At 43.5% G+C, this 144,179-nt stretch overlaps 1 protein-coding gene and 1 long non-coding RNA gene across 2 annotated transcripts; one reads left to right on the top strand and one right to left on the bottom strand.

Annotated features, from left to right (window-relative positions):
* Positions 1 to 74,503: 74,503 nt before the first annotated feature.
* On the top strand, positions 74,504 to 141,379 carry ARRDC4 (arrestin domain containing 4). Its single transcript, XM_073618397.1, has 8 exons — positions 74,504 to 75,434; positions 111,019 to 111,082; positions 114,246 to 114,393; positions 121,842 to 121,944; positions 123,655 to 123,911; positions 128,193 to 128,355; positions 131,094 to 131,251; positions 136,559 to 141,379. Exons 1-8 carry the CDS (start codon positions 75,173 to 75,175, stop codon positions 136,637 to 136,639), a joined length of 1,236 nt encoding a protein of 411 aa, XP_073474498.1. The 5' UTR covers positions 74,504 to 75,172; the 3' UTR covers positions 136,640 to 141,379.
* Positions 81,377 to 88,146, bottom strand: LOC141131282 (uncharacterized). Its single transcript, XR_012242716.1, has 2 exons — positions 87,676 to 88,146; positions 81,377 to 83,681 (listed from the first exon to the last, which is right to left on the bottom strand). It is a non-coding gene; the product is annotated as an uncharacterized lncRNA (long non-coding RNA).
* Positions 141,380 to 144,179: the final 2,800 nt, after the last annotated feature.

Raw genomic sequence — 144,179 nt, 5'->3', positions numbered from 1 at the left:
GAAATGTAAAAAATTGAATTTCTTCATAAATTTAGGTCAACATGTATTCTGCTACATGTTTTTGGTATAAAAAAAAAAAAATCACAGTAAGCATATATTGATTGGTTTGCGCATAAGTTATAGCGTGGGTGCTCCACCTGTGGCCCTCCAGCTGTTTGTGGAACTACAACTCCCATCATGCCTGTCTTTGGGAGTCACGCTTGTAACTGTCAGCCTTGCAATGCCCCATGGGACTTGTAGTTCTGCAAAAGCTGGAGGGCCACAGGTTGAGCACCCACGAGTTATAGCGTCTACAAACTATGCGATTATTTTATTGATTTTTATTGATTTTTTACTAGTAATGGCAGCGATCAGTGACTTAAAGCGGGATTGCGTATATTGCAGCGGCCATTCTGACACTAACCGACACTTTTGACACTTTTTGGGAACCAGTGACACTAATACAGTGTTCGGTGCTAAAAATATGCACCCTTTCCAGTCCCTGTCCTTTTTTCTCACAAATAGACGTTTCTTTTTGTGGTATTTGATCACCTCTGCGTTTTTTATTTTTTACGCTATAAACAAAAAAAGATTGACAATTTTGAAAAAAAAAATCAATATGTTTTACTTTCTGCTATAAAACACATCCAATAAAAAATTGACAAATCAAATTTATAAATTTAGGCCAATATGTATTCTGCTACATATTGGTTTGCGCAAAAGTTATAGCTACATAGCTAAAAACAACTAAAAATCTACAAATGATTTGATATTTTTATTTGTTTTTATTTTTTTCCTACTAGTAATGGCGGCGATCAGGTGACTTATAGCGAGATACTGCGGCGGACATTCTGATACTGATACTTTTAACACTTTTTTTGGAGCCAGTGACACTAATACAGTGATCAGTGTTAAAAATATGCACTGTCACTGTACTAATGACACTGGCTGGAAAGGGGTTAAACATCTAGGTTGATCAAAGGGTTAAATGTGTGCCTAGCCAGTGTTTATGTGTACTATGTGTGGTGCTTTTACTAGGGGAAATAATCGATTCCATTCCCTGCTTTGCGGGGAAAGTGAATCCATTACTTCTCTGCTGACAGGACAGAGCTCTGCTTTGTTTATATAGGCAGAGCCGTGTCCTGTGTGTTCCAGACGATCGTCAGGTGCCGGTGGTAATCTATTGGCCGGTACCCGCTGATCGCCACCTGTTGTGTAAAATGACAGCAGAGCTGGGTCGCTGGCGGCATGCGCGCCCCCTACTCGGAAGTGGCAAATCACGTACTAGGTGCATGATCTGGCGCAGCAGGGGCGCCTTGCCGCCTTATATCTATGTTATACTGTCGGCAAGCGGAAGTGTAAAGATAGCTTTACCAAAAAAAAAGCACACTAAGCTGTCCCATATTGGTATAGCATAGGGTTGCCACCTGTCCGGGATTCACCCGGACAGTCCGGGTTTTCAATCCTGTGTCCGGGTTTCAGTCCACCTGAAACCCGGACACATAATTCAGACAGGAATGTGGCTCGGAACAGGGCTTGACAGGAGGGTGAGGGGGCATTATGTGTGCCGCATTACTATTCTGCATTACTATTCTCTTTGGAGCACCCAAAAGTGCCCCAGGTCTGTTACAATCCTATAATGTATATTAGTTGTATATTAAACATAAAAATAAATTAGCTGTGCACCGCTAAAGTGTTCAGGTTTGGCTTGGAGAAAAAGTGACAACCCCAGTATAGCGGCATGTAGGCAAGGCCTAAGTTAGGTACCTTAATTGGGAGTAACCAGTTGCACACCTTGTACAATGCACTAGTATTCTATATATGAGTATTTACAGATTTGTGGTGTCGCACCCTCCAATAGTAGAGTCAGAAACTCAATGCTACTCACAGTTCTAAAGTTATATAGCATTGGTAGGAATCATTCCTTAGCCTGGGTTCACACTGGTGCGATATCAGACATTGCATGCGATTCGCACCACACTGCTGTGCAGCTCACATGAGATGTTTGTGCGATGCAAATTCGGCCATACAGTTTGTATGGCTGAATTTGCATCGCAATCGCAGTAAAATGGTGCAGGACCCTTTTTTTGGTCCGCACTGGAATCGGATCGCATGAGTGTCCACACCCAGTTCGCACTGTTTTGACAGTTCGCACTGCGATATGCGAACCGATCTGGGGTTGTCATTAACTTTCTGTTGACACCCACAGCAATTCGCATAGGACGGTGTGAACTGCCTCCGACACTGGAATCGCGCCAGTGGCGTCGCTAGGGGGTGGCTATTGAGGCTATAGCCCAGAATCTGGGGCCCATAGCCCCGAGTCTCTATCTGCAGGGGTCCCTGCCGAACCAGTGGGCCATGGCCTCTCTGCACCCTGGGCCACAGGTGCGGCGGGCTCGCTGCATGAGAGAGCCAGCGGATCAGAGAAGCGAGCGGGCGGACAAGCAGAGATGGCATCTCTCTCCACCCACCCCGCATCACCGCTCGTGTGCCCTCACAGCACGGGCCTCTTCAATGTCGAAGGTGCAGCGGGGAGCAATGAGATGACTTCATCTCTCACTGACCGCCCCACATCACTGCTCTCCTGCCCTCACTCAGAACTAAATGAACCAGTGCTTCTAGCCTGCCACTAATGCACATTTGATGGCACTGGCTGGCATGGCAAGTGACAATCCACAAATAGTGTCAAGCAATCATCCACATCTGGTGGCAGGTGATGTGGCAAGTGACAATCCACAACAGGTGGCAGGCGACAGTGGCAAGTGACAATCCACATCTGGTGGCAGGTGACATGACAATCCACATCTGGTGGCAGGTGACGTGGCAAGTGACAATCCACATCAGGTGGCAGGCGACAGTGGCAAGTGACAATCCACATCTGCTGGCATGTGACATGACAATCCACATCTGGTGGCAGGTGACGTGGAAAGTGATAATCCACATCAGGTGGCAGGCGACAGTGGCAAGTGACAATCCACATCAGGTGGCAGGCGACAGTGGCAAGTGACAATCCACATCTGCTGGCAGGTGACATGACAATCCACATCTGGTGGCAGGTGACATGGCAAGTGACAATCCACATCAGGTGGCAGGCGACAGTGGCAAGTGACAATCCACATCTGGTGGCAGGCGGACGTGGCAAGTGACAATCCACATCTAGTGGCAGGTGACAAGCTTCACCTGGTAACAGGCGACAGTTGCAAGTGACAAGCTGCATCTGGTTGCAGGAGATGTGGCACAGTGGCAAGTGACACACCCGGGGCTCCCACTGATTCTGCATTATGGTGAGTTGAACCACTTCATTATATATTACAATGTAATAATATAAATAATGCGCTTCAATCACCCTGACACCATATCAACCATGGCGCCTTGATGATTGAAGCGCCAACACCAGCCATGGCCCGCGAAACATTGCTTACCACCCGCGTGTACCCCCCCCCCCCCCCCGGGGTCTGAAAAAAGGTTAATGAGTGCTGCTATTGGCTCTAGCCCCAGATCTTTTGCAGACCAAGCAACACCCCTGAATCGCGCTAATGTGAACCGGCACTAAATGTCACAGAAAGCAAAAAATTCAGAAGAAAACATGTGGGACTTTAGAGTGACTGTAAGGCTCCTTTCACACTGGGGCATCGGCGCAGACGGTGGTAAAGCGCCACTATTTGCAGCGGCGCTTGAATGTCATTTTTGCTGGGTTTTCGGCCGCTAGCGGAGCGGTTTTAACCCCCGCTGGCAGACGAAAAAGGGCTAAGGCACCCACAAAGCAACGCTGCAGCGGCGCTTTGCCGTTGGTTCGGCAGCGGTGTCCATTCAGTTGAATGGGCAGGAGCGGTGTATACACCGCTCCAAAGATGCTGCTTGCAGGACTTTTTTAGTGTCCTGCCAGCACCTCACCCCAGTGTGAAAGCCCTCCCCACATAAATAGGGTTGCTGCACTTCACTGGTGGTATTGGAAAACAGTCACATCACATCAACATACTATCCAGGTTCATTTTCCAGAAAATGATGACAAAAAAATGACAACTTCAAAAAACTTCACCATGCCTCATACTAAATACCCTGAACTGTCTACGTTCCAAAAAGGGGTCATTTGGGGGGATATTTGTCATCGGCCGTCGGTACATCAGAATTGATCGATTTTCAAATATATACCATAGTTTGTGGACCATAAAACATTCCTAGAGACTAAATAATATACACTGATTTGGGTTGTTTTCACCAAAGAAATGTAGCAGAATACACTTTGGGCTAAATTTATAAAGAACAATTATTTTAATTTTTTTTTTTCAACATTTTCGGTCTTTTTTTCATTTATTTAGCAAAAAATAAATAACCCAGCGGTGATTAAGCACTTCCCAACCACCCGCTGCAGTTTTATATATATATATATATATATGTGTATATATATATATATATATATATATATATGTGTATATATATATATATATATATATATATATATATATTTTTCTTTTTTTCCCCCCAATTGTTGCTTTTTGTTTATAGCGCAAAAAATAAAATCCACAGAGGTGATCAAATATGACCAAAAGAAAGCTCGGTGGGGAAAAAAAAAGGACATCAATTTTGTTTGGGTACAGCGTCGCACGATCGTCAGCTAAAGCGACGCAGTGCCGCATCGCAAAAAATGGCCTGGTCAGGAACGGGTAAATCCTTCCGGTCCTTAAGTGGTTAAATAAGAGTGCTTATTTAGCCTGGGCAGGAAGGGGGTGAAAGTGCCCGGTATTATGGTGGGTAAACTCCAAACTTTCTGCAGTCTCACATGATGTAACTGGTGCCAATTTTTTTCTTCGTACATCATCTGAAAGCTCCATTTATGTTATGCTCAGTCTTTTATTGTCTTTTTCATTGTAACATTTTTATTTATTTTTATTTGCTCGGTGTTGGGTAGTGAGTGCCGAGTCATCCTTTCTACAATGAAGTGTTTGCTGTGAACAAAGCAGACGTACAATCATCACTGTGTGCCAGATGGGGGCGGTAGAGTGCGATAAAGTCTGCTGTATGCTGCACATTGTAATGTAAGAACTCGCTAGTACATTACATAAAGGATGGTGTAGGAAAGCGGGTCTGACACCAGGATAGAACACAGTAATCTGATAGGACAAGACGATACAGAATAGTGCTAAGAATAGAATACTGTTTACTCATTCGGATCAGCTGAACTTTGCTCTATTTTATTTTAATAGAGAGTGTGGTCCGGATCACTATGCCCATGTTATGTTCATTTTGAAGAAAGTATTAGGGCGCTTTCACATTGAGGCGCGTGGGCATCTGTGGTAGAGCGCTGCTATTTTTAGTGGTGCTTTACCATTGTTTAAGCGTCGCTTTTCAGCCGCTAGCGTGGCGCTTTTAACCCTCGCTAGCAGCCGAATAAAGGGTTAAAAGAGCTTGTAAAGCGTCACTAAGCGGCGCGCTGCTCATTGATTTCAATGGCAGGGGCGCTTAAGGAGCAGTGTATACACCACTCCTGCAGCGCCGCAAAGATGCTGCTTGCAGGACTTTTTTTAGCGTCCTGCCAGCGCACCGCCCCAGTGTGAGAGCACTCGGACTTTCACACTGAAGTGACAAGAGAGGCTCTTTACAGGCACTATTTTTAGTGAAATAGTGAACGGAGCCTAATGCCGCGTACACACGATCAGAATTTTGATCGGAAAAAGATATGATGGTTTTTCCGATGGAATTCCGCTCAAGCTTGCCTTGCATACACACACGGTCACACAAAAGTTCACTGAACTTCCGACCACCAAGAACGCGGTGACGTTCAACACTACGACAAGCCGAGAAAATGAAGTTCAATGCTTCCGGGCATGCGTCGAATTGTTTCCGAGCATGCGTAGGGATTTTTCGCGTCGGAATTGCCACAGACGATCGCATTTTCGGATAGGAACTTTTTCCGACCGAAAAATTGAGAACCTGCTCTCAATCTTTTGCTGGCTGGAATTCGGCCAGCAAAAGTCAGATGGAGCGTACACACGGTCGCATTTTCCGACCAAAAGCTCTCATCGGTCTTTTGCTGGACGAATTTGCGATCGTGTGTACGTGGCATTAGTCAACCTAAAGTTGCCTTAGGATCCGTTTACATCTTGGCATTTTTGGGCGATTTTCTGCTCTAAGCCTCAGCTCTAAAAACGCCCAACTAGACAAATCCTATTCAATTTAATGGCCCCCTGGCCTGTTCAGATTTGAGCGTTCTGTTGCTTTAAGCAAAGTCACTCTAAAAAGCAGGTAAGCTTCTTTATTGGCAGATTACAGGCGTTTTTACTGCTTTCCATTGGTGACTTGTCAACTTCAAAATGCCTGTACAAAAACGCCCGAAAAAAGCGCCTGTAAAATAGCAATGCCTAGATGTGAAGGGAGCCTTACACTGAGCCTACATTCACACCTGTGTGTTTCCTAAACGTGCAATAAAAAGACAAAAATGTGCGTTTTGACACGCGTTGCAATCGCGGGTCGCATTTGTGGTGCCATTATTGTTAATGGCACACAAAGCACGGGTAGCGTTTTGCTGTGCATTTGTCACGCAAATCAACGGCGCTGAAAAAAGCTCCCTCCCTCTTGTCAATCATCTGCGACCCATTACAGGTCCCAGATGACTGAGCGGCCACGCATGCGCAGTGGGTGCCCGGCTGTGAAGCCACAGCGCGGCGCCCACCGTTGCAATGCCGGCGCCGCCGAACGGAGGGGGAGACGAGTGGGGCTTCGATCCCCCGCATCGCTGGACCCTGGAACAGGTAAGTGTCCAATTAAACCGAAAGGTTTCATTTTTGGGTGGAATGTGCTTTAAAGCGTTGGGGGAAGGGTTCTGTTCAGGGACCAATCCTATTTAATTTGTTCATAAACAACCTGAAGGATGGGATAAACAGTTCAATCTCTGTATTTGCAGACGATACTAAGCTAAGCAGGGCAATAACTTCTCCGCAGGATGTGGAAACCTTGCAAAAAGACCTGAACAAATTAATGGGGTGGGCGACTACATGGCAAATGAGGTTCAATGTAGAAAAATGGAAAATAATGCATTTGGGTGGCAAAAATATGAATGCAATCTATACACTGGGGGGAGAACCTCTGGGGGAATCTAGGATGGAAAAGGACCTGGGGGTCCTAGTAGATGATAGGCTCAGTAATGGCATGCAATGCCAAGCTGCTGCTAACAAAGCAAACAATATTGGCATTAAAAAGGGGATCAATTCCAGAGATAAAACGATAATTCTCCCGTTCTACAAGACTCTGGTCCGGCCGCACCTGGAGTATGCTGTCCAGTTCTGGGCACCAGTCCTCAGGAGGGATGTACTGGAAATGGAGCGAGTACAAAGAAGGGCAACAAAGCTAATAAAGGGTCTGGAGGATATTAGTTATGAGGAAAGGTTGAGAGGACTGAACTTATTCTCTCTGGAGAAGAGACGCTTGAGAGGGGATATGATTTCAATTTACAAATACTGTACTGGTGACCCCATAATAGGGATAAAACTTTTTCGCAGAAGGGAGTTTAATAAGACTCGTGGCCACTCATTAAAATGAGAAGAAAAGAGGTTTAACCTTAAACTACGTAGAGGGTTCTTTACTGTAAGAGCGGCAAGGATGTGGAATTCCCTTCCGCAGGCAGTGGTCTCAGCGGGGGGCATCGATAGTTTCAAGAAACTATTAGATAAGCACCTGAATGACCACAACATACAGGGATATACAATGTAATACTGACATATAATCACACACATAGGTTGGACTTGATGGACTTGTGTCTTTTTTTAACCTCACCTACTATGTAACTATGTAAACCCAAAACCAAAAATGTAATATATTGCAGGTTAACAATCATTAGATGTGATGGCTGCCTTAGCTTTCTTTAGGCTTTTTCCACCTGGTGATCCGGCCAGTAACACACCTCCTGTATTAGAGTGACCCCACTCTGGATAAGGGAGCACAGGGGGCACCTTTGGGCAGCACCATTGTCAGTCTGGGGGGGGAGTGTTAAATAGACACGTGCATTCGTTATCGTCCTAATTTCCGTGATTTTCGTGTTTGTTTCAACAAAACTATAACGAATGTGCAGAATCTGAAATCCGAAAGATCCGAAATAAAAAATTGCTTTATTTTCGTATCCATTGTATTTTCATATCGTTGCGACAATAGTTCGATATAGATAGATAGAATATTCGACATGACGGTGACAATAGCGATCTGTGTCTATGGAACCTGTGGCCGAATGTGCCTAACCTAACTCTATTAGTCCAAGATCATTCGACATAGAGAGAAAAGATTCGACATAGAGAGAAAAGATTCGACATTATAGAGACAATAGTAAAAGAGCTGTTAGTGGTCGCTGCTGGAATGGGCGAGGGAAGTAAAATGATGATGAATGTTATTGGCTGATTGTAACCAAAGAGGAGGAGAAGTAAAATAGCTAGAACTAAGTACACACGTACAGACAACGTACAGCCAACTTACTTTCACTTGCGATTAATTCTGTTCGACATGAAGATTCGACGAACCAACTAAAAACATACGATCACCGCCAGCGGACATTTACGGTCAAATGCTCCACCCATTGGCTATAGAAGAATTCTAATGTTTCACTAGTAATAATAATTAATAATTATAATTATTACTAGTCAAACATCAGAATTCTACTATAGCTTGTGGGCGGAGCATTCGACCGGAAATGTATGTTCGCGGCGCCGTACAGTTGAGCTGCTTCGTCTAATCTTCTTAGAACATCCGACAGACACCATAAGCCTTCAATTGACAGATTCTACCTTAATTAATTCAGATTTTCGTACAAATGCATTTTTTAATGAAACAAAAGAAATAAAAACAAATTTCCGGAGTAACTAAATAAATGTATTTTTTGGACGAAACCGAAAATTCCAAAACAAAATATTTCAGTGTGCGCATGTCTAGTGTTAAATGTATTAGCAGATTTAAATACAGTAACAAATTGAAGCCAATCTCCAGCTCACACTGCAGTTACAGCAACAGTTTTTTTCTCCTTTTGGTATGAGGCTGGGTTCACACCGGTGCGCTGTGCGAGATCGCATGTGATTCGCACTGCATTGCGGTGCAGATAACATGCGACGTCTGTGCGACGCAAATTCAGCCAAAATCTCGCAGGACCCTTTTTTTGGTCCGCACCAGAATCGGATCACATGGGTCTTCTCACGCAATGCGATCCGACTCAGATACCCACAGTACGCACTGCGATATGTGAACCGATCTAGGGGGGTGTCATTAACTTTGTATTGACACCCGCAGTGGCTCGCATATGGCAGTGTGAACTGCCTGCGAGTCGGGTGCGATGCGGGAACTGGATTCGCACGGATTCTCGCATCGCACCAGTGTGAACCGAGCCTAAAAGGTTTTACATGAATGAATAAAAGTTGATCATTGTAAGTCCTGTAAGCAGATGCAGTCTACTTCCTCCACTGCAGGAACAAGAGGAACAGGGTTCCTTTATAGTTTCCTGGGTTATTAGGGGAAGCTATCCTATTGGATAATACCACCCCATGTGACTCTGGCGGCCATCTTGATTTAGGCAGAGCCTATTTAGGGCCCTGGCTCCCAGGTTTGGTGCGAATTTTTACAAGTGAGCAGTGTAGGCAAAGGTTCCTGGCAAAGAGGGAAAGCGTAGGGCCTGCAACTCCTCTGGACATCTTCCCGATTGGGCACGAGACGGCCGGGCTACTTTCTGCCCTCTTTACATGCGCTGGCGGTCCAGCTGAGCATCGCTCCATTAACATTGCTGAAAACTGTGAGTTTACCCAGTTGGGCGGTCTTCCCTCCAGGTTCTATTGTCAGGGCCGTCTTTAAGGCAGGGCAAAAGGGGCAGCTGCCCTGGGCCCTGTCATTGTTGTGGGGCTCAAAGCAGCTGCCTCATACTTGCCAACTATCCCAGTTTAAATTCCCGTGTCCCTTGAAGTTTTAGTCCTGTGCTGTGTCCCGATATCTCAGTGTGAAGTGCTGCTACTAATGCTGCCCAGCTCTACCCTATTGTTGTGTACAGATGAAATCACCTGCAGACCCTGTGTTTACATGTAAATAACCGTCATTCATATGTAAATAGCAGCGGCATTACTAAGTAAATAGCTGCAGCGGGTGGCATTGATAGGTAAATAAAGGCGGCAATCATATGTATATCATGCTCCCCTGCAGTGAGGAGATGATGTGCTGTAACCTCTAGCAACCAATCAGTGAGCAGTATTACTGTACAGTAATCTCTAGCAACCAATTGACAAGCAGAAATCATTTGCTGTAACCTCTAGCAACTAATCAGTGAGCCGTAATGTGTGCTGTAACCTCTAGCAACCAGTCAGTAAGCAGTAATGATATGCTGTAACCGCTGGCAACCAATCACAATTGCTGCCTGATCTGATTCAGTAAACTGATTTTAAGTCTAGCTGCTATTTATTGTATGTCTCAGAGCAGGTGGAGAGTGAAATTGCATGGGGGGAGGGGGTGGGGCAAGAAAATGTTTGCTCAGGGTCCAGTCAATATTAAAGACAGCCCTGTCTGTTGTGAACTGTTTCTGCATATTTCAATAAAAGTTCTTTATTGCACCTGTCTGTGTGAATTCTTGCCACTACGCCACACTGCACACCACCCACAGCACTGTTAGTGGTAAATTGGTTAGTCTCAACCCCCTAACTGCTACATCTGCAGGACAGCTTGTTAGCTGTTGTGATATGACTTCCTGTTCGTTTCACACTCCATGGTCTCACGGTATGTAGGAACGTAGCCACCTTCTTTTGTTCGCTAATGAAATTGTGGTGCAAAGTTGGTGAGCAGAAGATGAGCAGAACTTGACCAACCTTTACGCCAATCTTTGCTTTCTCTCTCGTTTTCTTTTCTCCTAAATATGTGACCTGGATAAAACCAATAGTTTGGGGCTTGTAAATCCTATTACCTTCATGGATATTTTCCTTATCAATTTAATTATACTGTCTTGGCCGTGAGCCCCATGGGAATCGATGAGTTTCTGAGGCAAGCAGAGCTTAATCTCAATTAGCCCTCCTAGGTTTCAGTCAGTTGACTGTCAACTCTGTAATTGGAGTTTGTGCTGCCCAAGGCACACCATTATCTTTTTTGTTTTTAAAAGGCATCATCCTTTTTGCCATTGCCCAAATAATATGGATAGTACCAAAAAGAGCTAAAACGTGCTGAGGCTCTAAAGTAGGTATCAGTATGTTACTAGGCTGAACCATATAGGTAGCCAAATGGGCCACCTGCAATTGGTTTGCAATGTTTCTATGACAGCTGAATTTATTCTGAACCAGTTGTAGCCAAGCCACATACCATTTGTCTGCTATGGAATAATATTGCTTGTGATAGCATGGGCCGTGACAGGTCCTCTTTACGGAGAGATTGGGGATCTTGTAGACCCCATATCTCTTTGTTCTCCAAAGAATCTGACTAACCCTATAGCATGGCTCTCCAGTTCTGGGAGGGCGTCCATGGACATCCTCCCATGTGCATGGCTCCCGCTCACCTCCTGGGGTACGCATCAGGCACACTCTGTGACTTTGGACACAGCTGATCACAGATCGCAGTAAAGGGCCAATCAAAGCGGCCCTTTACCATGTGATCAGCTGTGTCCAATCACAGCTGATCACATATAAACAAACTTGCCGGTTATCGGCATTCCTTTCCTAATCAATGCCCATCATTGCAGCTTATCATTGCCACCCCATCAGTGCCGCCTCATCTGTGCCTCCTAATCAATGCCCATCAGTGCAGCTTATCAATGCCCATCAGTACCCATCAGTGCCTCCTAATCAGTACCCATCAGAGCAGTTTATCAGTGCCCATCAGGGCCGCCCCATCAGTGCCCATCAGTGTTGCCTCATCAGTGCCTCCTAATCAGTGCCTATCAGTGCAGCTTATCAGTGCCCATCAGTGTCACCTCATCAGTGCCTCCTAATCAGTACCCATCAGAGCAGCTTATCAGTGCCCATCAGGGCCGCCCCATCAGTGCTCATCAGTGTTGCCTCATCAGTGCCTCCTAATCAGTGCCTATCAGTGCAGCTTATCAGTACCCATCAGGGCCACCCCATCAGTGCCCATCAGTGTTGCCTCATCAGTGCACATTAGTGCAGCCCCATCAGTGCCTCCTAATCAACGCCCATCAGTGCAGCTTATCAATGCTCATCAGTGCAGCTTATCAATGCCCATCAGTGCAGCTTATCAATGCCCATCAGTGCCACCCCATCAGTGCCTATCAGTGTCACCTCATCAGTGTCTCCTAATCAGTGCCCATCAGTGCAGCTTATCAGTGCCCATCAGGGCCGCCCCATCAGTGCCCATCATTGTTGCCTCATCAGTGCACGTAAGTGCAGCCTCATCAGTGCCTCCTAATCAATGCCCATCAGTGCAGCTTATTAATGCCCATCAGTGCAGCTTATCAATGCCTTCTGATCAGTGCCCATCAGTACAGCTTATCATTGCCACCCCATCAGTGCCGCCTCATCTGTGCCTCCTAATCAATGCCCATCAATGCAGCTTATCAATGCCCATCAGTGCCACCCCATCAGTGCCCATCAGTGTCACCTCATCAGTGCCTCCTAATCAGTACCCATCAGAGCAGCTTATCAGTGCCCATCAGGGCCGCCCCATCAGTGCTCATCAGTGTTGCCTCATCAGTGCCTCCTAATCAGTGCCTATCAGTGCAGCTTATCAGTACCCATCAGGGCCACCCCATCAGTGCCCATCAGTGTTGCCTCATCAGTGCACATTAGTGCAGCCCCATCAGTGCCTCCTAATCAATGCCCATCAGTGCAGCTTATCAATGCCCATCAGTGCAGCTTATCAATGCCCATCAGTGCAGCTTATCAATGCCCATCAGTACCACCCCATCAGTGCCTATCAGTGTCACCTCATCAGTGCCTCCTAATCAGTGCCCATCAGTGCAGCTTACCAGTGCCCATCAGGGCCGCCCCATCAGTGCCCATCATTGTTGCCTCATCAGTGCACATTAGTGCAGCCTCATCAGTGCCTCCTAATCAATGCCCATCAGTGCAGCTTATTAATGCCCATCAGTGCCCATCAGTGTCACCTCATCAGTGCCTCCTAATCAATGCCCATCATTGCAGCTTATCAGTGCCCATCAGTGCAGCTTATGAATGCCCATCAGTGCAGCTTATCAATGCCTTCTGATCAGTGCCCATCAGTACAGCTTATCAGTGCCCATCAATGCACATCATTGCAGCCTCATCAGTGCAAATCAGTGAAGAAAAAAAATTACTTATTTGCTAAATTTTTATAACAGAAACAAAGAAAAACATTTTTTTTTCAAAATTTTTGGTATTTTTTTGTTTGTTAAAAATTAGCTAAAAATAAAAAACCCCAGCGGTGATTAAATACCACTAAAAGAAAGCTCTAACCTTCTCAAAAAAATTATAAAAATGTGCCGTACAGTACAATGTTTCATGAGCGCGCGTTTGTCATTCAACGTGTGAGAGCGCTGAAAGCTGAAAATTGACCTGGGCGGCAAGGGGGTGAAGGTGCCCGGTATTGAAGTGGGTATAGCTGAGATGGGTTTGATTAGATGCTTGTACAAGCCGGTAACTCTTTGTAAACCACAAACTGAAACCAGAAGTGTCGACATCCCAAAATGAAAAAAAACTGTAACTGCTTATAAAGTGTTATCTGAAGTTCAGCTTTAAGTTTGTCAGTCATCTAAATTTGCTAGTTGAGTCCATTTAACACCCACCTCCCCCCAGACTGACAATGCTGCTGTCCAAAGGTGTATCTGTTGCTCCTTCATCCAGAGTGTAGACACCCTAAAACAGGAGGTGTGTTGCTGGTCAGATCACCAGGTAAAAATAAAAAGGAAAAAGCCTAAAAAAAGGAAAACTAATGCAGCCACCACATCTAATGATTGGTAAGCTGCAATATTTTACATGTGTGTTGTTGGGTTTAATACTGCTTTAAAATAACATAGAAATATTTAAAATTGCCAGTTCTAGTTTTCAAACTGCACAAAAAAAATACATGCATCTTTCACACAAAACTGAATTCTAATGCCCCGTACACACGATCGGACATTGATCGGACATTGATCGGACATTCCGACAACAAAATCCATATATTTTTTACCGATGGATGTTGGCTCAAACTTGTCTTGCATACACACGGTCACACAAAGTTGGTCGGAAATTTGTGCGTCTGAATTGTGTACACACGATCAGAATTTGCGCGAACGGATTTTGTTGTCGGAAAATTTGAGAACCAGATCACAAATTTTGTGCGACGGAAATACCGATGGGAAATTTCCGATGGAGCCTACACACGGTCGGAATTTCCGAAAACAAGCTCTGATCGCACATTTTACGTCGGAAAGTCCGACCGTGTGTACGGGGCATAAATGTAGTTTTATCCTTTTCCCAGGAAAATAGGACCTGTTGGGACTGGTGAATATTAGCATTTGTTACTTACTTCTGACATCAGTGTGTGAAGCTATTTGCCAGATGTGGAATGCGGCAATTGAACTTGATCTTATGGAATGCGTAGGTTCAAGCTGACCCCACAGTCTGGTCTCAGACATCTACTTCTCACACTCATACAAAAGGGACTCTTTTTGATGATGAATACCACTGCTAAGGAAAGGATTCATTTGCTTTAATTTCAGCTTTGGTTCAGTTTAGTTCCGGGACAAGGTCATCTAGCACCCCAGGGCGAAGATGGTGAAAAGCGCCCCCCGCCAGGTGGAGTCCTCGGTAGAGCTCCCCTTTACATCAGGTATCCCAAATTGAGTCTCCCTTTATATCAGGTGTACCCAATAGAGCCCCCCATTATATTAGGTTTTGCCAGTAGAGCTCCCTTAATATCAGGTTTCCCCAATAGAGTCCCCCTTTACATCAGGTGTCCCCAGTAGAGTCCCCTTTTACATCAGGTGTCCCCAGTAGAGTCCCCTTTTACATCAGGTGTCCCCAGTAGCATCCCCCTTCACATCAGGTGTCCAAAATAGTGTCCCCCTTTACATCAGGTGTCCCCAATACAGTCCCCCTTTACATCAGTTGCCCCAGTAGAGACCCCTTTACATCAAGTATTCCCAATAAAGTCCCCCTTTAAATCAGGTGTCCCTAATAGAGTCCCCCTTCACATCAGGTGCCCCAATAGAGTACCCCTTTACATCATGTGTCCCCAATAGAGCACCCCTTTACATTAGGTGTTGCCAAAAGGGTCCTCTTTACATAATGTGTCCCCAGTAGAGTCCCCCTTTACATCAGGTGTCCCCAATAGCGCCCCCTTCACATTAGGTGTCCCAAATAGCATCCGCCTTCACATCAGGTGTCCCTAAAAGCATCCCCCTTCACATCTGGTGTCCCCAATACAATCCCCCTTTACATCAGGTGTCCCAGTAGCGTTCCCCTTTATATCAGGTATTCCCAATAGAGTCCCCCTTTACATCAGGTGTCCCTAATAGAGTCCCCCCTTCACATCAGGTGTCCCCAATAGTGTCCCCCTTTACATCAGGTGTCCCCAATACAATCCCCCTTTACATCAGTTGCCCCAGTAGAGACCCCTTTACATCAAGTATTCCCAATAAAGTCCCCCTTTAAATCAGGTGTCCCTAATAGAGTCCCCCTTCACATCAGGTGCCCCAATAGAGTACCCCTTTACATCATGTGTCCCCAATAGAGCCCCCCTTTACATTAGGTGTTGCCAAAAGGGTCCTCTTTACATAATGTGTCCCCAGTAGAGTCCCCCTTTACATCAGGTGTCCCCAATAGCGCCCCCTTCACATTAGGTGTCCCAAATAGCATCAGCCTTCACATCAGGTGTCCCTAAAAGCATCCCCCTTCACATCTGGTGTCCCCAATACAATCCCCCTTTACATCAGGTGCCCCAGTAGCGTTCCCCTTTATATCAGGTATTCCCAATAGAGTCCCCCTTTACATCAGGTGTCCCTAATAGAGTCCCCCCTTCACATCAGGTGCCCCCAATAGCATCCCCCTTTACATCAGGTGTCCCCAGAAGAGAACCCCTTTACATCAGATGTCCCCAGTAGAGTCCCCCTTTACATTAGATGTCCCCAGTAGAGTCCCCCTTTACATTAGATGTCCCCAGTAGAGTCCCCCTTTACATTAGATGTCCCCAGTAGAGTCCCCCTTTACATTAGATGTCCCCAGTAGAGTCCCCCTTTACATTAGATGTCCCCAGTAGAGTCCCCCTTTACATTAGATGTCCCCAGTAGAGTCCCCCTTTACATTAGATGTCCCCAGTAGAGTCCCCCTTTACATTAGATGTCCCCAGTAGAGTCCCCCTTTACATCAGGTGTCCCCAATAGCATCCCCCTTTACATCAGGTGTCCCCAATACAATCCCCCATTACATCAGGTGCCCCAGTAGAGTCCCTCTTTATATCAGGTGTTCCCAATAGAGTCCCCCCTTCACATCAGGTGTCCCCAATAGCGCCCCCCTTTACATCAGATGTCCCCAGTAGAGTCCCCCTTTACATCAGGGTTCTCCAGAAGAGCCCCCCTTTACATTAGATGTCCCCAGTAGAGTCATATGACGGGGAAGAGAGGAAGAAGGACGTTGAGGCTGAGGATAGTTGTTTCAGGGTCGGCTCCCTCCAGCAGCAGCTATCGCACCTAAGGGATCTTTTACACAGCTGAGCTGCAACTTTACCGGCCCCCAGTTGTCCACCCAAATGCTAACAGCACAGCTGGACTATACTATTGTGGAGTTTTTTTGTTTTTGTTTTTGTTTAACTACAATCCTCAAAATTACCACATAATCCTCCTTGGGATTATAGTGCTAGTATAGTAGAAAAAAAGACTGCGCTGGAAATTAAATTATCCCTAAAAATAAGCTCCAACACAAAGTGAAACAACACACAAATACAAATAAAAACAAAATATGGTTGAGCTCTAACTAATGTGCAAGTGGACCTTAACCTTATAAAGGTAATAATAAGTAATGAATTAGTGATAAATCAAAAACAGTCCCAACTATGAGATAATTAACTCTGTGGGTAATTCTGTGACAGTAAATCAAAGTTCCAGTCAGAAATTCTTTTGCAAAAGGTTAGTCATTGACAAAAAGCGAATCGGCATGTGAACAGTTCAAAACAATTCATGTGACTTTTTGCTTGACAGACACCGTGAATCCATCACCATAAGGAATGTGCGCTTACCAGCTGTACAGACAAAAAAGGCCCGTGGCTAACACCCAGCCAGGGCCTTTTCCTCAATGATGTCCCGACACCAATACAGTCACTGCATCCAGGGGGCGTCTGATCCGGAACGTAGCTGGACGAATCCTCCACTTTAGGCTTGTACACAGGTCGGTAGATGATGGCACAAATGTAGCTCAGAAAAAAATGCAAAGAGTGGCCATAGGTAAATCCTGCAAGGTTTTTTATTTAAACATTAAAAAAACACAGACGCCTACAAGGCGTATAGATAAAAAAAACTTGTTATTGTTAAAAATATGCGGCCGGACTTAGTGCCCCAAAGACGACATCAAACCTGTGACAAAACGCGTAGGGAGGAGCGACGTGCTGACGTCACCATGCGATACGTCCCATTGTTTGTTAGCACGGGCGTGTGTACTGCAGCCGGCTGGCCGCATATTTTTAACAATTTTTTTTATCTATACACCTTGTAGGCGTCTGTGTTTTTAAATGTTTAAATAAAAAACCCTTGTAGATTTTGCCTATGGCCACTTTTTACATTTTTTTGGAGCTACGTTTGTGCCATCATCTACCGAGCTGTGTACAAGCCTAAAGAGGAGGATTTGTCCAGCTACGTTCTGGATCAGACGCCCCCTGTATGCGGTGACTGTATTGGTGTCGGAACACTATTGAGGAAAAGGCCCTGGCTGGGTGTTAGCCACAAGCCTTTTTTGTCTGTGCAGCTGGTAAGCGCACATTCCTTACGGCGGTGGATTCACGGTGTCTGTCAAGCAAAAAGTCACATGAATTGTTTTCTGTTCACATGCCGATTCACTTTTTGTCAATGACTAACCTTTTGCAAAAGAATTTCTGATTGGAACTTTGATTTACTGTCACAGAATTACCCACAGAGTTAATTATCTCATAGTTGGGACTGTTTTTGATTTATCACTAATTCATTACTTATTCTTATGTTTATAAGGTTAAGGTCCACTTGCACATTAGTTAGAGCTCAACCATATTTTGTTTTGATTATAGTGCTAGCCCTGTAAGAGCAGCTGGTAATCTTGGGTCCTTTGTTCTCTCTAGCCCTATGCAAGGCTTTACCTTCGCTGATACCACCAGAAACCCTTGTGTGGGAACTCCCAGCAGACATACAGAGATTACACACACTGCACTTTAAAAAGATAAAACAGACTGTATTGGTCAGATTAAAATCTAACACAGCAGATTGATACATCAATATCAATGTACATAAACACAAAACAGATACAATGCACCCAACATAGGTACCGCTAGAGTCAAACCCAGCCAGGGGCGTACCTACAGGGGTCGCAGGGGTCATCATTGCGACCCTGCCCTATGGTTGCCTAAATAGAAGGGCAAAGGGGGTAGGGGCATGTAGAGGGACCGATCCCTCTATGCAGCCACTGAATGTCTGTGGGAGGGAGAGGAGAAGAAGCGGGCATTCAGCAGCTGCAGGAGGGAAATGGAGGACATCAGTTCCTCCACATGTCGCTCCCGCCACCTCCCTATCGCTGTTCAGCTGCCCCGGGATCCTGTATGCTCTCTCCTGAACCCCCCTTGCTCCCCGCAGCGCTGCCGAGTTTCCCTCTCCCATCTCCCGCCAGATGCTGCAGTGGATCTGTCAGGGTGGAGAACGGGGAGGGAGCCAGTAAATGTGTCATTTACTGACCCCTTCCTTGTCTTAATGAATAAAGTCAGTGATCCCACTAATCACTGGCTCTGTTTTTTATTTATTTATCCATAGCTGGGGCATAGTAAACTGTTTATTATGCCTCAGTTTATGAAAGAACGGGAAGCTCTGTACAGTTTTGATGAATCTCAGTCCCTTTCTCTGTCTCAAAAGTTTGACATCAGGGGTCTGTTTAGACCCCTAATATTTCACCAAAGCCCCCAATAGGGGGTCCCAAAAAAAATGGAAAAAAATAAAATAAAATAAAAACATAAAAAAGTAAAATGGTAAATAGAATAATAAAAAAATAAAACAACAAAAATAAAAAAACAACTGACAAGAGTGGCAGAACTGCCAAGGTCACAAAGGTCGCACTTACGAATTGTCTCTGGCATTCCGCCACCCGTGGGGAGACCCCAAGACAGCAGGAAGGTCGCCTACTGGTGGACCGTAATAAAGGATCCTACGATGTGAGTAAAGGGCCCTGGGATCAGTGGTCCAGGCCAGGGGGGCACTCTTGGGGCCAGGGGGGCTCTTCATGGTTTCTAGCACCGGGGTCCTGAAGGTTCTAGTTACACCTCTGAAACCAGCATCTACTGCAGTACTAGGAGCATAAACAATAGCTCTCCCAATGAGAGGTTACACTTCAAGTAACCAAAAATGGATTATAAAGAGATGTGACAGGCTAAGTCACTTGAGGGTTGTCAGACAAATGGGCTAAGCTTATGCCTTGAAGTTGAAACTCAATAACAGCAACCTAGTTCTGCTCTCAGGAAACGTAATGATTTGGACAGTCTTTATGGTGACCATCTGCCAGCACTGTTGGGGCCCTTTAAACGCTGATGCGCAAAAAGGTGACTATGTCTCAAGGGGGGGTGGGGTTTAACAGCAGTCTGTTTAACCTCAGTAGGTACACTATATTACCAAAAAGTAATAGGATGCCTGCTTTTACACACACATGAACTCTAATGGCAACTCAGACTTAGTTAGTAGGGTTCAATATTGAGTTGGCCCGCTCATTGCAGCTATAAAAGCTTCAACTCTTCTGGGAAGGCTGTCCACAAGGTTTAGTAGTGTATCTATGGAAATGCTTGACCATTCTTCTAGAAGCGCATTTGTGAGTTCAAGCACTAATGTGAATGAAAAGGCTTGGCTCGCAGTCCTTGCTTTAATTCATCCCAAAGGTGTTCTATTGGGTTGAGGTCAGGACTCTGTGCAGGCCAGTCAAGTTCCTCCACCCCAATCTTGCTCATCCATGCCTTTATGGACCTTGCTTTGTGCACTGGTCCAAGTCATTTGGTGGAGGGGGTATAATGGTGCGTGGTTGTTTTTTAGGGGTTGGGTTTGGCCCCTTAGTTCCAATGAAGGAAACTCTTAAGGTATCAGTATACCAAGACATTTTGGACAATTTCATGTTCCCAACTTTGTGGAAACAGTTTGGGGATGGCCCCTTCCTGTTCCAACATGACTGCACACCAGTGCACAAAGCAAGGTCCATAAAGACATGGATGAGTGAGTTTGGGGTGGAGGACCTTGACTGGCCTGCACAAAGTCCTGACCTTAACTGGGTAGAACACCATGGGGATGAATTAGAGTGGAGACAGCGAGCCAGGCCTTCTCTCCAACATCAGTGCCTGACCTCACAAATGTGCTTCTGGAAGAATGGTCAAACATTACCATAGACACACTCCTAAACCTTGTGGACAACCTTCCCAGAAGAGTTGAAGCTTGTTGTAATTATGACGAAGAAATAACCATATCTCATGAGTTTAAGATGGGGATATATGGTTGCAAAGTCAGTTAGGCTTCAAAACAGAGGTGAAGCCCAGGGCACATGAGAATTTTTTTTTAAAGTAGAACATACTGTACTGTGTTCTTATCACTCATTTAGAGATCTGTAAATAAGTTGTCTGATCAAAAAGTATATTTTATGATCTCTAAACAAGATTCATTTGAGAAGCTTTGAAGCAACAAAAAAAGCTGGGGAAACCCAGCAAACGCCATTGTTTTCACAGGTGAGACAAGCCATTATCAATCAAAGTCTTTAACTAAACTTATTGTGAGGACCTCAGGAGTGTGAATACAGCTGGACTGAACTGGATTGAGCCTGCCCAAAGTTAATTTTAAACATTTCTGAGAGACATCAGAATTCTGTCTACTCAGTGATATTTTGAAATACATATGATTATAAGTCAAATTATATATTAAATTCCAGGACATGGAATTTAGTGTCTACTGACCCAATGATAAATCTGTCATAAGATAAAAATATTATATATTGATGTAGAACAAATTAGAAGTAAGAATTGTTTTAAAATACCAATTATTGTTATGGAAGACATATAAATCGTGACTATATCTGCATTAAAATATACATATAGCATGTGTTTTTACTAGATAAATAAGTATTCATAGGATATACAAGAATTATACATTTATCCATATAGATAATCATTTTATGTGATATTGATGAATCAAAATTATACTGAGCGTATTGTATATTGTACAGCTTACAAGAGTCCCTGAATAATATATACTGCATAACCATGACATACATATATATATACAGTGGGGACGGAAAGTATTCAGACCCCCTTAAATTTTTCACTCTTTGTTATATTACAGCCATTTGCTAAAATAATTTAAGTTTATTTTTTTTCCTCATTAATGTACACACAGCACCCCATATTGACAGAAAAACACAGAATTGTTGACATTTTTGCAGATTTATTAAAAAAGAAAAACTGAAATATCACATGGTCCTAAGTATTCAGACCCTTTTCTCAGTATTTAGTAGAAGCACCATTTTGATCTAATACAGCCATGAGTCTTTTTGGGAAAGATGCAACAAGTTTTTCACACCTGGATTTGGGGATCCTCTGCCATTCCTCCTTGCAGATCCTCTCCAGTTCTGTCAGGTTGGATGGTAAACGTTGGTGGACAGCCATTTTTAGGCCTCTCCAGAGATGCTCATTTGGGTTTAAGTCAGGGCTCTGGCTGGGCCATTCAAGAACAGTCACGGAGTTGTTGTGAAGCCACTCCTTCGTTATTTTAGCTGTGTGCTTAGGGTCATTGTCTTGTGGGAAGGTAAACCTTCGGCCCAGTCTGAGGTCCTGAGCACTCTGGAGAAGGTTTTCGTCCAGGATATCCCTGTACTTGGCCGCATTCATCTTTCCCTCGATTGCAACCAGTCGCCCTGTCCCTGCAGCTGCCACCACCATGCTTCACTGTTGGGACTGTATTTGACAGGTGATGAGCAGTGCCTGGTTTTCTCCACATATACCGCTTAGAATTAAGGCCAAAAAGTTCTATCTTGGTCTCATCAGACCAGAAAATCTTATTTCTCACCATCTTGGAGTCCTTCAGGTGTTTTTTTAGCAAACTCCATGCGGGCTTTAATGTGTCTTGCACTGAGGAGAGGCTTCCGTCGGACCACTCTGCCATAAAGCCCCGACTGGTGGAGGGCAGTGATGGTTGACTTTCTACAACTTTCTCCCATCTCCCGACTGCATCTCTGGAGCTCAGCCACAGTGATCTTTGGGTTCTTCTTTACCTCTCTCACCAAGGCTCTTCTCCCCCGATAGCTCAGTTTGGCCAGACGGCCAGCTCTAGGAAGGGTTCTGGTCGTCCCAAACGTCTTCCATTTAAGGATTATGGAGGCCACTGTGCTCTTAGGAACCTTAAGTGCAGCAGAAATTTTTTGTAACCTTGGCCAGATTTGTGCCTTGCCACAATTCTGTCTCTGAGCTCTTCAGGCAGTTCCTTTGACCTCATGATTCTCATTTGCTCTGACATGCACTGTGAGCTGTAAGGTCTTATATAGACAGGTGTGTGGCTTTCCTAATCAAGCCCAATCATTATAATCAAACACAGCTGGACTCAAATGAAGGTGTAGAACCATCTCAAGGATGATCAGAAGAAATGGACAGCACCTAAGTTAAATATATGAGTGTCACAGCAAAGGGTCTGAATACTTAGGACCATGTGATATTTCAGTTTTTCTTTTTTTAATAAATCTGCAAAAATGTCAACAATTCTGTGTTTTTCTGTCAATATGGGGTGCTGTGTGTACATTAACGAAGAAAAAAATGAACTTAAATGATTTTAGCAAATGGCTGCAATATAACAAAGAGTGAAAAATTTAAGGGGGTCTGAATACTTTCCGTTCCCAATGTATATATATATATGTATGTCATGGTTATGCAGTAATGTTTGTCTGTCAGATTACCTCCCCTCCATGTGTTCACCTTTAGAGGCCAGCCACTCTCACCTGGCTGCTTAAATAATCTTCCCTCAGCAAAGCTCCACCCCAGTCTCTAATTAGGAACACTAAAATAACTTGTGCATTGCAAGCCAACCTCGCTGATCAATATTGTGATTTGGCTTCCGTGTGCTCATTGCTCTGTATCCTACGGCTGATACTGTTTACCGATCTTGGCTTGTTCTTGACTATTCCTGCTTGCTTTTGACCCTGACCTTTTAGCGTCTTCCCTTTCTATTCCTGTCTGCTAGTCGCCCTGACCTTTGGCTTATCTCCTTACTATCCCTTGTTGTCCTGGACTGCTGCTTCCTCTCTGTCCTCCTGTAGCCTACTGTGAGTGTGAGCTGGGAGACCCTGGGGGCCACGACCTGGAGCCAGTTGCAGCGCAGTCCATCCTCACCACTAGAGGCTCTGGTGAACACCTTCTGGCTCTTAGACTCTGCGCCCTGGGGAATCTTATGCTCTAGCTCCCAGTGGGATCTGTGTTGTTGCTCTAGTGGACCTGCCTTCCTGAACCACCCAGTGTTCCATCCACAGTAGTCAGCCATAGGGTCCACTACCTATATTGTATTATAATATAACTGTATTGTCTCCCTTTTATATTGTAAAGCGCTGCGTAAACTGTTGGCGCTATATAAATCCTGAATAATAATAATAATAATAATAATACCTTGCGGTGCATCTGTCACCTGGACTCAGGTGACCTGACTATATATATACCCTATATATATATATATATATATATATATATATATATATATATATATATATATATATATATATATATGGGACGGAAAGTATTCAGACCCCCTTAAATTTTTCACTCTTTGTTATATTGCAGCCATTTGCTAAAATCATTTAAGTTAATTTTTTTCCTCATTAATGTACACACAGCACCCCATATTGACAGAAAAACACAGAATTGTTGACATTTTGGCAGATTTATTAAAAAAGAAAAACTGAAATATCACATGGTCCTAAGTATTCAGACCCTTTGCTGTGACACTCATATATATAACTCAGGTGCTGTCCATTTCTTCTGATCATCCTTGAGATGGTTCTACACCTTCATTTGAGTCCAGCTGTGTTTGTTTACACTGATTGGACTTGATTAGGAAAGCCACACACCTGTCTATATAAGACCTTACAGCTCACAGTGCATGTCAGAGCAAATGAGAATCATGAGGTCAAAGGAACTGCCTGAAGAGCTCAGAGACAGAATTGTGGCAAGGCACAAATCTGGCCAAGGTTACAAAAAATTTCTGCTGCACTTAAGGTTCCTAAGAGCAGTGTGGCCTCCATAATCCTTAAATGGAAGACATTTGGGATGACCAGAACCCTTCCTAGAGCTGGCTGTCCGGCCAAACTGAGCTATTGGGGGAGAAGAGCCTTGGTGAGAGAGGTAAAGAAGAACCCAAAGATCACTATGGCTGAGCTCCAGAGATGCAGTCAGGAGATGGGAGAAAGTCAACAAGTTTTTCACACCTGGATTTGGGGATCCTCTGCCATTCCTCCTTGCAGATCCTCTCCAGTTCCTTCAGTTTGGATGGTAAACGTTGGTGGACAGCCATTTTTAGGTCTCTCCAGAGATGCTCAATTGGGTTTAAGTCAGGGCTCTGGCTGGGCCATTCAAGAACAGTCACGGAGTTGTTGTGAAGCCACTTCTTCGTTATTTTAGCTGTGTGCTTAGGGTCATTGTCTTGTTGGAAGGTAAACCTTCGGCCCAGTCTGAGGTCCTGAGCACTCTGGAGAAGGTTTTCGTCCAGGATATCCCTGTACTTGGCCGCATTCATCTTTCATTCGATTGCAACCAGTTATTGATTCTACAGGGAAGTTTATCATTTCTGTGTCATTTAAAAATTACAACACTCCCATTAGTGGGTGTTTCAATTGAGATTCTTAATTTTATGTAGCATAATTATTATTTTAATTTTATGTAATCATATTTGATTGATCCTGTATCTTAAAAATATTACCGTTTAAAAATGACTCGTTCATAAATACTGTGTCACGAAATTATCCTCATGAGCACGACAAGCTGTTATAGCTGCAAAGGGTGGGCCAACTCAATATTGAACCCTATGGACTAAGACTGAGGAAGGCCTGTGATTGGCCGATACGCGTCTAGAAGGGAGGAGCTGATAGTCACGTCCAGCCAAGCACTGTGTATGTGCACACGGTGGTGCTACTCTGGAGGTTTCTTATGTGATTTTAAAGTTTTTATTTTGTAAGTGGAACTTGTCTATTTGGGGGCTTTGAATAAATTTGTATACGGAGAACACTATGGTCTCTATACTTATTATTTACATGTCCTGAACTCATGGAATCTTGAGCCAAGCTGGGCGATGATCCGCTTCTTTGAATATTAATGAGCTGAGTTACCATTAAGAAAAGAGCCATCTGGATTACCCACCATTGATGGGAAGAGGAAGTGAGAGCAAAGAGCTCGTGGGGAGATGCGCATATGAGTTTTGACTCATCTGGGAGGTGAGCGCGCATTTTTACTGGTGGTGGTGTGCACTCCTTTTGAGGACGAACAATCACTGTGGTGGAATTGTGTGGATACACTGATCACAAGAAGAGTTTTTCATGTTTTATTACTTCATTTTTTCATTTTATGGACTATTCATTTACGTATATGTAGGATTTATTTATTTTAGAGATTTGCACTTTATATTTATAATTTTACACATAGCGCTACATTTATTATTTACAATGCCCCCTATCTGAAAGAAGCATTTGAGCTCACCGTTATGTAACTCCATGCATTGCAAGCGGTTGCAGCATAGACCCATTGAGTTATACTCATCTGTGGCCAATTCAGCAAGGTACCGCTGACTAGAACACACAGTCACTTGTGAAAATCTTCCCATAGAAAGGTAACGTTTAATCGTTTGCCGACCCACCATCAAATACTGCCACAGGGGTGGCTTGTACAGGCACCATAATGTGTTTGTACGTTGCCCCTTTCTTCCAGGTTCAGGGTGCGTGTGCGTGCCCCTGCCCACCAGCTCTGCAATTACCAGTTAAAGTAGCACAGTGCCGAAAAGCAAAAAATGCCCCGGTCATGAAGGAGGAAAAATCTTCCGGAGCTCAAGTGGATAACTAAAAGGCAAAACTCTTCTTTTCATTTTAGATTATAGAGGGATTAGAACCCCTGTGTTAACCACTTCCATACCAGGCCTATTCTGGCACTCCTCTCCTACATGTAAAAATCATAATTTTCTTGCTAGAAAATTACTCAGAACCCCCAAACATTATATATGTTTTTTTTAGCAGAGACCCTAGAGAATAAAATGGTGGTCGTTGCAACTTTTTATGTCACATGGTATTTGCACAGCAATTTTTGGGAAAAAAATTAATTAAAAAAAACAAAAAAACCACTAAAGTTAGCCTGTTTTTTGTATAATGTGAAAGATGGTGTTACAATGAGTAAATAGATACCTAACATGTTACACTTTAAAATTGTGCACACTTGTGGAATGGTGCCAAATTCGGTACTTAAAAATCTCCATAGGCGACATTTTAAACTTTGTTACTTCTTTAGAGTTACAGAGAGTTCTCATGCCCTGTACACACGACCAATTTTGCTGTTGGAATAAACTCTGAAGGTTTTTCCAACGGAGTTCCGACGGAATTCCACTCAAGCTGTCTTGCATACATACGGTCACACCAAATTCCGACCGTCCAGAACGCGGTGACGTACAACTCGTACAACGGGACTAGAAAATGGAAGTTCAATAGCCAGTAGCCAATAGCTTCCGTCTCGTACTTGCTTCAGAGCATGTGTTGTTTTTGGTGCGTCGGAACAGCATACAGACGAGCGGTTTTTCCGATAGTAATTTGTTCCATCTGAAAAATATAGAACATGTTCTCTATCTAAGTCCGTCTGAATTTTCGACAGAAAATGTCCGATGGGGCATACACACGGTCGGAATATACGATGAAAAGCTCCCATCGGACTCTTTCTGTCGGAAATTCCGGTCGTGTGTAGGCGGCATTAGGCTAGAATTATTGCTCTCACTCTAATGTTCGCAGCGATTCCTCACATGTGTGGTTTGAACGGCGTTTACATGTGGATTCGCGATGTATATATGAATTCGCTTCTGCATGCGAGTGTTACTTTTATTTTTTTATTTTGACATTTTCCCTTTAAATTTTATTTTTTAAAATTTTTTATCACTTTTATTCCTATTACAAGGAATGTAAACATCCCTTATAATAGGAACAGGACATGACAGGTCCTCTTTACAGCGAGAATAGGAAAAAAAAGCAATGATCTCGGCTTCCTAGCCGAGGCAATGGCAGTGTTTACATCTGCTGAGGCCGGACGTGATGTCATAACGTCGCGCCCGGCCTCCGAAGGTCATAAAGACCTCCGGGGACCATCTGGTCTGCGGTATTCTCTATGGCAGGGATATGCAATTAGCGGACCTCCAGATGTTGCAAAACTACAAGTCCCATCATGCCTCTGCCCCTGGGTGTCATGCTTGTGGCTGTCAGAGTCTTGCAATGCCTCATGGGACTTGTAGTTCTGCAACAGCTGGAGGTCCGTTAATTGCATATCCCTGCTCTACGGTAATCAGCCGCTGCCGGCCGATACATTCTCCAGTTCGCCAATAGCACAGGCGAGCCGGTACAAGCACTGGAGGGTGGCGGAAGGGGGAGAGGACGTCCCCTCCCGCCGCCTGTAAAAACAATTAAGCGCTATGATTGTCTTTACATTGTAGGGAATCGCCGGCAGAAAAAGCTGATATCTGAATGATGCCTGTGGCTTCATCCATCATTCAGATTTAACCACTTAAACTCCAGGATGTCATATAACGTCCACCTGAGGAGAAGTGGTTGGGCAACTACTGATTACGTGTATTTGCTAATTCCCTCTAGCATTCTCCAGAGTTGTTACATTGTATCTCTTGTATGTAATTTCTATGCATTTCAGCTTCATCTAGTGGCCATACTGTGATTTTTTTTACTACTGCCCATAATAAAAGATCATTTGTTAATAAGAAAATAATCTAAAAAACGTTCTTCTTTTATGATGAAAGAAAGAATGTTCTCATCAACAATATTTCTATGAACGTTTGAGCGCAAATCTAGCCGTCTATGGCCATATTTAGCCTATTATTCTAAAGATGATGTTACAGAAGATCCAACGTAAAGGTTAAATTGGAAACTCCAGTCTTTTCCTGTACATTTAGTTCAGTGTAACCCCCCAGTATTAATAGAGACAGGCACCCGTCTGGTGGGGTTAGACCATGATCCATACATAATACTAGAACAGCTTCTCTATATTTGGAGACAGGCGCATTCCGAGCAGCTTGACCGATGACATCTCTGACATGTCCACCTGTTTTGTTGCAGCCAACCCAGACCTTTCCAATATAGTGCCGGTTCACACTGAATGTGAATTTGTTTGCGAATTTGATGCATTATAAAAAGCCTAGATTCGCAAGTCTTCCACATTGTGTTTAATGACGGTCGTTCACACCTATGCTTTGCGAATGCGGTGCAGCAACAGAAAGGGTCCTGTGCTGGTTTACTGCATTGCGGTGCGATTTTCCTCTCCTTAGACATCAATGGAAACCGACATGAAATCGCATCTTGTGTGTCAGATGTGTGCAAATGCTGCTTTTTCTGTGTAGATTTTTACATATTTACCCCCTCACAGAAATCGCAGCCACGCTCAATCCCTTCCAAAAACGCAATTGTCATTACAATCGCACTTTAGCATAAAATTGCAATGCAAAAATCGCACTGAACTCCAGCAAAACTCCGCATGAGGATGGCACCTATAAGTGTGAACCCAGACTAAGCCCCTGTTCACACCAGTGCGACTTGTCATGCAATTTGACAGGTCACCAGAGGCCATTTATGATTGGTCTAAGGACAGGAAGTGGTTAAATATGATCCTCAGTAGCCACAAAGGGTACAAATTCAAATTGTGAGCACCAAATACCCTTGCGGCTTTACTGTCCCACCGGCGAGCCCCAAAATAGAGCGGTTGGTTCCACCGGCTTACCATAGAGCTTGTCGAGGACAAGAAGGTCTCCGGTGAGTTCTATGGTATAGCAAACTGGAAGCAACAAGCATTTTCGTCACTTCCAGTATCCCCTGATGTAAACTGGACCATTTTTAAATAGGAAAGCATTTGCTCACACCGATCTTGGTGTTTTGAATGCTTTTAAGGGCAGAGAGGACATTTGGAGTCTAAAGCCGCGTACATACAAGCGGAATGTCCGACAGAAAAAGACCGACGGAAGCTTTTCATCGTCTATTCCGATCGTGTGTAGGCCTCATCTGACTTTTTTTTCAAAAATTCTGATGGACCTAGAAATAGAACATGTTCTAAATATTTCCGACGGAACCAATTCCTATCGGGAAAACCGACCGTCTGTATGCTGTTCCGACGGACCAAAAACGACGCATGCTCTGAAGCAAGTACGAGATGGAAGCTATTGGCTACTGGCTATTGAACTTCCTTGTTCTAGTCCCGTCATACGTGTTGTACGTCACCTCGTTCTGGACGGTCGGACTTTGGTGTGACCGTGTGTAGGCAAGACCGCTTGAATGGAATTCTGTCGGAGTTCCATCGGAGAAACCTTCGGAGTTTATTCCAACGGCATAACCGGTCATGTGTGCGCGGCATAAAAGACCCCAGAACCTGTCACTGTCTATTGCTGTCACAAGGGATCTTTACATTCCTTGTGACAGCATTAAAAGTGATAAAAAATAAATAAATAAAGATTTAAAGAAACAGTGTAAAAATGACAAAAAAAAAAAAATCATAAAAAAAAAATTTTTAAAGCGCCCGTTCCCCCATGTTCATGTACAAAAGAGAATACATGTGTCTATCCCACACATATATACGTAAATGGGAATCGCACCACACATGTGAGGTATCGCCACAAACATTGGAGTGAGAGAAATAATTCTAGCACCAGACCTCCTCTGTAACTCTAAACTTCTAGCCTGTAAAGGTTCTTAAAACGTTGCCTATGGAGATTTTTTATTACCGCAATTTGTCGCCGTTCCACAAACAATTTTGAAGCATAACATGTTAGGTATACATTTACTCGGCATAACACCATCTTTTATATTTTATCAAAAAATTGGGTATTATATAGTGTTTGTGTGCATTAAAATTCATTAACCATTTGCCGACCAGCCGCAGCAGTTTTACTGCGGCAGAATGGTACGGCTGGGCGAAAAGACGTTACCTTACGTCGCTTTCGCGCCCGGAGCCAATGCGAGTGCCCGGCGATCACAATAACCGCCGGGCTCCCGCGATCCCTCGTGACACGCCAAGAACCTGGATCTGTGTGTGTAAACACACAGATCCCAGTTCTGAGGGGACAAGAGACTGATCGTGTGTTCACACCAAGTATGAACACCGATCTATCTCTTCCCCTAGCAAGTCCCCTCCCCCCTTCGTTTAGAACACCGAGAGGGAACACAGTTAACCCCTTGATCGCCCCCTAGTGAAAACCCCTTCACTGCCAGTGACATTTTTACAGTAATCAGTGCATTTTTATAGCACTGATCGCTGTATAAATCTCAGTGGTCCCAAAAATGTGTCAAAAGTGTCCGATGTGTCCGCCATAATGTCGCAATCACAATAAAAATCCCAGATCGCCGCCATTACTAGTGATAAAAAAAATAATAAAAATGCTATAAATCTATCCCCTATTTTGTAGACTTTTGTGCAAGCCAATCAATATACGCTTATTGCGATTTTTATTACCAAAAATATGTAAAAGAATACATATCGGCCTAAACTGAGGAAAAATTAGCTTTTTTTAAAAAAAAATTGTGATATTTATTATCGCAAAAAGTACAAAATATTGTGTTTTTTTTCAAAATTGTCTCTCTTTTTTTTGTTTATAGCGCAAAAAATAAAAACCGCAGAGATGATCAAATACCACCAAAAGAAAGCTCTATTTGTGGGAAAAAAAAAGACGTCAATTCTGTTTGGGTGCAGCGTTGTACGACTGCGCAATTGTCAGTTAAATCAACGCAATGCCAAATCGCAAAAAATGGCCTGGTCATTCAGCCAAATCTTCCGGGGCTGAAGCGGTTAAAGTGTATTTTTTTTTTAAATTTGCATTTGAAAAACCTCTGTGCAAATACTGTGTGACATAGAAAATTGCAAAAACCATTCTCTAGGGCCTCTGCTAAAAAATATATAATGTTTCGGGGTTCAAAGTCATTTTCTAGTAAAAAATACAGATTTTTTACTTGTAAAGAAAAAGGCCTGGTCTTCAAGTGGTTTGAAGGAGAGTGTTACATAGTAGGTGAGGTTGAAAAAAGACACAAGTCCAACCTATGTGTGTGATTATATGTCAGTATTACATTGTATATCCCTGTATGTTGCGGTCGTTCAGGTGCTTATCTAATAGTTTTTTGAAACTATCGATGCCCCCCGCTGAGACCACCGCCTGTGGAAGGGAATTTCACATCCTTGCCGCTCTTACAGTAAAGAACCCTCTACGTAGTTTAAGGTTTAAACCTCTTTTCTTCTAATTTTAATGAGTGGCCACGTGTCTTGTTAAACTCCCTTCCGCGAAAAAGTTTTATCCCTATTGTGGGGTCACCAGTACGGTATTTGTATATTGAAAACCTATCCCCTCTCAAGCGTCTCTTCTCCAGAGAGAATAAGTTCAGTGCTCGCAACCTTTCCTTATAACTAAGATCCTCCAGACCCTTTATTAGCTTTGTTTCCCTTCTTTGTACTCGCTCCATTTCCATACATCCTTCCTGAGGACTGGTGCCCAGAACTGGACAGCATACTCCAGGTGCGGCCGGACCAGAGTCTTGTAGAGCGGGAGAATTATCGCTTTATCTCTGGAGTTGATCCCCTTTTTAATGCCAATATTGTTTGCTTTGTTAGCAGCAGCTTGGCATTGTAGCCATTGCTGAGCCTATCATCTACCAGGACCCCCAGGTCCTTTTCCATCCTAGATTCCCCCAGAGGTTCTCCCCCCAGTGTATAGATTGCATTCATATTTTTGCCACCCAAATGCATTATTTTACATTTTTCTACATTGAACCTCATTTGCCATGTAGTCGCCCACCCCATTAATTTGTTCAGATCTTTTTGCAAAGTTTCCACGTCCTGCGGAGAAGTTATTGCCCTGCTTAGCTTAGTATCGTCCACAAATCCAGAGATTGAACTGTTTATCCCATCCTCCAGGTCGTTTATGAACAAATTAAAGAGGATTGGTCCCAGCACAGAACCCTGGGGGACCCCACTACCTATCCCTGACCATTCTGAGTACTCCCCATTTATCACCACCCTCTGAACACGCCCTTGTAGCCAGTTTTCAATCCATGTACTCACCCTATGGTCCATGCCAACAGATCTTATTTTGTACAATAAACATTTATGGGGAACTGTGTCAAATGCTTTTGCAAAATCCAGATACACCACGTCTACGGGCCTTCCTTTATCTAGATGGCAACTTACCTCCTCATAGAAGGTTAATAGATTGGTTTGGCAAGAACGATTCTTCATGAATCCATGTTGATTACTGCTAATGATACCGTTCTCATTACTAAATCTTGTATATAGTCCCTTATCATCCCCTCCAAGAGCTTGCATATTATTGATGTTAGGCTAACTGGTATGTAATTCCCAGGGATGTATTTTGGGCCCTTTTTAAATACTGGTGCTACATTGACTTTTCTCCAATCAGCTGGTACCATTCCAGTCAGTCCAGTCAGTAGACTGTCCATAAAAAAATTAGGAACAATGGTCTGGCAATTGCTTGACTGAGTTCCCTAAGTACCTTCGGATGCAAGCCATCTGGTCCCGGTGATTTATTAATGTTAAGTTTCCCAAGTCTAACTTTAATTCTGTCCTCTGTTAACCATGGAGGTGCCTCCTGTGGTGTGTCATGAGAATAAACACTGCAGTTTTGGTTACTAAGGCCCCCGATTCCCTCATGAAGACTGAGAAGAATAAATTCCTTTGTAACCAGGATGTCCTTACTCATTCTTTATGGGGCCATTATGGTCTGTCCTCCCTTTTTTACTGTTTATACACTTAAAGAATTTCTTGTGATTTTTTTTTTTACTCTCCTCCGCTATGTGTCTTTTGTGTTCTATCTTAGTCGCCCTAATTGCCCCCTTAGATTTCTTGTTGCATTCTTTATAAAGTCTGAATGCTGATGATAATCCCTCAACCTTGTATTTTTTTGAAGGCCTTCTCCTTTGCTTTTATATGCATTTTTACATAGGAGTTTATCCCAATTCATGCCTTCTAGCAAGGTTCGTAGTTTAGGGAAGTTGGCTCTTTTGAAATTCAGTGTCTTTGTATTCCCCTTATGTATCCTATTTGTGTGATTTATACTGAAGCCAAGTGACCTGTGATCACTGTTTCCTAAATTGCCCCGTATTTCCAAATCCGTGATTAGGTCTGTATTGTTAGTAATCAGTAGATCCAGTAACGCTTTATTTCTAGTTGGTGCGTTTACCATCTGAACCATGAATTTGTCCTACAAGACATTTAGGAACTGGCGAGCCTTAGACGAATGCGTGGTTCCCTCCGCCCAGTCTATGTCTGGATAATTAAAGTCCCCCATTATGATAACACTTCCCATCATTGCTGCTAAATCAACTTGTGATAGGAGATCCATCTCCCCCTCCTCCCTCAGGTTAGGGGGCCTATAGCATACTCCCAGTATTATTTTCCCCTTAGCTTCATCCCTCTGGAGCTCTACCCATAAGGATTCCACCTCTTCTCTAACTCCCTTAGTGATGTCATCTCTCACATGCACTTGTACATTATTCTTGATATATAGACATACCCCTCCCCCTTTTTTACCCTCTCTATCCCTGCGATAAAGAGTATACCCTTGAATGGTTGCCAGCCAATCATGAGAGCTGTTGAACCAGGTCTCTGAAATTTCCACAAAATCCAAATCCTCCTTGTACAACAGTATCTCTAGTTCACCCATCTTGTTCACCAAGCTCCTGGCAATAGTGAACATGCCACGTAGTTTAGTCCGGTCACATACTATCCTATGTAGCTGGTGCTTCCAATGTTTGCCAAAATGGCTGTATCCTTGGGCAAGTTCAAATAATGTAGTAAAGCATTCCTGATTTGTTGTGGCACCTCCAGCAGCAACCAGATAGGTTGGGATTGAGAGTGTGTAGTTAGGGAGGGCTGTGATACCAGTAATATAGGATCTTGAACTGGTTTCCCATGTAATCAGTGCAGGTAGAGGTTTTGTAGGTTCTCTTCCAAAATATATTCCATTTCTCTGGAGAGAATTGTTTGTTCAGTATCTGTTCCCATTTACTCATATAGTCATGTTTCAAGGGTGTGTCGGCCTTTGGGGTCACTAAGAGTTGATTTATACTTGAGATAAATCCTCTGCAGGTTGCTCCCGTAATGCAAAGCTTTTCAAAAGGGGTGGGGGTGAGAAGGTCAGCTGGGGAGAGATAGATTGTGCAAGGTGCTTAATTCGAAGATAAATGAATAAGGCTTGTGGGGGCAGGTTGTATCGTTCCTGTAATGTTGTGAAAGGCAGGAAGGATTTTGACTGCATCTGTAAGAGAACTGCTGTGACACGCATATACTATGGCTAATAAAATTGTGCACAGGCGAACAAGGTGTAGCACCCTGATGTTTAGGCAGGGTTGCTATGCTAACCAATTTCATTTGCCAGGTAGTAATTGTCCTGGCTAATTGTTAGGAGATTCACTCATTTCCCCCTAATTGTGGAATTGATGCACTTTTCTCTTCTGTCACTAGGTGGCATTGTAGCTGGTGACATTAGATAGACAAGGGCATAGCAAGGACAGATTATGGATGGGGTGTCTCAGCCAATGGGCAAGGGTTTCTTTAAGCCCCTTGGCCTGCTGGGAGAGCCTATTTATTTGGGTGGAGTCAGGTTCTGTGCCACCTGGTTGGCTGTCTGGGTGGACGTGTGTTATGTCGCCCCAGGGCTGCTGGGCCGGAAGCCTAAGGCCTGGCTGCTAGGCTGCCTGAGGCCTATCCAGGAGCAAGAGAAGCAGCATAGGGTTGGGACTGCAGGATTGGAGTGCAACCAAGTTGTGAAGGTTCACCCAGACAGGGAACCAGTTGTGGTCGGAGGTAGAATGGAAGCTGCTGCCACTAAGGGACCGTCCACCTAGTTAATGGAGACTACTGTGAATAAGCTGAAGCAAGTACCAGAGCAGTCTTCTCACCAACCGGGGATGGTGAAGAAGTGGGAAAGCATCAGCAAGCGTCAAGCCAGGGACCCAGCAGGATAGCGGGGGTAACACTTGAGGAGTATACAGCAGGATAGCTGTGGAAAGGCTCAGGGGATCCAGTGACGACTGGGATCAGGAAGTCAAGTGAGAGACTGGGAGCTTAGTGAGTGAAGATCTACAGTGGGATACTGTGAGATAAGAAAAAGGATTGCTCTGTATTACCAAGAGTTATATACAACTACTGTTAGTGACTGTTGCCATAGGAGACAGCGGCCCTACCTATACAGAAGTGTTGTCTGGCTGGATGCCTTCCACTGTATAGCTGTCTACCTATAGAAGTCTCGGAGTCTACCAACTACCATTGCATCTACTCAAGGGTGTCCTGGCCCTAACCCTCTCTCCCCCAGTTCTATGAAGAGACAATAAATCTCTTGTTTGCATTCAGAAAGTGACTGGAGCCCATCATTCTTCTTGCTTCACACCCACCATGCCTGGTAACCCACTCTACAAGGAAGGATGTCAGCTCTTCCTAACCCTTGAGGTTACCATTAGGCTTCTGGGACCCCGCTACAAAATATTTGCATAAGCTCCAATGCACATGTTTTCTTCTGCTCTGCTTGATATCCTTTGCTGACCTGGCTTACCACTGACCTGACCTTGGATTCTGTTTATGCTCTTGATCATCGGTTCCTGACTTTGGCTTACTCCTGAACTTGCTCCTGTCTGATGCCCTGGTACCCCGCTGCTGCCCCTCATCCGAGCACCAGTGGACACAATGTGCTCCTGTCTCCAGACTGCGGGAAACTCCGACAAGCCACATATCTTGAACCTGCAAGCCTGATGCAGTGCCACTTTAACCTTGGCTTATCTACCTGGCATCATCGTAGTACCTGACCTGAGTCTACAACTCCTGCCACAAGCTCTGCAATCAACTCCTACAGAGACACTTGTGTTCCTCCTGTCCCTTGGCACCATCTGTTCCACTCTCGGTGGGGCCTGGGCTGGAGATACAAGAGAGGCAGACATCTTAATTTCAGTCTCCTACCAGGTATGTGACAGCATCAATAGGCTTGTCTATGTGGAAAATTTGAGGAAGGTCGGCAACCCAGTATCCAATACTCATAAAAGGCTTGTGAAAGACCCAACTGGGACATAGCCTTTTGGAGGGGACTAGAGGCAAGCTTCCTACCCACTGATTATGGCCTATGGAGGAGACTGGTGTCTGCTTCTTCCAGTCAGAGCATAGAAAAGAGCTCAGTTCAGCCTCTGATCCCATGGAGAGAGCAGATCATTCTCTAATGATGGACAACAACGCGATGAATGCTGAGAGCGAAGCTTGGATTAATTCTCTGAATAAGGGCAATCAAGCTTCCCTTCTAGAGTGGATGGAAAGGTATAATATTATACTTAAACAGGTTATTGGTCAGAGCTAATATGGTGGCCCTCCTACAGACTTTGATGGAGAAGCCCCTCCACTTGGGACAGAAATATTTGACAACAATATCCCTCAATAAATCTATGAAGATAAATGGATTCCACTTTTTCAGACTGCTGGAACATTGTATGAGGTTTGTCTCATAGACTTGTAGACTGTTGCTGGACAGTCTGAGGTGGAGTGGGATTGCTGATTAATCAAAGCATTGTCTGGGTGGGCAGTGATCTGAGTCACCTAGGCTTGTCTAGGTGACTAGTTGTTAATTAGCTTACCGTTTATGTTGGCTGTTCATTAGCTATACTGTTTACAGTTTGTATTGTTTAGGATAATGTGATCAAGCCCTTACCTGATTTTGTGTGGTATATATTCTGTGTGAATTTACAATAAAGTCAGTTCCAGTTTGCACCTAAGCTAGTGTTTTCTAGTTCTTGGGTGCAATATTCAGCTATAATACCTGGTTCCAGACTGGAGGAAGCGGTATAACAAATTGGATTCAAAGAGGCTTGATTTACCATGTAACTATATATATGTATATATATATATATGTATATATATATATATATATATATATATATATATATATATATATATATATATATATATATATATATAGTAATGTACCATAGAAGGGTAAGTGCCTTTCAGCCCCTGCATAGCTGTACACTCTACATGGTAGTTGGTTGAGCAGACATCAATTGCCTTGACGTCCAGATGTTTGTTTGTCTTTTGTTACATGTCGTAGTGTCCCCCCTGTCTGTATTGGTTGACCCCATGTGGCCAGTCAATCTTTTTACCCAGGGCAGTATAGTTATTGGTCTATACTCTTTTATCTACATGTTTCATATTTTTGTACCACAATAAATAAATTTTGATACCACATCTATACTACGTGTTGCCTTTTGATGAGCCCCATCTTTTCTTGGTCCCCTCTCTGTTTGGGACAAATTGGTTTGGAGGAAGCGGTATACTGACGGAAGGACCCGAGAGGAGTGCCAAGCGGTCCGTCACAAGGCTATCTATTAAATTTCCATCAGGAGTAAAAGGTCCAATACACAAAACCACTGACGCATTTCAGCGCTTGTGGGCGTTAGTTACAGCAATGGCCTTGCTTTGCTATGACTAAAGCCCACTAGGGCTGAAAAGCTTCAACAGTTTTGTGTACTGGATCTTTAACTCTTGATGGAAATGTAATAGTCTTATACTAAAGTTGGTTGACAAAGAACATTGCCACATCCCTGTAGGGGTGTGGTCTGGTTACTGATGAGTTCCCTTGCCCATGGCCCTTCCCCCGTCTTCAACATGCTAAGGGTTGCTACTCTATTTAAGGTCCTGTTGGAGTCTGCCTGCCCAACAGGGAATCTGTCCACTGATCCCTGCTGAGCAGGCAGCTGGCTGGTCCATGTCCGCTCTGCTTATGCAGAGCAGGCACAGACACAGCCTGCATTCCCTTATGGGCAGTCGGATGTAAATGGACTGCCTTTTCGTTTATGCCCGACTACCATCTGATCCGCCAGACAGATGGGGAATGGATCCTCATCCATCTGTTTTTAGTGGATAGGATTGAATGTCGGCAGCTATCAACGGACACATGTCCTCATACATCCGCCGCTCCATAGAGGAGAATGGAGCGTCCGATCAGGCCCGCCTAAAATAACTGACAGTTGGACCGGATCCATCCGCTAGTGTGAAAGGGGCCTAAGTTACACCGAGATTATGTATCTTTCAGTAACTATGATTATTTATGTTTAAATTGCTTCATGCATAATTATACTGATGGCTCCTGAAGTTGATATAGTTCATGAAACGTGTCGGGAAAACAGTATTTTATGATATAATGAATTATCGTGACACAACAATGTTTTTTACTTTATACTCTCTCTCTTTTATTATATCGAAACATATTGACAAATATACATTAAATAGCACATTTCTGTATTTAAATCTTTTGTTACATCAATTCATTCATAATCCCTATGTCCGCCCCCCCCCCCAAAACAAAAAACCTCACCACAACCCCTAATCGATCTTTCCCCTTCTCTCAACCCCCCCCCCCCTCCAGTCCCCCTACACCCCCATCATGGTCATATATCCAGCAGATTTTTTAAACTTCATCCATTTTCCCCATATATTGCAGTATACCTCCATTGAGTCCTCTACTGTATGTATTGTTCCTTCTATGGATCTCACCCATTCCACCCTTGCTACCCACTCCTTCATATTCAGGGCTTCTTGGGTTCTCCATAGACTTGGCATCAAACTTTTAGCTGCATTTAGGAGATATGGGACTAAGGTATTCATATATTGGGAGATCGTTCTTCTCGTATCGTGGAATAAACATTTCCAGGGGTCCTTCTGAATCCATTCTCCCGTTATTTGGTAAATCGCTCCTATAATTCCCTTCCAATAAGATTGTATCTTTATGCATTCCCACCAGAGATGCGCAAAGGTCCCCGAGGCGTCACAGCCTCTCCAACACGTTGGGGGGCCTTCTGCCCCAAACCTATGCTCTCTGAGGGGGTCACGTACCATCTTTCCAATCATTTATAACGCATTTAAACTGTCCCTACATCATTTTTGAGGAAAAACAGGCTAATCTTAGGATTTTTTCCCTATTTCCTCTTCCCACTTCCCCAAATAGGGTGGATGGTCAGATTCTGCTTCCTTAACCAGGATTTTATATATTTTTGGATATACTTTCATTTAAACTTAGAGGGGAGCAAAGTAGTTGCTCCATTTGCCTCATTTGTCCCTTTCCCTGCAGTGGTTGTGGTAATGACTGTGTAAAGTGCTGTAGTTGTGCGTACCTCCATTTATCTAGTGGCTTATTCCCCCATTTATGCATGAGACAACAATGCTGTATATTTGTACTGTAATTGTAGGTTTTATGACATGTTGTGCAACTAAATGGAAAACAATTTTATTAATGTTAGTTTTGAATAAAGAAATTGTGTTTTAATGTAAGATATGATGCCTAAAAAATCCCATTTCACTATACCCTTTTTTTATGTCTGATAGTTTTATGACACCAGGTTGCTGACCTTCCTCAGATGGGATATCTGGTTTAAACAACTTGTGAAGGCTCTGATTTCCTGTTTTTGCATTGGAACCTAAGGGGTAGTAGGACCACATTTTTAAGGCCCCTTTGGAGTCTGCCTGCCCAACAGGGAATCTGTCCACTGATCCCTGCTGAGCAGGCAGCTGGCTGGTCCATGTCCGCTCAGCTTATGCAGAGCAGGCACAGACACAGCCTGCACTCCCTTATGGGCAGTCGGATGTAAATGGACTGCCTTTTCGTTTACACCCGACTACCATTTGATCCGCCAGACAGATGGGGCATGGATACTCATCCGTCTGTTTTTAGTGGATGAGGATAGTTTTGAATAAAGAAATTGTGTTTTAATGTAAGATTTTATGCCTCAAAAATCTCATTTCACTATACCCTTATTTTATGTCTGATAGTTTTATGACTATCGGACACCAGGTTGCTGACCTTCCTCAGATTGGATATCTGGTTTAAACAACTTGTGAAGGCTGTGATTTTCTGTTTTTGCATTGGAACCTAAGGGGTAGTAGGACCACATTTTCTTCTTATGGACACTGCCTGTGTGGAAAACGAAGTTGAGTTTCCATGGCATCACCATATGGTGAGTGAGGCTAGTAGTAAGGGCCACAGTAGGACCACATTTTCTTGTTATGGACACTGACTGTGTGGAAAAGGAAGTTGAGTTTCCATGGCATCACCATATGGTGAGTGAGGCTATCAGGAATGGCCAGTGTGTAGAGGAAAGAAGTCATGGGGGAAGCCGCTAACGCCAACTCAAATTTCTTCTGGCATGTTTTCCAGATCCATTTAGTGAAGTTCATTGTAGTGAGAAGATAAATGTATCTATACTCCGATGCTGGACCCCAAGGAATGGAATTGCGGTGAACTGGTGCATTTCATAGTTTTTCAAACTCCGACCATTTATCATAGGAGTATAAGGTGGACCAGAGTAATCTGGTCCACCCTATACTCCTACAATAATGAAGTAATTTAAAGAGCGTGCTGCTGAGATTATTTCTCAGAACTGCACATGAATGGGGAAATGTAGACATGCCTTGATTGATATCTATAGGTACGATAATATGTCAGTCACCTTCTTTATCTGAATGAAGGCTTATCTCTCAACAGCTCCCACAGATCTGATCTCCTGAGCGGCTCCCACTCAGTGTAGGATGGGGACAAGGGAGATGCAGGTGCCCGGGGCACAGTGCGGATGGAGGAGGGGGTTTTGTGGGGTCGTGGTTAAGTTTCTGCACCACCTATTTTCTGAAAAAAAAAGCCCTGGTCGGGATAATATGTAACCATATATTGAGAACTGGAAATGTGGCTAGACAGGTTAATGTAGATACAGCACCTCATCCCAAAGGGTCCTCTCCAGGCGATTTGGTCTCACCATTTAATCTGTTTTTATAGCGTAAGTTTCTTTGAGGCCTTTTGGCCCTATATTTTCTACGTATGGTCGTTGACCCCACGTATATTCTGGACCACGGCATGTTTTATACACACCTCTAGCTTGCATAGTCTTTATACCCATCTAACTCACAATATATTTATTTGCCAGGTCTTGTATATGCCCCCTGCAGACATAGATACGGTGCGGCTCTGTCCCTCCTTGATTGGGGTTCCCCCGTTGGGCCTCCCCTGGGTGTCTGGCTTTCAGGTATGTTCTCGGTTCTGGGGGTTTGCTTTCGGGTCTCCTTTTGTGAATCAGTCCAGCCTTATACCCTTACATATATCAGCATCTGTACCAAGGTATACCTACAGGTTTATTTTTCTGTTTGCTTACATCATGTTTTTTGTATTTTTACGCATAGATTCTTATATACTCAAACTAGCTCTTACCATTCCCTGAGGAAGCCAATGCTTTGGCGAAACATGTAAGAAACTGAGCTCTAGCTTTGAAGGCCGCCCACCTTCGGCCCACCCCACTGCACTTTGGTCATGTATTGTATATATGTCAATCTCCGCTAATGATTTTATCGTTTCTTGTATGTATTGAAATTTGAATTTTGTGTAATAAAGTATTTTTGTATTTTTTACATTCGCTATCTCATATCTTTACCCTTGTTTTCTCTGGCACCGTAATAATCCCTCGTCCTCCTCTTTTTGATCATGTAACCATATAAATCTGTAGCACTGTCCCTGTAGGGCTTGCTGTGTTGACTTCTTAGGCCTCCCTCTGATTACCTGCAGCAAGTTGCTAAGAGTTTTCACTTATCCCCCTTACTCCTTTTTGCTCGTTACGCAATAGGCAGTCCAGGGTATTTGGTTTTATTTGTATATATATTGTTGAACTTGGATGGGAGAAGGGAATAGTGGGATACTCCAACTTGACTATGCACAATAGATAAGGACAACTCCCACTTGGCCTCACCAGAAGATTTGTGGAAGCAGACACTGTTTTTACCATACTGCCACATGTATGGTAAAGGTAAGTCTTCTTACTCTCTCTAGCAGCAGACTTGATGCAACTACTTTATCTTCAGGACACTCTCTAGCATCCCCTTGACTGACACCCGTCCACAGACTCTTCTAGCTGAATGGGTGGCTTCACAGGACAGACCCCACAACACATATCTGTACTCACTGTAGGCAGAATCAGATCCTTCCTGGTGTCCTCCTTCCAGTCAGCTCTGCAGGACCTCTGGGTTCAGCTCCTCTCTGACTTCAGGCCCTTACATCGACTACTCAAGGCCGAATAAAAGCTTCTACAGAGGGGCAGCTACCCCCTCCCTCCTGGACCCTGCTCTCCAGCTAAAGACCTCGAGCACATGTGCCCTTGGCATTTATACAGTATTCCAGCATGCATTGAGGCACTTTCCTCTGCCAATGCCTGTGCCCTCACTTGCCAGGTCCCCTCCCACTGTCCAATATGCCTCCCTATTGGACCAGTGTTGGACATTCAGACAAGCTGAGCAGCAACTAAGTACCATGAGCAGACCTTACCAATAGAGCCTGCTCCCTGGTAGGCAGAGAGCACTCTAAATTTGCCTGACCATCTAAATGGTAAGCACAAAGACCAAAGCTATACTCTTTTCTAGCACCTACATAGGAGGGTACTACATATCTTAAATGCAAAGATAAATTAAACTCAGGCATACTGGTCACAGGTAATCCAGTTCTTACATGACCACATGGGCTCACCTGTGTCTCTGGACACTAGACAGTGCCCATTGGGCATGTTTCCTGAAGATGGTATGGATAAATTTACACTTCACTTTTTGCACGAAACACTGTTTGCAGCAAGAAAGTTAATAGCCCAAAACTGGATCCAGGCAGCTGCCCCTACGCTATCTGCCTGTTTTGCCAAAATTAACAACACCTTACTCTTTAAAAAGGTAATTTACATGAATAGAGGGTGCCCGACCAAGTATAATAAAATCTGGGATAGATGGTTATAATCCTCTTTGACCTGCACCACATAGATCACATAGATTGTTTCTCTTTCACATTATTTTTCTTCTTTTTGTTTCATACAAGTTTATTGAGATTTGAGATTCTTTTACACTGTGAATAATACACTGTACAATTACCATGTATGATTATTCTGTACAAACATGACACTCAATAAACTTTATTTTGTTTTTAAAAAAAAAAAAAAGATGAATTAAACTGATTCCCAGCCAATCAATGCCGCTTATCAGTGCAGCTTATCAGTGACCATCAGTGAAGGAACTTATCAATGCCCATCAGTGCCATCTATCAGTGTCACCTCATCAGTGCCCATCAGAGATCAGTGTAGAAGAAAAATTACTTATTTGCAAAATGTTATTACAGAAAAATGTTTTTTTTTTTTCAAAATGTTTGCTTTTGTCATTTGTTTAGAAAAAATAAAAACCCAGCGGTGATTAAATGCCACCAAAAGAAAGCTCTATCTGTCTCAAAAAATGTTAAGCATTTCATATGGGTACAGTGTTGCATTACCGCGCAATTGTCATTCAGATAGCGACAGCGCTGAAAGCTGAAAATTGGGCTGGGCAGGAAGGGGGTATTGGAGAGGTTAATGCAGAGAATGCATTAAGATAAAAGACCTTCAGCTTTAACAAATACTTTATTGACTCTGTAAAAGGTAAATTTTATCATTTTCTATAGGCTGCAATATTATTCCCTTAGCTGTGTGTGGGGTGCAATTGTGGATTGTCTGTTCTTTGACTCAGGTTGCTTCAACCTTCACCTTTCTATTTGTCCTCATACCATTAATATGTAAGGAAAATAGAACAATGGAAGCAAATACATGGTGAGAAGCGGATGATGGAATGGAGTACAGTATAATATAATAATATAAAAGCACACAATGCATACCACACATTAAAGTAACAAATATAAAACATGAATAGCTGTTTACCAATTCTGCTTTTTAGTTTTACATATTATTTGTACTATTTGAAGAACATAGGCTACTCTGTGGCTATGTATACCCAACAAGGTCAACTTCTGTTTGAATCAGCTTTACAATAAAAGATAAAGGAGCTTAGAACTGAATGCAGCCGTCCATTATTCTTTATAAGTGTATAAAATAGCCAGTCTGGGCAATTTCAAAGCTTTCCAGCATTGGGTTTCTGGTAATTAAGAAGACAAAACTCTGCTTTTTATCTGAAGCTTTAGGTCTGTTGTCCGAAAAAAGCTTGGACAGGAATAATAACAGGAATGCCCATGCACGGGCCAAAACCTCAGAAAAAAGCGCATGGACATTTCCAGGAAATTAACCAGCAATTCAATCAAACATACTCAGTCTCCATGGTCGATGCCCTTCAAAAGTTTACACAAAACAGGAAAGTTGGCCATAAATGTGTCCGTTTTTTTGTTTCATCAGCAGGTTGTTCCAGCCGTCTGAAAAGGTGGAATTAATGTTTTTTTTTTAAACCTGTACAGGAATAATATTACACCTTTCCATCCACTCCAGAAGGGAAGCTTTATTGTCCTTATTCAGAGTAATCCAAGCCTCGCTGTCAGTGTCCATTACGTTGTTGTGCATCTGTAGTGGTACCCCTGTAGGAGCTGCTAAGAATTGTGGTCTGTCTGTCACCCTGCCCAGCCCTGCATTCATTCTCAGGCATACAGAGACATGAATCAGTCCAAGAACTTTGTTTTGTTTTTTTTTTTATTGAGGGATATAACTTGGATGGGATTAGGAGATATGGAATGACCAGCATGAATCAATGCAATTAGCTCTTGGGACAACTATGTACTTTCCCTGTACATCCACCTTCAGCTTCCTCCTGCACATCACTTCCTTTCTGATGTCTCTCCTCATTCCATCAGCAAATTGCTTCCTTTCTGATATCACTTCTCACTCCACCAGCTCATCGCTTCCTTTCTGATATCACTTCTCCTCAGGAACAGCTTAGCACAAGTAGTTAGGCCTGACACTGGCTCAACCAGGCCTTAGCAAATGCCTTTTGCAGGCAGAGACAGCGGCCCCCTATAGTGTAACAAACAAGAAAGTCTCTGATGCTAGCTATCCTCACATGGGTTACTGAACCCAGTAACTCATCTTCAAGCCCTGTCAGCCCTCCAGACTGCAGCTGCCCCTTTCCACTGCCCCTTTCACCACAGTCCACACTTCTGGTTCTGCACCCATCTTCAGACTGCAAACTCCCAGTCCTCCCAGGTGTGCCTCCACAGTCCTCCTGACTGTGTCTCACTCACCAGCCTCTCTCTTGGCTACGACCAGCTGTCTTCCCTGGAGTCTCTTAGTAGTGCTCTCTCCCGCTGCCCTCTCCTTGCTCTCTTGTGCCCCTGGTCCAGGACCTCTCCATTTGTTCTTGGAAGTGGTCCCACTGCACCCGAGCCCAAGCCCAAGGTCACCCCCCCTCCCTCAAGGCTCCGACAGCCTCCACACTCCTCACTCCAGCTTATCCACCGACAGCTCCCCCCAAGCTGGGCTGACCCTGGGTATTTGAGGAGGCCTGTCCCCTGCCAATCCAAATTGGTCAGGGCTCCCCAGAACACCCCAGGTGGCTCCACCTCCGCTCCAGCCTCTTACCAGAAAGCACTAGAACTTTCTGGAAGGAAGTAGGAGGGCCTAGTGATGTCAACTGTTGGACTCCCAGCACTGCTCTGAGCCACTCCCAACCCAGAATGAAAACAAACAGGCCTAGCAACCAACCAGGCCTGCTTAAATTTACCTAACCTCTCTCTAGCACACGAATAGAAGGTGCTAAATTCACCCCCACCAAAATCCAGCTGGTCCCTCAGCTGGGAAATTGAAAAATAACTCCTGGGCCCAGGAGCAAGGGCATCCCATAATTTGAATAGGAGGTGGAAAAGTAAACAACTTGGATGAGGGAAATATATATATATATACAAATAAATATGTATCAAAAATATATAAGGTTTTCTCTTCAACATTTACAGCATATACATTTTATTCCTAACTACAAGTTCATATAGCTACAAACAGGGCTTTTTTTTTTAGCAGGAACTAGGGGGGAACTCAGTTCCACCACCTCTGGCTCAGGTCTTCTGCTCCCTGCTCACCACTATCACTTGATAACACTGAAGTCCAGCTTCTGCGTTTACAAGTGATAGCTCATCTCCCAGTAGCTCCCATGGGTGAGATCTCCTGTGCAGATCCCACTGAGTGCCGGACAGGGACAAGGGAGATACAGAACAGGTGCCCAGGGTTCAGTGCAGTCATAGGGAGGAGAGGGTGCGTGGTAGGCTGCACCCTCTGTGGTCTCCATTTTTCCATGGCGACCAGTTGTTGATGCTCCTACTGCATGTTCTCCCTTGCAAGTGACTATAGAATAGTATAGTATGCTGGGAGGTACTACAGCCGGATAGGTGTTTCAGCTTCATATTGCAAAAAAGGTAAGACATATGACAGATGGTGGAGCTTTTAAGGAGGGGGGGAGATGAGGGCAGTGGAGGGAGGGGGTTGTATGCAGAGGGAAGAGCTACTATTTGATGCCATTTGGCAGGTATGTGTGTGTGGCGGGCATGGTTGAGTTCCTGCACCTATCCTCTGAGAAAAAAAGCCCTGGCTGCAAATAATTGTGCACATACATAGGACCAGAGCATATCCCCCTTAGGGTAAACCCTCTGTCTGCAGGATTTATTGCTCCAGCCGGAGATAGATGGACACCCGTCCCATCTGAAGGAGTCCTGAAAAAGAACACCACAACAACATCCTATTCTACCAGCTACCTGTACACTTTACAAACTTTCTGTCAGACGGGGGGGGTTATGACCTGCTGACAGAACAAAAAAATAAACAAATACCAATCAAGCACACAAGTCACTTCTATATATTTCCACCTATAGTTCTGTCAGGAGGGGGTTATGGCTTGCTGACAGAACATCAAAGAAGAAAAGAAAGCATAGAAGCAACAGTCCTCTTTTGATTTCCTGATGGGAGGGAGGGGCCCCTCCCTGAACAAACAGGCTCCTTAAAGACTTAGTTCAAGGAACAGACCTCACCCTTAGTGTCCTTGAAAGAGAAAAAAAAAATGGCTCATCCTTTAGGCACAACAGGGTGGCAGACCGGTCTGATCCTGCAAAGTCAGGGAAGAAGCTGTACCTCCAGTGGTGGCAGGCTATGGGTGGCAAGTGACACTGCATCTGGTGGCAGGCTATGGGTGGCAAGTGACACTGTATCTGGTGGCAGGCTATGGGTGGCAAGTGACACAGCTGCAGGTGGAAAGTGGCACACTGCATCTGGTGGCAGGCTATGGGTGGCAAGTGGCACACTGCATCTGGTGGCAGGCTATAGGTGGAAAGGGGCACACTGCATCTGGCAGCAGGCGATGGTGGCAAGTTACATGCTGCATCTGGCGGCAGGCAATGGTGGCAAGTGACAAGCTGCATCTGGTGGCATAGTGTTGGCAACTTGCAAGTGACAAGCTCAGGGTTCCCACTGATTCTGCATTATGGTGAGTTGAACTGTTTTATTATATATTACAATGTAGTAATAGAAATAATGCGTTTCAATCATCCTGACACCATATCAAGCATGGTGCTGGGATGATTTAAGTGCTAACATCAGCCATTCGCCCGACAAATCGCCCCCTCCTCCATATTCCCCATGAAGCCCGAGACTACGCCCCCCCATCTTTTATTGGGAGGGGGGTGTCCCTGAATGGCAGTTCGGAAATGTGGTCACCCTAGCTTACCCCGATCACCCCGGGCAACAGTAGACAGTTCCAGGCACACTTTACTGTTTCAAGCAGGAATTTGAAGCAAAAGTTCAGAATTTCCAGCATTAGCAGAATGCTGGACATTTGTAATCAATGTAGGGACGTCCAGTAATAGCAGAACGCTGGACGTATTTGTAATGCATGGGTGCAGCCACCTGATGTGGTTGCCACAAGTGATAACACATAATAGAACAGTTCCTGAGTTGCAGGATAGGCACAAGTATCTGCCCCAGTCGCAGTTGAGGCGACTGGGCAAGCAGGCAGCAATAAGGACTAAATTTGAAGGCAGCTCCCGCTGGTTGCTATGGACAATGGCACGTGGTGCTGTGGCATTTAAATAGCTGAGCACATAAGTCATTCCCAAGTGTAGTTCCTCAACAGTGGCAGAACAAAGCACAGTTGCCCGGCCTTGATCAACTTTGGTTGCAAGGGGCAACGGCTGGCAGGTTAACCGCGAACAGACATCCCGGACGAGCCCCCAAATGTAGCGGTACCCCCGTAGGGGCTGCTAAGGATTGTGGTCTGTCTGTCACCCTGCCCAGCCCTGCATTCACTCTCAGGCATACAGAGACATGAATCAGTCCATTAACTTTGTTTTTTTTTGTTTTATTGAGAGATATAACTGTACATATTCCATCAGCTTCCTCCTGCACATCACTTCCTTTCTGATGTCTCTCCTCACTCCACCAGCACATCGCTTCCTTTCTGATATCACTTCTCACTCCACCAGCACATCGCTTCCTTTCTGATATCATTTTTCCTCAGGAACAGCTTAGCGTAAGTAGTTAGGCCTGACACTGGCTCAGCCAGACCTTAGAAAATGCCTTTTGCAGGCAGAGGCAGTGGGTCCCTATAGTGTAACAAACAAGAAAGTCTCTGATTCTAGCTGCCCTCACATGCGGCTACTGAGCCCAGTAACACTTCTTCAAGCCCTGCCATCCCTCCAGGCTGCAGCTGCCCTTTTCCACTGCCCCTTTCACCCCAGCCCACACTTCTGGTTCTGCACCCATCTTCAGACTGCAAACTCCCAGTCCTCCCAGGTGTGCCTCCCCAGTCCTTCTGACTGTGTCTCACTAACCAGCCTCTCTCTTGGCTGTGATCAGCTGTCCTCCCTGGAGTCTCTTAGTAGTGCTCTCTCCTGCTGCCCTCTCTTTGCTTTCTCTTGTGCCTTCGGTCCAGGACCTTACCACGTGTTCTTCGAAGTGGTCCCGACTGCACCCGAGCCCAGGCCCAAGACCACCCCCCCACCCCCCAGACTGGGGAGCTCCCTCAAGGCAGCCTCCACACTCCTCACTCCAGTTTTCCACCCGTCAACTCCCCCCCAGCTGGGCTGAACCTGGGTATTTGAGGAGGCCTGCCCCCTGACAATCCAAATTGGTCATTGGTCAGGGCTCCCCGAACACCTCAGGTGGCTCCACCTCCCCTCCAGCCTCTCTTACCAAAAAGCACTTGAACTTTCTGGAAAGTAGAAGGGCCTAGTGATGTCACCTATGGGACTCCCAGCACTGCTGAGCCACTCCCAACCCAGAATGAACACAAACAGGCCTAGCGACCAGCCAGGCCTGCTTAAATCTACCTAACCTCTCTCTAGCACATGAATAGAGGGTGCTACACATCATTAGAGAATGATATCCTCTTTCCATGGGCCATAATCAGTGGGTAGGAGGCTTGTCCCTAGTCTTCTCTTAAAGCCCCATCTTGGTTGGGTCTGTCACAGGGCAGTTCTACAGAAGGCGTGATCAACTTCTGTATAACCTCCCTGCCCATACATGGATCAAAATTCGGCCAGTTCAGCTGAGACTGGATGAATTATGGTCCATGTATGGCCAGCTTAAGGGCATATGGGTGGACTAGATTGTAGGCAGGTGCAGGCCGTACTCCCCACTGTAGGTGGCCTTCAATGGAAGCGGCATTGCAGAAGGGGGTAGGAAGTTGTGAGGAAGTTGGTTCCTCTATGACTTCCTGCGGTCACCATGGGAACAGGTGTCCATCTGGACGCTGGTGCCCCACGTGACCTTGCAGGCTATCTTGAGTCAGGGCAGTGTCTATTTAAGATTCTGGCTCCCAATTTTGGAACGCTTTATATGAGTGGCTAGTGTAGGGGCAGGTTCTCCGTCTGGCAGGGACAGTGTATAGTGACAGGGAAAGGTTCCTGAGGAGTAGGGAAAGTGCAGGGACTGCACCAGGATTTGGGTTAGGACCGGCCAGGCCCCATTCCCACTCCTCGCTGCAGAAGCTGTCGGTATCATTTCAAGAGTATGATGCTCTGCTATGGTTTGTAAGTGGCTCCGGTCGACTGTACATTGTCCGAACTCTCCTAATATATTTTTTGCCATCGGCACAATACGATGCAGTCTACCCACAAGATTGACTCCGGAGCTGATGAACTCAGAAGGGAAGAGTGAGGGTACAGAAAGGGAGGGGGTTGGAAGGACTCGAATCATGGGTCAGGTAGACAGGCTATAAGTAAGTTAGGCCAGAGGGATTCAGAAAAGGTAAGGCACAAGTGAGCCATTGTTCCCATATTATGTGTAATTTAGGTTGCATAATGGATAATTTTCTCATTGACCAACATCAGATTTATGTGGTCTTTGAGAGAGCTTTTCCTGTTCAGGGAATGACATATCCAACTGTTGCTCGTTGCTGGTGATGTTTAAGACACTTTTTTGATGGCATTTATTTAAGTGTCTATTGGAAGGAAGATTTCTTCCTTTTGCCTGAACATGCAGCCGGATGTGTCTCTGTTGGGAACTATTTAAATTCCTGCATACATTTTTCAAAGTTTAATGTGGTCGGATATTCTCCTGTATGCCCCTTTGAATGGGAATCCATGGAGCTCTACAAATTGATATACTTCTAATGTTTAGTGGTGATTAATAGGGATGAGCCCGCGGTTCACATCGGGTGTTCGTTTGTTCTAAAACGAACTGAACATATGGGGCAATCGTGGAAAATTTGAGTGCCATGGAACGCCCCATAATGCACTGCAAGATCGCAGTGCATTGCTGTATGATGATTGGCCAAAGCATGCACCTGACCTGCATACTTTGGCCACTTTGCTGAGAGAGCCATAATTGGCTCAGGGGAACTAAGTCCATGCCCCACACTATATAAGGCTGCTTACAGTGTTGTTGGCGTGGACAGATAGCTTGAGTTAGATTAAGCAGGCAGGTTATTCAGTTAGTGGCAGTGTATTTGAGAGATGGATAGATCTATCTCTACACACAGTCAGTCGTCTTATATATATATATATATATATATATATATATATATATATATATATATATATATATACATACATATATATACACACATTCTGCATCCAGTGTAGCCTATATCTACAGTGCATTCCGTGGTGTACAGTTGCTAATACAGTGCAGGCGGTGTACACAGCATCTAATACAGTGTGTACAGTTTCCACTACACTTCTGGTGGTGTACACAGTATACAAAACAGTGCAGCCCTTGTACACTTTCTAATACAGTTCAGGCGGTGTACACAGTATCTAATAGTGTAGTGTGGTGTTGCAAAACAAAAAATACATCATGTCCGGAAGGCCACCAAGGAGAGGCAGATGCTCACAGGCCACTAAAAGAGGGCAAGCAGCCTCTGTGTCTACAGTCAACAGTGGTGGTCCCGGACATGGTGCATTCTCTGCAGGTGGCTGTGGGGCACGCTTGTCCTTTTTTGCTTCTACTGGTCGTGTTGTTGAGCCACAACATGCAGAAGAGTTGATGGAGTGGATAACGAAGCTGTCCTCATCCTCCTCATCCTCTTTTACCCAGGCTCAGAGTAGTACCCGCATGTCATGGTAGTACCGTGTTTATTTTTTCACATTATATCTACAATGACTATTTGCTTTTATGATTGCCTCTGCAAATCCCTGCAATTTTTTTTTTTTAAATCATTGACAGTTGTTTTTATTTTCTCAGAAGTGCATCAAATAAATTAACTTTTTATTTGGCTAAAGGTTTGCAGGTCTTTATGCTTTACCCATAGAGCGCTGCTTCTTTGTTTCAGAGCAGTTTGCCTTCCAACGCAGCTGCCAAAATGGCCTATTACACCGGCTCCTTGTCCACAGTCACTCCTTCTGTAGCCCCACCATCAAGCACAGAGAATTATTCGACCATATTGTCAGTCATATGTTGCTGGAGGATGCGCAGCAATTTGAAGGCTCCAATGTTGGTTCCCAGGTTGAGGAAGGAAGTAACATGAGCCTAGAGAGAGGGGGTGCCGCAGAAGGACAAGAAACTGGCAGTCATGTTTCACAGCAGGGCCTGTTCCTGCGCCCAACAAGAGTATCTGTGAGGGGTTACAGTGTTGTGGCACCAGCACCACCCAAGGCCCAATTTTTCTTTCTGTTTAACAGGGGCATGTAATTACAATTCTTGATATAATATTTCACAGCAGAGCCCGTTCCTGCGCCCAACAAGAGTAACTGTGAGGGCTTACAATGTTCTGGTACCACCAACACCTAAGGCCCAATTTTCTGCAGAGTATATAGGGCAGGCCGTATAGTATACAGCATATACTGCTGTTCAGAGTATATAGTGCCTGGGGGCCCCCCCACGACATTTTTTTTTAAATTTTGGTGCAGGGTTCCCCTTAATATCCATACCAGACCTGAAGGGCCTGGTATGGATTTTGGGGGGGACATCCACTCCATTTTTTTTTTACTTTTGGTATTTTTATCTATATTGCCGGGATCCGACAATACATTTAGAAATGTAATTTTGCTGTGGTATTGTTCTAAACATGGGAAAGATGCGCTACTTTAGCGCTTAGCCATTACATAGACTTTAACAGTGTTCAAACTAATTTTTTTGCTGTTTGCATGTTCTGCTGTGAACCGAACGGGGGGATGTTTGGCTCATCCCTAGTGATTAATACCTGAGGAAGACATTTGAAACAGCGTTGGATAGCCCATTCCATGTACTGCTGTTATCGAACGTTTTTGACCGTACAGCCATTCATGGTTTTGGGTATCACCACTTCTATGTTTTGTGTTTTATCTTGAACAATTTTGACATGTTTGTTTTTAAAGGGGTTGTAAACACTTGAGGTTTTAAAAAAAAAACCCCGGTCTTTCCAGTGACGGGGATGAGCACACCAGCCGGTGTCTCAGGTCCTGATTGGATAGACTGATAGCTGCTTTCAATCAAATCCAATGACGTGGGAGCTGGGGGACGGGGCCGAGTCCTGCTGTCTGTGTCAATGGACGCGGCAGCAAGACTCCTGAGAGCACGGCACGAGTGCCCAGAGGGAGAGCGGCTCTCCAACGGGGCACTCGAGAAGAGGAGGAGCCAGGAGCGCCGCTCAGGGACCCCACAAGAGGAGGATCGGGGCCACTCTTTGCAAAACCAACTGCACGGAGGTGGTAAGTATGACATGTTTGTTTATCCTCTCTCCTCTACTCTGCTACCGACCACCTCTATGACAAAATCTCCCCCCTGTCCTGCCCCAACCAAGCCATATTCATCTACAATAAATCTCTGTCCTCCACCCTGGACAAGCTCGCACCCCTTACTACACGCAGAATCAGGCCTCGACCCCTACAACCCTGGCAAACAGATGACACTAAAATTCTCAAAAAACGTAGTCGCGCTCTTGAGCGTCTGTGGCACAAGACTAAGTCTCTCAAAGACTTCAACCAATACAAATCTGCCCTCCAAAAATACTATTCTTTCCTCCACACTGCCAAGCAAACCTATTTTACAACTCTTATTAATACCTTCTCATCCAATCCCCGTAAACTCTTCTCTACCTTCAACTCTCTACTTTGTCCTCCACCGCCTCCCCCCACTGATTTACTCACTGCCCAGGAAATCGCTAATCACTTCAAAAACAAGATTGATACAATCCGTGATGAAATCTCCACTCTACAGGTATCTCCCCCAGCTAAGACCCCATGTCAACAGATACAACTGACACTACCTCTATTCAAAACTACTACTCCAGACGAAGTTGCTAAACTCCTTTCTATCGCCCACCTAACTACCTGTCCCCTGGACCCTGTTCCCTCTCAAATGCTACGGTCACCCTCTGACCCCATCCTACACTCTCTAACCCACATCTTCAATCTCTCCCTCACCTCTGGCGTCTTCCCCGATGCTCTAAAACATGCACTGGTCACTCCCATACTCAAAAAGCCGTCCTTGGACCCTACCAATCTTAACAACCTACGCCCTATCTCCTTGCTCCCCTTTTCCTCTAAACTCCTTGAACGCCTGGTTTACAACCAACTGAGTGACCACCTCATTAAAAACAACCTTCTTGATCCCCTTCAATCTGGATTTCGCCCTCAACACTCCACAGAAACTGCTCTTTTAAAACTCACAAATGACCTACTAACTGCAAAAACCAACGGACACTATTCTGTACTCCTACTTCTGGATCTTTCAGCTGCCTTTGACACGGTTGACCACCCCCTCCTCCTCAAAAAACTTCACGCCATCGGTCTCCGTGACTGTGCTCTTCAGTGGCTCTCATCCTACCTATCCCAACGCACCTTCAGTGTCACTTACAATTCTACTTCCTCCACTCCTCTTCCCTTCTCTGTCGGGGTCCCCCAAGGTTCCGTTCTTGGACCTCTTTTATTTTCAATCTACACCTCTTCCCTGGGTCAGCTGATAGCCTCTCATGGCTTTCAATATCATTTCTATGCTGATGACACACAAATCTATCTCTCCACTCCTCAACTCACTCCATCAGTCTCCTCACGCATCACTAACTTACTAACCGACATATCTGTATGGATGTCACACCACTTCCTCAAACTCAAATTGTCCAAAACCGAGCTTATAATATTTCCTCCCCCGCGTGCCTCTTCCCCTGACTTCTCTGTGAAGAGCAATGGCAAAACCATCCACCCGTCCCCACATGTCAGGGTGCTAGGTGTTATCCTAGATTCTGAACTCTCCTTTCAGCCCCACATCCAATCACTTTCCAAAGCTTGCCGCCTCAACCTCCGCAACATCTCTAAACTACGTCCCTTTCTAACCAGTGAAACTACAAAGCTCCTGATTCACTCCCTGGTTATCTCTCGCCTTGACTACTGCAACTCACTCCTCATTGGCTTACCTTTAAATAGACTATCCCCCCTTCAGTCCATCATGAATGCTGCTGCCAGACTCATCCACCTTACAAACCGATCAGTGTCTGCTACCCCTCCCTGCCAATCCCTCCATTGGCTGCCACTCGCCCAACGAATTAAATTCAAAATACTAACAATAAGTTACAAAGCCATCCACAACTGTGCCCCCAGCTACATCACTAACCTAGTCTCAAAATACTAACCTAAACGCCATCTCCGTTCCTCCCAAGATCTCCTGCTCTCTAGCTCCCTCATCACCTCCTCCCATATCCGCCTCCAGGACTTCTCCCGAGCCTCGCCCATCCTCTGGAATTCCCTACCCCAATCTGTCAGACTGTCTCCAAATTTATCCACTTTTAGGCGATCCCTGAAGACTTTCCTCTTCAGAGAAGCCTATCCTGCCTCCATCTAACAACTGCATTATTTTCTCCATTAGCTCATCCCCCACAGCTATTACCCTTTTGTATAACTTGACCCTCCCTCCTAGATTGTAAGCTCTAACGAGCAGGGCCCTCTGATTCCTCCTGTATTGAATTGTATTGTACTTGTACTGTCTGCCCTAATGTCGTTGTAAAGCGCTGCGTAAACTGTCGGCGCTATATAAATCCTGTATAATAATAATAATAATAATAATTTATAAAAAAAATTAACCTTTACATATCCTTTAACCACTTCCTAACAGGCCTATAGCAGAATGATGGCTGGGCGGTGGTTCAATTATCCTGACTGGGCGTCATATGATGTCCAGCAGGATAACAGCCGCCACGCGCCTGTGGGGGTGTGCATCGCGGCGATAGGTGGTGCGGTGTGTCAGTCTGACACACTGCTACACCGATCTCGGTAAAGAGCCTCTGAAGGAGGCTCTTTACCACGTGATCAGTCAAATCACGGCTGATCATGATGTAAACAGGAAGAGCCGTTGATTGGCTTTTCCTCACTCGCGAGCCGATCGGCTGCTCTCCTGACAGGGGGGGGTCTGTGCTGATTGTTTATCAGTGCATCCCCCCTTGGATGCCCACCCAGGACCTCAAGGATGCCGCCAGGACCACCAGGGATGGTCACCACACTGGACCACCAGGTATGCCACCGTAGACCACCAGGGATATGCCAATCAGTGCCCAGGCAGCTGCCAATCAGTGGCAATTAAAAATGCCTGCCAGTGCTACCAGTGATGCCTATCAGTGCAGTTTATCAGTGCCAGCCATCAGTGCCCATCAGTGCAACCTTTCAGTGCCCATCAGTGCCGCCTATCAGTGCCACCCATAAGTACTCATCAGTGCAGCCTTTCAGTGCCCATCAATGTTGCCTATCAGTGCCCACCAGTGCCACCTATGAGTGCCCATCAGTGCCACCTATCAATGCCCATCAGTGCTGCATATTAGTGTCACCCACCAGTGCAGCCTATCAGTGCCCATCAGGACTATCTCATCGGTGCCACCTGATCAGTGCCCATCAGTGCAGCAGGAAACTTACTTATTTACAAAATGTTATAACAGAAACAAAGAAAAATGTTGTTTTTTTTTTCGAAATATTCGGTCTTTTTTTATTTGTTTAGCAAACAATAGAAACCGCAGAGGTGATCAAATACCACCAAAAGAAAGCTCTATTTGTGGGAACAAAATGCTAAAAATTTAGTTTGGGTACAGTGTAGCATGACCGCGCAATTGTCATTTAAAAAGTGACCGCGCTGAAAGCTGAAAATTGGCTTGGGCAGGAAGGGGGTGTAAGTGCCTGGTATTGAAGTGGTTAAACATGTGCCTCATGTGAGGAGTTTTTAAAATGATAATAAAATCTATTTTTATAATATATTTTTGTTATCTTTAATTGAATTTTAAAAGTCCCATTCTAAGAGATATTTTGATATTATTCTTGGTCACAAGTTAGCCATAGTTAGGATCATGATTGGCCTTTGGCCAATGATGGCCAATCATGGCTCAGGGGGACGCCCCACACTATATAAGGCTGCTTACATAGCGTATAGCGTGTGGACGGAGATAGAGTGAGCTAGATTAGGCAGGCAGGAGAGTTAGTGGCAGTGTACTTGAGAATATATATATATATATGTATATATATATATATATATATATATATATATATATACACACACACACACACACACACACACACACACACACACACACACACACACACACACTCTTCATTTAGCGTAGACTAGATTTTCAGTGTAGACTCTATATTCAGTCAGTGCAGGCAGTGTAGTTTATATAACACAGTGTATTGAAGTGGTTAAGGGGCCCTTCAGGTCTGGTATGGATTTTAAGGGGAACCCCGCTGCAAAAAAAAAAAAAAAAAAGTGTGGGGGGTCCCCCCAAAATCCATACCAGACCCTTATCCGAGTATGCAACCTGGCAGGCCGCATGAACTGTACCAGGCCACATGCCCACAACATGGGGAGGGTGCTTTGGGGTCCCCCCCAAAGCACCTTGTCCCCATTTGATGGGGAGAAAGGCCTCATCCCCACAAACCTTGCCTAGTGGTTGTGGGGGTTTGCGGGCAGGGGGCTTATCGGAATCTGGAAGCCCCCTTTAACAAACCTAGATCCCGCCCCCCCATGTGAATATGTATGGGGTACATTGTACCCCTACCCATTCACCAAAAAACTGTCAAAAAAGTAAAAATGACAGGAGACAATTTGACAATTTCTTTTTTTTTTTAAATAAAGTGTCCCACAATGTCCATCAATCTTTAATCATGGCGCCGACGGACCCAAAAAATATTTTAAAGAAAAAAAAAAAAGCTCTGCCTCGATGGGAGGTGTCCTGCCAACTGCTGTCTTTTCGTGGTGACAGCTGTTATATACGCAAGGGCGGGGCCAAGCGGTAACATAAACGGGTGACCCTTCCCCCTTCTGACATCATGTTGCTATTGGGGTCCATTGCCATAAGGCCTGAAGAAGGAATAGGACAGATTACTGATGGTGCTCATTAGGCCAGGTCGGGCCTCCTGGGGGCGCTTATATATGGTTGCCCAATTTAGAATTCAATGCCCGGGGAGTCCAAGGGGCCAACCTATGATTGGCAAGAATGAGTTAAAGAGTGCATGTTCTTCCCCATCACATGGTTGGCTGTACAAGTGGAGGACATGCAGCCTGGGACTTGGCCAGGCTGGTACACAACATAAGTTTACTGGTAATTTTTATCTAAACTGAGCTTCCATGAGGCTTCAGGAAGATGGGGGTTTACTGCCAAATTAAGCTCTCCTTTTACTCCTATCTTATTTAGAATGTATTTTAGGCAAATGGAGCAGCTATTCGTTCAACTACCCAAAGGATTCAGAGCAATGTACCCACTTTGTACATGTGTAGACTAGAAAAAAAAGGCTTATGCAAGGGAATAGGACAAATTCTTCTCCTTTGATAAGGATCAATTTAGCAGCACCCATGAAACAGTTGGTGAGCTCCTCATTAACTGGGTTATAAAGCTCTGCTACATCTAGTATCTAGCTAGCATAATGGAACCAGGGAGAGCTCAGATGTATTGTAACCAACTGCTTACATGTAGCCTAATGTGGGGCAGGTGGCCTGTTTTTGATTTTATTGAATTGAAGTTTATTGACTGGAATACATCCTGGCTCTGATGGCTTGTTCTGATTTTATCTATATACTTGTTACGTTTTTTCAGCCAGTTGACATGGTCATAGTATGTTAGGGTTTTTGTTTTATGTTTAGGTTTTGTGTATTTATATTAATGCCATTATTATATATACCATAAGTCCATTCAAAACTGTCATCTTAGTAGGTCATTCCACTAGTCTTTCTGCAGACCAAAACAACCAGTCTTTGAAGCAAAAAATGTAATCCCGATGAAAAAGGCAATGTAGGTCCAAGCATTTCTTAAACTGTTTTTTTCAATCTGTTTCATTGCTGCACAGCACATAAACATTAAAAGACATTTTTATTATTAGCTTCTTCAAGACTAGCAATTTTATACTAGACCAAAGCAATTCTTATGTAGAGTTTGCCCCTGAAGGAGCCACTGTTTTCTCAGGACCCCTGTTGCCAGAGCTCACAAGTCTCTCTGCCAGACCCAGGCTGAAGAGGGGATAATTATTGGGGCAAACAAAAAAAAAAAATGGAAATAGCAACAACCCCTCAAACAAATATATAAAACAGTAGCAAATAGGGTATTGTAAGGTACCTGTGGTAGGTAATGTCCGAAGTGGAGCTTGTATGCTGAGGATTCAGACGAAAACGTAGTCAGGCAGGTCAAGTCGGCAACAGATCAGGCAAAGCGGTGCAAAATCAAAATCCAAAGAATGGTCAGGCAGGCGGAGGTTATAAACGAGCTGAAGTACCAAATCAGCAGGCTGGAGAGTGGTCAAGAATTCTGGCAGAGGTTCAGTACACGATAGTTAAAATTCTCAGTGCTATCAATACACCCAGGGATCAAGTCCAAACAAACAGGCACTGAGTAACAGGAAGTGCTGCTATTTATGGGCTGCTTAATTGTACATTGTCCGCAGCTGGAGCAGGTGGGGCAAGTGAGTCCAAGGCAATGCATCAAACTGGGAGAACATTACACTAACTCCAGAGCTCCCCGTGGCACAACAGGTAAGACTGCAGCTGTGCGACCAGGAACATCCCGGTGTGAAGACACCCAGGTACATGACAGGGCCCCCTCCCCAGTGGACCCCTCCGGGGGCCTAGCAGGAAAGGAGGCATGGAAGTCTTGAATAAGAGCAGGGGCATGCAAATCTTTGGCTGGAACCCAGGAACGGTCTATGACGGTATATCCCTTCCAATGAACCAGATACCATAGGCCACGACCCTGACTTCTAGAATCCCTGATCTTAGAGACTTCAAACTCATGTTGTCCATCAACAGGAGGAGGTAGCTGTTTGGTTCTGGAGTAGTGATTGAAAATTGCCTTTTTGAGGAGAGAAACTTAAAATACGGGAGAGCAGAGGGCAATTTTAACCGATAGGAGACTGGTCCGACTCAAGCAATAATTCTGCAAGGACTGATGAATCGATGGCCCAATTTGGAAGGAGGTTGTTTCAGTCTCACCTATTTGGTTGATAGCCAAACTCTGTCCTCCACCACATATGGAGGTATATGGTGTCTTCATTTTTTGAAGAAAAGTGCATGTTTGCCTGCTGACTTCCGTAGTAATAAGCAAATCTTTTTCCAGTGTAGCAGAATATTTTTCACCCACCGATCTGCTGCTGGTACACCAGAGCAAGGTTGAAGTAGGGGGAGAGTCTGAGGGTGATAGCCTAGGGCTGCGTAGAATGGTGTGGTATGAAGAGCACTGTGCCAACGGGAGTTAATGGCAAATTCAGCCAAAGGCAAATACTCAGACCAATTGGAGTGAAACGCATTGACATAATGTCGAAGATAGGTTTCCAGGGTCTGGTTCATGCATTCAGTTTGACCATCTGTTTGAGTCTGATGTGAGGTAAATAGTGAGAGCGTTACTCCCAGTTTCTTACAGAACGCTCTCCAGAATCGGGAAACAAACTGGGATCCGCGGTCTGAGGCCCCTGCCTTTTATTCAAGACTTCCATGCCTCCTTTCCTGTCGGTCTGAGGCGACATTGGTAGGTATGCCATGATGTTTTACAATATGGGAAAGGAAGAGGGTAGACAGTGCATCTGCTGTAGGTAATCCAGGGATTCATGGGTCCAAGGCTGGTGAGGTGCAGGAAGTGGTTGTAACAGTCCAATAGGCAATGCTTTATTAGCAGCACAAGTTGGACAGGCAACCACATAGTCAGTAACATCTTTTTTCATATGAGGCCACCAGACATGATGCTGCAAGGTCTTAAGTGTAATGTTGACACCAGGATGACCGCATAACACACCATCATGTGCACAGAGGAGTACAGGTTTTCGGAGGCTAGGAGCTACAAACAGGTGACCTGCTGGTATCTTCAAACCTTGAGGAACACAATTCTGGGTTTCTTGTAGCTGTTGGGAAAGAGCTGTAGAGATCTGTGTGACAATTTTGTGAGGTGGGATTATATACTGCTCGGTAGGTCGATCTTCTTCAGAAGTAACAAACTGTCTGGAAAGAGCATCGGCTTTCCTAATCTTATGCCCAGGGACATAAGAAAGAACAAAATTAAAACGGGAGAAAAATATAGCCCATCAAACTTGACTTGAATTCAGACATTTGGCAGTCTGAATATACAGCAGGTTTTTATGGTCAGTCAGGATAGAAAAAGGCTTGGGAGCCCCTTCCAGAAGATGTTGCCATTCAGACAATTCCAATTTGAAGGCCAGTAGTTCTCGCTTCCCGACATCATAATTCATCTCCGCTGGAGAAAACTTTCTAAAGCAAAATGCCAGCCCACCGCTGCTGTGCCTGGGTCCGCCCCTGCTCCTCTGGTGGTCCTCTTTCATGCCTGCCCGTCCCCTAGCGCTCTGTCCGGGAGTCTATGCGGGGTCCCCTCCGGACAACCGTTCACAACTCCCTGCAGGAGATTCCTCTGCTCTCTCAGCACCTGCGCCTTCTCTCCATGCGCCCAGCAGGGTGGGAGATTTGAATGTGCTAGTGCACTCTGCATCACCTGTGCTGTCTGCTCTGCATCTCCCTGCACCCGGCCAGGTGGGAGATCACCAAGGCTCACATGTTGCACACCCCTTGCCTCTGTCTCCTGACTCCCTGGGTCTCCCTGCGCCCGGCTGGGCGGGAGATAGCCACTCTACATCGGCTGCCCACCCCTTGCCGCTGACTTCCGCACATCTGCATCTCCCAGGGCGGGAGATTCACGCAGGCTGCCTGCCACCACAGCCCAGCCTCGGTCTGCTGCACGGCCTCGTCTCCCTGTGTCCGGCAGGGCAGGAGATTCCCACTCCATTCCCAGGATGTCAACTGCATCTGCCATGAGTCCTCTGTCTGGAAGCTACGGTTGCTCTTGTTGCTGCTCAGCTTCTGCCCTCGGCCACCCGGGCTCTTCTGGGTCAGTGGTCGAACCTCCACCCCTGGACCTCTCCTTCCATCATCACCCTCCTGCCTCGCCAGGCGCCACCATTCCTCATCGGAGATGGACATCACCGGCCTCTGCCAGCCCCTCCCATGGACGATCCTGCACCGATCGTTCAGCCTAGATCTGTTGCTGGTCGCCCTTCTTCAGCTCCGTCTCCACACATCAGTGAGTATGACTGTGATTTCATTTGGGGTAGGTCCAGTAAAGCTGCCGTATCAGGCTCACCAGACGAATGCATAGTTGCGGTCGTAAAATCGGTCCTGTCCCGCTTGCGGGTATTGGGTCCAGTGGTTAGTTTGGGCTTCTTTGCAAGTGGCGCTTGTGGGCGGTTTTCCCGACTGGCATGCACCTGTCGGAGGAGGTCAAGGACAAGATCTGGTGCTGCATATTTATTGATTTTCTTGCGCTAGTCCCTCCCGATAGGGAGACGATCGACAAATCTCATCGGGTTGACGTTACGGCACAGGGAGACAAATCAAAACAGCTTCCTCGGACGTTCAGGAACTGGCTGCAAGGGTTCAGTGCTTATGCCGGAGTACTTTGTGAGCAGTTCCTGGAGTTGGCTGCATCTCTCTTTTGCTACTTAGATCTTATTTGGGGTGCCTATAAGGTTTACAGGGGTCAGTGTTGGTTTCACTACAACACCTAGTTTTGCCAAAAAATGTTCTATGCTCGCTGTTCAACGAGAGCCACTGCAAGTGGTATACTGCGTGCGATTTTAAGCACGAATGCTCACTTTGCAGGGGGTGCTCACCCTGCTAGCTGGTGTTTCCGGAAGGGAAAACAACCACTTTCCAGGCCGGGAGCCAAGGCTGACCTTGGCTCCTGCCAGTGAATGTCTTAGAGATGCTTCCCTGGCTAGAACGGTACCCCCTTCATAGGGAGGCCTTGATCTTGAGGGACGGTTTGGACCGTGGTTTTTGGATACCCTTCACTCCTTCCGACATGCCTACCATGGCATCTAATTTAAAATCCTCTGTTCAATTTTAGTCCGTCGTGGCCGAGAAGCTTCAGAAGGAGCTGGATTTGGGGTGTATGGCAGGCCCATTTGATCTTCCCCCTTTCCACAACTTGAGGGTGTCCCCCCTTGGTGTGGTCCCGAAAAAAGGTAGAGGGAAAACTCAGCATCTATCCTATCCTTCTGGCTCCTCGGTTAATGACGGCATCGATAAGGAGGAATGCAGGGTCCACTATGCCTCTTTCGACAAGGCGCTTCACTTGATCAGGGCTGCTGGTCAGTCGACTTTGCTGGCTAAGGTGGACATTGAGTCCGCTTTCCATCTCCTCCCAGTCCACCCGGAATACTTCCATCTCCTGGGCTGCTACTTTCAAGTAAGCTACTTTTTTGACATGTGCCTTCCCCTGGGCTGTTCAATTTCGTGTTATCTCTTTGAGCTCTTCAGTAGCTTCCTTGAATGGGTAGTGTCCAGGCGGCTGGTTTCCATTCCGTGTTACATTAGATGACTTCCTCTTCGTAGGTCCAGCTGACAGTGGTCAGTGTCAGCGGCTCCTTTCTGTTTTTCAGGACACCTGCGAGCGGTTTGCCATTCTGCTGTCAGCTGACAAGACCGAGGGCCCCATGACGGGTTTAGCCTTTTTGGGCATAGAAATAGACACGGAGGCGATGGTTTTTCGGCTTCCCAGTGACAAGTTGGCCAGGCTCCTCTCCCTGGTCCACTTGGCAAAAGGGGCCAAAAAACTGCAGTTAAAACAGCTTCAGTCCTTGCTGGGTCATTTGGTCTTTGCCTGTAGAGTCATCCACATGGGGAGGGCTTTCTGTAGACGCTTGGCATGGGCCATGAAGGGGTTGGCTGCCCCCACCCTTATGTCCGTATCACCAAGCCCATGCGGGATGACTTGGGCATATGGCTATCCTTTCTCCAGTCCTACAATGGCCAGTCATGTTGGCTGCTAGAGTAGGTACCGAATTCAAAGCTGGAGCTATACACTGATGCGGCAGGCTCCTGTGGTTTCGGTGCCTTTTTCCAAGGGGAGTGGTCTGCCGCGTGTTGGCCAGCCTCATGGGCTCGCAAGGATTTGTTACGCAATCTCACCCTGCTGGAGCTCTTTCTGTTCATTGTCATCATTGAGCTGTGGGGTGAGCGGTTGCGCAATCGCCAGGTGGTTTTCTGGTCCGATAACATGAGCGTGGTGCGGGTGGTTAATCAACAGTCTGCTAGATCCCCTCCAGTCGTATCATTACTGCATTTTTTTGGTTCTAAAATGCCTGCAGTTTAACATATGTTTTAGAGCTAGGCATGTTACTGGGACTGCTAACGATATCGCTGATGCTCTCTCTCGTTTACAGCTCGATTGCTTTCGCTCCCTGGCTCCGTCGACTTCCCTGGAGGGCCTCCCCTGTCCGGCCAACTTGTGGAACCTCGTTTCCAATGTTTGCTAGACCTCCTCCGGGCATCACTGTCCCCAGGTACGTGGGTGTCGTACTGTCGAGTGTGGGACGAATGGGTCCAAGTTTCGGGCGGTGAGTTTTTAATCTCGTCTCAACACGAAAGACGCATGGCTTTGTTTTCTTATGTCGTTTACTTCAGAAAGGTTCTTCGGGTTCCACGGTTTCGTCGTCTGTGTCTGCATTGTCTTTTTGGTTTCAGCTCCTTGGGTGGGAAGACATCACAAAAGCGTTTCCTGTCCGACGGATTGGGTTGGAGACACGCTACCCACTCTCCCGATTCCTGGCGCCCGATTTCCCTTCATATCTTTTCCGGTATCCTTTCCCTGTTGCCATCCGTGTTCTCCTCTGCGTTCAAGACCCTAGTGGCCTTCTCTTGGCATTCTTTGGTGCTTTTCGCATGGGCAAATTGGTTTCCAAATCCACGTCCTCGGCGGGCGGCGTCCTGTCCGAGGATGTGAACTTCTCGGAGCGCTACGTGTCGTTTGTGTTACGTACATCGAAAAATGACAGCTTTGGCAAGGAAAGAAGGGTTGTTATGTACCCTTGTGGGGGTCCCTTTTGCCCTGTTTCACTGGCCTCCCCCTTCATGTCGGCATGCCCCCCCATCCCCCACCTTCTTTGTCCATGCTGATTCCTCCTCCTTGAGCAGGTTCCAATTTTTGCGGGTTTTCCGTTGCTGTCTTGAGAAACTGGGCCTCCCTTCGCGTGATTTTGCGACCCACTCTTTTTGCATCGTGCTGCTACCACCGCTTCTGGTATGGGTTTCTCCGATACGAAACTCCAGCGTCTGGGTAGGTGGGAATCGTCTAGTTTTTCTTTGTACCTCCGCCCACACCTGTTGTTTTTATTCTCAGGTTGTTAACCGGCTCTAATCTGGATTGTAGGAGATTCCTTCATTTACTGGGTCGATCGTCGGAAGTTCGGAGCTACGGGAAGAATTTGGGTTTCACCTATGGTCTCACCAGGATCCGTTGGCTTGGGTTTCGTGAGTTACGCTGGCCTCAGGTCTTTCTGGAGTGTTTGCGCCTTCGTGCTCATGTTTCTGGCCCCATCATCTTGATTTTTCACGACGGAGGGAATGACGTGGGTTATACACACTCCGTGGACTTAATCTCCGCTATCAAGTGAGACATCGCTCATTGTTATGCAGTCTATACCAACTTGGTTCTCATATGGTCTGAAATCGTGTCTCGCTTGCTATGGACCCGGGAAATTCCTGGAGCCTGCCTGGAACGCTTCCGTCGCAAGGTTAACGTCCAGGTCGCCAAGTTTGTTCGGCAGATCGCGAGGTTTTTAATACGACACAAGGATTTGGAGGGTGATAATGATGATCTGCCGAGATCGGGTGGCATTCACCTTAATGATATTGGTTTGGATATCTTTAACCTTGGCCTTCAACGTGGTGTGGAGCACCCGCCAGTTATCCACTGACGGGTGGGTGGTGGTTTCTTCACCTTATCAGCATAAAAGTTGCTGTAATGGGCTATGCCCTTGATAGAAATTGGAAATAGGTTGTCTGTTCAGCACTTATGGTAAAGACAGGCACCCCCCCCCCTTTTGAAATTGTGTGCTTAGAGTACAACTGTGACAGGCACAGGTTTAAAGTGTCCACATGTTGTGTTGGAATTTAAATAAAGCTGTGGCCTTGCCCTTTCCAACCTGATGGTTGTAAGTGTGTTTATATAAATGGGGTGAGGGGGCAAGGGTGAGGGTTCTATCCATTCATGTTACATTTGATTTGTACCTAGGCCCATTGCGCCTCAGCAGTCATGAAGGCCTCTTGAGCCCCTATAAGGAAAGAGAGCCTTGACTGATGGGGGCATAGCCAGGTGCCGGACAAGGTAGTTGTGTGGTCACCAAGGATTGGTGGAACTATGGGGTATGGGCTGGGCCTGAGTTAAGAAATTATTGCCCCAGGGAATTCTGGGTCTTTTCGAGGAACATGACTGGAAGAGCTGCCCACCCTCCCGACCCTTTTTTCTTATGGTATGTCACAGCTTGCTGCGGTTTCTTGACCTTGCCAGCATAAAAGTTGCTGTAATGGGCTATGCCCTTGATGGAAGTTGAAAGTAGGCTGTCTGTCCGGCAATTATGGTAAGGACAGATGCCCCCCTTTTGGAATCGTGTGCTCACAGTACAACTGTGACTGGCACTGGTTTAAAGTGTTCACATGTTATGTGTTGGAATTTAAATAAAGCTATGGCCTTGCCCTTTACAACCTAATGGTTTTAAGTGTGTTTTTTTTTAATGGAGTGAGGGGGCAAGGGTTAGGGTTCTATCCATTTATTAAACATATGATTTGTACCTAGGCCCATTGCGCCTCAGCAGTCACGACCCAAAGCACACAGCAAAAATGACCACACAGTGGTTGAAGGAGAAAAAGGTGAATGTCCTTGCATGGCCTAGTCAGAGCCCAGACTTAAATCCCATTGAAAATCTGTAGAATGACTTGAAGACTGCAGTCCACAAACCGTCATCATCAAACTTAATTGAACTTGAGCAGTTCTGCAAAGAAGAGCGGACAAATATTGCAAAGTAGTAGAGACAAATCCCAACAGACTAAAGGCTGGAAATAAAGCAAAAGGTGGCTTAATAACATGCTGGCATAAGGAGGTGATCCTTTTTACAACTCCGTGATTCTGTTTTTGAATTTTTTTTTTCTGACATGTTGGTGTTATATGTTTCACTTGGATGTTATAAGTTGCACTGAGTAGATACAGCTGGATAAAACAAAAACTGGGTCTGTCTTCATTTCAGGCTGCAAAGCAACAAAATTGGATTATTTTAAGGGGGGGGATTCTTTTCTATACCCACTGGAGTTCCACTTTAATGTAAAGGCAGTAAAAAAAAAAACAGCCTTGGAGCCAAAAACTGTTTCCTAACAAAAGTCCTAGTCCAAACGGTTCTTCAATCCCATTTTTAAATCTATTTCTTTGATAGAGAGAAACACAAGAAAAGCATATGGACAACATGCTATTAACCCATGCAGGACTAGTAGTTGTCTGCCCTTTAGGGAGTGTTATGTATTTTTTTTAAAGGAATTGTGTTAGACGTTTGCAGCCCCCTGCTAGTTCAGAGTAGGTTGAATGTCAGGTATATGTAGTTAGGCTCCTCTGTGAACAGTGGAGTAGAGGTTATTCAGTGTCTCACAGGCTGCGGTTCTGCTACTTCCCCCTGTCTTATAGAGCAGAGGTCCCCAACTGCCGGTGCTGGTCCTTGGCCTGCTGGGAGCTGGGCCGCGCAGCGGGGGGTTGGCGGTGGGCACAGCAAACCAGCACAACCTGTACTGCCACCCTCTGACCACCAGACGGCGCCTGCTCCCCTTCTCCGAGCACCACTACTCCCTTTCCTCTCTGTGGTCACTAAGGAGAAGGGGAGGAAGGAGAGCTGGGTTGGGGACAGGATCTAATAGCACTGGTAAGACCCAGGCTGCACAGCTCCCCCCCCCCAAGGTGACAGGCTGCCACCACCACACACACACACACCCTCCCCTGGGAATAAGCTGCATTCCCCTGAGGTGACTGGCTGCAAGACCCCCCCCCCACCCTCCCAGGGGACAGGCTGCCAATCACCACCCCCCCCCAGTTGGACAGCTGCAAACCCCCCTCACCCTCCCAAAGTGACAGGCTGCTGCCCCCTGCAACCAACACACAAATAACCAATAGATAGAGGGGTTTGACTTCTGGGCAGCCGGTCCCTGGTGCCGGGGAGGTTTTGGGACCGTTGTTCTACAGGAGACTTGTGGAAGGGACAGCAGAACAGGCAGTCTGAATATTTATGGATCTCCGGCCAATCCCTAGGGAGGTGTAAGAGAACTATCGTTGTGCTCCGGGCGCACTCGCACACGCATAAGAAACACTGCGAATCGCAGGCGCGCCAATGTGCGTGCGCAAAGGAGTGTGCATGTCCATGGGAGCTCTTCCTCGCTTCCCTTTGGCGCCAGACTGCCTATTTAAGGGGCGCACTGACCTATAACAGATGCTGACTGATCTTCAGCTGTTCTTGTGCTTGTATCCTGTTGTTACCTGCCTGATATCCGATGCTGAACCTTGGCTTTCCTTGACCTTGCTGCTGGACTCTCCTACACTCCTGACTACTGGTTCCTGATCCCGGCTTCCTATTTGACCCTGCTCCTGCCTGATGACTTGGTACCTTGCTGCCCACCTGCTACCGGACCCGGCTTCCCTTGTGACATCGCTTCTGTCTCCTGGTTGGCTCTACACTGCCTCCCGGGTATCTGCAACTACGTTCCTCCGACCCACTGCGACTTCCTGCCTTCCAAGAGGCGCATCTTCTGCTTCAAGCTTCTGCATGGCTACATCTGCAGGCACTCTTGTTCCTCCTATCCCTTGGTTCCTTCTGTCTCCACTCTCAGCAGGACCTGGGCTGGAGATACAAGAGAAGCTGACTTCGTCACTTCAGACTCCGACCAGGTACGTGACAGGAGGTGTGCCCAGAAGGAGGAGGGACAGTCCATAAATATTCAGAGGCCTGGCAACCAAGAGGGAAATGTTCCTGAGTTTGGTCCATCTTGGAGAAGAGAGACAAGAAAGGAAGCTAGTGGAGCGTTTGAGGACATCAAGGTTGCTAGGCTTAGCTGGGGGCGCCTAATGAAGAGAGCGAAGACAGAGAGGAGTTGGTGGGAGGAAGCCCAACTATTTTGAGTGAGTAATGGATCCTGTAATACAGAGAAGTGACTGTGGGGTAGGGTGACCACATTTCCAAACTGCCATTCGGGCACCCCCCCCCCCCCCAAAAAAAAAGATGTTTTTTGATCATTAGATGTGGTGGCTGCATTAGTTTCCTTCTGTTTTCACCTTGTGATCTGGCCAGTAACATAAAATAAATCCTGCATTAGTGGGACACAACTCAGGAGGAATGAGAACAGGAGGCACAGCAAACAGCAGCATTCCCAGTCTGGGGGAGCGGAGTGTTATATGTATCACATCTAAGTATTGGTAATACCACTTAAAAGGCAAAAGACGTACACTCACCGGCCACTCCACTTTATTAGGTACACCTGTTCAATTGCTTGGTAATGGTGACACAAATTTTTTATATATACATATATAATTGCATTTTATAGTTGCCCCCCTACTTTTGTCCCTGTCCCCCCATGTGCCCTCCCTAAATATGAAAGCTGGAGACGCCACTGCTAATCAGCCAATCTCTTGGCAGCAACTCAATGCATTTAGGCATCTAGACGTGGTGAAGACAACTTGCTGAATGGGGAAGAAATGGGATTTAAGTAACATTGAATGTGACATGGTTGTTGGTGCCGGACGAGCTGCTCTGAGTATTTCAAAAACTGCTGATCTACTGGGATTTTCACACACAACCATCTCTCGGGGTTTACAAAGAATGGTCCGAATAAGAGAAAATATCCAGTGAGCGGCAGTTGTGTGGAGGACAATGCCTTGTTGACGTCAGAGGTCAGAGGGCATGGCTCCCAACTGTCCCTGATTTCGAGGGACTGTCCCTGATTTGGAGCAATGTCCCTCTGTCCCTCATTCCTCCTCATTTGTCCCTCATTTTGGTCTGATCTATATAGTTGTATATAAAATGCACTTTTTATCTTTCAAAAAGTGTTTCCCAGTGCTAAACCTTTCATCTGATTTCTAAATTGCTGCATTTGTAAATACCAAAACCCAGTATAAAGGAATAGTAGTGGTAAAAAAAAAAAAAAACACTTGTGGGTTTAACTAATAATTTTTATTTGTATTATTCCTCTTTAAGGTGCCGTGGCAGGGGGGTGTGTCCTATGCCCACGTACTTTTGCTAATAGGTGTCCCTTATTCCCATCTCAAAAAGTTGAGAGGTATGAGAGGGTAATGGGCAGACTGGTCTGAGATGATAGAAAGGCAACAGTAACTCAAATAACCACTCGTTACATCCAAGGTATGCAGAATACCATCTTTGAACACACAACACATTGAACCTTGAAGCAGATGGGCTACAACAGCAGAAGACCACACCGGGTACAACTCCTGTCAGCTAAGAACAGGAAACTGAGGCTACAATTCACCAAAATTGGACAATAGAAGATTGGAAAAACTGTTGCCTGGTCTGAAGAATCTCAATTTCAGCTGCAACATTCAGATGGTCGGGTCAGAATTTGGTGTAAACATGAAAACATGGATCCATCCTGCCTTGTATCACCAGTTCAGGCTGGTGGTGGGGGTGTAATGGTGGGGGGGGGGGGGGGTATTTTCTTGGCACACTTTGGCCCCCTTAGTGCCAATTGATCATGGTTTAAACCCCACAGCCTACCTGAGTATTGTTGCTGACCATGTCCATCCCTTTATGACTACAGTGTCCCCATCTTCTGATGGCTCCTTCCAGCAGGATAATGCACCAAGTCACAAAGCTCCAATCATCTCACCACTGGACAATGAGGTCCCTGTACTCCAATGTCCTCCACACTCACCACATCTCATCCAATAGAGCACCTTTGGGATGTGGTGGAACGGGAGATTGGCTTCATGGATGTGAAGCTGACAAATCTGCAGCAACTGCGTGGTGTTATCATGTCACTATGGAGCAAAATCTCGAAGGAACGTTTCCAACACCTTGTTGAGTCTATGCCACCAAGAATGAAGGCAAAAGGGGGTCCAACCCGGTACTAGCAAGGTGTACATAATAAAGTGGCCGGTGAGTGTAGATGGAAATGGAAAACAATGGGGGTTTTTTTGTGTTTTTTTTTTTTACTTTTAAGCAGTGGTAGTTTTTAAACAAACTTCTGCAACTTGATGTGTTTATTATGACACTAAAGAGCATATTAATAAATCGGTGAAAGTGACAGTCACTATATTCCTGAATCTTCCTGATTGCGTGTGTTTTAATTATAGTGAATGATTAACCACCCATATTATAGATATGCCCCTAAAATGATGTTTCTGGTAGAAAGCACAGGGGCAAATAAATAAATAAATAAATAAATAAAATTATACAGTGGGGACGGAAAGTATTCAGACCCCCTTCAATTTTTCACTCTTTGTTATATTGCAGCCATTTGCTAAAATCATTTAAGTTCATTTTTTTCCTCATTAATGTACACACAGCACCCCATATTGACAGAAAAACACAGAATTGTTGACATTTTTGCAGATTTATTAAAAAAGAAAAACTGAAATATCACATGGTCCTAAGTATTCAGACCCTTTGCTCAGTATTTAGTAGAAGCCCCCTTTTGATCTAATACAGCCATGAGTCTTTTTGGGAAAGATGCAACAAGTTTTTCACACCTGGTTTTGGGGATCCTCTGCCATTCCTCCTTGCAGATCCTCTCCAGTTCTGTCAGGTTGGATGGTAAACGTTGGTGGACGGCCATTTTTAGGTCTCTCCAGAGATGCTCAATTGGGTTTAAGTCAGGGCTCTGGCTGGGCCATTCAAGAACAGTCACGGAGTTGTTGTGAAGCCACTCCTTCGTTATTTTAGCTGCGTGCTTAGGGTCATTGTCTTGTTGGAAGGTAAACCTTCGGCCCAGTCTGAGGTCCTGAGCACTCTGGAGAAGGTTTTTGTCCAGGATATCCCTGTACTTGGCCGCATTCATCTTTCCCTCGAGTGCAACCAGTCGTCCTGTCTCTGCAGCTGAAAAACACCCCCACAGCATGATGCTGCCACCACCATGCTTCACTGTTGGGACTGTATTGGACAGGTGATGAGCAGTGCCTGCTTTTCTCCACACATACCGCTTAGAATTAAGGCCAAAAAGTTCTATCTTGGTCTCATCAGACCAGAGAATCTTATTTCTCACCATCTTGGAGTCCTTCAGGTGTTTTTTTAGCAAACTCCATGCGGGTTTTCATGTGTCTTGCACTGTGGAGAGGCTTCCGTCGGGTCACTCTGCCATAAAGCCCCGATTGGTGGAGGGCTGCAGTGATGGTTGACTTTCTACAACTTTCTCCCATCTCCCAACTGCATCTCTGGAGCTCAGCCACAGTGATCTTTGGGTTCTTCTTTACCTCTCTCACCAAGGCTCTTCTCCCCCGATAGCTCAGTTTGGCCGGACGGCCAGCTCTAAGAAGGGTTCTGGTCGTCCCAAACGTCTTCCATTTAAGGATTATGGAGGCCACTGTGCTCTTAGGGACCTTAAGTGCAGCAGAAATTTTTTTGTAACCTTGGCCAGATCTGTGCCTTGCCACAATTCTGTCTCTGAGCTCTTCAGGCAGTTCCTTTGACCTCATGATTCTCATTTGCTCTGACATGCACTGTGAGCTGTAAGGTCTTATATAGACAGGTGTGTGGCTTTCCTAATCAAGTCCAATCAGTATAATCAAACACAGCTGGACTCAAATGAAGGTGTAGAACCATCTCAAGGATGATCAGAAGAAATGGACAGCACCTGAGTTATATATATGAGTGTCACAGCAAAGGGTCTGAATACTTAGGACCATGTGATATTTCAGGTTTTCTTTTTTAATAAATCTGCAAAAATGTCAACAATTCTGTGTTTTTCTGTCAATATGGGGTGCTGTGTGTACATTAATGAGGAAAAAAATGAACTTAAATGATTTTAGCAAAAATGTAAGGGGGTCTGAATACTTTCCATCCCCACTGTATATATATATATAGTCTAGGATGAGGAGAGAAAAGAGTTAATTAGGACTTATTGGGATATGAGCTAATCAAGGGTTAATGATAAGTAAACACAAGAACAATGATTTCAGGCTACATTCACATCTGAGCAGTGGAGGCCACTTCATTAGGGGCTTTGCCCCCCTAATCCATGCACCTGGCCCTTAATGTAGGGCGCCGGACACATGGATTTCAATGGGTTATTTTTTTTTTTTTTTTTTAAGCACATGATGAGAGCCGAGGCTCTAATTGGCTTCAAAAAGGGTGGAATCGGGGCATTAGCAAATTAACACTCGCAATTATCTTCCTGCCTCTCCTCACGGCCAATCAGGAAGCGAGTCTTAAGACCCGATTGGCTGAGAGCAAAAGTGAACGTATTGGCAGAAGCAGGAGGAGACGCAGTGGGAAGCCACCTAAGCTGCCTACGACCTGGATGGGGTAAGTGCGGGGCTGGTGGGTGGGCAGGCGAGTGACGGGAGGGTTTGTTCACCAATAGATCGAGCAACGGGGGGGGGGGAGTTTGATTGGTCAACCAACCGACCGAACGGGGGGGGTCAGGTGGTTGTTTGCCCCCCCCCCCCCAAAAAATGGAGCACCAGCCACCATTGCATCTGAGTGTAGCGACACAATTTATTTTTCGATGCGCATTTTAACATATTGTGGACACGACAGCCCATCAACTAGAATGGGCTGCCCATCGCAACCAAACACACGCCAAAGAAGCTCACGTACCAGATTTTAGCACTTTAGGCGCGTTTTGTTGCGGGAAAACAAGGCAAAACCTGCGTAAAAAAATAATATCACCACAACGCGCATTTTTTTAGCGTGTTTTTCGTCTTGTTTATATTCTTATATTCTTGTTTTTATTGTTTATTTGTTTAATTTGAAGTTGAAATCAGGTCATATAGATTATTATTATTATTCAGAATTATTATTATTTAAAATAATAGTAATATAATAGAGCCAAAGCTGGGATATGTGATCGTATTACTACAATTGTATTTTGATTGATCAGACTATGAGATTACACCTTAGAAACAGAGATGTGATCAATAACTAATAATTTGAAGTTGCAATGATGTCATATAGATTATTATTATTATTCAGAATTATTGTTATTTAAAAAAAATAATATTAACAATTATTATTACTTTATGTATTATTATTATTATTCAGGATTTATATAGTGCCAACAGTTTATGTAGCGCTTGTGTATATAAGTGTATATTTTGTTACAAAAATAAATGTAGCAAACAGATGTTTCTAACATACAATAAATAAGGGAATACAGTTGGTTGTTTATTTAATTTATTTTTATTTATTTCAGATAAAATAAATCAATCCAGCCAGAATCTACACAGACCATTCATGACTCAGCTCCCAATCTTTCCCTATCACTTCCTTTTCTCAGTGCTCATGCCTGGGATCATGACACAGACACGTTCTCAGCACTCGCCTGCAGCATGCATCGAGTTTTTCACAATAACAAACTTTAGCTGCCAACCAATCCGCTTTGCTCTCATCTGAGCTGTAGGAAGGTTATGCAGAGTTCTATGACTGGTTCAGGCCATCTAGGCTCCCCATTGGTCTGGAGTAGGGAGTGGGGAAGGGCTGTGGATGACAGTGGAGTGTTTTTGGCTGGGGAACCAAAGCAACACCCTGTACTCAGCAGGCTTGCATGGGACAACAAGTCAGTAGAGTGAACTGGCCGGAGGATCTTTGCTGAATACTTAAGATCTGTCAATTATCACAGAGCAAGGGAGCTTGGAACGCCTGCAGTCTTCTTACGAAGAGCGTTTCACCTCTCACACACCAGGAAGTCCTCCAGATTTGGCTTTGTTTTGAACATATCTCAGAATCACATGTTCTGAACGTTCACCCTGCATACCTTCCACTGCCCCGAGCATTCCTGGTCACCGTTTAAAGCCTAGTCGCCATCACTTATTACACCGTGCTTCGATGACAGACAGCAGCGGCTTGTACCCAAAACCCAACTCTTGCTCGCTTCAAAGTCTTGAAGACCACCTTATTATCTCCGATATAATCAACAGGTTTCTACAGTCAAGACGCAGCAGTGACCAAGTTGGGTCGGGCCTGTCTGAAGTGTTTTTGCCCCCGTAGGACAAGCACATTGCCTCTTAATAATTTTACCAAAATTTACAATTTGCCCGTAATTTTTCAATTTTTTTTTTACCTCCCATAGAGGGCTTGTATGACCTGGTATAGCCATGAGCCATTTCTGGGCTTAATCACACCCATTGAAAAATGGCTGTTGGACTTCTGATGAGCGTTGTTATTGAAAATGAGAGAAAGAACGGCTATTCTGGTGGAGAATCGGTATCTGGCGTGGTGGTACTGGAGCTGCTAGAAGAGACGGAGGTCCTAGGTCTTCACCTGCGGGCTCACGGAGGAGCCATGGTGTCCTTTACCCAATGGAGAGGAGGAGACGGGAACCAAAATACGTCACCTTCTGAAGAACAAGTGGAGTACCTTAATGAGAGGATTTCATTACTGGTCGCGTCGGCAGGTGAGGGCTAACCCTTTAAAAAGGAGTAATGCAGAATATTACATTAAAGTCCAACTTCAGGAAGCTTGACGGTTCTACCTTAGGGCTGCGCCCACATTGAGAGGGTTAAGAGCTAATTTAGGTGTAGGGGACTTGGTAAAAAAAAAAAAGATTTACCTAACTGATCCTCTGCTGCTCCCTGCTGTTAGACTGGTCCCTGCATCTTTTTCTTCCTCATGCTTGGGCGGTCTAAGGTCCTGACGTCATCAAGACCAATGCAGGGTCCATAGCACTGCATTGGATGTGAGAACACCATGGGACAGTCCACCGCCGGAGCATGGGGGATCGCCGCCTGCAGGAAGGATCAGGTAAGCAAAAGTGCCTTACGTAGCCCCCTAGACCTAAATGTTTGTGGCCCCACTGCATGGTAGAACTTTCATATTTCCCGGAGTTGGGCTTTAAGAATATATACATTATATTAATATATATATATATATATATATATATATTTTTTTTTTATTTTCTAATTATACATATAGTGTGTGTAGTTATTTATGTGTGTGTGTGTGTGTATATATATATATATATATATATATATATATAGAGATATCTATCTATCTATCTATCTATCTATCTATCTATCTATCTATCTATCTATCTATCTATCTATCTATCTATCTATCTATCTATCTATAGATCTACACACAAAAAATAAACTTTAAAAAAAATATATATATATATAATAAAAAATATATATATATATAGATATAAATATATATCTATATATATATAATTTTATTTATTTTTTCATTTAGTGGGTATATCTATAAATAGAGGAAACAAAACCACAGGGAACTAAATTAAAAATACATTTTATTGCAGTGGTTAATTTAAAAGAAATATGCTGGGACTTATTTATACAAACTGGAGCAAAACTGGAAGAGCTGCCCATGTTTTGTTTTTTTTTGCAGAAAAACTTTTCAAAAATATCAGTTGCTCTGCTTTTACTACACTGTTTTAGCTCTTGCATACAGGCGCCAAAAACACAAAGTTTTTCGGCTTTTGTGGCATTGATTTTCTTACTTACCTGGATGCAGCCCACCATTTTCTATGAGCCCATGCACACAGCCACGCAAATGTCAGTAAACTAGTGCCACGTTCAGATTTGCAATACAAAAAAAAACTAAAAAGATCTGCATTACTGTAGGTCAGTATGTTACACGTGAAAATGTGTATATATATATATATATATATATATATATATATATATATATATATATATATATATATATATATATATATATATATATAAAGCAGAGTGCAAGGAAAGTAGCCAATATTATCTATTTGAATATTAGATCATAATATTATTATCCTATTATTATTATATTTAATACTACTTATATAAGTATGGACGTTTACATGCGAAAACACTAAAAAGACCATATTTTTTACGCAGGATCCTACAGTTTGGATAGAGTAATGGAGGGTTATAACACCTGTCATTTATTTATTTATTGCCATCTGTGTTCCATTGGGGAGATTTCCTTTTACTTTCTGTCCCATAGCCAAAACAGGAAGTGAGAGAAAATCCCTCCAAAGTGAGGAAATCTCTGGTTATCACCAGGTCTTGTGTCTCCATTGAAACATTTCCCCTTCTATTCCTGTTCTTTTAGTTTAGTCTACAAAGCAGAGACCCACAAGAGTAAGAAGAAAAAAAAATTACAGTTATGTGTAGCGTCCAATGAGGTTTGAAAATTACAGTCACATGGCTAAAATAAAGAGTCTTATCCTTGTGTTAAAGCTTTGTGAATTGAGCCTGAGAATGTACCAATCAGAAGAAGCCCAAGTTTGCAAAAATCAGGTTTAACACTTCCCACCCATGGTATCCCTTTAACTGGGCTGTTGTGATGGGGGGGGGGGAGGGGGGCGCAGGAAAGTCTGCACGATCACAAGACCTCTGTGATTTGCTGTCACCCTGGTCACATGATCAGGAGCTGGTCCCAACTGTTCCCTAACATTTTTAGAGACTGGGACTCATTCACTTCAGAACCCACCTTACATGAGAGTTCCCATTGGATTACCCCCTTAAATCAGGATCCCCATTAGAATCAGAGATCAACTGATCTAAATCTTTTGTCTGACCATTGAGTCTGAGGATACTCCACTGACCCTAGATGTTGGCCAGATAACATCTTGTAGTGGGTTGTAGTTTGGAGACCCCCTGATCTAAGGCACTGCTAGTCCTATGAGATTTGGAGTGGCATTTGGTTACTATGTTTCTCATTGTTCTCCTTGCTGGAATGAAAGCTGCAGTGTCAAGATCTCCCTGCTTCTGCTTCTATCATTCTATGCTTCCTCCACCTTTCTTTCTGCTTCTTAAATATTCACTCACCAGTCATCGGGAGGGGGGCTGATCTCAGGGATGTAACTAGATCCTTTAGGGCCCTGGTGCAATAAACCATAAAGGCCCCCCCCCCCCGACCCACTGGTCCAGGGGTCTGTTCCATTGATCCCAAGGCCCTTCCCTCTCAGCTCAGGGGGCCCTTTACTCTTGTCTCTGAAGCAGAACCCTTTTATATGTTCTGCAGCAGGCCCCCCCACTGTGGGGCAAGTGCGACCTTTGAGACCTTAGTAGTTCCACCACTGCCACCGCCTATAATTCATGATCTGGTCTTGTATCTACAATCCCCTCCATCTATAATGTAATTTGTGATCTGATCTTGTAACTACAATCCCCTTCACCCATAATTTAGATAATTACAATGATAAATTAGTATTCCATGCCATCAGTAATATCACTATGAGCGAACAATGGCCGGGTGATGACCGGTGGAGATAATGGGTTTGGGAGGGGGGGGTGTTAGTTGGCTGTTATGATCAGTTATGATTTGGCAATGCTGGGTGCTGTAGTTCCACATTCCTAAACCATGACATGGGTGGCCAATAGCCGGTCCCCGGACCCATCCATAACACACACATATGCCTGGGAGTGGAGCCTCACCTTTGGGCTTTGGCCTCCATTCTGAGCTCTGTCCAGGAACACGCAGCTCTCTACAGTCCAGATAGTTGGTTGGCGGGTGCCTGGCACAGATTTGGCGTCCTGCTCGGGGCTCACACCGTGGTTACAGCTCTTCATCCCCTGGCAATTGCAGACTACCAGCGGCTGTCTTGAAACCACCCATGTTGGCCTGTTCTCAAGTGTGGCCTTTGCAACCCTGGTATTTCCGTCACTGACTAATCTGTAAAGAGGAAGCAAAGCCCTGCTCCTTTGTCTTTGCAAAACAAGGCATTGTAAGTTAGTGTAGCTCCGCTTACCCCTGAGCAGCTTCATGGGACCTCGGTGGGCTAACGTTTTAAACCTCAGGGAGGAATCCTTGATGTTTTGTGGGAGAAATCAGGTGCCAGTCACTTTAGAACATTTAGGCCTGGTTCACACTAGTGCAATTTCAGATGGAAATTGAGTTGCAGGAAATCGCATGACAATTGAATTCACATTGTTTTCAATGTGACTGTTGTGACTGTTGATTGTTCACATCAATGTGGCCCCGCAGCACAATTTTGGAAAGGGGTCCTGTACTACTTTGGTCCGATTCCAGTGAGATTTTGGTCCCATAGAATATGCTAACCACATCCAAAATGCACCCAAGCACTACATAATCGCACTGAAAATCAGATCAAATCTCCGGAGCAGTAGTGTGAACCTAGCCTTAAAGAAGAAGTAAACCCTGATGGGTTTTACTTCCTTTTTTGTTTCCTGCAAAGTAAAAGCATAATGTGCTAGTATGCATTGCATACTAGCACATTATGTGAGACTTACCTGCAAATGAAGCCCACTTATGGGCCGCGGACTCCGGCTCTGTGACTGGCCAGAATCGCGTGACGTCAGGCCGTTTCTTCACAGTACATGCGCCGATGACACAAAGTAATTATCTCCTGAACGGTGCACATTTAGGAGATATTTATTGTACCTATAGGTAAGCCTTATTATAGGCTTACCTATAGGTACAACTTGAAAATGGAGGTTTACAACCTCTTTAAGAGTTTATACAAGTACAATAAATGAGGGGGGGGGGGTGTTAAGGCACAGGTCGCCTATGTAATCCCATTCAGTGCATAGTTAGGGGCTAGGCAAACTATCCAGGCCCAGACCCTCTTTCAGCAAAGACCCTCCACAGACAGTAGGCCTGGGAGCTAAATATCTTCAACACAGCGTCCTCTCCTGGCACCAGCCTAGGAGGCAAGGGCCCTTCTGGAATGCCACCCCAGATATTTACATAGTACATAGTTTACATTATACCCCAGGCATTAAACCTAGTGGCTTGACATAAATATTCAGCACTCTATACTATTGTATTTTCTTGCTTTACCTGCCAGGGGTGTAGATATGAGGGTCCAAACCTCCCTACCAGAGTGTCCACCAATGGTGCAGGCTCAGCAGCTGGCTATGAAGCTACAGCTAGCAGATCTGCTTCCTTTGGGTTTTCTGAATAAACTTTAGTAGGCCACCTATGTATCCGAAGCTTGTTCATTGTAGACAAGCCAAGCCTCGGATAAGTACTCGATTGAGTCGGCCTGCTTCCTTTGTCTGGTAGTTGGGCATTGTGAGTATCACTTGGCGCTCTGCTGTGGCATGATTTGAACTAAGCATGGAGATGCTGAAGAAGGCATAAGGACTAAGCCTGGAGGTGCAAAGAAAGAGGTGAAAAAATGAATCTGGAAATTCTGGGGAACAGGCAAGGCTAAGCATGAAAATTCTGGTAACGTGTAAGAAATATAAAGGATGGGAAGACTGAATGGGTCAAAAGACTGGGAGGATGAGAATACTGAAAGGGTGAGAAGACTGAGAAGTGAGAAGACTGAGAGGGTGAAAAGACGGAGAAGATGAGAAAACTAACAAGGTGAGAAAAGAAACCTGAGAAGGTGAAAATCATGAGAAGGTGAGAAGATTGGGAGGATGAGAAGACTGGCAGGGTGAGAAGACTGAGAAGGAGAAAAGACTGAGAAGTAGAAATGACTGAGAAAACTAAAAAGGTGAGAAGATGAGAAGACTGGGAAGGTGAGAACATAGGAAGACTGGGAGTATGAGAAGACTAAAAAGGTGAGAAGACTGAGAAGATTAAAAAACTAAAAAGGTTAGACAATAAGAAGACTGAGGAGATGAGAAGATGAGAAGCCTGAGAAGGTGAGAAACTTGAAACGGTGAGAAGATTGGGAGGATGAGAAGAATGGGAGGGTGTGAAGACCGAGCAGGTGAAAAGACTGAGAAGATGTGAAAACTAAAAAGGTTAGACAATAAGAAGACCGAGGAGATGAGAAGACTAATGCCGCGTACACACGAGCGGACTTTACGGCAGACTTTGTCCGGTGGACGGGATTTCGTCGGACAATTCGATCGTGTGTGGGCTCCAGCGGACTTTGTTTGCTCAAAAGTTGGACGGACTTAGATTTGAAACATGTTTTAAATCTATCCGTCGAACTTGAGTCCGGTCGAAAAGTCCGCTCGTCCGTATGCTAGTTCGACGGACAAAAAGCCACGCTAGGGCAGCTATTGGCTACTGGCTATGAACTTCCTTGTTTTAGTCCGGTCATACTTCATCACGTACGAATTCCACAGACTTTGGTGGATTGTGTGTAGGCAAGTCCGTTCATTCAGAAAGTCCGTCGTAAAGTACGTCGAAAAGTCCGCCAGGAAAAGTCTGCCGTAAAGTCCGACCGTGTGTACGCGGCATTAGAAGATGAGAAACCTGAGAAGCCTGAAAAGGTGAGAAAATTGGGAGGGTGAGAAGATTGAGAACATGAGAGGACTGAGGAGAAAAGACTGAGAAGGTGAGAAGACTGAGAGGGTAGATTTTTGAAAATGGATAAGGACTGAGGATTGTTAAGTGCAGTTTTCAACTTAACTGCTTCTAGTTTATATTGCTTTGCCAAATTTAGCTATCAAAGAAATAAGACACAGAATATAGATTTCTGTATATCAGATCCGAGCCTTAAAGGTCCCGTACTGTCAACTGAACCTGTCGGCTCTTTATTGGGGCTTTTTATAAGGCTTGGTTACACAAGCATCAGTTTGAGCAAATTTCCATATAAGGTAACAAGCAGTATAATTTCAACATACATGACGCTGGACACATCTGGAAAGACTTAAGCTACGTCTTACAACTGACACGCACATATTATACATAAAATGAAAAACAACTTAAGTAGAACTCCAACCTATTATTTCCAACCTTATCAATTTCCCCCTTTGACATCATCCCCTCCCCGATTCTGGGTCCTTGCTAACAAGTGAACAGCCGATACTTCAAAGAGTGCTATCCCTGACCGCGGGTTGTCAGAGGAGGATAAGTCTTCTTTATTTACCCTCATCCCTCAAATCCATACCAGCATCTTATAAGCAAAGAGAATAGAAAAGGGGTGATGTCAAGTTACCCTTTTTGTCATTGGAGTTCCTAATACCTTTCTCTTTCCATTCTATCTGTTCATACCTTAATCTTCCTATATAAGCAACAGTTTATCACGGTAAGCAGTACAAAAACTAAAATTAGAATAAGTATCAGATTAAGCATCCAATTAAAAATTGCCATAGCAGTGGGTGACCATCCAGCAAATACATCATACCAATGATGTGTTGTTTCATCTCTTATTTGTGAGGATAAATGTATTAATTTCCCTTTATCTATAACCGCAGATATTAGATTATTTTGAAGGGTATGTTCTTGTGTCTCTATGTGTTTTCTAAGTATTTCGGACTCATTTAAGATTTGCCGTAAGAGCTCTAATGATATTATAAAAGGAGTAGTATCAGTAAGATTATCTACCGTCCATTCTAGATTAAATATTCTATGTGCATCTGGTTCAAAAAGGAAAGTGTCATTTTGTCATTTAAGCATTTTAACATTCTTTACGCATCCTGAAAAAGGGGCCGTTTTATTTAAACTTTCCATAGTTTCCTGATCATTTGTGACTAAACAAATATGTTGTGGTCCTATCTCCATAAATCTGTTTCCTACACCTGCTGGTAGTCTCTGAAACTTACATATGTTAGATTGATGTTTCAATAAGCAAGGTTCATAGACTGGAGAACTTCTTCCACAGACTATTCCCTTATTAGTTTTAACACATAGACTTAGATCATGAGTCATGTTTTGTGTATCTACATAGTGTCCATAAATCTCAGAATACCAAAATTCAGGTAGATCCTTTCCTATCAGGAGTGGCATCACTATTAACTTACACATTACCTGGACCTCCTCCACTTTGTATACATCAAACCTTCCAGCACACCATCTTTCCTCACATTCAACTTCTTTTCCTGGTACTTCAAACCATGTACTTTCTAAATTTAAACCCTTAAAATAGTTCATCCAAGTGCGATTTGAATGTGATAAGATAGTGTAGAAAAAGCACATTGAGTAATGTTTATAAACTCCTGATTTTCTTTCCACAACTCCAGACTAGCTAGTGCTGTGTGATTAACCATAATATTGAGATATTTAGTTAATTGTACCTAGCTAATTTGTGTTTCGAATGTTGTAGGTAACCATTTGCTTGTAATTATTAAACTATCAGCTATGTGACTTCCTGCACATTTCCACTTATTTTGTATCATTTCCATCTGTATCCCATTCATTATTCCCATTCCAGTTCCTGCAGCCCCGAGAATTGTATCATACCATTCTCGGCGATACCATTATTCTGGTAGCTGGGGAAAAGTTACATTAAATTTGTTTTTTGTTTTCTGTTGTGATACCGAAACATTTATGCAAGATCTAGGAATAGGAGTTAATACAAAGGATTCGAAGATGGTGGGTAGAGCGTCTTCTATCTTTATATTGAAACCATAATGTTGCCATTGTATATATATCCTCCTGTTGTGCTTTCCCGTTTCCTTACTAGTACAAAATACCATTCGTAGTAATGATATTGTGTTATACTCTTATCCTGATTTACCCATCTAAGATCAGTACTATTTTCATGAACTGTTACATTGATACCCGGAGTCCATGTATAAACAAACATTTGAAAACATTCAAGCACTATTATCATAGAAGAATCTTCATTCTGTTTCTCTCGGTTCAAGACTCTTTTTGCAGTGTGATGCGTGGATCCAGGCTGCTTTTCCTTCCAATTTCACTGAAGTGGCTGTGGTCAAAAGCACTTGATAAGGACCTTCAAATCTAGGTTCCAATGTCTTTCTGGTGTGTTTCTTAACATATACATAATCTCCTGGTAGCAGTGTATGTGTACCTGCTATTGAGTTAGGGTCTGGAAGAGAAGAATACACACTTTTGTGGATCTTAGTTAGACGTTGTTGTAATTGTATCACATATGCAGTCAAACTATCACATTGCAATTGCATACTCTGTAGAAAGTATAGACCTAATCTAGGTGCATTCCCAAAAAGTATTTCATATGGGTTTGTTTAACTCTTGCATAGCTTTTTGTATTTTCAACTTTATTGTCCCATTTACTTTTTCCACTGATCCTGAACTCTGTGGATGATAAGGGGTGTGGAAACTTTGTTGAACCCCTAACATGGTCATCACATTCTGCATGATTTCTCCTGTAAAGTGTATCCTCCTATCTGATTCTATAGTTTCAGGAAGACCAAACCTAGGTATTAACTCAGTGATCAGTTTCTTGGCTGTGACTTTTGCTGTAGCTGATTTTACTGGATAACTTTCGGGCCAACCTGAGAATAAATCGATACACACGAGGACAAATTCAAAGGGGCCGCTCTTAGGCATTTGTATGTAGTCAATTTGCAGTCTCTGGAAGGGGTATTGGGCCCGAACCTGGTGTTTCCGTGGGGTTTTTACTCTCTATCCTGGGTTATTCAGGAGACAGATTTGGCAGGCTGCACAGTAGTTTCTTGCAGTACTACTGAATCCAGGGGCGAGCCATCCTTGGTTCACAATCCTATACATGGAATTGGAACTGACGTGTGTGGGTAGGTGAACTGCCGCTGCCATTGCTGGGTACAGAGAGGCAGGCAGGCATACTTTGCCCCCTTCCCTCCATACATTGTCAAGGTCTGGTGCTGCTCCCATCCTGACCCACTTATCTTTCTCGCTCTCCCCTGCTTGCTCCTGTAATTTACTCAGCTGCTGCCATGTTGGTTCTGGGATACTCACCTCTACCGCTGCTAAGGTCTCAGGGCTTCCTTCCCCTAGAGCTGCCTGTTTTGCAGTCAAATCTGCAAATGCATTTCCTTTTGCCTCAATTGTTTTTGCGCTCGTGTGTGCCACTATCTTCATGATTGCCACTCGTTTAACCTTTTAAAGATTGTTCAGAACTCTCTTAATCCCTTCTCCATGTTTTACAGGTGTACCTGCTGCTGTCAGATAACCTCTAGCCTTCCATATATGGCCATAATCGTGCGCTACACCATAAGCGTAGGCAGAGTCAGTATAAATATTCCCTTCTCGTCCTTTTAAGTATTCTAGGGCTTGTTCTAAAGCTTTTAATTCTGCTTCTTGTGCTGACATGTGGGCTGGTAAGGGCTGTGTTTCAATCACCTGTGTCAGTCACTACAGCATACCCTGTGTGATATTTACCCTTGTCATCAGCAAACCTACTACCATCTATGTACAAAGTGTGCTCAGCATTTAAGATTGGTGTATCTGCAACATGTACCTTTAAGAAAAAATGTACTCTGTCTTAATTATCACCAGATGTTCCTTCTAACTAGAATGACTCTATTGTAGGGATGTTTAACCCTTTCAACTCTGAAAATACACTATATATGAATGTAAAAAATATCTCATCTTGATATAATAAACATGTCCTGTCACATAAAAATGATATATAAAAACTGCAACATATCTGATGGATAAATTATTTCATCAATAGTCAAAAAAAAACTAAAAAGTCCATTGTTTTTAGAATGTCCTCTCTTATCAGAGGTTCTCGAGAATTTTTTTTTTTCTTCCTCTTCTTCTTCCTTATTAGCACTATTATTCCCCCTTGCCAAATCTGGTGACTGAACAGGCAAAAAGGTAGCCAAATTTAAAGTTGTACAGCGCTGAAAAGTAACATTTGGAGGTAAAAGTAAAGTACACTGTAACCTTAATTGCCTAGCCATTGAAATGTGTTTGGGCTGTACCTGAGACAAGATTGCATGTATCTCATGTGTGGTGTGCACTACAACTGGATTGTCTAGAACAATTTCTGATGACTTATCTAGGATTATCGACACCGCTGCTATCGCCCGTACACAGGACGGTGAACCTCTGGACACTGGATTTAATGCTGCTGAAAATTAAGCAACGGATCTTTGTTTTACATGTGCCTGTGTCAAAACACCTGTGGCGTGTCCAGTGATTTCAGCAATGTACAAATAAAATATCTTGGTGTAATCTGGAATATCAATAGCCAGGGCAGAAATCAACAACCTTTTCAAAGTGACAAACGACTCATAAGCTACTTCTGTAAGCATATACGGTACAATTTTCAAACAATCATATAATGGCTGCATCAAAACGCTAGCATGTGGTATCCATTGTCTACAATATGACACAATACCTAAAAACATATGCAATTGTTTGAAATTCCGTGGGGGTAACATTCCCTTTATCACTTGAACCCTCTCCTCAGTGAGATGTCTTGTGCCCTGTGATATACAATGTCCCAAAAAGATAACTTTTTCTGACACACTTGCAACTTTTTCTTATTAACCTTGCAACCTTTTTCTGCCAAAAATCGCAACAAATTAAGGGTGGTATGCAGGCTTTCAGTCTTTCACTTATCTGTGGAATTAATCCTTCCATAAACTGTCTATTGAAGGCTCAGATCGTGACTGGCAGAGCCAAATCCAATCCCTCATCTGCCATCATACTTTCCATAGATAAGTAAAATTCTGATACAGTCTGTCCTGGCATTTGTTTCATGAGTGATATTGACCCCCCTCCTGTTGTTTTGCATGAGAGAAAGCTTCTAATCTAGCAATAAAAGGGGCCCTTGAGTCTATGTGTCTGACCTCCTGTCTCTAAATTGCCATCCCCCCCTCAGCTCGGTCTGCAGGTCGGTCATAAACTAGTTTAAACAGGGTCAGAGTCATTTTGTGTCTGCATAAATCCTCCCCATCCTGCCAGGTTGCTTCATGTGTATTCATTAACTGTGTCACAAATCTACAGAAAGCAGCTGGCTTTGCTATACAAAACCCATCCTCTACCCTCAATTTCAGGATATATCTTGTGTAGTTTACGTACTATGTCAGTATATGGGGGTGGGATGGCTGAACTAAGATTATTTAAAATTTCAACATTTTTTTTATTATTCTTCTGTCTTTCATATCCCAACCATCACAATCTGAATTATATTTCCACCCCTCTTCTTTTGCTCTATTTGAGACCTTAATTAAGCATTGAATCTGACGCATCCATTGCTTCTCTAACACCTCTCCTTGTCTGTCCCTTTTTATTTCACTCCATACATCCGGGTCTAAACCCGCTGCTCCTTTCACCTTAAATTTACGAAGGACATCCTTTAAGTCCTATGCTTCATCTTTCCCATAGATGTTCTTAATTATCTGTGGCACCGTATAATGCACCACAATTCCCTGACGGGGTTTCGTGTTCTGCTGGCCCATTCTGACAGTCCGTGCCTAGGTAGCGTGTGGGACACTTAGTGTACAGTACTAAATACTAAAAAAAGCTACACTAGTTCCTCGTTGCCTTCCTCCTAGGGTACCAGAATACTAAAAACCTCTCCGGATGAGATTTCTGAAATCGAATTACTTTATATGCTAGCCAACTCACAAATATTATGACCAGACTGACAGCTACACATATACAAGCATTCCTTTAAGTGACCAGGTATCCGACTAGATCTCCGGGCTTATGGAGACCTCATTCCCCCTGTATCTGGGAATCCCTCTCATACACTCTTATCCCTGCTTTATGGAGCAGACAGGGCTTATACTTTCAACCCGTCTATGGTTTATGAATTAAATTGAATATCAAACTTAAGCGGCAGACCCCCAAAGTCCTCTTGCGAGGTTAAGGACGCATTCTACTGCTCATTGGGATGATATTCTTTCAATTCATACCAACCTAGGCAAGGCTCATTCACTTTCTCAACAAGACAGACAAATAACAAACAACAAATAATTCCAGCAATATAAACCACAATATGCAGTAATTCTAGACTCACCACTACAGAGGCTGGTGTTTTAAAACCAGGAGAACCGTAACTGACAGAACGGATAGGCACAAATCAGGGGAGCACAGAATATAAGAAAAATAAAGCTTTTTCTTACCTGCGCAGGTTTTTTGATCTGTGGTTCCCGGAATGCCTGACCTTTTGCTCCGTCAGTCCAATTCATCCACCTCTTGAAGTGTCATCGGTGTGTCCCTACTTCCGGGCGCCAGAAATGTTAAGTGCAGTTTTCAACTTAACTGCTTCTAGTTTATATTGCTTTGCCAAATTTAGCTATCAAAGAAATAAGACACAGAATATAGATTTCTGTATATCAGATCCGAGCCTTAAAGGTCCCGTACTGTCAACTGAACCTGTCGGCTCTTTATTGGGGCTTTTTATAAGGCTTGGTTACACAAGCATCAGTTTGAGCAAATTTCCATATAAGGTAACAAGCAGTATAATTTCAACATACATGACGCTGGACACATCTGGAAAGACTTAAGCTACGTCTTACAACTGACACGCACATATTATACATAAAATGAAAAACAACTTAAGTAGAACTCCAACCTATTATTTCCAACCTTATCAGGATTATGGTGCTAGGGAAGAGGTCGGAGCTGAACCGGGACGTGTGTAGACATATGATGTGAGCATAAAGATTCTATAGTGATATTTTATAAACGACAACCTGAACGTATCAAGTACTGGTACAAATATTGTTGACTTATCATGAAATGTGTGTCTTGGTGGCAACATACTGACAGTGCTTCCCTGGAAAAACTCTTTCCCCAGTTCAGTTTAATTCAGTGACTTAGTAGAGATAAGTGATATAGAACTTAAAGAGGAACTTCACTCTGGTTGAAAAAAAAATCTAAATTCAGTATCTACAAATACTGTAGCTGCTGACTTTCAAGATCAAACACTTACCAGCCCATGAAGTCTTTCCTGCAGCTGATTCTTTGCCAGGGTATCCACTCTTCGGTGCCGCCATCTTGGATTTGGGAGCCGGTGTGATTTCCTGATGTCCCACTGCTGGCTCCTTACCTTGCCATACGCCAGTAGATTTTCATTCAAAGATTTTCAGGAAGGTTCATTCAATTTTCTAAGGGTTAGTGGGGTCAAATCGAAGTTCATCTTCGACTGTAGTGACAAGAAAATTTGAAGCATCTGCGTGGAAATTTTTTTGTGAATTAAATTTTACCTGTGAATGCAGTTTTTATTCAATGAAGATCCTACATATTGTAATGAAAACTATTTAATATGCCGGGATTCAAGTAGTAGGTCTAGACAAAATTTTAAGGGCTTTCAAACCAAATTAGTTGACTCAATGATGGCAAGAAAGAATGTTCTGTGCAATTTTGTTTTTACTTTTTTCTAATTTTTCCCGTAGGCTGCAGGGAGCTTGTAATATATCCTGTAGGCGACTAATTATTGCCTGTAGGCTGCAGGGATCCTGTAGTATTGCCTGTAAGTGACTCAGAATTCCCTGTAGGCTGCAGGAAGCCAAAAGTATTGCTTGTAGGTGAATCAGCATTCCCTGTAGGCTACAGGGAGACTCATTATCGCTTGTAGGCTGCAGGGAGCCTGTAGCATTGACTGTAGGTGACTCATTATTGCCTGTAGCCTGCAGGGAGCCTCTATTATAGCCTGTAAGTGACTCAGTGTTGCCTGTAGGTGACTAATTATTGCCTGTAGGCTGCAGATAGCCAGTAGAATTGACAGTAGATGACTCACCATTGCCTGTAGGCTGCAGGGATCTTGTAGTATTGACTGTGGGTGACTCATTATTACCCGTAGGCTGCAGGGATCCTGTAGTATTGTATGTAGGTGACTCAGTATTGCCTATAGGCTTCAGGGATCCTGTCATAAATCCTGTAGGTTATTCAGTATTGCCTGTAGGCTGCAGGGAGCCAGTAGTATTGTCTGTAGGCTGCAGCGATCCTGTAGTATTCCCTGTATGGGATTTAGCATTGCCTGTATGCTGCAGGGAGCCTGTAGGTGACTCAGTATTGCCTGTGAGCTGCAGGGAGCCTGTAGTATTGCCTTTAGGTGACTCAGTATTGCCTGTAGGCAGCCACAGGGAGCCTGTAGGTGACTCAGTTTTGCCTGTGAGCTGCAGGGAGCCTGTAGTATTGCCTGTAGGTGACTCAGTATTTCTTGTAGGCTGCAGTGAGCCTGTAGTATTGCCTGTAGGTGACTCAGTATTGCCTGTTGGCTGCAGGGAGCATGTAGGCGACCCAGTATTATCTGTATGGGATTTAGCATTGCCTGTAGGCTGCAAGGAGCCTGTAGGTGACTCAGTGTTGCCGGTAGGCTGCAGGGATCCCGTAGTTGACTCAACATTGCCTGTAGGCTTCAGGGATCCTGTAGGTAACTCAATATTGCCTGTAGGCTGCAGGGATCCTGTAGGTGACTCATTATTGCCTGTTGGTTGCAGGGAGCCTGTAGGGGACTCAGTATTGCCTATAGGCTGCAGGGAATATGTAGTATTGCCTGTAGGTGACTCAGTATTGCCTGTTGGCTGCAGGGAGCCTGTAGGCGAGCCCAGTATTGTCTCTATGGGATTTAGCATTGCCTGTAGGCTGCAAGGAGCCTGTAGGTGACTCAGTGTTGCCTGTAGGCTGCAGGGATCCTGTAGGTGACTCAATATTGCCTGAAGGCTGCAGGAATCCTGTAGGTAACTCAATATTGCCTGTAGGCTTCATGGATCCTGTAGGTAACTCAATATTGCCTGTAGGCTGCAGGGATCCTGTAGGTAACTCAATATTGCCTGTAGGCTTCATGGATCCTGTAGGTGACTCACTATTGCCTGTAGGCTGCAGGGATCCTGTAGGTAACTCAATATTGCCTGTAGGCTTCCTGGATCCTGTAGGTGACTCAATATTGCCTGTAGGCTGCAAGGATCCTGTAGGTGACTCAATATTGCCTGTAGGCTGCAGGGATCCTGTAGGTGACTCATTATTGCCTGTTGTCTGCAGGGAGCCTGTAGGGGACTCAGTATTGCCTATAGGCTGCAGGGAATATGTAGTATTGCCTGTAGGTGACTCAGTATTGCCTGTAGGCTGCATTGAGCCTGTAGGTGATCCAACAGTATTGGCTGCAGGGAGCCAGTAGTATTGCCTCTAGGCGACCCAGTATTGTCTGTATGGGATTTAGCATTGCCTTTAGGCTGCAGGGAGCCTGTAGGTGACTCAGTATTGCCTGGAGGCCGCAGGGAGCCTGTAGTAATTCCTGTAGGTGACTGTGTATTGCCTGTTGGCTGCAGGGAATTGGTAGTATTGCCTGTAGGTCAATCTATATTGCCTGTAGACTGCAGGGAGCCTACAGGCAATACTGGTAGCTATTCATTTTTTCCAGGCATAGCTTCCACAGTTCAGAGATTATTACTATATGGGTGTTAGATTAGTGATATCACAAATGGGAAGTGCGTGGAGGCATTGCCAAAGGGCAGGTGGGCTGCTATCAGCATAGCATAGATCCCAACTGTCCCTGATTTGGAGCAATGTCCCTCTGTCCCTCTGTCCTCCTCATTTGTCCCTCACTTTGTCTGATCTGTATAATTGTATATAAAATGCACTTTTTTGTTAGCTTTCAAAAAGTGTTTCCAGTGCTAAACCTTTCATCCAATTTCTAAATTGCTGCAATTGTACATTTTTAAAAGCCAATATAAAGGAATAGTATTGTTAAAAAAATTACTTGTGGATTTAATTAACCAATTTTTGGTTAATTCTTCTTTAAGTGGGTGTGGCAGGGGGCGTGTCCTATGCCCACATACGTTTGTTAGTAGGTGTCCCTCATTCCCATCTCAAAATGTTGGGAGGTGTGGGGTAGCAGGGGGTTGCACATTCTCTGCCCCTTTGCCCGAGGGTAACCGCCTACAGCAACTACAACCCTCACAAGGTGGGCACCAGCCTACCTATTTCTTTTTTGACATCTTCTCTTTATAAATCTAGGGTACACATATTTAATGTACGGTCAGCACAATGCAGATGTGCAACATGCTTCAAAACAGGAAAGTTTTTGATAAATTCTTTGTTCTTATTAGAAGAAATTATTCTAATACTACAAATTCCAGTCTCCTGCGTTCATCAAAATATTTATTAATTTGATTTATCCCACCCAGAAACTTATATTTTTGTCCTTGAAGGTTTAGGTTTCCTCACATAAAATATGTCGCAATCATACTTCATAATAGCAACATGATCAGTTTCACAATCAGCATTACAGTAAAAAAAAATTGCTTCACCGGGTGTGCCGGTGTACAACACCCTACCAAACGTGACTGCTGCAAATCAAAAAAACATGAAAACATAGCAGACTATTGGCATGCTGGGAACCTCGGGTTCCCCTAAATCGTATCTAAACCCAAGAACAAAAACTGAGAGTATTGCAGCTTACTCTTCTTAGATGGGACGGCTGTATTTGTTTTCTTTTTTTTGCCCTACACCTTTTCATTTTATTTTACCCTGGTAATCCTGCCTTTTAAGGGCTCATCCATTTGTGCTGTACACTCTGAAGACTAATCAGCATTGTGATCGTTCTTCTAAGAATATTTGACAGGCGGTGAGGACGTGTTGTATATGACCCCAGGGTAGGACTTAGGGTGGTGGGGGCCCCTGGGCTTGAGTCACTTTCGGGCCCTACCTTCCTACCTAATGACCCCCCCGCTGCCTGCTTTGAACGCTTCAGCTCCAGAAGATTTACCCCACTTCATGACCAGGCCATTTTTTGCCATATGGCACTGCGTTACTTTAACTGAAAGCTGCGCAGTCGTGCAGTCGCAGTTGTACCCAAGTAAAATTGATGTCCTTTTTTTTTCCCCCACAAATAGTGATTTCTTTTGGTGGTATTTGATCACTTCTGCAGTTTTTTTTTTTTTTTTTTGCGCTATAAACAAAAAAAGAGCGACAATTATTAAAAAAAAAAAAAAAACAACAACATTTCATACTTTCTGCTATAAAACATATCCAATCCAAAACAAAAAAAATTTAATCTAATTTCTTCATCAATTTAGGCCAATATGTATTCTGCTACATATTTTTGTAGCAGAAAATCCCAATAAGTATATATATATATATATATATATATATATATATATATATTTATTGTAAAGGACTAGCATCAAATGTAGAGCTTTAGGACACCGAAACTCGCTGATTCTTCTTTTTAAGGGCTTTGTTTGCCCATTTTTATTAACAGCAAGTTCAGCAAACATAGGTTTCCCTCGCAGGGGGTTTTAGCATGCCTTTGTCCATCAACAAAACGACATTCAGCCTGGTTGGCTCTCACTTGCAGCACTGTTGCTCTGGCCTTATACAGCAGGCCCTTGTCTGTCTCCTACCGACTGTTTCACCGACCAACTTGGTGCGCACAGCTAGCAGCCTCTTGCTGCACTGGCTCCACCGTGGAGCCCTCCTGACTCCTGGTACTCAGACTTCCTATCTGTCAGGGTGAAGCCCAGAACCATGGTCAGGTTACTACTAAAAGCCCAGCACACACCTGACCAATCAGTATGCTGGCTGTTCTCAAAATCAGGACCCAGGACTGAGGATTTCATCCCACCCAGATCTCCCAGAAATTCCCGGGCTCCAGGTCCCAAAGTGGAAAGGCCAGTTTCCTCTTAATGCTACAAGCTCCTTGGAGCCCCTCAACCCGTCTGGTTGAGAATTCAGGGTCACATCCTCCTTCTAGACCCTGGCAGGGCAACGCTTTGCCACTATATATATATATATATATATATATATATATATATATATATATATTGGTTTGTGCAAAAGTTATAGCGTCTACAAACTAGGGGATATATTTATGGAATTTTTATTTACTTATTTAGTGATTTTTAGTGGGACTGTGATATTGTGGCGGACAAATCGGACACCAAAGCCGCGTACACACGATCCGACTTTCTGACGGGAAATGTTCGATGACAGGCTGTTGGCGGTAAATCTGATCATTTTTACGCTCCATCGGACAATTTTCCGCAGACAAATGTTGGATATCAGGTTTTAAAATTTTCCGCGGACAAATGTCTGTTGTCGGATTGTCCGAGCGTGTGTACACAAGTCTGTCGGACAAAAGTCCAAAGTACAAAACACGCATGCTCGGAAGGAAGGACGAGCCGGGAGCGGCCGATCTTTTAGACTAGCGTTCGTAATGGAGAATTAACATTCGTGACGTGGCTAATTATGAAATCTAGAAATGCAGCGCACAATTCTCTTCTTCTTTAATGGGATAATAATGAAGCTGCTTTGCTGGAGATACTGATGGAGCTTTTTTTTTCTAGTGATATCAAGAATAATATTCTTATACTTTTTTTTTTCTTTTTTTTTTTTTTTTAATTTGGGCAAGTTACCACAACACCATTATCCCATTGTATGTATGTTGGTGTCCCTTGTTAATTTTACATTGTATTTTTTAAAATGTAACTGCCGACTCCCAAACTGTCATTTGAAGTAAAAAACATAGCCAAGTATTATTCTACACAATTTTTTTTTATTGTGCATTAAAAAAAGAAAACAAATAAAATTAGACATGCTATCTGCCAATAGAACTTAACCAAAAAGTGCATTCTATGCATCCAAAAATATAGAAAATATACCAAATCAAATCATTATTATTCAACCAAAAAAATAATGTCAAAGCAATAACTCCAAGGCCAATAATAAATAACACATTATATTCTCCGATTCCGCAACATGGCTGATTGGCGAACGGCCGTTCAGAAACGAACTTAAAAGTGCGAAATGAAAAGCTCGAATCAACACTCACCAAACTTCTACTAACACTAAATTACCAGGAGGAGCCCAAAGGGTGGCGCTAAAGAGCTGAAAAACCACATAGTACGTCTAGTACCTCACTACGTTTGTAATTGTTGACCAACAATTGTGTGGCTGTTTGTATGCAAGACAAGTTCCTGGCACACGCCCTTCGGACAAAATTCCATGGTTTTGTTGGCCAACAATCCGATCGTGTGTACGAGGCTTTAGTGACACTTTTTAGAGTTTGCGGGAACGCGTGACACTAATACAGTAATCAGTGCTAAAAATATGCACTGTCACTGTACTAATGACACTGGCAGGGAAGGGGTTAACATCAGGGGCGATCAAAGGGTTAACCGTGTGCCTAGCCGGTTTTTGTGTACTGTGAGGGAGGTGCTTTTACTAGGGAAGGCATGGATCCATGTTCCCACTTTGGACGAGTCAGCGGTACCCGCTGATTGGCTCCACTGTGTATAATCACAGCAGGAGCGTGCTGCCAGTGGCGTGCATTTACGCCCATTACCCAGAAGAGCTGCATCACATTTATATATGTTATCTGGTGCACAGCTGCCTCCCTGTAGTACTAAAACTGCTATAAATGGTAATCTCTGGATCCTGGGTGGCTTTGGGCCTGGCAAAAGCATTAGGGGGTATAATTCTTGCTTTACATGTATATCCCTGGCTGCTTTTGAGGGGGCTTACGATTGGCTAGGCATTGGTGTCAGATTTTTTTAGTCCCCACCCCACTTCTTTTTGGATAACACAACTACTTACTTGTTGTTGATGGAGCCTTCCGCCACTTTGTGTCAAACTTAGAAGTAGACCTTAGTATTTGTGAATAAAGAAATGTCCACACATAAAATGCGTTTTTTCACACTTTACTGTAACTTCTCAAAGCTTGCTGTGACCAGGGCCGTCTTTAATATTGATTGGACCCTGGGCAAAAAACTTTTTGTTGGGCCCCCCCACCCCATGCAGTTTTGTTCTCCACCTGCTCTGAGACATACAATAAATAGCAGCTAGATTCAAAACCTGTTTACTGAATCAGATCAGGCAGCTATTGCGACTGGTTGCCAGAGGTTACAGTGTATCATTACCGCTCACTGACTGGTTGCTAGAGGTTACAGCACACATTACGGCTCACTGATTAGTTGCTAGAGGTTACAGCACATGATTTCTGCTTGTTGATTGGGTGCTAGAGATTACTGTGGATATGACCTCAAGGGGGCATGATATACATATCAATGCTGCCAGCCGCCGCTATTTACATATGAATGCCGGTAATTTACATGTAAACACAATGTCTGCAGGTGAGTCATCTGTACACAATAGGGCAGAGCTGGGCAGTATTAGTAGCAGCACTTCACACTGAGATATTGGGACACAGCACAGGACTAAAATCTCAAGGGACAAGGGAATTTAAACCAGGATAGTTGGAAAGTATGAGGCAGCTGCTTTGGGCCCCACAACAATGACAGGGCCCAGGGCAGCTGCCCCTTTTGCCCTGCCTTAAAAACGGCCCTGGCTGTGACGTCCAGGGTCGGTCCAAAGATTTTTAGTCCATACAGGCGAAGGTGCATTTACATCTGTAAAAGGGAAGCTAACACCTAATTGCAACGTTCCCTCTACAGTAAGGATGAGCTCCGTTGTGTTCGCACACTCCACGTGCAGAGCCGGCCAGGAAGTCGGCACAGCGCTGCGCTAATCACAGACAGTGAGACATTTTCCCGATGTGCGGCTGCAGAGATCGGGAAATGTCTCACTGCCTGTGATTATCGCAGCGCCGTGCCGATGAGTTTCAATTGGTCGTTGAGGCAGAGGCTGGAAACAGAAGCCGCCGATGCCCGTGGAGAGCAGGGGAAGGGAGAGCTGTCGCCGTCGCCGCCCCCGAGGAGCAAGGGAAGCGGCCGTAAAGCGATGCATAGATGGGGTAAGTGCACCTGACCCGCAAATCAAGCGCCCGCCCGCCGGGGTGGGGGGGTGTTATTGCTTGCCGACCCCCCCCCCCCAAAAAAAATTACCACCAGCCGCCACTGCACATTACGGCACATTCACCCTTGTGGTTGAGAGGCAGTAAAGGGCTTTAACATTGACACAAATAGAGGTGTTTGGGGAGTGGTAAGGCACCCGAGTGTTACATGTCGGATAAACTTTGGCCCAGCACAATGTGAAGTGACAAAAATGTGACCATGTGAACAGCACTGTCCGCTGCACTGCACATACTTGACACACAGCGTTGACAGGCACATATCAGGAATATGAAATGTTGCCGACCGCAGGCCATCATATGACGTGCTTGGTTTGCACTGGTTATACTGGGATGATGGCTGCAGCTACAGGCATCATCCCGATATTAAAATAAGTAATAGACCCCATATTACTCCATAAAGAGGACCCGTCACAGCCCATGTTGTCACAACAGATGTTGTTCATCCCTTGTTAGAGCAATAAAGTTCATACAGCTGAACAGCCACTTGATTACATCTTCTGTGGTGGTGAAATGTGTTCCCCCTCCACCGCCACCGCCTTTACTGGGCTCTTCCATCCAATCGCGGAGCACTCCAACCAGCAGCGATGGCTGCACTGCACAGAGAGAGAGAGAGGAAGTGACGTTGTTCATCCCTCTCTGTGACCTCGGAAACCAGGAGAGTCAGGAATTTCATCACTTCCGGTTCCCATCTCTCTGTTCACCTTGCTTTGTGCACTGGTGCGCAGTCATGTTGGAACAGGAAGGGGCCATCCCCAAACTGTTCCCACAAAGTTGGGAGCACGAAATTGTCCAAAATGTCTTGGTATACTGATGACTTAAGAGTTCCCTTCACTGGAACTAAGGGGCTGACCCCAACCCCTGAAAAAAAAAAAAAAAAAAAAAAAAAAAAAAAAACCCACACCATAATCCCCCCTCCACCAAATGATTTGGACTGGGCAGCAGGGCAGTATTCCAACTTAACGACCCCCAAACACACCTCCAAGACGACCACTGCCTTACTAAAGAAGCTGAGGGTAAAGGTGATGGACTGGCCAAGCATGTCTCCAGACCTAGACCCTATTGAGCATCTGTGCGGCATCCTCAAATGGAAGGTGGAGGAGCGCAAGGTCTCTAACATCCAGCAGCTCTGTGATGACCTCAACCCGATAGAACACCTTTGGGATGAATTAGAATGGAGACTGCAAGCCTTCTCATCCAACGTCAGTGCCTGACCTCACAAATGCTCTTCTGGAAGAATGGTCAAACATTCCCATAGACACACTCCTAAACCTTGTGGACAGCCTTCCTAGAAGAGTTGAAGCTGTTATATCTGCAAAGGGTGGGCCAACTCAATATAGAACCCTACGGACTAGGACTGGGATGCCATTAAATTTCATGTGTGTGTAAAGGCAGGCGTCCCGATACTTTGGACAATATAGTGTATTTATATAATGTCTGGGAGTTTTGAGAAATTTTCTAGCAAAAAAATGTCGATTTTTACATGTAGGAAAAGTGTCAGAATTGGCCCGTTTGGCAAGTGGTTAACCACTTCCGGACCGCCGCACACCGATATACGTCCTAACTTTGAAGGGAGATATCGTTGTTATGGCAGCAGCTAGCTGCCATAACCCTGGTATTTTCTTCTGCGGCGGGCGGTCCGGTTTCCGATAATAGTGGTCTCCACGGCGGATTCGCCGCAAGATCAGTTTTATCGGCGGCGGGAGAGGGCCCCCCCGCCGCTCTCCAGTGCCCTCCGCCGCTTACTGGAGCCGTCGGTAGCGGCGGAGGTGATCGGATCCTTGTCCTTCCTGGTTATGCAGACGAGTGAGGGGAACGAGGCCCCCACCCGTCTGCAGGGCGGAAGCGACGTCAAAACGTCACTTCCGTCCATAGCTCTTAAAATGAACATTTATTTTTTTTTTTTTTATCAAATGACAATTTTTTTTTTTTTTTAAATTGCATTTTAGTGTAAATATGAGATCTGAGGTATTTTTGACCCCCCAGATCTCACATTTAAGAAGTCCTGTCATGCTTTTTTTCTATTACAAGGGATGTTTACAATCCTTGTAATAGGAATAAAAGTGACACAATTTTTATTTTTTTTTAAAGAACAGTGTAAAAATAAAAAATAAAAGGTAAAATAAATAAGAAAAAAAAAATATTTAAAAGCGCCCCGTCCCGCCAAGCTCGCGTGCAGAATCGAACGCATACGTGAGTAGCGCCCGCATATGAAAATGTTGTTTAAACCACACATGTGAGGTATCACCGCGATCGGTAGAGCGAGAGCAATAATTATAGCCCTAGACCTCCTCTGTAACTCAAAACATGCAACCTGTAGAATTTTTTAAACGTCGCCTATGGAGATTTTTAAGGGTAAAAGTTTGTCGCCATTCCACGAGCGCAATTTTGAAGCGTGACATGTTGAGTATCAATTTACTTGGCGTAACATTATCTTTCACAATATAAAAAAAATTGGGCTAACTTTACTGTTGTCTTATTTTTTAATTCAAAAAAGTGTATTTTTTCCAAAAAATGTGCGCTTGTAAGACCGCTGCGCAAATACGGTGTGACAGAAAGTATTGCAACGACCGCTATTTTATTCTCTAGGGTGTTAGAAAAAAAAGTGTATAATGTTTGGGGGTTCTAAGTAATTTTCTAGCCAAAAAAAAACTGATTTTAACTTGTAAACAACAAATAAGTGGTTAATTAGCTATGGCCACGTCTGCAGAAAGGTGGTAGGGAGTGTAGGAGCCGGGTGTCCTGTTCTATAGAGATGCCTCAAATGCAAGACCGGCCGAACAGAATTTGTCGGCAGGTAAAAAACAGTTCACATGCATTTAGTTGAATGATATATTTAGCCGGTTGCTTGTAGTGAAGTGTTGAAGCATCGTGTCAGGGTTATTTAATTTGTTTTCCCTCGTATGGAAAGCATTAGCCCGCTTAGATCTCTGGGCCCTGGGCTACCATCCAGATTGTCTTTATTATAATCCAAGCGTGGAACGTGACAACATTATAAAGGATGGGGATGCTGTAGGACAAATCTAAGCATGTGTCATTTAACGCGGGAATGAAATCTGGCGTGACAATAAATGCCAGGCTTCCTCTTCAAATGATGTGAATTAAACAAGCTTATCGCGGCAGGTGTTCCTGGATGGAAAAGCAGCATGGAGTTTGCTCGTGAATTTCACTCTCAGTAAACACAAGTAATGTAGATCTGTAGGAAGCTCATCTATACGCAGCAACTGCCTGTGACCCAGCGACCAGCGAGCAACAGGATCCCCCTTTCTGTTACTGAGGCCGAGGCCATAGGACAGCGAGCTGCCTGCTGGAACAGCATGTGTTACCGCTAAATATAGCCTATATATATACTAGCAGGGGTCCAACATTCTATTACCTTCCCAATGTGTGAGTACTAATATCACACCCATGTGTTCCTAGGCCAGTACTAGAACATTCTAATATGCAGATTATAATATATAAATCAAATACAGGCTTTCCAGATTTTACGTTTACTCCGCTATTTGTAGGTGTTGTTTGGAATGGTGCACCAAAGATGGTGAGAAACTGTTTAATTTCTGTGAAATTGGCTCAAAATCGATTGTTCTGAGGCTGTGTTTTCTGCAATTCGAATGTGTCAATGCAGAAAGTGTTGCGTTATAGCCAATAGATGGCGCTGACTGCTATAAGACAATATGTATGCTCCTCAACTCCATCTAGTGGCAGTAGTGTGGTATTTTCAGGCTTCATACATTTTCAATATGGCGGTGGTGGACAAGTTTCTTGATATGGGGGACCTCAAGTGCCAATCACAACATCACCAAAGGGTCGCACATAAAATTCAGTGAATATTCAGTTTCAGAGAGCAGACACACAACAGGATATAGGCAAAGGCTAGGTGTATGATACAAGTGATGGTCAGAGACTGTGAACATATTACAGAAGGTGGTCAGAGACTATAGACATAATTCAAGAGATGGTGACAGACTGCAGATATATTACAGGAGATGGTCAGAGACTGCGGACATGATACTAGAGATGGTCAGAGACTGCAGACATGATACTAGAGATGGTCAGAGACTACAGACATGATACAAGAGATGGTCAGAGACTGCAGATATATTACAGGAGATGGTCAGAGACTGCAGACATGATACTAGAGATGGTCAGAGACTGCAGATACGATACAAGAGATGGTCAGAGACTGCAGACATGATACAAGAGATGGTCAGAGACTGCAGACATGATACAAGAGATGGTCAGAGACTGCGGACATGATACTAGAGATGGTCAGAGACTGCAGACATGATACAAGAGATGGTCAGAGACTGCGGACTTGATACAAGAGATGGTCAGAGACTGCAGACATGATACAAGAGATGGTCAGAGACTGCAGATATATTACAGGAGATGGTCAGAGACTGCAGACATGATACTAGAGATGGTCAGAGACTGCGGACATAATACTAGAGATGGTCAGAGACTGCAGACATGATACAAGAGATGGTCAGAGACTGCGGAGATGATACAAGAGATGGTCAGAGACTGCGGACATGATACTAGAGATGGTCAGAGACTGCAGACATGATACAAGAGATGGTCAGAGACTGCGGAGATGATACAAGAGATGGTCAGAGACTGCGGACATGATACTAGAGATGGTCAGAGACTGCAGACATGATACAAGAGATGGTCAGAGACTGCAGACATGATACAAGAGATGGTCAGAGACTGCAGACATGATACAGTTTCAATGACTGGACAACTTTGCACATTTTTTAAATACACCCCACAGGTTTCCCATATGGATTAAAGTGTGAAGCCCTAAGGCAAACGCTGCGCTATAACAAAATAGAAGGAAAATTATTTTCTGAAAATAATATCTAAGCAGCTAGCATCAAAAAAGTCCAGTACGGAACCTTCCAAATAAAGTGCAATGTCAAAAAGATGCAGTGCTAATTAGAAGACTAATACATATATAAATACCTTATATATAAAAGGAAAAAAAATACCAAAATGAAAAAAGAAAAAAGTGACAAAAAGAAAAACTAAAGCAAGGTCCCATTAAAAAGAAAAAAAAGTGAAAAAAAAAGTCCAAAGATCTTTAAAAGGTGATGTCCACAAGAATCAATATTTGTGACAATCGTTAAAGAATCCTCAGAGTAAACAAAGTGCATCCAAATTGTCACCCAAAGTGTATGAATTGCCTGCTTACCAAAAGGTGATGACCGCCGCAGCAGTCTCGCCCAGCCTAGGGAAGTAAGGTCTCCCTCAACCCATATGGACAGTCCGGAACTCCCGCTGTTTACTAGGGGTATTCAGAGACATAAAAGAAAAAGGCTTCCATGGTGTAGTACGTTGATAAAGGAATTTTAATAAAAGATAAGATTGCACTTACAGAATTGTAGTAATCTATCAGCGGAACAGATAATGGGGTAGGTAAGCCACAGTTGTGGTATCGCCATTTGTCTCACTTTACTTCCTATATCGCATGAGCGTGATGACGTCACCGTCAACGCTCCACCCTGCGCGTTTCGTCAGCAATAGGACGTCATCTGGGGATTGGCCAGGGACGTCCTATTGCTGACGAAACACGCAGGGTGAAGCCTTGATGGTGGTGTCATCACGTTCGTTCTTTCGAGGCGATGGATGGACGCGTGATATAGGAAGTAAAGTGAGACAAATGGCGATACCGCAACTGTGGCTTACCTACCCAGGGCCGGTCCTGGGCGGGTGCACGGGGTGCACTGCACCCCGGCGCCGCAGAGCGGGGGGCGCCAAAGTGCCAGGGTATCGTCAGTCCCATCCCGAGTGTGCTGTCTCGCGCCCGCAGCAGTGTGCATATTCCCTGTCCCCTCCGGCGCGCCCACGGCACTGTGTATAAATTAGCATATTCCCTGCCCCACGGGGAGTGTTCAGATAGCATATTCCCCGAATCCCCGCCCAACGGCAGTGTGCATATAGCATATTCCCACCCGCGCTCCCCGCCCGCTGCACATTCCTCGCCCGGCGCTCGCTGTATATTCAGTACGAGGAGGAGGTAGGCTAGGTCTGCCCCACCTCCTCCCCATGTCCCCCCTGTGCCCGCCCACAACCCCTTCATGCAGCCGATCTGTGCCTGGGAAAGGAGTGTGGGCGGGAGGTTTCAAATCAGCCAGTGAGCCAGCGATCCTGCCTGATGTCGCTGCCTGAGTGCCTGTGCCTCTGAAGACAGTGCAGCCTGGGTGAGTGATCTCTCCCCTCTCTCTTTTTTCTAAATGTGCCATAGTGTTCCAAGCTTCCATGTATAGTCTTCCATGTGCCATAGCCTTCTATGTTCCATAGCCTTCCAGCCTTTCATGTTCCATAGCATTCCATGTTCCATAGCCTTCCAGCCTTTCATGTTCCATAGCATTCCATGTTCCATAGCCTTCCAGCCTTTCATGTTCCATAGCCTTCCATGTTCCATAGCCTTCCAGCCTTTCATGTTCCATAGCCTTCCAGCCTTTCATGTTCCATAGTCTTCCAGCCTTCCATGTGCCATAGCCTTCCATGTTCCACAGCCTATCAGCCTTCCATGTTCCATAGCCTTCCAGCCTTCCATGTTCCATAGTCTTCCAGCCTTTCATGTTCCATAGTCTTCCAGCCTTCCATGTGCCATAGTCTTCCAGCCTTCCATGTGCCATAGCCTTCCATGTCCCATAGTCTTCCAGCCTTCCATGTCCCATAGCCTTCCATGTGTCAGTCTTCCAGCCTTCCATGTATCATAGTGATCCTTCCTGCCTTCCATATACCATAGTGGTTCTTCCTTCCTGCCTTCCATGTGCCATAGTGATCCCTCTTTCCTGCCTTCCATGTACCATAGTAATTCTTCCTGCCTTCCAGGTGTCATAGTGATCCTTCCTGCCTTCTGTGTGCCATAGTGGTCCTTCCTTTCTGCCTTTCATGTGCCATAGTGATCCTTCTTTCCTACCTTCCATGTACCATAGTAATCCTTCCTGCCTTCCAGATGTCATAGTGATCCTTCCTGCCTTCTGTGTGCCATAGTGGTTCTTACTTCCTGCCTTCCATGTGCCATAGTGATCCCTCTTTCCTGCCTTCCATGTACCATAGTAATCCTTCCTGCCTTCTTTGTGCCATAGTGATCCTTCCATGTACCATTGTGATCCTTCCTGCCTTCTATGTACCATAGTGATCCCTCCTTCCTTTCTTCCATGTATCATAGTGATCCTTCCTGCCTTCCATGTACCATAGTGAGTCCTCTTTCCTTTCTTCCATGTACCATAGTGATCCTTCCTGCCTTCTGTGTGCCATAGTGGTCCTTCCTTCCTGCCTTCCATGTGCCATAGTGATCCCTCTTTCCTGCCTTCCATGTACCATAGTAATCCTTCCTGCCTTCTTTGTGCCATAGTGATCCTTCCATGTACCATTGTGATCCTTCCTGCCTTCTATGTACCATAGTGATCCCTCCTTCCTTTCTTCCATGTATCATAGTGATCCTTCCTGCCTTCCATGTACCATAGTGAGTCCTCTTTCCTTTCTTCCATGTACCATAGTGATCTTTCCTGCCTTCTGTGTGCCATAGTGGTCCTTCCTTCCTACCTTCCATGTGCTATAGTGATCCCTCTTTCCTGCCTTCCATGTACCATAGTAATTCTTCCTGCCTTCCAGGTGTCATAGTGATCCTTCCTGCCTTCTGTGTGCCATAGTGGTCCTTCCTTCCTGCCTTTTATGTGCCATAGTGATCCTTCTTTCCTACCTTCCATGTACCATAGTAATCCTTCCTGCCTTCCAGATGTCATAGTGATCCTTCCTGCCTTCTGTGTGCCATAGTGGTTCTTACTTCCTGCCTTCCATGTGCCATAGTGATCCCTCTTTCCTGCCTTCCATGTACCATAGTAATCCTTCCTGCCTTCTTTGTGCCATAGTGATCCTTCCATGTACCATTGTGATCCTTCCTGCCTTCTATGTACCATAGTGATCCCTCCTTCCTTTCTTCCATGTATCATAGTGATCCTTCCTGCCTTCCATGTACCATAGTGAGTCCTCTTTCCTTTCTTCTATGTACCATAGTGATCCTTCCTGCCTTCTGTGTGCCATAGTGGTCCTTCCTTCCTGCCTTCCATGTGCCATAGTGATCCCTCTTTCCTGCCTTCCATGTACCATAGTAATCCTTCCTGCCTTCTTTGTGCCATAGTGATCCTTCCATGTACCATTGTGATCCTTCCTGCCTTCTATGTACCATAGTGATCCCTCCTTCCTTTCTTCCATGTATCATAGTGATCCTTCCTGCCTTCCATGTACCATAGTGAGTCCTCTTTCCTTTCTTCCATGTACCATAGTGATCCTTCCTGCCTTCTGTGTGCCATAGTGGTCCTTCCTTCCTGCCTTCCATGTGCTATAGTGATCCCTCTTTCCTGCCTTCCATGTACCATAGTAATCCTTCCTGCCTTCCAGGTGTCATGGTGATCCTTCCTGCCTTCTGTGTGCCATAGTGATCCTTCCTTCCTGCCTTCCATGTGCCATAGTGATCCCTCTTTCCTGCCTTCCATGTACCATAGTAATCCTTCCTGCCTTCCAGGTGTCATAGTGATCCTTCCTGCCTTCTGTGTGCCATAGTGGTCCTTCCTTCCTGCCTTCCATGTGCCATAGTGATCCCTCTTTCCTGCCTTCCATGTACCATAGTAATCCTTCCTGCCTTCCAGGTGTCATAGTGATCCTTCCTGCCTTCTGTGTGCCATAGTGGTCCTTCCTTCCTGCCTTCCATGTGCCATAGTGATCCCTCTTTCCTGCCTTCCATGTACCATAGTAATCCTTCCTGCCTTCTGGGTACCATAGTGTTTCTTCCTTCCTGCCTTCCATAAAGCATAGTGTCCCCCCTTCCTTTCTTCCATATACCATAGTGATCCCTCCTTTCTTCCATGTACCAAAGTGATCCTTCCTTCCATGTACCATAGTGACCCCTCCTTCCATGCACCATAGTGATCCCTCCTTCCTTTCTTCCATGTACCATAGGGACTCTTCCTTCCTGTCTTCCATGTACCATAGTGATCCCTCCTTCCTTTCTTCCATGTACCATAGTGATCCCTCCTTCCTTTCTTCCATGTACCATAGTGACCCCCCCCCCTTTCTTTCTTCCATGTACCATAGTTATCCCTCCTTCCTGCCTTCCATGTACCATAGTGATCCCTCCTTCCTTTCTACCATGTGCCATAGTGATCCCTCCTTCCTGCCTTCCATGTACCATAGTGATTCCTCCTTCCTTTCTTCCATAGTGATCCTTCCTTCCTGCCTTCAAGGCTGCATTTGGTGGGCACAGGTAGGCTACAGTTGGTGGGCACTGGTAGGCTGCATTTGATGGGCACTGGTAGGCTACAATTGGTGGGCACTGGTAGGCTGCAATTGGTGGGCACCGATAAGGCTGCAATTGGTGGGCACTAATGAGGCTACATTGAACTCTTGTATCATGTCTGCAATCTTTGACCATCTATTGTATCATGTCTGCAGTCTCTGACCATCCATTGTATCATGTCTGCAGTCTCTGACCATCCATTGTATCATGTCTGCAGTCTCTGACCATCCATTGTATCATGTCTGCAGTCTCTGACCATCTATTGTATCATGTCTGCAGTCTCTGACCATCCATTGTATCATGTCTGCAGTCTCTGACCATCCATTGTATCATGTCTGCAGTCTCTGGCCATCCATTGTATCATGTCTGCAGTCTCTGACCAGCTATTGTATTATGTCTGCAGTCTCTGACCATCTATTGTATCATGTCTGCAGTCTCTGGCCATCTATTGTATCATGTCTGCAGTCTCTGGCCATCTATTATATCATATCTGCAGTCTCTGACCATCCATAGTATCATGTCTGTAGTCTCTGACCATCTATTGTATCATGTCTGCAGTCTCTGACCATCTATTGTATCCTGTCTGCAGTCTATGGCCATCTATTGTATCATGTCTGCAGTCTCTGACCATCTATTGTATCCTGTCTGCAGTCTCTGACCATCTATTGTAGTATGTCTGGTGGCTCCGTGTACATTAGAGAGACTCCTCCTCCAGGTCCCATTAGAGTACTTTGCTTCTCTTTCTGTATTTTGTTTATTGTTAAGAGATCATGGGAGGATCCCAGGGTAGCGAAGACTCCTTAGGGGAGCATCTCTGTGTTTGAGTCATTGCCATAGAAACATTTGTAAAGGGGAGGAGTTAGTGAGATAACCACGCCCATGTGAGGGCGCCAGAAATATTTCTGCACCCAGGCGTCTGTGACCCTAGGATCGGCCCTGTACCTACCCCATTACCTGTTCCGCTGATAGAGCATTTCACAGGAGATATGAGTCAGCTGTTATGTAATTATGGCTTCCCTCAGTAAACAAAATTTCCAAGACAGTCTATATGTGATCCGTGTATTCACAGGCTGGATATTCTAAAAAAAATGTATGCTATAATCTACCAGAGAGGACAGCAATAAATCTGCCTTTTATGACTTTTCCTCCAAAGTCAATGGTTTCCTCTAAATCCATACTACCATATACAGTACACTGCAGTCATAGATCTCTTTATAGCGGTGCTCACATTGTAGTGCACTTTGTCACGTAATCAGGCGAAAGTTTACTTTTCACTCTAAGGATAAGATTAGATTGATTCCAGGTAGTAAATGCTACATGAATCATCTGCTCTTATACATTATTGTTTTTCAAAGTGATTTCTTGACAAAATAAAGCATGGAGATATGGAGGGATGGATGGAGTTTGCTTTGAATATTAAAAATGAATAAAATAACCCAGATACAGTTAGGTTCCACTTTAACCACTTGAGCCCCGGAAGATTTGGCTGCTGAATGACCCGCCCATTTTTTTGCGAATCGGCACTGCGACGCTTTAACTGACAATTGCGCGGTCGTGTGGCGCTGCACCCAAACAAAAGTAACGTCCTTTTTTTCCCACAAATAGAGCTTTCTTTTGGTGGTATTTGATCACCTCTGCGGTTTTTATTTTTTGCGCTATAAACAAAAAAAGAGCGTCAATTTTGAAAAAGAACGCAATATTTTGTACCTTTTTCTATAATAAATAACCCCCTTTTTTTAAAAAAAAAAAGCCAATTTCTTCATCAGTTTAGGCCGATATGTATTCTTCTACATATTTTTGGTAATAAAAATCGCAATAAGCGTATATTGATTTGTTTGCGCAAACGTTATACCGTCTACAAAATAGGGGATAGATTTATAGCATTTTTATTATTATTATTTTTTTTTCACTAGTAATGGCGGCGATCTGCGATTTTTATCGTGACTGCGATATTGCGGCGGACACATCGGACACTTTTGACACATTTTTGGGACGATTGACAATTATACAGCGATCAGTGCTATAAAAATGCACTGATTACTGTATAAATGTCCCTGGCAGGGAAGGGGTTAACACTAGGGGGCGATCAAGGGGTTAACTGTGTTCCCTGACTGTGTGTTTCTAACTGTCGGGGGAGGGGACTGACTAGAAGGGATGACAGATCGTGGTTCCTAGCTATTAGGAACTCACGATCTGTCTCTCCTCACAGAAGAGGGATTTGTGAGTTTAGACACACGTCCCTGTTCTGCCTCTCATGCCCGCGATCACGCATGGCCGGCGGTCACTGCGACCTGGCGGCCATGAGCATCGGTACCCCCGCAGTGGAGCAGGCGCGTGCACGCACCTGCTATCCCGCTTAAAGGAGCCGACGTATAGCTACGACGGCTCGTGGGATCGTGCCAACCTGTCACAGTATAATGACGGCAAGCGGTTAACTTGGTTTAAGCCTATTGTAATCAATTGTGCAGCAGCACTTGGTGAGGGAGGAACAGGACCAGGGGAAGACTAGGGTCTCCGAGGCAAAACCAGCCAACTGGTCTAATCAGTTTTCTGAGTGCCATAATTGTACCACAGTGTGTGAAGCTAGTTTATTGTAACACACACACACACATATATATATATATATATATATACACACTGTATTACCAAAAGTATTGGGACACCTGCCTTTACACACAAATAAACTTTAATGGCATCCCAGTCTTAGTCCGTAGGGTTCTATATTGAGTTGGCCCACCCTTTGCAGCTATAACAGCTTCAACTCTTCTGGGAAGGCTGTCCACAAGGTTTAGGAGTGTGTCTATGGGAATGTTTGACCATTCTTCCAGAAGTGCATTTGTGAGGTCAGGCACTGATGTTGGATGAGAAGGCCTGGCTCGCAGTCTCCACTCTAATTCATCCCAAAGGTGTTCTAAAGGGTTGAGGTCAGGATTCTGTGCAGGACAGTCAAGTTCCTCCACCCCAAACTCGCTCATCCATGTCTTTATGGACCTTGCTTTGTGCACTGGTGTGCAGTCATGTTGGAACAGGAAGGGGCCATCCCCAAACTGTTCCCACAAAGTTGGGAGCATGAAATTGTCCAAAATGTCTTGGTATGCTGATGCCTTAAGAGTTCCCTTCGCTGGAGACATAGCGTTTTCTTTGATGGCCAAAAAGTTCAATTTTGGTCTCATCAGACCAGAGCACCTTCCTCCATACATTTTGGGAGTCTCCCACATGCCTTTTTGCAAACTCAAAACGTGCCATTTTGTTTTTTGCTGAAAGTAATGTCTTTCTTCTGGCCACTCTGCCATAAAGCCCAACTCTATGGAGCGTACGGCTTATTGTCGTCCTATGTACAGATACTCCAGTCTCTGCTCTGGAACTCTGCAGCTCCTCCAGGGTTATCTTAGGTCTCTGTGCTCCTCTCTGATTAATGCCCTCCTTGTCCGGTCCGTGAGTTTTGCTGTGCGGCCGTCTCTTGGCAGGTTTGCTGTTGTGTCATGTTCTTTCCATTTTGCTATGATAGATTTGATGGTGCTCCCAGGGATCATCAAAGATTTGGATTTTTTTTATAACCTAACCCTGACTTGTACTTCTCAACAACATTGTCCCTTACTTGTTTGGAGAGTTCCTTGGTCTTCATGGCAGTGTTTGGTTAGTGGTGCCTCTTGCTTAGGTGTTGCAGCCTCTGGGGCCTTTCAAAAAGGTGTGTATATGTAATGACAGATCATGTGACACTTAGATTGCACACAGGTGGACATCATTTCACTAATTATGTGACTTCTGAAGGTAATTGGTTGCACCAGAGCTTTTTATGGGCTTCATAACAAAGGGGGTGAATACATACGCACATGCCAATTATCAGTTTTTTATTTCTGAAAAATAGTTTTCTGTATATATATTTTTCTAATTTTACTTCACCAACTTAGACTATTGTGTTCTGATCCATCACATATAATTCAGATTAAAAAAACATTGAAAAAAGGCTGTAATGTAACAAAATAGGTAAAAAGCCAAAAAGTCAAGGGGGGTGAATACTTTTGCAAGGCAGTGTATATACACACCAATCAGCTATAACATTATGACCACCCACCATAACCCGTTGGGGCATGAACCCCACTGGACCTCTGAAGGTATACTATGGTATGTGGCACCAAGCTGTCAGTAGCAGATCCTTTAAGTCCTGTAAGTTGGGATGTGGGGCCTCAATGGGTCAGACTTGTTTTTCCATCACATCCCACAGATGCTTGATTGGATTGAGATCTAGAGAATCTTGGAGGCCAAGTCAACACCTCAAACTCATTGTCGTGTTCCTCAATCCATGCTTAAAGCAGAGTTCCACCCTGAAAAAAGTTTTTTTTTCTTCCAATGCCGCGTACACACGAGCGGACTTTACGGCAGACTTCGCCCGGCGGACGGGATTTCGTTGGACAATTCGATGTGTGTGGGCTCCAGCGGACTTTGTTTGCTCAAAAGTTGGACGGACTTAGATTTGAAACATGTTTTAAATCTATCCGTCGAACTCGAGTCCGGACGAAAAGTCCGCTCGTCTGTATGCTAGTTCGACGGACAAAAAGCCACGCTAGGGCAGCTATTGGCTACTGGCTATGAACTTCCTTGTTTTAGTCCGGTCATACGTCATCACATACGAATTCGACAGACTTTGGTTGATTGTGTGTAGGCAAGTCCGTTCATTCAGAAAGTCCGTCGTAAAGTACGTTGAAAAGTCCTCCGGGCAAAGTCTGCCGTAAAGTCCGACCGTGTGTACGCGGCATAAAAGTCAGCAGCTACAAAACACTGTAGCTGATGACTTTTAATAAGGACACTTACCTGTCCCAGGGAGCCCACGAGGCCGATCCGTCCATCGGATCAGGTGCAGGCGCCGCCATAGTAGCGAAGGGAAACCTGGCAGTGGAGCCTTCAGGCTTCACATCCGGTTTCCTATTGTGCATGCGCGAGTTGCGTGGAGCTTTCTGAATGGCCCCATCGTATTCTGGGACACACACACAGGTCCCAGAAGGCAGCGGGGGCAAGGAAGGAAGGAGGGTCAGAGCCAGAAGAGGACATGACGTACCTCGCTGCGGCGAGGCTGGGACGGAAGTTCACCGTTAAAATACTAAGGTAAGTGAAAAAAAAAAAAACTATCCAAAAACAAGGGGTGGTCCTTCCTTTAAGAACAAGTTCTAAAGTGGGGTGGAACTCCGCATTAAATTCATTCGACCAGGCCACCTTCTTCCATTGCTACATGATACAGGCATCGATCTTTTACCAAAACTACAGTAACATTTTGTTCAGGTGACATTCGTGCAATGAATGTTTTATTAATAGACCCCTTTTTTGTAGACTTGAAGTTTATAAATGATCGATAGGTCAGAAAAAAAATGACTAATATGTTTCCTTCTTTTTTTTTTTTTTCTGAAGGTCAAAGACACGTATTTTCATCTGGGAAACACAACCTTCCATTTAGTTTCCAGCTTCCTGCTTGGTAAGTCTTTTATTTCTGCAAAGAAGTTTTTAATATTCAACCCCTTCCTGCCTAAGGGTAGAACACATGTTAATGCCTGAGCACAATTTTCCAACTTTGGCATGTGTCAATAAAACCGTACAAATCACCACAACTACTTTGTGACTTTTGGGTTGTCACTAAATTTCATGTGTGTGTAAAGACAGGCGTCCCAATACTTTGGACAATATAGTGTATTTATATAATGTCTGGGGGTTCTGAGTAATTTTCTAGCAAAAAAATGCAGATTTTTACATGTAGGACACGAGTGTCAAAGTTCATGTGCGTGTAAAGGCAGGCGTCCCGATACTTTTGGTAATATAGTGTATGTATATGTAAGTTGTTTGTACCCACGTTACGTGTCCCTCTCAGGCAGAAACTTTGTGGCTCCGCATTTTCCAATGCCCCCTAATGCAACCCTGGGTGGAAATGTCTGTGATATCAATACCACTAGAGCAGAAACAGGTAGGGATCTGCAACAAATTCCTTGCAATGCACAGAGATCGACGTCAATCGTTTTGGTCGACTTCTGTCAAACGTGCAAGCTGGAAAACTCTTGTCGATCGGTGGCTGCAGTGCTCATTTAACCACTTGCTGACTGCCTGACCACAATGTACTGCGGGCGAGAAGGCAAAGCGACATACCTATACATCGCTGCCTACTTAAAAAAAGTTAAAGTCTACAAACGATGGGATAGATTTATGGACTTTACATTTTTTTTATATTTTTTACTAGCAATGGCAGCGATCTTTAGCAAGACTGCGACATTGCAGCGGACAAATCTGACACTAAGTGACACTTTTTGAGGACCAGTGACACAAATACAGTGATCAGTGCAAAAAAAAAAATGAACTGTCACTGTACTAATGACACGGGCAGGGAAGGGGTTAACATCAGGGGCGATCAAAGGCTTAAATGTGTTCCCTGGGAGTGCTTTCTTACTGTGTGGGGGATGGTTGCACTGCAGGAATACAGAGATCAATGTTCTTGCATATCTTCCTTACTAGCAGAACGATCAATCTGCCTTGTTTACATAGGCAGAACGCTGTTCAGCCTCTCTCCGAACGAAATATAAATAATGATAAATAAATATTAAATAAATATGTGTTTAATATTATTTATATTAATTTTTTTTTTTTTTTTTTTGCTAGAAAATTATTTAGAACCCCCAAACATTATATCTTTTTTTTTTTTTTTTTTTTTTTTTTTTTTTTTAGCAGAGGCCCTATAGAATAAAATGATGGGTGTTGCAAATTTTAATTTAACACAGTATTTGCTCAGAGGGCCATCTCTGACACTTCTCTTCTACATGTAAATATCAACTTTTATTTATTTTATTATTTATTTATGTAATATTTATTATTCATTTATTTAATATTTATTTTTATTTATTTATGTATTTATTATTTATTTATGTATTTATGTAATTTTTTTATTATTAATTATTTATATTTATTTTATTTATTTTTTGATAAAAAATTACTTAAAACCCCCAAACATTATATATCTTTTTTTTTTTTTTTTTTTTTTTTAGCAGAGGCCCTATAGAATAAAATGATGGGTGTTGCAAATTTTAATTTCACACAGTATTTGCTCGGAGGGCCATCTCTGACACTTTATTTAATTAATTTATTTAATATTTGTTTATTATTAACTAATAATAAACAAATATTAAATAAATAAATGTCAATTTTTACATGTAGGAGAGAAGTGTCAGATGGCCCTCTGAGCAAATACTGAAAAAAAGATATATAATGTTTGGGGGTTCTAAGTAATGTTCTAGCAAAAAATAAATAAAATAAATACAAATAATGAATAATAAAATAAATAATTACATAAATAATAAATACATATTAAATACATAAATAATAAAAAATAAATACATTTTAAATAAATGAATAATAAATAAATAATAAAATAAATAAAAGTCGATTTTTATATGTAGGAGAGAAGTGTCAGAGATGGCCCTCTGAGCAAATACTGTGTTAAAATGATGGGTGTTGCAAATTTTAATTTAATTTAATTTATTTTATTATTTATTTATTATTTATTTATTTAAAATTTATTTATTTTTATTTATTATTTATGTATTTAATATGTATTTATTATTTATGTAATTATTTATTTTATTATGAATTATTTGTATTTATTTTATTTATTTTTTGCTAGAAAATTACTTAGAACCCCCAAACATTATATATCTTTTTTTTTTTTAGCAGAGGCCCTATAGAATAAAATGATGGGTGTTGCAAATTTTAATTTATTCTATAGGGCCTCTGCTAAAAAAAAAAAAAAAAAAAAAAAAAAAAAAAAAAAGATATATAATGTTTGGGGGTTCTAAGTAATTTTCTAGCAAAAAATAAATAAAATATATATACATAATTAATAAAATAATAATAAATAAATATTAATTAAATTAATTATAAATAAATATGAAATACATAAATACATATAAATAATAAATAAATAATAAAATAAATAAAAGTTGATTTTTACATGTAGGAGAAAAGTGTCAGAGATGGCCCTCCGAGCAAATACTGTGTTAAAATGATGGGCGTTGCAAATTTTAATTTAACTTAATTTATTTTATTATTTATTTATTATTCATTTATTTAACATTTATTTATTTTTATTTATTATTTATGTATTTAATATGTATTTATTATTTATGTAATTATTTATTTTATTATGACTTATTTGTATTTATTTTATTTATTTTTTGCTAGAAAATTACTTAGAACCCCCAAACATTATATATCTTTTTTTTTTTCCTTTTTTTTTTTTTTTAGCAGAGGCCCTATAGAATAAAATGATGGGTGTTGCAAATTTTAATTTATTCTATAGGGCCTCTGCTAAAAAAAAAAAAAAAAAAAAAAAAAGAAAAAAAAAAAGATATATAATGTTTGGGGGTTCTAAGTAATTTTCTAGCAAAAAATAAATAAAATATATATACATAATTAATAAAATAATAATGAATAAATATTAATTAAATGAATTATAAATAAATATGAAATACATAAATACATATAAATAATAAATAAATAATAAAATAAATAAAAGTTGATTTTTACATGTAGGAGAGAAGTGTCAGAATTGGCCCGGTTGGGAAGTGGTTAACATTTTCATTTATTTTTGTTATATTTAGCAATCTGGTTACAACTTTCACTGGAAGATACGGAAAAGTTCAATACCAACTCTCCGCGGTTTTACAAAGACCCTCAGCGCCCGATCTAACCGTCCACCGGGAGCTCCGCGTCACCAGCCGGATTGATGTCAATTCCCCATCTTTGCTGGTAAGGACTTTATTAACAGCCAGAAGGTTTTTCTTACAAAAAAGAAAAAAAGTGACACCTCTCATTTACTTTCTGTTTACCGTCCAATAACAAGTTGTTCTCGCGCTCTGCGTTTGGTATCCGCTCCCCCTAATGTATGCAGGTGCGCCAATTTGTTTTATTAGCTCTACATCACGCAGTCCCATTTAGGTCCCGGGCTGCATTTATGAAGCTCGCTGTTCTGAACGTGAATAATGACAGCTGCACAAGACAATTAGGGGAGACTTATTATTAATCATTGAAGGTCTGCTATCTAATGCAGACCATTATATGTCACGTATCCTTCCATTTCTCATGCCATTTTCTACCACTAAGTAAGTGTATGCAGCTGTCGGCGGAATCCTTTCAGCCATCATGCCCTAATGGCACATTGGATCACATTAAAGCATTGAACTCCGTAATGACTGCAAATACATAGTATGGCGGGGAGGATCAGAGCGTGAGTAACAACACGGTGCCGAGATGTGGAGCTAATGAGCTTTATTCTTTTATCTGCGCCCATTTTATCAAAATAATATACAATTATACCTTGCACTTTCATGACAGCCATACAGGAGCCTAATGGTGCGCCATTTAAATATGAATGATATCATCACAAGAAAATACCCCGGCAATTGTAGATGATTTTAAACAAGACCAATCTGACATAAGATGTGTTGTGGGGTGTTTTTTTTTTTTTTGGGATTAGGAAGTGTATGGAGGATTCTTGCGGAACTTCACAAAGTCTCAAAAGTCTTATGCCCCGTACACACGATCGGAAATTCGGCCAGCAAAAGACCGATGAGAGCTTTTTGGAAAATGCGACCGTGTGTATGCTCCATCGGACTTTTGCTGGCGGAATTCCCGCCAGCAAAAGATTGAGAGCATGTTCTCAATTTTTCGGTCGGAAAAAGTTCCTATCCAAAAAATGCGATCGTCGCAATTCCAACGCGCAAAATTCCTACGCATATTTGGAAACAATTCGACGCAGGCTCGGAAGCATTGAACTTCATTTTCTCGGCTCGTCGTAGTGTTGTACGTCACCGCGTTCTTGGCGGTCTCAAAAGTTCAGCGAACTTTTGAGTGACCGTGTGTATGCAAGGCAAGCTTGAGCGGAATCCCGTCGGAAAACCCGTCATATCTTTTTCCGACCAAAATCCCGATCATGTGTACGCGGCATTAGACTAACTCCATTCTTATATACGTATCGTGTCATTTTATTGCTTTACCTGCTGCATTCCGGGGCTTTACAGGAACGTTCTTCTTTGCTTCTTGCGGCTCTTGGGCCGATTTTACACTTGTGGTTGGGGGAGGGGCAGTTAAAACAAGTGGTTGGGCTGCATTTTTACCACCACTCTCAAGCCGCAGCTGCAGCCATATGGAGGGGTTTATATCACGGCGCAGCAATATTTATTTCCCTGCAGTGGTTAGTGGCCGCTACAACCCACCAAACACAACCCATTCAAAATAATAAGGGCTGTACCACTACGGCTGTGAATGAATGAAGCTGTGACAGCGGGTGTAGGGAGAGGATCCCTCATGGGGTTACAGAGAAGGGGGAATAGGGGGGGGGGGGGCAGCAGCTAGAACATGTTACACTTTAAATACGTATGTATGTATGTTTTCGTTTCATTCGTTTTTTTTTTTTTTTATTTTCGGGTCATTCATTATGATCGCAATTCAGAACTTAGTAAATTAGAAAATCCAAAAATAAGAAAGAACATTAGAAAATTTGAAAGAATAACTAACTAATAATAACTAACTATTAAATTATAGGTATTGGTATTTCCTTTAAATTTGGCTGTTAGTGAATGTAACGAATACAAATTTATCCGAAGTAACAAATTTAACAAGCCAATTAGGGAAACAATTGGTAGCAAATCAGGTTGTGTTTCCTTCAGCAGGTTTATAGTCCTGTGCACCTGTATTCCTGGGCAGCCAAGTGCAACAGTTTAAAAAGTTTAACCACTGTCCGCCCGTAGGACGTCATATGACATCCTTAGGTTGAAGTGGAGAAACTACCAGGGTCGCAGCAGTCGCACTTGCGACCGGGCCCTGGAGTTCCGCCCCTGTAGGGGGGGCACCTGCCCCCCATTTCTAGTTAGAGGCATTGGGTCGGGAGATATACTGAGCACTCACTGTCACTGCCCACCTATGCCCTCCTCCTATTGCTACAGAGTGCAGTCAGATACCATTTCGGGAGGGGTAAACTGAAGGAGAAAGTTAGCTGATGGCCAGTAGAGTGAAGGGGGGAGGAGCTCTCCACACTGGAGGAGACCCCATGTCAGGAGAAACATCCCTGAAGGCACGCAGGCAGAGACACACTGAGCAAGGAGAAGGAGGGGAAATAGACTGACACTGAGAGCAGGTGAGTGTCAGCATTGCTGACCCCCCCCCCACCATCACCACTGTTGCCTCTGACTGATCACATCTGACATCAGGTAGTGGTAGTAGACTGATGACATCCCTATCCCCACTACTGCCCCCGCTGTCATCCTTATCCCCATCACTGCCCCCAATGTCATCCCTATACCCACCACTGCCCCCAATGTCATCCCTATACCCACCACTGCCCCCAATGTCATCCCTATACCCACCACTGCCCCCAATATCATCCCTATACCCAACACTGTCCCCAATGTCATCCCTATACCCACCACTGTCCCCGTTGTCATCCCTATCCCCATATCACATGCCTGGTCCTCGAGGCCAATGGAGAGAGGTTTTCCCTAAGTTTCAGACCCCCCTGAGGGTAAAAACAGGAGAGGTCAGGCCCAAAGTAGCACGGGTAGCCTAATGAGCTGTACGCAGGAGGTTCCAGAGTACAGCTGGTGTGCTGGCGTAGAATCAGCAGACAGGTGGCGCCCGTGAGGTGTTGCAGGATTCGGATAATGCTGCGACTGGAGCGTGGTCAGAAGGAAACCTAGGTCTTGAGCTGGGTTGGTATCAGAGCAGACGTGGTCAGGTGGATAGCCGAGGTTGAACACAGGAAGCAAACAGGAGACAGGTCAAGGACAAGCCGGATCGGTAACAGGAGACACAGGAAGATCATGGTGATAACACACTGGAGGAGCTGAAGATCAACCAGCAAATGCAGACACTAGGAGACTTCCTTATATAGGCCCATGTGACCTGCTGGTAGAGATGCTGGGTCCTAAATTCCTTCTCCTGCCAGAGATGCTGGGTCCTAAAGTCCTTCCCCTGCCATAAGTGCTGGTAGAGATGCTGGGTTCTAGAGCCCTTCTCCTGCTGTTGGTTCCCTGACACCCAACCACTGCCCCCAATGTCATTCCTATGCCCACCACTCCCCCAATGTTGTCCATATCCCAACCACTGCCACTAATGTCATCCTTATCCCCACCACTGTCCCCAATGTTATCCCTATGCCCACCACTGCCCCTGATGTCATCCCTATCCCCACCACTGCCACTGATATCATCCCTATCCCCACCACTGCCATTAATATAATCCTTATCCCCACCACTGCCCCTGATGTCATCCATATCCCCACCACTGCAACTGATATCATCCTTATCCCCACCACTGACCCAATGTCATCCCTATACCCACCACTGCCCCCAATGTCATCCCTATCCCCTTCACTGTCACTGATTTCATCCCTATCCCCACCACTGCCCCCGATGTCATCCCTATCCCCACCACTGCCACTGATGTCATCCCTATCCCCACCACTGCCCTCAATGTCATCCTTATCCCCACCACTGCCACTGATATCAGCCGATGGTCGAAACACGTTGGCTTTTTTGACTGTTGTTCACCTGCAATAATAAAACTGTGTTTTAGCCGACTTCCATGGCACCAGCCTTCCTCCCTTTTTTGCCGGAATGGAAGTGGTTAAAGACATATTTATTACTGGAGATAGGGCAGATTTCCACATAATTAAGAAGTGGCCAGGGTCAGGTTTACCTCAGTCACAAGTGGAGACTTTAAAGCAGCCAAAGGAGGGATTTATGCCTCAGGCTATAACCTTGTAATAAATCTGTTTTATGGCGAGTCACACTGCTCCTGTTTAGCATTGTTTTGCCTTGCAACAATCTTGATGAATGTCCCCCCTTGAGTTTGGTTGCTTATGGTCTAATGCAGTGGCGGCTGGTGGTCATTTTTTTCTTTGAGGGGGGCAGCAAACAGTGCACCCACCACAACCCTTGGGTCGGGTCGGCCGTTGCACTTACCCTATCCATGGTGGGCATTCACAGGCGTCTTCCCCGGCTCTCCTCCGCGGGCATCACAAAACAGCTTCTCCTTCCCCTGCTTCCCCGGCTTCCGTCTCCTCCCTCCTCCTTGGCGGCCAATCGGAACGCTTCTCCTTTCGGCCAATCAGGAAACGGGTTTCAGACCCGCGCTTGCTGATTGGCAGGGAAGTGAATGTAACAATAGGGAATAATAATTCGCTATTCTCACACACCTGGGTGGGCTCCGAGCGCATTCTCATCGCCTTGAGCCCACCTTTTTTTGAAGCCTATTAGAGCCTCTGGCACTAATCGGTGCTTCAAAAAAACCACCCACCGCGCATTTGGAATTGGTGCGCCCGGTGTCTGGAAAGGGGCCGGATGCATGGATAACGGGGTGGTGCCGATGGATAGAGGAGGCGGCACCTGGTCCAATGGGCAGCAGGCTCACTTTGTGTTCGTGGGCCGTGCACAGGCACCCACTTGGAAATCAAACTGGGAGCAGCGGCTGCATCAAATTGACATGAATAGGACTGCCTGCACAGGGATGTACCTGTGCGAGTAAATGCGGCCCACCCCCCGGGTGTAGTACGCCTGTGTGAACGACACCTAAAGAGCGTCGTAGACCTGTACCTATGCAGATTTGTCATACAACTCATAAAACACGATTGCCTGGCTTCTCCATGGAATAAAGCTATTGATTCCTATAGCAGTCCTCACTAAGGTGTCCTACGTGCCAAAAAAAATAATACTGGAATTTCTCTGAAGCACTCTTACTATATACACACACCTGTTCCGTATCAGAAGTAATGAACATCCTATGGCTCATTATTAGCGACTATAGTCATACAGTCATAACAATTACAGGCATATTCTTTGTCATTTTGGCTTCTGGGGACACGAACAATGGTGCAGATGTGACAATTATGCTGCCAAGTGTCAAATTAAAAAGGCAAATATGTAATCACCATCATTTATGATTATGTTTCCTTTCATTTTTATTAAATCCTAAAAAGGACGATTTTAAAGTGGAACTTCACTGCATCTGAGTAGCACAAACTGAAACCCCTATTTAATTCATTTTTAATATTCAGAGCAAATTCCCCCATCCATCTATGTCTCCATGCTTTATTTTTATTGAGAGATCGTTTTAAAAACACCCCTCTAGTATTTATAACTGTAGTCATCGTGAGGAAGGGCAGATGACTCATGTAGCGTTTACTTCCTGATAGCCATCTGCCCTTAGCTCAGGCATGCAGGCAGGTGGGTGTGCGAGCAGCTTTCTATGGGGGGCACCGGAGCCGAGCCACAGCTTAGTCTGTCCATTCAGACACGGTAGCCTTGATTCGACCACGTCCCCTCTCTCTCTCCTCATTGGCTAACTGACTTTGATTGACAGCAGTGGGAGCCAAAGGTGCCGCTGCTGTGTCTCAGCTAATCAGGGGGGGGGGGGGGCGTCCCGGATGGCGAGACACTCGTGTACATCGCTGGATAGAGATGGAGCTCAGGTAGGTAATAGGGGGGCTGAGGGGGGCTGCTGCACACAGAAGGTTTTTTTATCTTAATGCATACAATGCATTTGATGGGCGCTGGTAAGGCTGCACTTGATGGGAGCTTCATTAAAAAGGTGGGGTATACATGGGCAGGGCAAAGGGGGTGGAGTCAGGGGTGGGGCCAAGGGGGGACAGCAAAATGAGGTTTCGCCTAGGGTGTCAAAAATCATTGCACCAGCCCTAATCATATGGTACAGACAGCGGCAGTCACAGGCTGAATGATTCAGTTTAATTCAGTAAAATCCTTGCTTGTAATGTAATACACTGCTATGAGCAAACCTGTATATAAAAAAAAAAACTGATCACTTACCCAGAGCAGTACAGTGTTACTATGGTAACATTGCATTGCTCTGGCCACAGCGTGTTAAAAAAAAAAAAAAAAAAGGAAATAAATTTTTTTTTTTAATTATAACTTTTTTTTTTTTTTTTTATACTGTCACCAGTCAATGTCCCTGATCACCACCATGCCAGTTATATGATGACACTGTACTGCACTGGTGATAGTATGTTAAAAAAAAACAAATACATTTTTTTTTTTTTTTTATTTCTTTTTCTAAATTTTCCAAAAGATGATGGCAAAACATTACAACTTCAAAAAACCCACCATGCCTCTTACTAAACACCTTGGACTGTCTACTTTCCAAAAAGGGGTCATTTAGGGGGGGGGGGGGATTTTTTCTGTCCTGGCATTTTAGGGCCTCAAGAAATGAGTCAGTCAGTACATCAGGACTGATCAATTTTCAGATATATACCATAATTTGTGGGCTCTATAACTTTCCCACAGACTAAATAATGTACATTGATTTGGGTTATTTTCACCAAAGAAATGTAGCAGAATAAATTTTGGGCTCAATTTATCAAGAACAATTATTTATTTGCTAAATTTTATGAAGAAAACGTGTTTTTTTTTTTCTTAAATGGTCAGGCTTTTTTTTTTTGTTTATTTAATTTGTTAAATTTTATAACAGAAATGAAGAAAATATGTTTTTTTTTTGTTTTTTTCAAAATGATCAGTCTTTTTTTCTGTTTTTTTTTAGAAAGATATTTAAAAAAAAGCCAGTGGTGATTAAATGCCACCAAAAGAAAGCTCTATATGTGTGAACAAAATTATAAAAATGTAGTTTGTGTACAGTGTTGCATAACCGCTCAATTATCATTCAAAATGTGACAGCGCTGAAAGCTGAAAATTGGCCTGGGCAGGGAGGGGGTAAAAAGTGCACGGTATTGAAGTGGTTAAATGCTAAAAGCGAATTAAATCTTTTGAACGACAAACAAATGTTCAGAGAATGTTCTAAGAATTTTCAAACAAATTTTTTTCTAAAACTTTTCTTAAGAATTTTCATGTGAGATTCTATCCATCTATGGCCAGCGTTGCAGTGAGTTGGCGTCAGACATAATCCTGTTTATCAGCGTATTTTTATCACAGCGCTAAATGGCCTTTAGCAGTGCAGGTGATCCGTGTTGAATAAATAGTGTAAATTGTCATCATGTGAGGACGGTAATCACTTACTGGCTTTTTATGTCCGCTCGTATCTGGCTGCCCTGGTGATTATCCGGTAATTGCACCTTTTAATCACATCATATTCCACTTAATGCATGTCTTCCTGTCGCAGCATTGTACCTGCGTTGTCTAGATGTTGTCACTTCCCCAACACATCATCAATACAACCCTGTTTACTTTCTTCAGACTCCCGTAGAAAGAACCAAAGAGCGAATGGTTGGCTGCTGGTTCCTCACCTCCGGACCAATATCACTAAGTGCCAAAATTGGGAGGAAAGGTTACTGCAATGGTAAGATTCATATTTTTTTGCAGTGCTTATTGTCATATGTAGGAATAATCCATACATAAAACACTACTAAGCATAAAATATTCTGTACAATTAATCTGGAATTTTGCAAGATTTATATTTAGACGAAATAAAGGGTTTCCAGTTGCACTATATTACCAAAAGAATTGGGACGCCTGCCTTTACACGCACATGAACTTTAATGGCATCCCAGTCTTATGCCCCGTACACGCGGTCGGATTTTCCGATGGAAAATGTCCGATCGGAGCGTGTTGTCGGAAATTCCGACCGTGTGTGGGCTCCATCGGACATTTTCCATCGGATTTTCCGACACACAAAGTTTGAGAGCAGGATATAACATTTTCCGACAACAAAATCCGTTGTCGGAAATTCCGATCGTGTGTACACAAATCCGACGGACAAAGTGCCACGCATGCTCAGAATAAATAAAGAGATGAAAGCTATTGGCCACTGCCCCGTTTATAGTCCTGATGTACGTGTTTTACGTCACCGCGTTCAGAACGATCGGATTTTCCAACAACTTTGTGTGACCGTGTGTATGCAAGACAAGTTTGAGCCAACATCCGTCGGAAAAATCCTAGGAATTTGTTGTCGGAATGTCCGAACAAAGTCTGACCGTGTGTATGGGGCATCAGTCCGTAGGGTTCAATATTGAGTTGGCCCACCCTTTGCAGCTATAACAGCTTCAACTCTTCTGTGAAGGCTGTCCACAAGGTTTAGGAGTGTGTCTATGGGAATGTTTGACCAGAAGCGCATTTGTGAGGTCAGGCACTGATATTGGATGAGAAGGCCTGGCTTGTAGTCTCTGCTCTAATTCATCCCAAATGTGTTCTTTTGGGTTTGAGGTCAGGACTCTGTGCAGGCCGGTCAAGTTTCTCCACCCCAAACTCGCTCATCCATATACTGTGACATACTGAAGCAGAGCATGATCCCCTCCCTTCAGAGACTGGGCCGCGGGGCAGTATTACAACATAACGACCCCAAACACACCTCCAAGACGACCACTGCCTTGCTAAAGAAGCTGAGGGTAAAGGTGATGGACTGGCCAAGCATGTCTCCAGACCTAAACCCTATTGATCATCTGTGGGGAATCCTCAAATGGAAGGTGGAGAAGCGCAAGGTCTCTAACATCCACCAGCTCTGTGATGTCATCATGGAGGAGGGGAAGAGGACTCCAGTGGCAACCTGTGAAGCTCTGGTGACCTCCATGCCCAAGAGGGTTAAGGCAGTGCTGGAAAATAATGGTGGCCACACAAAATATTGACACTTTGGGCCCAAATTGGACATTTTCACTTAGGGGTGTACTCACTTTTGTTGCCAGCGGTTTAGACATTAATGGCTGTGTGTTGAGTTATTTTGAGGGGACAGCAAATTGACACTGTTATACAAGCTGTACACTCACTACTTTACATTGTAGCAAAGTGTAATTTCTTCAGTGTTGTCACATGAAAAGATAGAATAAAATATTTACAAAAATGTGAGGGGTGTACTCACTATTGTGAGATACTGTATGTATATATGTGTGTGTGTATATATATATATATATATATATATATATTTATTTATATATATACTGTATGTGTGTGTACATATATATATATATATATATATATATATACACACACACACTGTATATATCTGCTGTATAAAAATAATAACATAGCTTCTTTAAATGTTTTGCCTCTTCTTTAGGGGAAGCTGTTGCAATTTATGCAGAAATTGAGAATGGCTCTTCACGTCTAATAGTTCCCAAAGCTGCTATATACCAAACTCAGAGCTTTATAGTCCATGGGAAGACTAGAACACATAAACAGATGCTAGCGAGTGTGCGTGGAAACCATATTGCCTCAGGAAGCACAGAAACTTGGAACGGGAAGACACTTAAAATACCTCCAGTAACACCCTCCATCTTGGACTGTCAGATCATCCGTGTGGAGTACGTTCTAGCGGTGAGCCCAATCATTAAATATGAGAAAAACCGGGAATGGTGGCAGATCTGCCAAACTTGGCAAAGTAAAGAAATAGCGACGGTTCATTTAGTACAGTGAACATTCACTGAACTTAGAATCTCCTAAAGCTGAACTCCAAGGAAAGTATAATGCCACGTACACACGATCGGAATTTCGTCCCGCAAAAGACCAATGAGAGTTTTTCGTCAGAAAATGCGACCGTGTGTATGCTCCATCGGTCTTTTGTTGGCAGAATTCCAGCCAGCAAAAGATTGAGAGCATGCTCTCAATTTTTCAAAAGAGAAAAGTTCCTATCCGAAAATGCGATCATCTGCGGCAATTTCCGACGCGCAAAATCCCTACACATGCTCGGAAACAATTCGACGCATGCTCGGAAGCATTGAACTTCATTTTCTCGGCTTGTCGTAGTTCTGTACATCATCGCGTTCTAGACGGTCATAATTTCAGCAAACTTTTGTGTGACCGTGTGTATACAAGGCAAACTTGAGCGGAATCCCGTCGGAAAAGCCGTCATATCTTTTTCCAACGAGAAATCCGCTCGTGTGTACGCGGCATAAAAGTCCTTTTGCAGCGGGGTTGCCCTCGCACTGTAATGCCCCGTACACACGATAGGATTTTCAAATGGAAAATGTGTGATAGGACCTTGTTGTCGGAAATTCCTACCGTGTGTGGGCTCCATCACACATTTTCCATCGGATTTTCCGACACACAAAGTTTGAGAGCAGGCTATAAAATTTTCCGACAACAAAATCCGTTGTTGGAAATTCCGCTCGTGTGTGCACAATTCCGACGCACAAAGTGCCACGCATACTCGGAATCAAGCAGAAGAGCAGCACTGGTTATTGAACTTAATTTTTCTCGGCTCGTCATACGTGTTGTACGTCACCGCGTTCTTGACGTTCGGAATTTCCGACCAACTTTGTGTGACCGTGTGTATGCAAGACAAGTTTGAGCGTAGGTCTGGGGGGCCACAGAAAGCAGATTTACTCATCCAAACCTTTGCTCCTGCAGGCTCCCTCCGGGCTGTAAGACTACTCTATGCATGATTTTCTATCTTATGTTTTGCAGCTGCATGTCCTCTAGAGTTGCCACCTCATCCCTTTAAACCCAAACACATATTAATTACACAGGTTCTGTGGCTGATTAAGGTGGTAATCAAACTCACTTGGTACATTATCTGCATTAAATTAGCCTCAGAACCCGTGTAATCCATATGTGTTCAGGTTTAAAGGGATGAGGTGGCAACCCTAATGTCCTCTAATGTCATCAGGTCCAATGCAGCGTGCACATCCCTACAATGAGTGTGGGGACACCAAGGAACAATCCACTACCGGAGCACACGGGAGTGCCGGCTGCCAGAGAAAGTTGAGAATCAGATATTTTAACCACTTCCCGCCCACCCTTTTGTCAAATGACAGCTGGGCGGGACATTCGTCATTCCAGGTGGACGTCAGATAACGTCCTCCCAGAACGGGCCGTGCTGCCAGTACCATGTGATCGCTGTAACCAATCACAACAGATCACAAGAGAATTGTAAACAATGAAAGGCTTTGTTTTATGCCGTCCATTGTGTACAATTGTGTTAGAGCTGTGATTGGTCACAGTGATCACATGGTGCAGACAGGGCCAATCCCAGCCCATCTGTACCATGTGATTAGCTGTGGCCAAGCATATTTAATCACAACAATACACACTGAATGAATCAGTTTCATTCAGTAAAAATGATTGTTTATACCAATGAAATTCACTGGTATAAGCAATCATAATGTGTAAGAAAAAATAAAAATCCTGATCACCTCCCCAGAGTAGTACAGTGTCACTATAGTAACACAGTATTACTCTGGTCACAATGGGGTTGATTTACTAAAACTGGAGCACTCAGAATCTGGTGCAGTTGTGCATGGTAGCCAATCAGCTTTCAACTTCAGCGTGTTCAATTACGCTTTGGCAATAAAACCTGGAAGCTGATTGGTTTCTATGCAGAGCTGCACCAGATTTTGCACTCTCCAGGTTTAGTAAATCAACCCCAATATGTCTAAAAAAAAAATTAATAAAAAAGAAAAATATATATACAGTGTATTCTTTTTTTTTTTTTTTACATACAATCACCAGTCAGTGTTCCTGATCACTGTCATACCAGTTATAATATGGTGCAACTGTACTGCACTGGTGACAGTATGTAAAATAGAAAATGTGAAAAAAAAATGTATTTCTTTATTTTCCAAAAAATTGTGACAAAAAACTACAACTTCAAAAAACCCACCTGCCTCTTACTAAATACCTTGGACTGTCTGCTTTCCAAAAAGGGGTCATCTGGGGGATATTTGTAGTGTCTTGACAATTTTGGGCCCCAAAAAATGAGATGAGGCCGTCAGTACATCAGGATTGATCGGTTTTAAGATATACACCATAGTTTGTGGAAGTATAACTTTTCTACAGACTAAATAATATACACCGATTTGGGTTATTTTCACCAAAGAAATGTAGCAGAATACATTTTGGTCTAAAATTATGAAGAAAGATTATTAGCAACATTTTTTAACAGAAACAAAGAAAAACACTTTTTTTTTCCGTTTATTTAGGGAAAAATAAAGAAACCCAGTGGCGATTAAATACCACCAAAACAAAACTCTTTGTGTGTGAAAAAAATGATAAAAATTTTACATGGGTACAGTGTTGCATGACCGCACAATTGTCATTCAAATTGCGACAGCACTCAAAGCTGAAAATTGACCTGGGCAGGGAGAGGGTGAAAGAGTGCACCCAATGCGTGCACCAGGGGGGCACCTAGGGGGCAGGGTCCACGAATGCTATAGCGCTATATTCAGCTTTATTTGGTATAAATTAACTGCAGGGTTACCCCCGTAGGAGCCGCTGCATAAAATGGTCCTCTGTGTACAAACATACAATATCACAGGAAATCACTGAATGTAATACTTAGTACCCAATAGTAGTGCTATACCAAAGGAAATAACATCAAACCAGGTAGTAAAGGCAAACTTAATATATTGTCACCCAATATGGTTGGTAGCAAGCATAAAATGGATTAACAATGGTAATAACACTAATTAGCATACAAAGTGATTAACAGTAAGGACTAGGCATAAGATGACATTTGGCATCCAGATAAGAATAAACAGTAGCAAGGCAGTAGTGAGCAGTAGTAAAGTTTAATCTACCGTGCGCTGGAACTATACTGCCAGAGCTCAATCATCGCGGTGATGCAAGGCCTAGACTGATTGGGTATGCACTGTCCAAAAGAAAAGAGGATGGTAGAGAGGGGAGCAGGGGAACAAAGGGGGCTTGCAGAATAATTATTACAGATGAGGCCATCTTTTGAGATGTTCTGCCAGCTATCGTTGGGGCCCTTTAAGAGCATCTTTGCACTTAATAACAGCCCCAGTTACCCTGCATGCAGTATAGGTGCAGTCTAGGTATGGCATAGTCTTGACACACGTGCAAGGTAGAGCTGGTTCAGATGCGGTAAAGGTTCAATGTAGGAATGCAGTCTGGCTTTGGAATAAGTGCAGTATAGGGGCGGTATGGATTGGGTACACTTGGTGTCCTGCTATCAGTGGCTCAGTCCCTGCTAGCAAAATTAGCAATGGATGAATAGCCCTCTCAGTCACCGGGATGCTGCAGTGACCTCTCACTGTAGAAGGGAGACCCCCTCAGTCTCTCCCCCCGAAAGCCTCCTGTGATCAGCAGTGGGAAGTAGAGGGTGAGTGGACAAACTAGTCTGCCTGCAGCAGCGGTGCAGCTGCCCCCAAGTGTCCTTACTCCCAGTCTAAGGCTGAGGAGATATAGTCTCCTGCCAGCAGGCAAATATCCAGACAGACTTTCCCAGGATAGTTTAAAAAAAATCATCTCTCCACTCCTCCTACTTCACAGTGCATATTGGCATCTGTAGTGTAACCAATTATAGTGTAGCCATTGTATGGCTGTCGTCTGAATCTACAACTCCCAGGATTCTTCTTGGAGATTTGATTTGATCCACAGTGGATATTTGTTTTAAAATTAATTTACTGTTTAATGTCGCTTTAAAGGTCATGAAAATAGCTGTCATAGTTGGGAGGATTGAGTAATACTTTTGATTTGCAAAGGTTAATTTTAAAGTTGGCTTGCGGAAAGGGATATGTTAATTGATCATAATAATACCTTATTTAATATCTGCTGAAACAAATTCTTCGATGTACTTCTCTGTTCATTTATGACAGTTTGAAATTAGGAAAATTACAGATTTTTCTTCTACTTATTTAGGTCTATATTCACATTCCCGGTGCACAGCGACTGATGGTGGAGCTTCCTCTAGTTATAGGCACGGTGCCATTCAATGGGTTCACGTACAGGAACTTCAGTGTGGCCAGTCAGTTTACAGTGGACATGAGTTGGCTTGCCCTGGCACTATCGGAACACCCAGAAGGTAGAAAATAGTTCACCACATTTTGTATGTTTTGTCTGAAGTGTAAAAGGTATTGAATGTAATAAACAATATACTAAAAAGTACCGGACTAAGAAGGAATATTATGACCCACCAGCGTCCATCCCAAGGCACTTCATCATTAACCACTTGTCTACCTGGGCACCGCCCTTTGGGCCCCCCTCCTTCATTTATATAAGCTGTACGATAGTTTTCATCAATAAAAAAGCAATCTATGAATGGAGGAGGTGGACCTGTTATTTATCCACCTGTCCTCCATTCATAGATCACTTTTCATACATGGAAGCTTCAGTACAGCTTCTATGAATAGAGGAGGTGGGCAGACATTGTGGGCATAGTCGGTATTCTTAATGTACAATACATATGACAGGTTCCTTGGCTATATTAACCCCCCCCAGCACCAGAATGTTTAAACTAAAGCAGCAGCCATTCAGCGCAAGGAACACATTGCACTGACTGTATGTCCCTTGTGCTGATTTTTAAAAAAATATTTTGACTAAACTTAGCTATATTTATCACATGTAATCAATATACAGATTCATGTTAGTCGTCCTTAAATCGTAATGTATACATATTATTAATAATAATAATGTATATCACTCTGGCATCTAAGCAATGCTGTCTAATCAGAACCTTATGTAATACCAAAATGCCTACAGGTGAGTTGCATCATAATAATTAGCTGAATAACCATTGTTCCTATTATCAGCCTTTTCGACATATGTGAGCCAATTAATTTTCTGCACCACCACTTCTGTGACACAATATATAAGCTTAAACCCCATAAACATACGTAAATATTCACCTCTAGTTGCTGCTGGACACTGTTTTCCGTTCCCACATCAAACAAAATTAATATATTGAAAAAGTGCTGCGCAGCCAATAAAACTGAAATGCTGCCATAAGTCACTTCTGGGTTTGCGCGATGATATCACGAGCTCCGCCCCAACACGTTTCGTCAACAGACCTCGTGATTTCCTCAAAGGCAAAGGAGGATCTCATTTTTTTTTAATTATCAACTTTAATTAAAGGACTGCACAAATGAACAAATACACTTGGAACATTTGAATTAAGTAGATCTTTATCTGTATACATCACAATATAGCACCCAGTGGAGTCACAGAGGATTTACTAAAACTGCAGAGTGCAAAATTTGGTGCAGCTGTGCATGGCAGCCAATCAGCTTCTAACTTCAGCTTGTTCAATTAAAGTGATTGTAAAGGATCGTTTTTTATTTCATTTTTAAATAACAAACATGTCATACTTACCTCCACTGTGCAGCTCGTTTTGCACAGAGTGGCCCCAAACATTCTCTTCTGGGGTCTCCTGGCGGCTCTCGCGGCTCCTCCCCACATCAGTTACCCCCCTAGGAGAATCGCTCTCCCGAGGGGGGTTACTTTGTGGTTGCGCTCCCAAGTCCAGCATTTGCGTCCACAGACACGAATGCCAGACTCGGCCCCGCCCCTGGTGCCCGCATCATTGGATTTGATTTCAGCAGCGGGAGCCAATGGCTGCGCTGCTATCAATCTATCCAATCAAGAGCCGGGACCCTGTGGAGAGAGGGACAGCGCGTCCCCGCTGAGGAGATGAAGGGGCTCAGGTAAGTAAAACGGGGGGCTGGGGGTCTGGTGACTGCCAGGTGTTTTTTCACCTTAATGTATAGGAAGCTTTCACAAAAAAACCTGGATGCTGATTGGCTTCTATGCCGAGCTGTACCAGATTTTGCACTCTTCAGCTTTAGTAAATCAACCCCAGAGTGTCACTATCATATCATATTGGGTAAAACGCTGTATAATTTAATTTTGCATTTGATGGATTAAAGCATTTCAAGTTTATTGCTTGCGCTGCACTATTTCAATATGTTCCTTTTCAAAATATGTATTATATTTTTTAACAAATTTCGACAAATTTGTTAATTCGGAAATATCTGAATTAACGAATGCCCATTTAAGGAATTTTTCAGAATATTCATAAATTTAAATATTTGTAAATTCGAAAATCCGAAAATCTGAAATCATAACTAAAAAATAATAATTTAACTATTGCTAGCTATTAAATTATAGGTATTGGAATTTCCTTTCAAATTTGTCTGTTAGTGAATGTAACAAATACAAAGTTACGAATTATCCAAAGTAACGAATGCCGCATCTAAACGAATGGAACGTAGCAAATTAATAATAATAAATGATAATAATAATAACAACTTTTTATTATTAGTATTTATTAATTCATTCCCTTCCATTTGTTTAGATGCGGCATTCGTTATTTCGGATAATTCGTAACTTCTGATAAGCTCGTATTCTATACATTCACTAACAGCCAAATTTGAAAGGACATATCAATACCTATAATTTAATAGTTAGTTATTTTTAGTTAGTTATCCTTTTGAATTTTTGGATTTCCTTTCTTAGTTTCAGATTTACAAATTTCCGAATTTTCGAATTTACGATTTGCGATCATAATGAATGACCCCAAAAAAACAAAAAAATAAACAAAAAATGAATGAACCAAAAACGAACAAATTTTTCTAATTATATTATATAATAAAGCATTGTATAAAAATATCTGTAGGAATAATTTATGTATTCATTTAATTTCAGTGCCGTAAAAAAATATATACGTTATACAAAGAAAAATTGTGTCCTATTAATTTTGTAAATGCTATGAACTTTTTTTTTTTTTTTTTTTATAATAATTTTTTTTTTTTTTTTTACCACCAGCACCACCAAATTACGCAGATGTTGTTTCAGAAGAAGATCTTTCCTGGTGTGCCCCACCATCAATCACAGAACAGGATGTCTTATTAGACGGACTCTGCTTTCCTTCATTTGCTGTCATCCAGGAGTTCCGGTTTCAACCCCCACCACTATATTCAGAGGTAAGATGGTGAATATGTGAGATAAGTGGACTCCAGTTCTGGTGCGAACAGAAAATTCCCCTTGTATCTATTTGTGGCAGTTACCAAAAAGAGTTAACGCAATCTTGCTTTGAAAGCAAAGGCCCATATAGACAGCTTAAAGCGGAACTTTACCCGTAACAACTTGATAAAAAATAATATTCTTTAGCAAGGAACGTACATTCCACATTATTGATTATGCTACAAAAACTAGTGCTGCAAATTGCCTCCATCATTGCTTCTGTTTCTTCTTGCTGGATGACGCCATTTTGCTGAAGCCCAGAGCCCCAGCTGTAAACCATTAAGAGGAACTAAACTCATCGATTTGCCAGTTTAAAAAAAATAAGGTTGATTTGCTTGTGTCCTCAACCAAACTGTCAAACTATCAATTGGCTGGAGTCATAACTGGTGCAGCACCATGGCAGTTGCAGTTCAAACAGAAGCAGCTTCCTTGGCTGTAGGATAGGAGAGATTAGTCCCGCTTTAAGGCGGTCAGCAGATTGGCCTCTACAAACTCAGCAGTGCCTAAAAGTGCGTAAAATGGAGAGCAACTGAGCATGTGCAGAGCAGGCTGAGGCGGTGTACAGTATTACTGGAATTTAAAAAGTATAGGGACTTTTTTTTTAATGTTTTACATAGCTATACCTGCAATAGGTGCAACCTGAAGTGTTCTAGCAGGGCTTCATTTTATGGCTAAAGTTCCACTTTAACAGCGTCAGCCCCGGAAGATTTTGCCCCCTTCCCTGACCAGAGCACTTTTTGTGATTCAGCACTGCGTCGCTTTAACCGACAATTGCGCGGTCGTGCCACGTTGCACCCAAACAAAATTGACGTCTTCTTTTTTCCCACAAATAGTGCTTTCTTTTGGTGGTATTTGATACACCTCTGCGTTTTTTACTTTTTGCGCTAGAAACAAAAAAAGAGCGACAATTTTTGAAAAAAAAAGCAATATATTTTACTTTTTGCTATAATAAATATCCCCCAAAAATATATAAAAAAAAACAAATGTCTTCATCAGTTTAGGCCGATATGTATTCTTCTACATATTTTTGGTAAAAAAAAATCGCAATAAGCGTATATTGATTGGTTTGCACAAAAGTTATAGCGTCTACAAAATAGGGGATAGATTTATAGCATTTTTATTATTCATTTTTTTTACTAGTAATGGCGGCGATCTGTGATTTTTATCGTGACTGCGACAATATGGCGGACACATCGGACACTTTTGACACTATTTTGGGACCATTGTCATTTATACAGAGATCGATGCTATACAAATGCACTGATTACTGTGTAAATGACAGTGGCAGGGAAGGGGTTAAACACTAGGGGGCGATCAAGGGGTTAAGTGTGTCCTAGGGAGTGATTCTAACTGTGGGGGGGGATGGGCTTCAACTCACATGACAGCGATCACTGCTCCCGATGACAGGGAGTAGTGATCTCTGTCATGACACAAGGCAGAACAGGGAAATAACTTGTTTACATAGGCACTTCCCCATCCTGCGGCTCCGTGACATGATCGCCGGGAGACCGGCGGACATCGAGTCCGCTGGTCCCGCGGGCACAGTCGCCCTATACACAACCGGTGCGTGCGAGCCCGCTAGCCCCGCCACTTAAAGGGGACGTACAGGTACGCCCATTTGCCCACCGCTGCCATTGTGCCGACGTATATCGGCGTGCGGTGGTCGGCAAGTGGTTAAATTCAGCCATTTTCTGCTGAATCAGCTGAATTTCGAGTCATGGATGGCCCTGCAAGCACCACCCAATTTTTTTTTTTCTTTTTATAAAAAATACAAAAAATATAAGGAAAAAAAGCACCTCTTTTTTTTTTTTTTCTCTATCCTCGTGTGGTTTCTTATATAACTGTTGTATACAGTGTCGGCTGGTGCTCAATATTTTAGGGGGGGCAAACAAATCTGCCCCAACGGGAGTCGGACGCGTGCGCGCGGAAGGTGGATGGTGGCGATCAGTGGCCTTATCCCTTTAGAGGCCGATGCTGCTCCTTGTCCCAGGTTGCCAAGGGAAGGACCAGCGCCATTGCTTTTCCTCCCGGCCGAACAAGAAGTGGGTCCTGAGACCCGATTGGCTGGGAGTCCTAAGACTCCCTGGTCAATTGGGTCTCAGGACCCGCTTCCTGATCGGCAGGGAGGAGAATCAGGAAGACAATAGCGAATATTAATTCGCTATTGTCACACAACTGGGTGGGCTCAGGGTGCAGTGCTCTGCGCCCCGAGCCCACCCTTTTTTGAAACCAATTAAAGCCTCAGGCTGTAATCATGTGCTTCAAAAAAAAAAAAAAAAAAACATTGAAATCCATGTGTCCGGCGCCCTGCATGTAGATTAGGTGCCGGGCGCATGGATTAGTGGGGCAGCGCCCCTGCGCCCCTAATAGATAGGCCACCACTGGTTGTATATCAAAAATTATTTAACCATAGATAAAGATATGCGCATATATTTGTACTCCTGTGACAATTTATACAGGTGACAACGTGTCCGTAAAACAAAAAGTTTCCATACAGTGTCCATTCATATCAACACGTGATATTCTCATACAGTAATTCCACACGTCAATAGCTAAAAATGGAGAGAGCAGAATTTGGTTCAGCTGTGCATGGTAACCAATCAGCTTCTAGCTTCAGCTTGTTCAATTAAGCTTTGACAAAAAAAAAAAAAAAACCTGGAAGCTGATTGGTTTCCACACAGTCTTTAGTTTTAGTAAATCAACCCCACAGTGTCCACTCTTGGTTCCTCTCCATGTTACAGAACAGCAATATCTGCACTAGGATACAAAGTACAAGTCAGATTTTAGCATCCTCTGCAAAAAAAACGTTTGAGATACTGCCAAACTTTGCCCTCGCCAAAGTTCACCTGACATGTAGTGATTGGCAGGAGTCTGCTAAACACTACACATTCATATAAATGGGGGAAACGCCGTAAACGCACACCTCCCAACTTTTTAAGATGGGAATGAGGGACACCTATTAGCAAAAATATGTAGGCATCAGACACACCCCCTGCCACGCCCCCTTAAAGGAGAAATATACAAAAGAAAAATTATTGGTTAAACCCACAAGGGATTTTTTTTACCACTACTATTCCTTTATATTGGCTTTTGGTATTTACAAATTCAGCAATTTAGAAATTGGATGAAAGGTTTAGCTCTGGGAAACACTTTTTGATAGATAAAAAGTGCATTTTATATACACTTATATAGATCAGACCAAAATGAGGGACAAATGAGGAGGAAAGAGGGACTTTATTCGAAATCAAGGACAGTCCCTCGAAATCAGGGACAGTTGTGGTGCTATGGTAAAACGCCCCACTACTGCGTGCGGTTGTGGCACGGTTGTCGGTGAAAATAGGGTTAAAACAAGCTGTGAGGAGGTGTGGCATTGCTTCCCCACCTCTTGTCATTATCCTCTAGAGAGCGTGATCTGAATGCGAATTGGGCTTCAGGGGCAAAGGAGATTTAGACGCACATCTAAATCTACCCTAAAGCCTCACACGATCGGATTGTTGGCCAACAAAACCGTGGACTTTTGTCCGAAGGGCGTTGGCCCAAACTTGTCTTGCATACAAACGGCAAGGAATTGTCGGCCAACAAATACGAATGTAGTGATGTACTATGTTGTTTTTCAGCTCTTTAGCGCCACCTTTTAGGCTCCTTCTACTAATTTCATGTTAGTAGAAGTTTGGTGAGTGTTGATTCGCGTTTTTCATTTCGCACTTTTCATTTCGTTTCTGAATGGCCATTCGTCAACCAGACATGTTGCGGAATCGGAGGAGATAACCTGTTATTTATTATTGGCCTTGGAGTTATTGCTTTGACATTATTTTTTGAGTTGAAAAATGATTTGATTTGTTATATTTTCTATATTTTTGGATGCATAGAATGCACTTTTTGGTTAAAGTGAAGTTCCACCCCCCAAAAAAAAAAAAAATTAGTGCTTAAAAAATTTGCAAAAAAAAATTTAGAGAAAACTTTTTTTTTACTCACCTCTAAATGCCTGTTGCTAGGGGGTCCCTCGTAGTCTGCCTCCTTCGGTGCCTGGGCTCCTGATGTCACTTCCCTCGGCGCAGGAAGGGAGATCGCCTCTCCCCCCTCCCTCTTGTCAATCATCTGGGACACGTGACCAGTCCCAGATGATTGCGGGGCCAGTGACGGCACGCGGCGCGGCTTGCGCATGCACAGTGGGTGCACGGCTGTGAAGCCACAACCGGGCGCCCACAGTTAAAATGCCGGCGCCAACGAGCGGAGGGGGAGACGAGCTTGGCTTCGATCCCCCCCATCGCTGGACTCTGGGACAGGTAAGAGTCCGATTAAAAGTCAGCAGCTGCAGTATTTGTAGCTGCTGACTTTTAATTTTTTTTTTTTTTTAATGGGCTTTAAGTTCTATTGGCAGATAGCATGTCTAATTTTATTTGTTTTCTTTTTTTAATGCACAATAAATAAATTGTGTAGAATAATACTTGGCTATGTGTTTTACTTCAAATGACAGTTTGGGAGTCGGCAGTTACATTTTAAAAAAATACAATGTAAAATTGACAAGGGACACCAACATACTTATATCTTTGATCTTAAAAACTGCGGGATAATGGTGTTGTGATAACTTGCCCAAATAAAATAAAAAAACAAGCATAATAACATTATTCTTGATATCACTAGAAAAAAAAAGCCTTTGAAAATTTGTTTTCAATAACACCATCAGTATCACCAGCAAAGCAGCTTCATTATTATCCCATTAAAGAAGAAGAGAATTGTGCGCTGCATTTGGAGATTTCATAATTTGCCGCGTCACGAATGTTAATTCTCCATTTTACGAACGCTAGTTTACAAGACCGACCGCTCCTGCCTCGTCTTTGCTTCCGAGCATGCGCGTTTTGTACTTTGGACTTTTGTCCGACGGACTTGTGTACACACGCTCGGAAAATCCGACAACAGACATTTGTCCGCGGAAAAATTTTAAAGCCTGCCATCCAACATTTGTCCGCGGAAAATCCGACAACAATTGTCCGATGGAGCGTACATACGGTCGGATTTTCCGCCAACAGCCTGTCATCGCACATTTCCCGTCGGAAAATCCGATCGTGTGTACGAGGCTTAAGACAGGAAATGTGTTACTGGCCAGATCACCAGGTGAAAAATAAAGGAAGAGGAGGGGGGAACATAAAAAAATAAAACGAATGCAGCCACCACATATTAGGATAAGAAAACTGCAATGTATTCACTTTTTGTTTTCTGATCCTACTTTTAATGTCTTTACACCTATATGTTCTTTCTATACACAGGTTGACCCACATTTAAATCATACAGCAGAAGGCACCGCACCGCCCACCTTAGAGGAAGGACAGCCTAATCATCTAACCTAGTATCATGGTATAACATCTCATATTAAAGGACGTGAGCCAACCTTGAAGCTGAAATCTTCTGGGAACCTGTGCAAAATGTGAAATCTGCTAAATGACTACGACAGCGCCCTCAGATCACTGAACAGGGTGTACCAGTTCTTGTAAGGAGTATGAAGACCTCTTCCAGGGATGAGCGCTCCATGATGAGGCTTCCCGTGGTATATTAAGATGAAAGGAGACAAACATTCTTGAACTGGAATTAGGGGCTTCTTATAGCTGTGACCCCTACTACTACCCCCGCTCCAGTGTCATGTACACTCCATTACCTCCTATATTGTTTCATAAACAGGAAACAACAGGGAAAACGATCACATGGATGGACAATTACCAGAGTTATTAAGAATTCTAGTAACTGTGAAAAAACTATTATTAAAGTAAGTTAAGGGAAAAGATAGTTTGAAATAAAACCTCCTAGTCTTTAGGAATGTATGTGTAGGTAGGTCAACCAAACAATCAATCAATATATATATATATATATATATATACTGTATGCATAGCTCCCAACTGTCCCTTATTTCGAGGGACTGTCCCTGATTTGGAGCAATGTCCCTCTGTCCCTCATTCGTCCCTCATTTTGGTCTGATCTATATAGTTGTATATAAAATGCACTTTTTATCTTTGAAAAAAAGTGTTTCCCAGCGCTAAACCTTTCATCCAAATTCTAAATTGCGGCATTTGTAAATTTCAAAATCCAATATAAAAGAATAGTAGTGGTAAAAAAAAAAAGCACTTGTGGGTTTAACTAATCTCTTTTTTTTTTTTTTTTTGTTATTTCTCCTTTAAGGGGGTGTGGCAGGGGGGCGTGTCCTATGCCTACATACTTTTGCTAGTAGGTGTCCCTCATTCCCATCTCAAAAAAGTTGCATAGCTCCCAACTGTCCCTGATTTGGAGCAATGTCCCTCTGTCCCCCTTTCCTCCTCATTTGTTCCTTCATTTTGGTCTGATCTATATAGATGTATATAAAATGCACTTTATTTCTTTAAAAAAAACTGTTTCCCAGTGCTAAACCTTTCATCCGATTTCTAAATTGCTGCATTTGTACATTTTAATAGCCAATATAAAGGAATAGTAGTGGTAAAAAAAAAAAAAAAAAGCCCTTGTGGATTTATTGAACCTTTTTTTTGGGTTAATTCTCCTTTAAGGGGGTGTGACAGGGGGCGTGTCTTATGCCTACATAAGATGTCCCTCCTTCCCATCTCAAAATATTGGGAGATATGAAGTTGGGAGTTATGCATATGGGTTCTTCAAAGTTTCCGCACTTTTTTAAACTAAGTTATATATATATAAAAGTGCAGAAAAAGACTTTTTAAAGACTATATATATATATATATATGTGTACAATGGATATAAAAAGTCTACACACCCCTGTTTGAATGTCAGGTTTCTGTGATGTAAAAAAATGAGTCAAAGATAAATCATTTCAGAACTTTTTCCACCTTTTAATGTGACCTATAAACTGTACAACTCAGTTGAAAAAACAAACTGAAATCTTTTAGGTTGGAGGGAAGTAAAAATAAAAAAACAATAAAAAATAATATGGTGACACAAGTGTCCACACCCTTACACTAATACTTTGTTGAAGCACCTTTTACTTTTATTACAGCACTCAGTCTTTTTGGGTATGAGTCTATCAGCATGTCACGTCTGGACTTGGCAATATTTGCCCGCTCTTCTTACCAAAAACACTCCAAATCTGTCAGATTGCGAGGTCATCTCCCGTGACCAGAACACATTTTCCCACATGCCTTTGGGAGACTTCAGATGTGTTTTTGTAAAATTTAGCTGGGCTTAGATGTTTTTCTTGGTAAGAAAAGGCTTCCGTGTTGCCACTCTACCCCATAGCCCAGACATATGAAGAATACGGGAGATTGCCATCACATGTACCACACAGCCAGTACTTGCCAGATATTCCTGCAGCTCCTTTATTGTTGCTGTAGGCCTCTTGGCAGCCTCCCTGACCAGTTTTCTTCTCGTCTTTTCATCAATTTTGGAGGGACGTCCAGTTCTTGGTAATGTCACTGCTGTGCCATATTTTCTCCACTTGATGATGACTGTCTTCACTGTTACATAGTTACATAGTAGGTGAGGTTGAAAAAAGACACAAGTCCATCAAGTCCAACCCATGTATGTCCAACCTATATGTCATCAAGTCCATCAAGTCATCAACCTATCAACCATCACGTCCAACCTATATGTCAGTATTACATTGTATATCCCTGTATGTTGTGGTCATTCAGGTGATTATCTAATAGTTTCTTGAAACTATTGATGCCCCCGCTGAGACCACCACCTGTGGAAGGGAATTCCACATCCTTGCCGCTCTTACAGTAAAGAACCCTCTACGTAGTTTAAGGTTAAACCTCTTTTCTTCTAATTGTAACGAGTGGCCACGAGTCTTATTAAACTCTCTTCTGCGAAAAAGTTTTATCCCTATTGTAGGGTCACCAGTATGGTATTTATATATTGAAATCATATCCCCTCTCAAGCGTCTCTTCTCCAGAGAGAATACGTTCAGTGCTCGCAACCTTTCCTCATAACTAATATCCTCCAGACCCTTTATTAGCTTTGTTGCCCTTCTTTGTACTCGCTCCATTTCCAGTACATCCTTCCTGAGGACTGGTGCCCAGAACTGGACAGCATACTGCAGGTGCGGCCGGACCAGAGTCTTGTAGAGCGGGAGAATTATCGTTTTATCTCTGGAGTTGATCCCCTTTTTAATGCCAATATTCTGTTTGCTTTGTTAGCAGCAGCTTGGCATTGCATGTTATTGCTGAGCCTGTCATCTACTAGGACCCCCAGGTCCTTTTCCATCCTAGATTCCCCCAGAGGTTATACTGTGTTCCATGTATATCTAATGCCTAGGAAATTATTTTGTACCCTACTCCTGACTGATACCTTTTTACCAATGAGATCCCTCTGATGCTTTGGAAGCTCTCTGCAGACCGTGGCTTTTGCTGTAGGATGCGACTAAGAAATTGTCAGGAAAGACCTACTAGAACAGCTGAACTTTATTTGGGGTTAATCAGAGGCACTTTAAACGATGGCAGGTGTACTGACTCCTATTTAACATGAGTTTGAATGTGATTGCTTAATTCTGAACACAACTACATCCCCAGTTATAAGATGGTGTGCACACTTATGCAACCACTTTTTTTTTTTTGCTTTTATCTTTACTCCCCTCCCTAAAATATTTCAGCTTGTTGTTCAATTGAGATGTACAGTTTATAGGTCACATTAAAAGTGGAAAAAGTTCTGAAATGTAATATATATATATATATATATATATATATATATATATATAATTTTAGAAAAAGTATTAATAGCAAAGTAGTAAAAATAGATGAACAGTTTGTGTTTTATATGTTTTGGTGTCTAGTGCCTGCTTATAGGTTTTCCCATTTTAAAGTGCAATTAAAGGCAAAACTATTTTTTTTTTAGTTTTGGATAAAGTAGAAAGAGATTAGAACCCTCGTCGGGTTTTATTGTTGTCTGTGTCTCCGTAAAGAGATTCAGCCTCTTTATTTGTTTACCGTTATTATTGAGAGTGAAAGGGAAATAAAAAAGTCCAGAAGTTTGAGTGATCACAGAACATGAATAGAGGGTACATTTTCCAACAGGGGGGAAGCCAGTGACAGTCAGGGGTTTCCTCTCACTTCCTGTTTCGGCTATAGGACAGGAAGTAAAAGGAAATCTACCCAATGGGGACATAGACGACAGATGGCTTACTCACTGAAGATGAAAAAGAAAGAAAATCCAACGGGGACACTACTTCTGGTGAATCTGGAAACAGTCAGGGATTTACTCGCATTTCCAATTATGGAAATGGGACAGGAAGTAAAAAATAAATCTACCCAATGGGAAACGGATGACAGATGGCTTACTCTTAACACACTGAAGATGAAAGTGAAGGAAAATCCCAAATTGAGTTTGTCCCAATAACAGTTATAGAGGGGAAATCTTCCAATGGGAACACTAGTTCTGCTGACAACCAGGGATTTCCTCACTTTGAAGGGATTTCCTCTCACTTCCTGTTTGGTTATGGGACAGGAAGTGAAGGGAAATCTCCACAATAGGACACAGATTGCAAAAAAAAAAAAAACTGACAGGTTATAACCCTCCCTTACTCTAAATTAAAAAAAAAAACAGTTTAGCCTTTAGTTCTACTGTAAGGTTGGGGAAGCTACGGCTAAATCATTTTATTTTGTGCCAGTGCTGTGAGTTTTCCTAATTCTGGCAGAATGCTAGAATGTCCAAAGATGAGAGAACTTCTTGTAATTTTAATGGAAATGTGTTTGTTATCTAAAGGGATTTTAGGGCCTTTTTTTTATCTGTGAACAGTTGTCTTTCCTCTGTATTGTCTTATTTAGCATTAACTAATTGGGGGGGTTGATTTACTAAAGGCAAACAGGCTGTTCACTTTTCAGGGGATTTTTTTTCCAAGAGCTTTGTGAATGTAGTGACGTTTCAAATTGCAAAGAATACCCGATCACATGCATGGAAAATAAAAAAATACGAATGAAAAAAAAAAAACATTCACTAAGCACTGGGGAAAATTCCCTTACAAAGTGCAAATTCCCTTAGAAAGAGAACACTCTTCATTTCATTCGCTGAGCTCTGGGGGGAAAAAATCCCTTACAAAGTGCAAATTTCATTGGATAGAGAACACTCTTCATTTCGTTCACTGAGCTCTGGGGGGAAAATTCCCTTACAAAGTGCAAATTTCCTTTGAAAGAGAACACTCTTCTTTTCATTCACTGAGCGCTGGGGAAAAAATCCCCTTACAAAGTGCAAATTCAATTAGAGAGAGAACACATTTCATTCACTGAGATCTGAGGAAAATTCCCTTACAAAGTGCAAATTTCCTTGGAAAGAGAACACTCTTCATTTCATTCACTGAGTTCAGGGGAAAAAATCCCCTTACAAAGTGCAAATTCCATTAGAGAGAGTACACATTTCATTCACTGAGATCTGGGGAAAATTCCCTTACAAAGTGCAAATTCCCTTGGAAAGAGAACACTCTTCATTTCATTCACTGAGTTCAGGGGAAAAAATCCCCTTACAAAGTGCAAATTCCCTTAGAAAGAGAACACTCTTCATATCATTCACTGAGCTCTGGGGGAAAAAATTCCCTTACAAAGTGCAAATTCCCTTAGAAAGTGAACACTCTTCATTTCATTCACTGAGCTCAGGGGAAAATTCCCTTACAAAGTGCAAATTCCCTTGGAAAGAGAACACTCTATTTGCCTTTAGCAAACCAACCCCCATTGCATGCAGGAGTATAAAGGCCACCAAACACTGTGACTTTGACAAGTTCCACTTGTTTTATGTAGATTATTCAAAAAAAAAAAAAAAAATACATTTAAATAGATTGTTTACAGGTCCTACCAGACAATGAGTCTGTGTGGCCGCTTAAAACTATATCATTAAAATGTTGCGCTTTTCCTACATTTCACCCTTGAATTTCATTCTCTCATTCACAGATGCAACGGAGTTGATTTACTAAAGTAGCAGGGAGCTTCTTCACACAGTAATACACTGTAGATGTGCACTGTGATGCGTTTCAGTGCAATTTTAACTAGACATGTGCAATTAATTTAGTTCCGAATTCGTTTTTTAACTAATTTTTACAAATTTAATTCCAAAATTTCCGAATTTTCAAATTTTTCAATTTCCGAAATCTCCGAATTTCCGGATCTCAGAAATTAAGAATTTCCGAATTTCTGAATTCTCAAATTTCCGAATTTCTGAAAATTCGAAATTTCGGGAATTCGAAATTCGGAAATTCGAAATTCGAACATTCAGAAATTGGAACATTCCGGAAATAGGAACATTTCGGAAATTCGAAAAATCGAAATTTCGGAAATTGGAAAACTCTAAATGAGGAAATTTAAATATATTCGAAATTTCATAAATTTAAAAATTCTAAAATTTGGAAATTTAAAAATCCAGGAATAAGAATTAAAATCTGAAAATCTGAAAATTCAAAAGAATGAAAATCTGAAAATTCGAAAACCCGAAAATCTGAAATAATAACTAATAATAAAAATTAAATTATAGGTATTGGAATTTCCTTTCAAATTTGGCTGTTAGTGACCGTAACGAGTACGAATTGATCCGAAGTTACGAATTATCTGAAATAACGAATGCCGTATCTAAACGAATGGAACGTAACAATCTAATAATAATAAATAACAAAAATAATAATAACACTTTTTTATTAATATTATTTATTATTAATGTATTCCATTCCATTTGTTTAGATGCGGCATTCGTTATTTTGGATAATTCGTAACTTCAGATAAATTTGTATTCGTTACGTTCACTAACAGCCACATTTGAAAGGAAATTCCAATACCTATCATTTAATAGTTAGTTATTATTTCAAATTTTTCTAATTTTCTTTCTTTTTTTCAGATTTTCAAATTTTCGAATTTCGAAAATTCTGAAATTCGGAATTCTGAAATTCGAAAATTCGGAAATCTGAAAATTCGGAAATTCAAAAATTCGGAAATTCCGAAATCCAAAAATTCGAAATTCTAAAATTTGAAAATATGAATGTTCGGTTTTCCGAATTTCCACATTTTCGAAATTTCCGAAAAAAGAAAAAAAAAACTAATGAAACGAAAACAAACAAATTTTTTGTCAGTGTACATGTCTAATTTTAACTGCAGCTCAATATATATCTACGAGATGCTGCCCTGCACTTGAGTTAAAACGCACCCCAACAAATGCACACACATATGCGCCATATGAAACGCACAGAGCATATGTGGTGTATGCTAGGAGGAAGGCCGCATTGGCCGAAACGTGTTAGCATTTTTACACTGTATGCAGGGCCATCTTTAATATTGATTGGACCCTGGGCAAACATCCCCCCCTCCCCCCCGAATCCACTTATCATCTATTTATAGGCACCGCAGGCTCAAGGGGCAGCTGCTTTGGGCCCCACAGCAATGACTGGGCCCCGGGCAGCTGCCCCTTTTGCCCTGCGGTAAAGATGGCCCTGACTGTATATGCTGGAATGTAGCCAAGATAGATTTTGGAATGAGGAGTTCACAGAGTTGACGGCTTTCAACTTCCTTTACCAGATCAAGCTGTCCAGCAAAAGCGGCAGTTAGAGGGTTGGGACAAACCATTTAACACTGACAGGGGTGCGTACAATAATCAGCTTTTATTAATTCATGTAAAACCTTTATCCTCAAAGAAAAAAAAAAAATTATTACTGCACTTGTCTAAAGCGAAACTGTACCCCCCTTCAGTCCAGCCATGTGGCGTCTTAGAGCTCCCTGCCGGCCGCTGACATCTTGGGGCGGATTCTGGGTCTCGCCAGCCGCTTTCATTGGCCAGGCCAAGATAACGTCACTCCCACACAGGCGTGGGAGTTCAATCAGCTTTGACATTAAAAACCCGGGCTGTTCCACCATTTACATTTTTTTCCCCCATAAAGTTTTATTTGGAGTTCAGCTTTAATTTGTTAGTGAAGTCCATCTATTGTTACCC

This window comes from Aquarana catesbeiana, linkage group LG03 (assembly GCF_042186555.1).
Source record: "Aquarana catesbeiana isolate 2022-GZ linkage group LG03, ASM4218655v1, whole genome shotgun sequence".
NCBI lineage: Eukaryota > Metazoa > Chordata > Amphibia > Anura > Ranidae > Aquarana > Aquarana catesbeiana.
This window is presented reverse-complemented; position numbering and strand designations above follow the sequence as displayed.

Coding starts and splice junctions, on each gene's coding strand:
- ARRDC4 (XM_073618397.1), top strand. CDS start 75,173: ATGGCTGTTGGACTTCTGATGAGCGTTGTTATTGAAAATGAGAGAAAG. Junction 114,394..121,841: donor TCAATTCCCCATCTTTGCTG/GTAAGGACTTTA, acceptor TACTTTCTTCAG/ACTCCCGTAGAAAGAACCAA. Junction 123,912..128,192: donor GTGTGGAGTACGTTCTAGCG/GTGAGCCCAATC, acceptor CTACTTATTTAG/GTCTATATTCACATTCCCGG.